Here is a 142,940-nt window from a genome sequence, read left to right as displayed (position 1 = left end):
CTTTGGGCTGGGAGAGTGACATGGTCAGATCGGTGAGTTAGGGAGACAGCTTCGTCTGCAGGGAGTTGCCTGGATCGGAGATGGGGACTCAGATGGGAAGCTGGGCCGGTGATTCAGGTGATTCAAGTGGTTCAGAGACAGCGAAGCCTGACGAGGGACACAGCTGTCGACGTGGAGAGATGTGCTGACCCAAGGTACTTAGGAGGCAGGACTCACAGCCTGGGAGTCGGAAGGTGGGTGGAGGGCGGGAAAGGAGCCTGGGGTGGCCCCTAGGATCACCCCGGCGTGTGGTGTCATCATTCACATAAGAAAACACAGGGCGAGGGGAAGAAATGGCTTCCCGAGCCATTTAACGGTCTCTCCTTCTAGAGTCTGCTTAGCTGGAAGCTTCATTCAGAAGAGACTCTACTTTTAAGAATAATCAATCTCTCCCAGCGCTTAACTCCTGGCAACTACTGATCCGTTCGTTCTCTATAGTTTTGCTTTGTCCAGAACGTCAGGTAAATGGAATCATACAGCTTGTCGTCTTTCGAGTGTGGCTTCTTGTCCTCGGCTTACTGCGTTTGATCCATCCATGTTGTTACGTGTACCAATAGTCCATCTCGTTATTGCTGAGTCACAGCATCCCCTGCTGTGGATTCGCCAGTCTATTCATTCTGCAGTTGATAGAATTTCGGTTTCTCTTTTTGCAGGATGACAAAAAAAGCTCCTAAGAACCTTCACGTGCAGGTTTTTGTGTACCGTTGGATTTTATGTCACTTGGATAAATGCTGGGAGTGAGGTTACTGTCTTGTATGGGTTGTATAGTAACTATTATGTTTAACTTTGTAAGAAAATATCAAACCGTCTTCCAAAATGGTTGTTCCTTTTTACATCTCTACCAGCAACGTATGAGGGTTCCAATTGCGCCACGTGTTTACCAGTATTTGATATTGTTAGTTTTTTTCTTTTTTAATTTTAATCATTCTAATAAGTGTAGTGGTATCTCAGTGTGCTCATAATTTGCATTCCCTAATGACTCATGGTGATGAACAGACTTTCATGTGTTTATTTTCCACACGCATATTTTCTTCGGTGAACTATCTGTTCAAATTTTTTGCCCATTTAAAAAATTCCTTTTTTTTTCTTTTTGTCACGCTGTAAGAATTTTTATTCTAAATACAAGTCACTTGTTGAATATATGATTTGCAAATATTTTTCCCAGTTTGCGGCCTGTCTTTTCATTCACTGACTGTTAAGTCCGTGTCTTTTGCAGAGCAATAATTTTTCATTTTTGATGAAGTCCAGTTTAACGATTTTTTCTTTTATGGATTGTGCTTTTTGCATCGTATCTACTTCCACTTCGCCTGACCTGAAGTCACAAAGATGTTCTTCTATGTTTTCTTCTAGAAGTTGTAGCCTTGCCTTTTGATCCGTTTTGAGCTCATTTTTGTATACAGCATACGAAGTCTAGTTCGGGGTTCATTTTCTTGCATGTGTTTGTGCATCTGGTCCAGCACTGTTTGTCAAGAGGCTATTCTTTCTCCACTGAATTGCTTTTGTACCTTTGACAAAGTCTGTTGGCCATTTGTGGGTCTCGCAGAATGTGGGATATTGTGTTCCACTGAGGTTTGTGTAAATCCTTTACCGATGCCACACGTGCTTGATCACTTGACAGTGATCACCTGACAGTGATTTTTAAATCAGGTAGTGAATCCTCAAGTTTTTTCTTTTTCAAAATTGTTTTGGCTATTCTAGTCCCTTTGCCTTCCAAGTGGATCTTAGAATCAGCTTGTTGATTTCTATTAATAAGTCCTGCTGGGGTATGGGTTGCAGTTCTGTTGAATTTACAGATTACTCCGGTGAGAATTGATATCTTAACAACGTTGACTCTTCCAGGCCATGAAAATGATAAACCTCTCCATTTATTTAGATTGCCTTTGATTTCTTTCATTAGGGTTTTGTGGTTTTTCAGCATACAGATTCTACATGTATTTTGCTAGATTTGTAGCTAATTATATCATTGTAATTGTTATTATCATTAGTATTTAGTTTTTTATTTCTAATCGTTTATAGCCAGGAAATATAAATACAGCGGATTTCGTATATTAACCTTGTATCCTGTAACCGTGATAAGCTTACTTATTAGTTCTCAGAGCTATTTAAATTTTTTTTGTCTTTTTTGGCAGATTCCATGGATTTTCTACATAGATGATTGCGTTGCCTTCCAGTAGAGTTTTATATCTCCTTGTCCAACCTGTATGCCTTTTTCTGCCCTGCCTTACTGCACTTGTTAAGACTTCTATTACGACGTCAAGTCGGAAAAGTGAAAATGGATATGCTCACCATTTTATCCATCTTCATCCTTTACCACGCCGTGTGGTGTACATGTGAGGCGTTAGCTGCAGGTTTGGTTTGGTTTGGTTTGGTTTTTGCAGATGCCCCTTTTCTAGTTGAAGTTCCTTTCTATTCCTAGTTAAGTTGGTTTTTATTCTCTAGTCATATATGACATTTTATCTAAAACATCTTTACTGGCTTTTTTTGAATGCGTTCCATATTGGGATCCTTAAGGGTTTTATTTGTTTCGTTTTTAAAAGAGCATCTTTGGGTTGTAAGATGAACTCTAGAAATGATTTTTTGGGTTGATTATAGAGTCGATTTTATTTCATTTTCTGGTTAATTTTATCTTCGTGGGCCAGGTACGATCATCGTTGTGTGGCGGGTACAGTATCAAGAAACAAGGGATGGTGACTTGCTCATGACCCTCCGCCTCATAGCACTGAAGCCACAGCCATCACAGAAGTCATTGTATGCACAACCCTCAGAGAAAGGCCTGAAAAGCAGTAAAGGAAGCCCAGCTTTGGGCTCAGGCAGTCTTCTTAATTTTAACTAAATAAAAAAATGTATCGCAGTGAAAATCACATAACATAAAATTAACCTTTTAAAAGTGAACAATTTCGTGTCAGCTAGTGGATTCACAGTGTTGTGCAAGCACCACCTCTCTCTCATTCCGAAAACGTTTTGCTACGCCGTACGAAACCAATACCCTTTCAGCAGGTGCTGCCCGCTGGCGTGTCCCCAGCCCCCGGCAGTCACTAACACGTCCCTGTTAAAGATCCTTTATGTAAGTGGAGGCATAGAACACGTGGCCTTTGGCGTCTGGCTTCTTGCACTTAGCTTAATGTTTTGGAGTGTGTGTCAGTCCTTTATTCCTTTTATGGATGAATGATATTCCATTGCATTCGCATACCACGATTTGTTTATCCATTCATGCATTCCTGAATGCTTGGATTGCTTCCGTAACAATGTGTTTTGGGGGTATGTTCCTGGGAGTGGGATTGCTGGGTTGACAGGTCATATGTTAATTCTCTCTTCAACCCTCCGAGGAACCGTCGAACTGTTTTTCCACAGTGACTGAACCATTTTCTGTTCCCATCGGCAATATATGAGGGTTCCAATTTCTCCACATCTTCGCCAACACTTGCTGTTTTCTGTTTTTTTGTTTTTTACATTATAGCCATCCTAGTCGAAGTAAAGTGTTATCTCATTGTAGTTTTGATTTTCATTTCCCTGGTGACCGATAACGTTGGCATCTTTTCGTGTACCTATTGGCTGTTTGCGTATCTTCGGAGAAATATCTGTTCAAGTCCTTAACACATTTTTTGATTGGGTTGTGTGTCTTTTCATTGCTGAGTTGTGAGAGTTCTTTATGTATTCTGGATACTAGACCCTTATCAGATGTTTAATGTGCAAATCTTTTCTCCCATTACGTAAACTTTTTCGCTCTTCATAATGTACTCTCGTGTACAAAAGTTTTTAATTTTGATGAAGTTCGATTTATCTATTTTTTTTTCTTTTGTTGCTTCTGTTTTCTGTGTCACATCCAAAAGTCCATCGCCAAATCTAAGATCACGGAGATTATCCCTATATGTTCTTCTAAGTGTTTTCTGGTTTTCGCTGTTGTATTTAGGAGGTCGATCCATTTGAGTTACTTTTTTGAGTAGATGGTATGAGATAGTAATCAACTTTATCCTTTCTCGTGTGGCTATCCAATTGTCCTGAATATCTATTTGCTGAAGAATTAATTCTTTCCCCAGCTTCCATCCTCTAAGTTCAGAAACAATAGAATCTGTCATGATGGAGATTAAAATATCAGTTTCATTATTAGTAAAAGCTGGCTCGGAGGATGTGGCTTAGATACACTGCCTCCTATTATTTCCGACACCTGCCCCACCCACACTGCAGAACCCGGCGACCGCAGCCCCCACGGAGGGCAGAGCGTGCCCAGGGAGGCCGCTGCCGGCAGGTAGACAGACCCAGCTCCTGCACAGGGCTGGGTCTGAAGGAGAAAGGGCGGGCAGAGCCCCAAGGACCAGGCCCTTCTCCAAGCTCAGGGGTTCCGTATGCCAGTCGCTCCCCCACAAGGAAGGAACGAGTGAGGGCGGGAGGAGGCCAGGGCTGCTGCTCTGGCTGAAGCCCCCCAACCTGGGAGCATGACACCAGGGAACCAGATGCCACCTGACGAACACGCTCCCTCCTCCCATAGAGAGGCCAGCACAGCAGGGGAGGGGAGATAAAATGATATGGCAGCTGCTTTACAGAGCAGGGGTCTCTGGGCTAAGGCCGGAAGGATGAGAGGGGCCCTTGCCTGCTGGACAAGCTGCAGAAGGACTAGGATGTGCCAAGACCCAGAGCCTGGTGGGAAAACGGTGAGCGCAGGACGAGGGTAGACGTGCAGGAAGTGACGAAGGCGGACTTTGTCCCGCTGGCCCTGGGGACCAGCTTCCTCTGCCTCCGTCTCTTTTGCAGTCAAGGAATAAAGAATTGAGCACAGGACCCTGGAGGCAGACACTCCACGGGACACAGGCTGGCTTGCTCACGCGCCTACACGTGGGCTCAGAGAATACGTGTTCTTGGAACTCACATCATGTCCCTCTGGCCACTGCCTGCCCCGCCCAGGGCCATTTCCCCTTCACGTCTGCTTCTTTTAAGTGTGGAAACCCTGGTCCAAGTCACCTTCTCAACCCCGCTCCCCGCAGGCCCCATTAGGAATATTCCAGAAGCGATGTTTGCACAGTCTGATGCTCTCAGAGGCAGGACTGTCTGTAAATACAGTTTTATTATTAGAAGACAATGAATTTTTAAAATGTCAATTTTGGCCTTTCCATCGTGACTGAGTGTAACTCGAGTCTGCATACACTTTGCTCTCATCAGAAACCTCGCAGGCCTCAGCTGAAGACAGGACTTTCGGCCGCGGTCAAGGCCACAGATGCCTGGGGAAGCCAGGGAGGTCCAGTGAGTGATGGGGCACAGCCGCCCACCTCCTGGGGAGGTTCAGGGACATAGTTCCAGTGTGGCTTGTCAAGAGAAGACAGAAATCTGCATTTCATGTGAAATCTCCTGAGTTTTAAATATTGGCCTCAAATTCAAAAATTTAAAAAAAAACCAACACCGAGAGGGACTGACGTGACAGGTCTGTTGTTGGCATTTGCTCTCCTCACGCCTCCCCCGCCAGCGGGCGTCCGAGCTGCGGCAGCTTCGCCCCAGTGTGTCCGGTTCCACTAGTTGAACCCTGTCGCTGGCAGGAGAGCTGAGGTCTCCAGGAAGCGAGCCTCGGTCACCAGGGGAGGGCCACGTCTCTGCTGGCCATGACGTTTGAAACTGGATCTTGGACGGTTCCAGCTTGACACTAATTTTTCCTTTAACGTTCCCAGTCCGAGGGCTTCCCCTAACGAAGGTGTGTGCTCCCCAGCAACTGATTCTGGGCCAAGGAGAAGTGAGGCACACAGAGCAGGGGCTCTGCTGTCACGCTCTGGCAGACTGGAACCCTCAAAAGAGGATCCCCCCAGCCCCTCAATGTCTCCCACCACCAATGTATTACTTAGGGGGTGTGGAAAACCATGTGGGCAACTGCTGGGGACAGAAGAAGACCGGCATCGGCCAGGACTGGGGACACGTCCTTCATTCCTAGCGGGCGGCCGGTCTGACTGGGAAACAATTGGGAACACACCTAATTGGCCTCCTGTGCGGACGGGATCAGACCAGCTTGCGGGACGGAGTTTGGGGCACGCAGCCTTCTCTCCCCTCGGCGTTTACCCTCAGGCCCTGCGTGGGTGTAGGGTGATCCTCTCTCTCGGTGGACATTGTTCCCTTCCCCATCGTGGGCTGGCACGGGAGAGCGTGGCGTGCCTCTCTCCCCAGCGTTTATCGTTCTGTCTCGTTCCTCAGTCGTGTGTGGACTGGTCTCTTCCCTCTGCCATCGGGATGTAGGGCAATGAGAGGTGGGTTGGACGGTAGCCGGGGGTCTGGGTTGCATGCGTCCCTCATCCTCCATCCTCGTACCAGGCGGCCGCCAAGCATCGCTCACACCAGACGAAAGCTCTGCTTGCTAAGGACTGGCGGAGAGGCATTAACACCCCGGCTCCTCGGTGCTCGGCCGACCCCGGGCTCGCTCCTGTCCAGCGACGGTTTTCACACCCTTTTCCACTTGGCAGCTCCCAGTGATGTCAGTTACCGACTTCATCATGAGGCTGCGGGCCGTGTCCCCCACTGCACTGGAGATTCTCCGGGCGTCCCTACAGCTGTGGGCGTGAGACTCTGGAAAGAGCGCACGGTGAGGAATAGGCACTGACTCTTTTCTGACGGAAGCAACATTCGCGTAACGTAACATGAACTGCTTTAAAGTGTGCAGTTCAGTGGCGTTTAGTACGTCTCGTTGCTGTGCAATCAATCACCACTTGTATCTAGTTCCAAAACGTTTTCATCCAAAAGAAAGTTCTGCGCCCACTAAGCTATGCTTGCCTCCCCCAGCCCCTGACAGCCACGAATCCGCATTTCGTCTCTGCGGGTTGACATAGTCTATTTCACATGAACTTCCGGAATCATCTAAGATGTGGCCTTTTGTGTCTGGGTTCTTCGTGTAGCGTAATGTTTTCAGAGCTCAGCCATGTTGCAGTGTGTATCAGCTGAGTGGGGTCCTGTTGTGTAGACCACGTCTGGCTTACCCACGCATCCGTCAGAGGCCACTTGGGCTGTTGCCACCTTCTGGCTGTGATGAACGATGCTGCTGTGAACACTCGTGGGGAACCGTGTCTGTTTCTCCGTTGTAGTCTCAGCTCAGTAGGCCTGCGAGAAAAACGTGTTAAATGGCTGGGTGGATGGTCCAAAAATATGCCAATGTAATAAATTTTAAGCTCTAGCCTTAAAAAGCGCAGTTACCTCATCTCTAACGCCAAGGAAGACGGCTCACACCACTTGGTGCTGGACGGATGTTCTGGGTGCTAACGGCGATGACAACGTGGACCATGGCAGAGGCAACCGAGGGTGCTGTTGATTCTCGAGCTGGTTCTGGGGGCGGCGCTGTGCTTCACAGAATCCCGGTGAATTCGCGATGGCCAGATCGGATATTTTAGAGCCAAGTGGCCCGCGTTTTTGGTGTTCCTCAGCGCCTGCAAGAGTCCAGACAACGAAAACAGAAGGTCTGCGACTAGAAAAGAACTTTGTTTTTTGCCCGGGGCCTGCCCCGAGGAGCAGCGGGACTGCCACCCAGAGGGTGGAGCTGCGCGAGGCAGGCCTGCTCTTTTGGGGGGCGACAGCAGGCTGGCCTGGCACTGAACAGAGTAGCGACCGGCCTTGGGCCAAGGGCGCCATGGCTGCATTTCAAACGGCGGTCACATTGCGAAGACAAATCGGCCGTACACTGACCTTTCCAGTGACACCTGAACGAATCGTCAGTAACTGTTTGCCCGGTGTTCGTGTGAGTGTAAAGTATGTTGGGCTCTGACAGATTTTGAAGTGTAGAATGGCACAGGTCCGTTGCTGGAGTCACTTTTTAGTTGTAGGGTATGGAGAGCTTGAGACAACCAACGATCTCTCATTCATTCATCCATTCATTCAACCTCTGTGGGGTAAAGACCACGTGCAAGGCTCTGTGTGGCAGAGCAGGGTGACCGAGAGCAGCCCGCGGTCAGTGGGGAGAGGGACTTGGTCTTGTGGGTTGAACAGGGATTTCCCAGGATGGGCTTGGGCTGGGGAGTGGAAGATGTGGGACCGAAAATCAAACTTTGAATCAGGTGGAAAGTTCTGACACAGGGACCAGGTTTTTTAAAGTTCAGATAATGCAATTATTAAAAATATTTGGGATAATCTATAATCGAGCAATATTTGAAGGAAGGGATTTTTGGAGTAAAATGGTTTTCTTACTCATAATTAAGCAGTGGTTATCTGCCAATGTTTAAAAAGGAGTGGACATGATTTTCAATGAAAACTCCTCATTCTCGCTGTAAGAGAGAGCCCTGTTATCTGACATTGGAGCCGAGGCTGGTGACGCTCTCCCTGTGGGCCACCTCTCCTGAGGGCTTCCTCAGGTGGCCTCAGCCTGTTCATGGCAGGCCAGGATGCTGGGAGGTGGTACTCTGCAGCAGTCGACCAATGACAGAAGGACGCTGGAGGGTCAATACCCCAGCCTCCTCAGGCGGGACAACTCCGGATGCATTCGGCCCCAGAAGGATCAGACCCCAGCCTCCCGTGACAGTCCCTTGTGCATTAATGCACACTCCATACTGACTTCCTGCCTCTCTTTCCCAAAAACTTCTCCAGCTTACCAGGGATCACCTCAAAAGTAAACGATGTGCATTCAGATCTTTGTGTTGGGGTCTGTTTCATGAGGAACCTGACTATGAAAGGTTGAACTGCATCTCCCCAAAAGCTATTTGGAAATGGGACCTTTACGAATAAAATCGAGTTAGGGTGAGGTCATCCTGGGTTCACGTGGGCTCCGATCCAATGTGACTGGTGTCCTGATAAGAAGAGAAGAGTCTCTAACTGCAGGGGTCCACGTTGTTCCCACTCTGGGGTCAAACTGTGATGACGATGATGAGACAAGTCGGGTCAGGCAGAGGGAATAGGCGAAGGGGACAAATGGACTCTCCCGACGTCCTCCTGCGTGGTGACGGCCAATGAAAACAACAGTGGCCAGATCTTACAAACAGAGAGGACTGAAAATGCCCGACGCTTCTGTAACATTTACACATCTTTTCTACGCAAATCCATAAAACCCTACGCGCCCACGTGACTGGGTTTGTACAGCTTTTAAACGCTGAGGGATGTTGTTTGCCATCTTTAGATGGATCGCGTCACTGATTAAATACCGGCACAGGACTTTGCACCACTTTAAAACTCGCTTATGTTAAATTATACATTCCAAGTCTCTGGGCTGTTTACATTTCTATCCCATTCCAAGAAAGAAAGGGGCGGGGGATGGGGAGGGAGGCAAAGGAGGAAGACAGGGAGAGCGAGAGACACATGTGATGTCTGAGTTCTCGCGAAAATTATCTTAGTCCTTTATCGAAACCCAGTTCCCATGTTCAGACCTGGAAATGGTTTTATCCTCTTTTATCCACCTTTGCTGAGCCAGTTACCTCTTCCCTAACTAACTTCTCTTCTTATCAGGACATCAGTACTTTTCTGTGAGAAATAAATCTGCTTTTCAGCGTTTGACCTTGAGCCTAGAAGTTGGAGGGAGGACAGAGGAAAATAAGCAAAGCCCGACGGAGACATTCCCGGGGCGGGGGACGTGCCTCAGAATTCTCCGGTGCCTTTGGCTTTTTCTCCTGGACTTTCGTCCCCTAGACCAGAGTCATCGGACAGGTGCCAACGGCAAAACCCAGCGTGAGCCTGTGGCTCGAAGTGGCCACACCACTTTGCAAGTCTCTTTTCCGAGGATTGATCCTGCCAGGTCTGCAGACTGGGGTTGCCATGGTAACTTTCTCGGGGGCATGTTCAACTAGACAGAGGCATTCTAGCACTGGGAGAGAGTTGGTTAACAAAACCTATTTTGACAAAGAGTTGGCGTTTTAATTTGAGGGAGAGTCAGAAACTTTGCCAGCAGCTGTGAGTGACCCAAGGAATTCATAATGTCTGTCATCAGGGGGAGCCGGGCCTGGCGGCCGTTTGGGGAGGTCACCGTCAGAAAGACGCCTAGCCGGCTAGCGCCCCCGTAGGAGGTGCTGTTAAGGTCAGAAGTCAATGGCGTGGATTCTTCCCGAAAAGGGAGACCAGCCGCCATATTGGAGTTCGGATCCATTCGAAGGAGGAGTTCTGTCCCCGACGTGTGACCTTCTTCCTTCCCCTCTCCGGGCCGCATCTCCTCATCCGCTAAAGGGACACAGCAGGGTGGGGGATAAACGGGAACACAAAGCGGCGTCGTGAATGGGGCGAGAGGAGCACAGAGGTCTCCGGGGACACGTGGCGTCCATGCCCTCGCTTCTCCTTCGAAGTCTGTCCGTGAGGAAGTGGATTAGAGAGAACCGTGTCACCCCTCTGTTGTGTGGCCGTTTGGCTGGAGGAGAGGAGTTTGACGGTGGTGGCTGTTCAGAGGCAGGAGGGACTCCCGGGGGAGAGCGGGGATGGCAGCGAGATGACAAAATCTTGCCATGACCCGTCCTGGTGTGTCTAGCCGGCTGGGGGGTGGGGACAAGGAGCAAGTGCGTGAGCGCCGCGCTGCGTGTGCTCGAGGCCACCGCACGGCACACGAAGCAACGCTGCCCGCGGTAAATCTCACGTTGCGTGTATTTTGTCACAATTTCTTTAAAACAAGAGGATTTGATTCCAGAGGAAAACATAGCAGAGCCATTAGCCCATCAAACTCAGGAATAAAGCCACTTAGGGCTTTCGTTGATAGCGGGGAGGCCATCTTCACCCCGCCAACCCTCGAAGAGAAAAGGTGCCGTACAGTTTGAAAAGCCAGTGAGAGAGCTCGTTGCTCGTTGCTTCCCGAAGATCACAAACCTCTTCTCAAGCCCCCTTGAGCTAGGACCTTAGGCACACACGCAGGCGCTGGCGAGTGGCCAGGACACCTTCAAAACTCAGTACTTAAAGTCCCCATATTTTAGCCCTGAAGGTAAATTTACCTGCGTGGAATCGCATAGTCACTAAATGACTGTCTCTGACAGAGTTGGTTTTGTCGGGGCTGATGAACGTTGCGGGGGCTTCCGGCTTCTCCTGCCAGCCAGGCCTGTCCCACGAATCACACACACCCCACCCTCGAGGAAGGCCGCCCCCCACCCCCAGTGAGCAGCTAGGGAAGGCTCCGTTGTAAAGGTGGCTCAGGGTATGAAATTACCACTTAAAATGGCAAGTGCAGTAAATTATTTAATGAATCCCCCACTGTGGAGTTTGGGCTTTTGTTTTCTTCAAATTAAAAATGCGGGAAAAAGTGCAGTTTCAGTGAGACTCACCCCCGCCACCCCCTGATGTTGTTCAAGCCTGAAAGGTTTCATTCCCAGCTCTACCCCCAGAAAAAAAGCACGTGAGCCGTGGAACTTGGGAGCCGAGGGAGAGAACCTTCCAGAGGAGCTGTGGTCAAAGGCTGGGGGACAGGCGCTGGCAGTCACAAAGGGGCCTCTGCTGTCCTGGGAACGAAGGGGAACAGAGGCGTGAGGCCACTCGTTGGGCGGAAGGGGGCAGTGAGCACTGACCGAGGGGCAGGGATGAGCTGGTCCTTACATGCGACGGTGGCTCTGTGTGCCGCGCCTCTCCGCGTCCTCACGTCCACCCTGCGCCGTGACACAGCTCTGCCCACCTCGCGCGAGTGAGCAGATGGTGAAGGGGAGGCCGGGGGCCTCCAGAGCCCTCCCCACCTCCGTCAAACCGCACGCCCTGCCCGGCAGCCTGAGAGGGGACACAGCAGCACCGGGAGGAGGCGGTCAGCTGCGGTGGCAAGCCGCGATGACATGCTGCAGAAGATGAGCCCGACCTCAGTGGAGGCCACGTCCGGGGCCTTCGACTGCTGGCGTGATGCCGATGCCTGTGCTGGGTCATGAGCCGGGGCCACTGAGGATGTGAGGGAGGGGTGCTGGGCCACGTCTTTCGGACGTTTTCCCTGGCATAATCTGGAGGACAGACTAGGTGGGCAGACCGCAGGACGGTCTCAGGTTTGGCGGTGACACCGGCTTCCCGGTTTGGACTCGCTCCGTTTCTGAGCCGTTCTGCTTCCTCCTCTTCTGCACCCCACACCCCGCCCCCCACCCTGGGAGGAGGCAGCACGGACCGGTCAAGACCTCCACCAAGCTCTGCCTCTCCGTAGCTGTGTGATTTGGGGCAAATGACCTTCCCTCTCTCTGAGCTTAGTTTCCTCTTCTATAAAATGGACATGATAACATGCACCTCCCAGGGGCATTGTGAAAGATACACAAGAAACGTTATTTAACACTTGTGTATTCATACAGATATGCGGCCGAGTGTTACATGTCTGTAAATAGCAGCCATTTATTATCACGATGAGGAGCAGATAAGTAGCACTTTGCTTTTTCGATACGGGCAGGCCTGACCAGAATCAAAACTGCGAAATGAGTGAAATTCATCTTTGATTTCCTCCATGCCAGGCTCCAAAAACTCATTTGGTGGCAAAATCTGACGGGAATTCGAGGAGCTTAGTGACAGACTTTTCCTTAATAAGAAGACACACATTTTCTACTAACGTGGTCAGCATCGTTGGGGGCTGGGCTGGGGGCCGGGCTGGGGGCCGGTGGCTGACCAAGCACTAGTCCAGAAGATGCCGCGAAGGGATTCTGAAGATGCGAGTGACTGACGCCTGCCACCAGCTGGCTTTACAAAGAAGAGATTGCACTGGATGGTGTGGGTGGGCTCCGTGTTAGTCTCCTGCGGCCACCATAATAAAACGCCACGCTCGGGGCGGGGGCTTAAACGGCAGACATTGACCCCTCACGACTCCGGAGCCGGGGGACCAGAAGCAAGGCGCCAGCGGATTTGGGTTCTCCCGCTGCCTCTCTCCTTGCCTTGTGGGTGGACACCATCTCTCTGTGTCCTCGCGTGGCCTCTTCTCCAAAGACATGGATCACGTCGGAGTAGGGCCCCACCCGTGACTTCATTCACCCTTAGAGACCCTGCTCCAAGTCCAGTCATACTGGGGCTTGGGACTTCAGCATATGCATCTTGAGAGGACGTGGTTCAGTCCGTCATGGCCTCTTCCAATCGGCCGAAGGCCTTAAGTGCAAAACGGGTCTCCTGGAGAAGAGATTTCGGCTGAAGACTGGAAGGGGAACCCTGCCGGAACCCCCCGCCTTTTGGCCGGCCCCTCAGGTCTGAACTCGTCGGCCCCACGGTCACGTAAGCCAATGCAGTAATCTCTTGAGGAATATATGTGTTTTTATATTTATAGATTCATATATCTATTTCTTACAGCCATTATTATTGCTATTAGGAATAAATAGTAGCACTTTGCTTTTTCAGTACGAGCAGATCTGACCAGAATCAAAACTTAAGTGAAATTAATATATTTCTCAAGAGATAAATGTATGTGTATATAAACATAATATATAATAGAATACATATGTAATACGTGACATAATAGAATATATATAATATGTGATATAGAATACATATATAATAAGTAGCATAGAATACACATATACCATGTGACACATAATAGGGGCGATGCTGTGCACACCTGTCCCCTGGGCTTGAGGGCCCTGCTCCCGGCAGCTGAAGGCCCAGGACCTAAGGGCTCGGGGCGCACTCCAGGAGCGCGGGGGGTCGCTTCTCCAGGTAACTCGTTGAGTTACGTCTGTTCCGCACGGCCTGACCCTTGGAATGTGACTACGGACGAGGTGGAAACACTGTCACATTCTCTCCCAAGATAGCACGTTTTCTCAGCCCTGTTCTTGGAAGGGATCTGCCACTTCTGATCAGCCACGTGCCTTTCACCGGCAGGGCTTGTCCTCTGGGAGGCTTGTCCACTAAGTGATGGCTGGCGATGCTGCTGCAGAGTGAGGCTCCTTCCCCATCCGGTTCAGACCGCCGAGGGAAGAGGCCAGATGCAGCCGTCGGGAGCCTGTGTTTCTGGGGTAGAATCACTGTTTCTAAGAGACGAACCACCGTGTACCATCAAGGAAGCTGAGTGGACACTGTCCGCAGATGCAGCGGGCAGTGAGAATCACAGCCATGCGTCTGATGGACGGCCAGGAGCGCCGAGGGGAGACGGAGCTGGGGCAGAGTGCCGTGGAAGGGCGCTCTGGTCGGGTGCTGGCCTGTCGCAGGCAGGCAGACCACGGGGAGGGGGCGGCTCACGGATGAAAGGGCCGCTCGCCAGCCAGGTAGCCGAGCCGCGGCAGAGCAGCCAGCGGGCAGCCAGTGCGCACTCCTCTGCTCTCTCGATTATTCGGACCCTCTCTCCAGGGCTTCATTCAGAGTCAGCGTCGCTTTAAACATCGAGCGTGACTCGGACAGAGCGAGCCAGCTCCCACCCGTGTGAATCACAGTGGCGCTAAGGAGAACAGGTACCCGCTTGGATGGTCTCCCTCCTCCCTCTGGCTTTCTTGTAGACACCCACGCTCAGCAGATGAGGACGCCCAGACAGGCCCAGACAGGCCAGAGCGGCAGCCCATGGGATGCTGTCCCCAAGGACCCCACCCATCTAGCAAAACCCCACGTGAGCTATTTCACATGGCCTCCGCCTCGGGCTGTGGTCCAGGTCCTTCTCCAGAGAGTGGCCAGAGGAGGGCGCTCTGGCTGTTTGTGAGAACTCCGGGACACGCTCCCTTCACGCCTTGAACGGAAAAGTGGACGGAGGAGCATCCGGCGTTACAGCCGGGACAGGTGGGCGGTCACTGCCGCCCTGCTCCCACCCCGAAGGGCAGGAGGGTAGAGCAGGGCTCCTGACAGATGCCTGGCTGGCAGATCGCCGCAGAACCTTCGGCGAGGAAGTCATTCGGGCTCCAGACGGTGTGGGCGACGATGTGGGGGCGGCTGGAGTGTGGCCTGATTTCAGGGATGGGCTGTCGCTGTGGGACAAGGGCAGGAGTGGGAGGAGAAACAGACATTCCCGTTTTCTCGACTGTCACTGAGCAAGTACGGCCAGAACGATGACACGCCGGTTCCTGTGTCCCTTTCATCCTGGCGGCCCTCTTCCCAGGAACGGAGGGAGATGCAGCATCGTGGGCGCTGGGCGAGCCCTTCATCCTCCCACGTGCTCAGGGGACCGTCCCCGGATGCGGTCAGGACACCCGTCAGGGGATACAGAATGCAGAAAATTAGGGTAGGAACCTTCTGGCCTCTGAAGGAGTCCACGAGAAAGGATCGGCTGAGAGGACGTGAAATGCGTCCCCTTCGTCCTCAGAAAACTTAGTGCTTCGTTGTGTCGTGGATAGGAGACTGCAATATTGCAGCTGTGTGTGTGCGTGTGTGTGTGTGTGTGTGTGTCCGTCCGTCTGCTTGTGTGCACATGTGTTTGTCTACAAACTGGACTGAGCAAGCTTCTGAGAAAGACAGGAAAGGAACAGAAACACAGTCCGTTAAGCAAATGTTGACATAATCACCAGCCAAGAATCACCTTACAGGCGTCAGGTTTTCCCTTACGGGGCCTGTCCCGATAGCAGGGCCCTTGGCCGTTAGCCAGTCTCTTGCAACTAACCTACTTTATAGAGAGGACGCAAGGTACATCTTAAGGAGCCCCTAAAAGGAACGTCGGGGTTTGAGAAGTTCAATATGCCACAGAAGCTTCGTGACAGAAAGGCAGTGTTTCACAGCGAGGATTCACTTCTGGATAATCACGGAAATTAAACTGCTATAGGTTTTTCCTCTCCTACTCGGAAACGTGCCCAGAGGGTAATAAGCCATGCACACATCCAGTAACTCTAATAATTGAATAATAAATAAGGACAGATCATGGGAGGGAGCAGTGCCAACAGGCTGGAGCGGCACCTCCCCAAGCGACGCAAAGGCAGGTTGAGACAGATCAGAGAGGAGACATCGGGACGACCCTCCAGAGATTTCCTGACTTTGGCATTTGTCTAGGACATGAGGCCGAAACAAACAAACTCCTAAACACGCACCTAGCACACAGCACGACCAGCTTGCAGCCCGCAGTGAGTCTGCTGAGAGCGTGGCCGTTTCAGTGCGGGCTTCGGCCACTGGCAGCTGCAGGACAGTCACCTGGAGTGCTTACGCCATCACAAAATTGGATGGATTCTGACTTTAGCATTAATCGGCTTCCTCCCCAGGGGGGCAGAAAAAAGTGGGTGGTGGGGGCAGGAATCAGGTTATTGAGTTGGAAGAATTAGCATCATGGAAGGGAGCGAGGAGCTACGCAATTCGTCGTATGAATCCGTTGGCACGTATAACTCGCTCCCGGGGGCATGGCTTTCCTTTACGGTGCCTGGCGGGTTTGGCCCGATGATCTGGGGCATGTCTGAGACTCCATTTCAGTCTGAACGCAGGGAAAGTGGAGCTCTGAGGAGGACAGACCTGTGGTCATGAGCAGGGAGGGAACTGGGGACATGCATAGCTCACGCCCCTTGGGGGAGCTCCCCGAGGGGGTGCAGCCTAATTAGAGGGCACCTTTCAGCAGGGACGCCATTGCCTCCTTGAATAGAAACGCCCAGAGCTCGCTTCTGGCCGTGCCCCTGGGAGCCGGGGAGAGGAAGAGGGGCACGGGGCTAGCCGGTGGCTGTGCCTTCTGTCATCGTTAGCATGTCCTTCAGAGGCGTGACAGAATACTAGGATATCATCAGAGATGGAAGATATAATCTCCGTTTCAGTCCGCAGTGTAAAACTAAGCCAGGGGAAAAGCAGCTCTATGACTCTGCCTCTCACGCTCTTAACAGCCCCCGTAATCGCTGTACGCACTTAGCACAGGGCATTCGGAAGAGGAGGAGATGTTGGTGATGGTGTCGCCTTGGACTGATCTGGCGCAACCTTTTCTGTAAAAGGATGGATTAAATGATCTATACTGTTCCTTGTAATCTATAAAAAACCACTTTACTTTCCCACTCAGTCTGAAAATTCTATAAATACGAGTATCGTACTACTTAGTGTTGGGTGCGTAATAGTTGAATAATAAATACCTATCGACCGAATTTCCAAACGCATTTGATAGATTGGAAGTGGAGAGACTGAGCCCGTCCCACCATCGGACAGCGTGTGAACAGCAGAGGGCAAAGAAAAATGGGCTCGGCAAAGTCCCGAGGAGAGCGGCTCCTTGAATAATGAGCCCGTTGGGTCTCCTGGCTAAGTTCACCTTTTCTGCTGGCAGGAGAAGAGTCAGCAAGCATCGAAGTGGCGATGTCAGGGGTGTCGGAGCCAACTCCTTTCTTGAGAAGGGAAAAGCCACACACATCCTTCCAACCATTAGGAGCTTGAAAAATTAGCTTTTGTTTTTCTTAAAGAGCTGCAACTTCTCGTTCTCTCCATCAGTGGAAGTGAGTGAAATTTGAGTGTCTGCTGTTTATTCATCCATTCGGTGATTTTTTTATTTATTTTTTTTTTTTACTCACATCTGCTAGGAACTGTCAAAGCCAAGCCAATTCAGAACTGTCAGTGCCCTCGGGGAGCTTGCAGTCAGGATACAGCAAATACCCAAGGAGAGGTGAGGGCCAGCGGGGGCTCCCAGGAGGCAGAGCTGAGGCAAGAGAAGACCCTTCTCTCTCACTGTCGCCCGAGCACGGGGAGAGGGGAGAGGCCCATCGGGACGCCCACCGCCCAGCCTCCAAAAGCTGGCCCCACATTGCAGAGACGTGGGCAGGATGCTGGCCCTCCCACTCGTCAACCCTTTCTCCGCCGATCTAAACTCACTGTTCGCCGCTGCTTTAAGAAACAGGGTGACCTTTGGCCTTCTGCTTTGTGTTTCGGGATCTAGGAGCCTGAGACTACTTCAAGTGATCTTAACGTTTATGTAGCCAGGAGACTAAATCCCTGATTACAGGTCAACGGTCCAAGAGGAGAACAGGGTACGTGATCAGACGCTGACATTTCTGCAATGTCCAATCTGAAAAGTGCCAGGTTATCTACACTATGAGGTCTCAGGGTGAAACATCCCGGCGTCATCAAGAAATAGCATCGTTTCGAGCCCTGCTGTTGCAGTCACTAAAATAACAGATCTCAGGGTCTGCCAAGAGGAAGGAAAATACCAGCCCTCCTCCTGGACGCACATGAGCTCACGACCGTCAGGTTTCCCAGTGCCACCTTTGTGTACATCCTTGACTTCTGGTTTTTGCCATTAGCCTCAGAGCCTTCCCGATGAGTTTAGATGGACGACCCTCCAAAAGATACCGTCCTTGGGATACTGTGGGGGCCAGGGCCTCTTACGGAATTAAGCGGCTGTGTTACCTTGCTCTGGTTCAGGTGTCTGGTTTAGGGAGAGTGATCTTGTGTGGCTGCGTGCTAGGGTTTTCTTTTTCACAGGAGAGAGAAAATCAATCTGAGAAGTTGCCAGCAACATTGTGTTAGAGAGAAAATAACAGAGATGATGCTGATAACAATTCTCCTCCCCAGACGCCCCGATGGGCCCCAGGAATACACAGCACCCACCCTTCTAATCCAGGGTGGGCAGATCGTAGGACAGTCAATAATATCCGAGAAGACATTTGCTCCTTATTTTTTAAAATTATACAAGTAATCATATGCTCAATGTAGAAAAATAGAAAATACAAATGAATAAAAAGAGATGAAACAATCAATCAAAATTCTCCTACCCAGAGAAAATCACTGTAAATACGTTGGCATATACCCATTGCTATAGATTGAATGTTTGTGTCCTCCGAAATTCACATGTCAAAGTCCTAACCTTTAATGCGAGGTCTTTGGGAGGTGGTTAGGTTCTGCCTTCATGAATGGGGTTAGTGCTATCAGAGGTTCCCACAAGCTCCCCCCTTCCTTCTGCTATGTGGGGACCCAGTAAAAAGACTGCCATCTATGAACCGGGAGGCGGGTCCTCAGCAGACAGGTGAGAATGCGCCCACATCTTGACCTTGGACTTCCCAGCCTCTGGAACTCGGAGAAACAAATTTCTGTTGTCTATAAGCCACTCGTCTACAGTATTCTATTACAGAGGCCCAAAGGGATGAGGGCATCCATCAAAAATTTTTCATATATATGTATGAGTTTATTTTTAATGGAATTAATGATATATTTAATATTTTTGACCCAATTTTCCTCTTAATATATCATGAATATCTTTATATATTTATATAGACATGCATGCACATCATCACTTTATTATTGTAATGGTTAAATACTATTTTATTCTCAAAATGGGCCATAATTCATTATTCAACCCTGTCTGTCTTTTAGACATTTAGATTACCTGCAGCTTTTCACCATGAAAAGTAGACCCTAATGAATATCTTTATACCAACATTGTGCGTCCTCGTCTATTATTTTCTTAGGATGAACTCTTTACAGTGGAATCGCTAGGCACATAGCACGTCTTTGTGGCATTTGCTCCATATTTCCAAACGGTGTCTGAGAGAACCTCTTCCGTCAGACACACTGGAGACACCTGGGAAAATCCTGAGCATCATCTTTGCCCTTGAACTCCCATCCAGGACACGCTCCCTCCCCGCCAGCAGCGGGCAGAAAGGGCTCTGTGCCCCGCGTGTGCACCAGACAAAGACAGGTGGGCAGGGAGCCACGACTTGGAGAAATCACTGAGCGGGGCTGTCAGGGCATAGGGGACTTTTGCTCAGGGGAAAGAAAGGGAGGAAGGAGCAGGGAGTCAGCCTCAGAGCCCGCAGCCTGGTTCGCTCTGTCCTCCCTTTCTGTTTGAAAAGCAGCCGCGCTTCCTGTTTATACGGCATCGCACTTCTGAGCAAGGGAGGTACCCCGACCGTACCCCGACACGGTCTCGGCTGTTCCAGATCCGGGTGTAGCCGAGTCCTGTGTGCTCTCCCGCAGACCAGCCAGGTGCATCCTCCACGCCGACTCGTTTGGCACAGTTAGGATTGTCTGCTTCTTTGCAGATTAGGACCCTCACCTAAATGGCAAGGTAGCATGTTCGACCTCTGGTCCCCGGCCTAGCGCACCCTTTAGATAATTTCCTCTTTCACTTAATGTTGAAGACATTGGAATAAAGAGTTACTAGCCCCAGGATCGGTGGTGGAAATTGCTGCTTTGACATAATCCCTGGTTTCGGCTTAGGCCGTGCTGTGTCTGACTTTCTCCTAAAGAAATGTGCGGCACAAATAAAGCAAAACTGAAATCTGGTCCCAGCTGCTCCCCAAAGGCCGAGCCAGTTCCTGTCTTGATGGAGCCTGTTTGTCGTGCGAGGGACCCTGTGGGGTCACGTGCGGGAGGACCAGTGTTTGAGCAGCACCTAAGCGGCCCTGTGATGGTTACTCATGTCTTTCTGCTTGGCTAGGCCATGGCACTCAAACATTCGGTCAAACAGTATTCTAGATATTTCTATGAAACTATTTTTTCTGATGAGCTTAGCATTTAAATCATCAGACTTTGAGTAATGCGAATTGCCCTCCACATGGTGGGTGGGCCTCATCCAATCAGTTGAAGGCTTTAATGGAAAAAGACAGCCCCCCAGACTGCCAGTGGACTTGAACTGCTGCATCCTCTCTTCCCAGGGCCCCCGGCCTGCTGGCTCGCCCTGCAGACTGCAGATTTTGAACTTTCCAGCCTCCATAACTGTGTGAGCCAATTCCTTGAAATAAATCTAAACTCTCTCTCTCTCTCTCTCTTTGCCACCTCATTCCCCCTGTAATACACACACACGCATTTCTACCTTACCTACTGTCACTTTCAAATCCAAGAGAGCAAGCATAGGTGAACTCCATTTTTTCCCACTTTTCAAAGACATGTTCAGATAATAGACATGTTCTCGGTTCTGTGCCAAACTCACCACCCAGCACTAGCGGGGTGGCCTTAGCGCCCCCCAGGACAGAAGAGGAAGCTAAGGCCTGGGCTCCAGCCTTGCTGATGTGACTCCAGCTGAACAGTGAACAAAGCTCTGAGCAAGACCGGGGGTTCGGATGCAGGTTCCCCTGACTTGCCCAGCTCCCGAGTTCATGCCTTGACCCCTGTGCCATCCAGCCTTGCTGTATGTTGAGTGGCTCGGCCTTTGAGAAAATGTTCAGTTACATTTGGGAAAAGGCAGGACTCTAAGTTCTCTCTGCTTCCAAGGAGGTGAAAACTACTCAAAGACCACGCCAGCTTCTAAACACGTAGCAAGAGGCTCGGTGGGGAAAGGGAGCGAGGGCTCGCACTTTCTCCGGGGTTGAGAACGATTTAGATGCCGACCGTCTCCCACGGGCTGTCTCCGGGTCTCTGTCTTCATTTCCCGCTCCCATCCCTTTCTAAGACTCGTGACCCCTCAGAGCTGGGCTCCAGCCCGGCTTAAACAGCGCCTGATGAGGCTCTGCCTGACCCCTGTGGTTCCTTAGACAAAAACACCCCAGCACACTCCTCGGACCTGCTGTTCCCTCTCCCTCCTCCCTGCCACATTCCCCTTCTTCATCACCTTCCCTCCAGATCAAAAGATCTGGAGGCAGGAGCCAAGGCGAGGAGGAAGACGCAGACCAATTTCATCCCCTTCCTCTCGTCTTCCCTGTCAAGTCCAGACACAGTGGAGACATAATAAGCATCTTTCGACCATGTGAAGAGATGCTGCAGTAACTGTCACGAGAAAGCGTCAGTGTGTTTCAACACTCAAGGGATCACAGCTGTAAGAAAGCCCTAGCCAGCGCCGTTCGGAGCCACGGAAGGGAAAATGACAATCTGACAAGAGGCACGGGGTCCCCGTTTGATTCCGGGTAGATTATAATATGAAAAATACCATTTGCCTTTCATCGATGACCCTTCAAGAAGTATGTTCACCCAGAAAACATATCTGATATTTTACAATATTCTTTCCTACTCTCCCAGGAATGATTTACAGAATCATTCTGCCTCTTTATTTCTAGTTTCCCCCTCCCCCATCCTCTGCGATGCTAGAAGCAGCTGCTGTTGCCTTGGCAACGTTACAGAATAAACTTGTTGCTCTCGGACCATCTGTACCCAACCCGGGCCGTGTTGAGGGCGTCAGTTTCCTTTTCCTGTTTGTCATCTCCCAAAAGTCAGACTTCATCTTTCAGTTGCTGGCCATCCCGAAAAGTTCCACGAGGGCCATCGAGACCTCCCTACCCATCTCGGAGCTAGAAGTGCCGAGTCAGCCTGGATTCCGGTCTTTCCCGCAAGACCCTTAGTAAAATACATGCCTGTTACTAGGAAGACAGGACCCACCAACACATTACAGTCCGTTGGAGTCAGTCAGCGTTCTGGCAACAAACAGAATCTCGACGGACAGGAGCACAGGGCTACCACGTGAGCAAACAGTTTTAAAATAATATGCTTTTTTCCCCTGACTGTAGACATATTTTTACTAACTTATCTATTCGTCCTTATTCCAAAGGGATATAACGCAGCGATTATAAAAATAATCTTCACATCTTAAAATAGATTTGGAAAATACAAAACAATATTTAAAAATTATGAATAATCCTGCTACATTTTTTCTTTTGTGCTGTATGCTTCTTTAAAAAAATAAGATGGATTTGTTTTATAAATACAATTTCGTATTCTGATTTTCCCAATTTAATAGACACCGGGCATTTCTGCATGTCATAAACATTATTTGAAATGTGATTTCTTCCTGTCCTCTCCCCCATGGCTCACTCTCTCTTTGCAATGTATTTATTTGTTAAAGTAACCTTTTTTTTTTTTTGTAGAAGTTTTTTTCTGTAGAGTTTCTTCTAACCTGGATTCTATCGATTGGATGCCCACGTTGTCATTTATCATGTTCCTCTGTCCCCTATGCTTCCCAAATGTTGGCAACTAACTCTAGATGTCCCATTAGACTTCACGTCTGTCACTTTGGCAAGAAGGCTTCATAAGAGTTTTGTAGACTTCCCAGGAGGTACACAATCCCTGCTTGTCCTCTGTCACATCGGCAGCCATCGATGATCACTGCCCTGATCCCACACTTCATTAGGAATTTTGGAAAGGTGATATTCTCATTTTACCATCGTTTCTTCATTTTGTTAACTGGAGTACTTCCACAAAGAGAAGTTTCTCCTCATTAACTATTCCGTTATACTGAGATACAGCTCAGAGAGGAGAGTCAGGATTTGTGCCTAATTTATTCCCTTTATTTACCAGTTATCAATATAATGAATTAAGTGCCGAGCGTGATCCAAAGGGAACGAATTAGTTATTCTAGTATCATTATAAACGCATGGATTTAAACGAATTTGCTGTGTTTTAATACATAATAGCAGTGGCTGCGATTAATCATGCTCCACTTGCCCCGTCTTCGGCGGGCGGGAGCCTCTTCCCATTGCTTTCTGAATCCTTAAGAAGACCCTAGAATTTCTTTCCAGTGTTCCGTTTTTTATTGCATCCTTACTTTCTGATGTGACGAGATGTTCCAGACTCACTTTGAATATTTTCTGCTCCAGAGTTAGAGCTAGCCATTTCTTCAAGGAGATCTAGTTTCTTCGTTTTGAAATGGAAAAATTTATATAGGAACCACAATCAGATTTTAAGGCACTTATTTTTCAAGGGCTTTTCTGCGAACAGAATGAAGAAACCGCTTTTCCTCTCATCCTCCTCACCCTCCTCTGCCTGCTCCTTGACATAAAACACACTGTTGTAATTATTGCCATTTGCATTCAAGACTACAGTATTTTTCTTTGCCTTCATCCATCTTACTACACCTGTGGCTCCTCTCTCTTATGCCAATGACACCAACATAATTACTTATTTGCTTCATCAACAACACACACACACACACACATCAAATTACCCCAAAAGTTAATGGTTCAAAGCAATGGTAAACACTAATTATATCACTGCTTCCCAGAATCGGCAAATCAGAAGCTGCGTAGCTGCACGGTTCTGGGTCCAAGTCTCTTCATGAGATTACAGACAGTATGTCAGCCTGGGCTGCGGTCATCTTCAGGTGTGCCTGAGGCTGGGCCATCTGCCTCCAAGGGCCCTAATTACATGGCTCCCAGGTTGATGCTGGATGTTGACAGATGACCAACTGCTCTCAGAGGGCTGCTAGGGTCCTCACGGCATCATTTCTGGCTTCCCCCAAAGTGAGTAATTCAGGAGAACAAGGTATAACTGGCAATGTTTTTGATCAAGCCTCAAAAGCCACACACTGTCTGGTCTGTCACACTCTGTTGTTGTAAGTGATTTGCTTCACCTGGCTCGTAGTCAAAGGGGGAGAACGTTCTGTACCCACTGAAAGCGGAATGTCACAGAATCTGCGGGCATGGTTCTTCCCAGTCTCTGGCTGCACCTTATTTACATTGTCCAAAGATTCCTGAAATGTCTCATTCTTTTGCAGCATCAGCTTGAAGTTCAAGATCTTGTCACCTAAATCAGGTCCAGGTGTGGAGGAGACACCTCAGGTGTCCCTGAGTACAACTCGCAATCTAAACACCTATGATCTAAAGAGAAAAGTTGTGTGCACACACACACACACACACACACACACACACACACACACACACACACACACACACCATGCAATGGTGGGACGAGCATGGGACAACTACTATGGAACACCCCACTCCTTCAAAATACAGGAAAACAAGAGACACTCGGGAGCCTCTGACCCACACAGCAAAATCTATCAGGGCAAATGTTGAAGGTTCTCTGACTAGAACACAAAACCCAAGAATGAGTCTTCACAGCTCTCAACTCAGCCTCCGAGCACTTGCTTCTACTCCCCGGGTCATCCTTCCTTTTTGGTGAGAGGTGGTCCTTGTTTTCTGCTGAAGAGTTCTCACAGCTTGCTTCCTGCCTGTAGACGCTTCAGATCCAAGGCCTCTTATCATTTTATATTAACTCTGCCCCTTCCGATCCACGCTTGTGGTATTTCTGCAAGTTTACTTCTCTTAAAAACTTCATGGGTCTCCTATGATTCTTGTCATAACCCACTCAGACAAAACCATGTTCACAAACTCTTTCAAAATAAGCCCTTCTCTTCCTTGGGTGTCTACTAGCAGTGTTTTCAAGGCCCTGTCGGCTGTCGTTAATACTGTCAGCTTCCATCTACTGCTCAATTCCAAAGCCACATCTAAATTTTAGGGTTTATTATGGCTGCTCCCTGTACAGATTCTGCATTAGTTGTCTATTGCTGCCTGGCACATTATCCTAAAACTCTGTTGATTAGGGCAATGCAAACATTTATCATGTCACATTTGCTGTAAGTTAAGGACTCGAAAGCAGCTCAGCCAGGTAGTTCTGGTGGAGAGTTTCTCACAGAGCTGCAGGAAAAAGTTTAGCCAGGGCTGAAGTTGTCCGAAGCCTTGACCAAGGCTGAGGGGTCAGCTTCAAAAGGCGTCTCATTTATGTGGTTGGTAAATCGTGGCTGGCTTTGGCAGCAGACATTAGTTTCTTTTCGTACGGGCCTCTCCAGAGGGCCGATAGGATGTCCTCATGGCCTGGAGGCTGGCCCCAGAGCAAGCGACCCAAGAGAGCAGTGGGGAAGTTTCGGTTCCTTTGATGACCTAGCTTTTGAAGTCATGCATCGTCATCTCCACACATTCCATTGGAAGCAAGTCACGAAGTCTGGCTCGGTTCAAGGCATGGAGAGTACGCTGTGCTTTTGAAGGGGATGATATATTTTTAAAACACTACCACTAACAATAGCATCACTAAAAGTAGTTAAATTTTTTGAACCGTTTGTCCTTAGAGTCCATATATTTTGCTAAGGATTTATAGTCATATTGCTATGTTCCAAAGTCACTTAAAATTGTCCTTTCTGTGTGCATGTTTCAACAACTTGAAAAACAGTTGATTGATTTCATCTTGCTTTTGGCTTTGGGGGGATTTCTTTTTTATTTTTATATTCTAATTTTATAAAATAGTTTCAAGGTTTCAAAGTCAAACTACGGCACGAGGTGTATTCAGGGGAGCCCGGCTTCGTTTCTGCCGCCTCCACCCCCTTCCCTTCTCTCCCCTGTAAGTAACTTTGTTTTTAGTTTTTGACTTGCTCTTCCATTTTTAAAACATAAATAATAAACATATATCCCGCGTTCTAAGATAAATATTTACATGTTATGCACATGATCCTTCACATTTTTTTAATCTACTAGTATAACCTGAATTCATCCCATAGCGGTATTTGGAGATAATTGTGGGGGTTTTTTTATGGCTAATAGTCACCATTATATAGATGTATATAGTTTATTCCCCTACAGAGAAATAATATGGAAATCTCTAGTCTTTTACTATTTCAAATAGCACTGCAATGAATAGCTTTATGCATATGTCTTTCTGATTTTTTCCAGAAACATATTTTTATAGCTATAATGTATTCCATGTTGTAGATAGATGTGCCTTAAATTATTTAAATCTACTTCTGTTGTGGACATGTGGGTTCTTTCTATTTTTTCCTATAGTATAAGTGCTACAGTAATGATCATCTTTGTACTTAAATCTTCATCGACATTTCTGGTTATATTATAAGAACAGATTCCTAGAAATTTAGTAAGTAGGTCAGAGTTTTTGAACCATTTTAGGTAGTTGATGCATATTCTCAAACCGTTTTCAAGGGAAAAGCACAAGTTATGCTCTTGGAGACAGGAAGTCTCAGTGTCTGGCGCTGGAGAAATCTGGGTTCGAGTCCTGCTCTTACCTGTTTACTGGTTGAGTGACCTTGAACAAGTCACCGTTCCTGAACGACAGCTTCCCTGTCTGGCGGCGAGAAAGATAACATTTGTCCCATGGGGTTGCTGTGAAGAGAAAAGGAAAATGGTTAATGATAGAGGTACTCGAGTGCATGGGCCAAGCGTTTAGCACAGCGCCTGGCATACAGCACCCCAAGCCTTAAAGCGTTGTTGTTGTCATCACCAGCGAGTGAGAATCTCAGTCTCAGAGAATATTCATCAACAGTGGATATTATCATTTAAAAATAAAAAGTACCAACTTGACAAGTAAAAGATGATCTCTTACTTTAATTTGCATTTCTCTGATTTCTAGTTCTGTGAACATTTTTTTCATTGATTCGTTAATCTTTTAATTTCTTCTTCTGCGCGTGCTGTTTATACCCATTGTCTATTTGCTCTATACGATTTGAATTCTTTAAAATGCACGTACGAGAGTTCTTTGGTAGAAATACAAATCTTTTGTTGTCACAATTGCTGCGAATATATCCCCCAATATTTTGGATTTTGTCGATTTCAGTTGTTAGACATTACTGTGAAATACCAAGCTGAAGATTTCATGTAACTAAGTATTTCTCTTCGCGATGACTTCAGTGGACTTCTTAAATCTTTATGAAGTGCTTCGCTATTTCACAATGATATGCTCACCCACGTTTTTAGTATTCGCTGCATATATTTTACATGCAGGAAAAAAATGCACTGATCATAAGTTCACAGCATGAAGAATTCCCACGAAATAGACAGATTCATCGTATTAGTTTGCTAGAACTGCCGTAACTAAGTACCACAAATGGGGGGGGAGGGCGGGGACGGGGGGCTTAAACAAGAGAAATCTACTGTCTCACAGTTCTGGAGGCCGGGAGTCAGACCCTGGCGTTGGCGGGGCTGGTCCCTTCTGAAGCCTGGGACGGGGAGTGTGTTCCGTGCCTTCCTTCTCGCTCCTGGCAGTTGGCTGGTCATCTCCGGTGCCCCCGGCTCGCAGACATATCTGCTTTCACGTTCACGTGGCATTCTCTCTGTGTCTCCCCCTCCGTGTTCCAATCCCCCCTTTTTATAAGAACACTCATCATTATTAGATTCAAGCTCACACTAATCACCTCGCTTTTAACTTGATTATATTTCCAAAAGAAGGTCATATTCTGAGGCCCTGGGGATGGAGGCTTCAACATATCTGTTTTTAGGGAAACAGTTAACCCACAACAGGCATGGAACTAGAATACAGGTCAAAAAACAATATCTCTTGCCTTCTAAACCTCCTTCATGTCCCCTTCAGCCATCGCCCCACCAGAGTCACCATGCCTCTCATCTCCCACACCATGAATTACCTTTTCTGCGATCTTGACCTCCATAGAAACGGAATCACACAAGATGTACGCTTTTCTGTCTGGCTTCTCTACCTCAACATTGTATCTCTGAGATCCGTCCGCGTTATTGCATCGTCGCATGTAGCGATAGTTCGTCCTTTTCCATTTTCGAGGTGGTATTTAACAAAAAGAGAAAAAGAATAATTTGTCCATTTTCTCGTTGATGGATACTTAGGCTGTTTCCAGCGTTTAACTGTTGCGAATATAGTTACTGTGAAACTATGTTAGGGCTACATCGCAATGAAAACCTGGGGACAGTCTCTCGGCGAGCACATGCTCACATCTCTGTGGGGTCTGTGGAGTGGACTTTCTGGCCACTGGGGTATGCGCATCCAGCTTTAGTAGATGCACCCAGTTTTCCAAAGTACGTCCCAAAAGTATATGAGGGTTTGGGTTGTCCCACATTCTCACCAGCACTTTGGGTTGAGTTGGATAAAAATAGTTTTGATGAGAGGATGATAGTTGATGATAATAGCTCCTCATTAAAATTATTATGAAAACCAGGCATTGGGGCTGGTCATTTTACCTATATTATCTCATTCAGTCTTTCCACTGCTTTTCAAGGGAGTTCTTAGCTTCGTTTTACAGGCAACAAATCTAAGCATCAGGGAGATTCAGTTGCCCAAAATAACAGTGAGTAGCAATGTAGGGTTTGAATCCAAATTTGTCTGATTACCAATCCCAGAGACTTTCTAGTCAGGATAAAATGTCAATCTGGCTGTTATGGAGATGGAGGGGGAGCCCTAGGCATCCTGGGGGGTAGCCTGAGGGGATAGGTGTGGCTATTGTGTAGGGGTTGACTTAGTGGTAAGAGGTGGACACGGCTCTAAATCTCTACCTGAAGGCTAGTTTGTGTCACTCTACTTTGGGGACATTAAGCATGAGCATCTATTATTAGAGTAAGCTCCAGACGGTTCCCAATGGATGATTATTTTGAGGACTGATTCTGAGAACAGACAGGTGTGCTTAATATTCTAAAACAGAGTGACGTAGACCAGTTTTGGGATACAGAGGTAGAACAAGGGGCCAAGTCTGAGACCAAGGAAAAGAAACCACGATAGCATGTCCGTGGCACTGTTCACACTGCTGATATCAAAATGCAGTTCTTAGCCCCTCAGCCCTCGCTCCCAGGCTGGGTTTCTAGGAAACATCAGGAACTCTGGTCCTTATGAACATAGCAGGAGCCAAGTTTACCCTTGTGCCCTCTGCTTATATGGCACTGATGGCAGCATGAATATCAGTGGAGAAAAATTTCATGGAGCAGAAAGAGAAAATATGCTGCCCGATAATCACCCTTCCACCAAAGATGCCCGCTACCCAAGGTTGAGAGGCTGCTTTGAATTGGGCACTGGGCTGAGTACTTCCAACACATCATCTCAGTCTTCACAGTGACCTCAAGAAAGAAAAAAATCTTCTGTCACCTCCATGTGGCGGGTGTGGGAACCGAGCCTCAGTAAAGTTAAGAAAACTGTCTGAGGTTACACAAAGGGAGAAATAATAATACAATAGCTCTATTCTAACAAAGGATGGAGAAAGGGGGAAGTTTGGACATTTATGGATTAGGAGAAGTGTTTCTAAGAAATCTGTGGGATTACATGCTCATTTTTATTTAAAAAAAAAAACAAAACAAAACACTGACTGTTTTCCTCCTGAATACTGAAAGCTTATCTAGAAAATAAAAACTTCAGAAAAAAAATTCTGGTATTTTTACGAACATTATTTACAAACCATTTGATGACCGCGTGCAGGGACTCACATGCTATGAAAGGTTCGTGTTGATGAGGACCTGATCAGTTCGAATGTTGTCCTCTAGGTTCGTGTCAGCGCGATAGTTTTATAAAGTACGAAGCTTCCATTTTAGTTGGTGTTTGGCTTATTTGCCTCTTACAGCATTGGTTTGGTTTTAAATTCAAATTAAAACTAACGCCTGGGCTTCAGTAAACCCATCCACTTTTTTTTCCTATATTTTAATCTGTCATTGGCTTAATTGCCTGACCAGGTCACAGACGTAGGTGTCGCAGATGAACGTACACTTCCGCACATGACAACCCAAGCACTGTCGCCAGAGCAGAGTGAGGACCTTTCCAGAAGGAGCAGAGCAGTAGGCTCGCAAGTCTGGGTGCAGTTCACCCACAAGGCCACCCTCACTGGGTGCACTGGATCTGGGCCAACTTCTCAACAGAAGCACAACACACTCGACCCTCCTGCTTTGGTCTCAAAGGCTGACTAACCCCAGATCCCAGACCCCAGACTCAGGATCTCTTCGTCCAGAACCTGTGGTTGGGCTTTGCGCTCTGTCGGCCCATTCTGGACAGAGAGGGATGCAGTCTGAGAACCAGAATGCCCCCTGCCCGCCCCAGCACAGAAATGCGGGGCGCAGAGACACATGGTATGTGCGTTTGATCTCTATTTTAATGTCTCCAACAATCTAGTGGTTAATTAGCAATTTGCTGCCCACCAATATGCAAATGAATGACAAGCAAAGGTCCTCCGCATCTGTAATTACTTTGCTGATTTACAAGCCACTTTCTTCTGTGTTGGTTTTTCTCCGTGTGTGTACATTCGGGCATCAGGGATTTCAGTATTTTTAGAAGCGAACTTAGTGCATTTTATGCTTTAATATTTTCAGGCTTCAGTAATTATAGTATTATGGAGATGTGTATATATATTTTTTTCTTGTTTGGGATTCTTTTTTTTTTTTTTGAGTGAGTGGAGAGTAAGATTTATCAAAGGGCTGAAATCCAAATTGCAAAGAGTCAGAGCACAAAATTGAAAGATGCCCGTTTCTGCTCCTGCCAATTCCTTATCTGGAATCAGAGGCGTCGTGTAATACTTGATTTTCTCCCAAGCAGCTCTGGTGAGTCGAGCCACGATCTGCGTTATCCATCTGCCTACTTCGGAGCGGGCTGCTTTACTATTTGGCGGTTTAAACGCTTTTACGTTTTTGCCAGCGCATTAAGAAAGGCTCTCATGGTAAATTAAGTCAATTAATAAATGGAGACACATTAAGCAATCAATTTTGTCAGCCTATCTCCCCAGCATTATGTATGGTTGGCTGTAATCACAAGATAAATGCAATGTGCTGATCTACGGTAATGTTCAATAATACATTCTGGGCCAGGCTCGATTCATCAGGGAGTTTCAGTAGGGGAGGCATTTGTTATTGGCTGTCTCTGCACCTCAAGGATAACATTTCTGTCCTTTTGATTGGCCGCCTCACTGCTGCAAGATTCTACCGGCCTTATTTTGATGATGAATATGAAGGCACGCTAAGCCCGGCTGGAGCGAGTCTCTCCAAGAGACCCAGGACTTACCGCTGCTGCGTCGCCTTCCTGTGCCAAGGACCCCACCCCCCAAAAGTTGTGATGCTTTTCTTCACCCAGTGCTTTGGGGCTGTGTTAGATCTCATCCACCTCCGCTTTCAGCACTACAAGGCCAAACGGGTTTTCTCCGCCGCTGGGCAACTTGTCTGCGTCGTCAACCCCACGCACAACCTCAAGGTGAGCTGCTCCGTCCGGGTTTGGGCCCCACGCGCTGGGGGTCGCGCCTGCCCCCCGCGCGCGCGCGCGCGCGCACGCAGCGCCCGCGAAGACCGGGCCGCCGGTGCGGGGACCGCGCGGGTCCCCGGAGGGGCCGCCTCTGCCGCTGCGCGCGGTCTGGGTGGCTCGGCGCTCGCGGGGACGGCGCGCTGTTTGCCTGGCCCGCAGCAACTGGAGTGACAGCTAGTTTCCTCCTCCCGAGCTGTCAGCCTAAGAGAGGAGTGGGGCGCAGACGCGGCGGCGGCGGAGGGAGTGGGGGGCGGCCCCCCCTCTTTCCCTCATATTTGTGGGCCCGTGTTCCGGAGACGGGATCCGAAGAGTTAGTGGCCCGGATTGCCCCGGCTGCCCGCCCCCTCCCCCCGTGTTTGGAAAGGCAGGCGGCGAGCATACGGGCTCTGGAAGTCCCCTCCGGGCACCCCGAAGTGACGGACGGGGGGGCAGGACCCCTCCCCCCACAGCAGGAACCCCCAGGCAGGGACCTGGGAGTTGAGGGGGCTCCTTCTGCAAAGTGCTTCTCCTCGTGCTCAGACTCGGCGTGCGTATGTTTTGGGGGGCGGGGGGGGCCGGGGGCGCGATGAACAGCAGGACTTCGCGGCCTTTGCGCCCCTGCCCAGTCCGGAGGAGGTGGATTAGCTTCGGCTCCCGGCTGCCGCCTGGGGGCGCGCGCGCTGCGGGGGGCGCTGCCCTTGACCGCAGGGGGCCCCCCGAGCTCTGCCTGGCGCCGCTGCCTCTGCATCTGGGCGCTCCGGTCCATGCCCTTTGAAAGATCGGCCAAAATGCGATATCCGGGAGGACCGCACCCCAACTCAGCCAGGACTGACGGGGAAATGGAGGAAGAGCCGCCGGCGAGGGGCGGCGGGGAAGTGGGGGAGCCAGCGCGGCGCGGAGGACCGGGTGGGCAGGACACGGCCGAACTCTCCCCAAACGCGAGAGACACTCGGAGCCCTCCTGGCTCCGTCCTGCAAACGGCGGACGCACTGGGAGTGGCTTTGCTGGCCCCACGGTGCCCGAGCGAGGGAGGGGGAAGGGCATGTCTGCAGGGAGAGCCCGGAACCGTCTCTGTGAGGCTAGAGCTGTCATTCTGGCCCCTGATTGGGAGCAGGAAGAGCGTTGCTTGTTGCTCATCTCTTTCTAAACTCCCGTGAAGTCAGACTCTCCCCGATGGGGCACTGCAGGCCAGCGCTCATGGGTGCCTCCAGCCCTTACCCCTGGATTCCTGGAGGTCCCCTAGGAGAGGACAGCTGCCTGAAGCCCCTGGGGCCATATGTCAAGGCCAGTGCTGGGTAGAGGGGTGATGGACGGTTCTGGGGTGGCTGTGGTGCACCCACCTAGGGACCGAGGTTCCCAAGCTGTGACTAACAGCATCTCATGTGACGGCTCGCCCCTCTCTGTGCTCTGTCTTGCTGTCTCTCTGCCCCCTCATCTCACTATTTTTCTCTTCATGGCTTAGTTTCTTAAGGAGAATTCACCACCGGTCATCCTTGGCAAAGCAAGTGTGCGGGGTACATATTAACATATGATTCGGAATTCCACTTCGCGGCCACTTTCGAGAATGCGTTCGCACTCCCAGCATTTTGTCACTTTTCATTAGTGAGTTCCCTGTGGCTAGAAATTTTCTTTACTGCCGTTCCGCATTTCAATACATTTAAAAATTGTTTATGAGAGTTCGCATTTCCAAAGTTTGAATTTAAATGGTTCACTGACCACAGCTGGTGACGGAGGAAGAGAAGGTTGCTGAGCTCTCCGTGTGGAGCAGGGCGAAATGCATAAATTTTCAGTGATGTGTGCCTGGTATGGACGAGCAGTCCTGCTGCCTGAGCCCAGGAGTCCAGGGTCAGGGTGTGGGCCCTGGGTCAGCTCTGACCAGCTACGTGACCGCGAAAGACTCAACCTGTCTGAGCCTTTCCTTTCTCATCTGCAAGATGAACGTACGAATACCTATCCTGCCTCCCCCGTGCCTCGATGAGTTGAAACAATCCTAGAGGCGGATGTGCTTTATAACCCTCTCCTCCAAAAAAAAAAAAAAAATTATATTATTGCTCATAATATGTAGGAGTCCATTTGGAACTTCAAAAGTTGTCACTTAGAGCCATCAGCCAACTTAGGAACCATATAAGCAGCAACATAAAAATAGGTGACATATGCTTTAAGAGGCTATTTTCCAGGGCTCACTTTTTCAAATACATTCTCATTTGGCTTTTCATTCTCCATTTAAAAAAGAAAGAAAGAAAAAAAGAAAAACCACATAAGAGATTTTGCTCAGAAGAGCTTCACCGCAGGTAAACAAAGCAAGTTGAGCGCTGCTAATGCCACCAGGGGACGCAGGACTCACAGAGGCTGTGCTGGCAGAGAGGCCTCTGCAGCCCGGGCTGCCTCCCTGGAGGTTTCCATGAGCACTACATGCTCATCCTGGGTCCAGACGCCCATCGGACCACTTTACCCGCTGCTCAAGGCTGAGGGCTAACAGTCACTGGCAGAGCCCTTAACGGAGCGATTCTAGGGGAGCCTTACTGCCCCCATCGCTTAGATTAAAAGGTGCATAAAATCTCAACAGAAAAATGCCCCTTCTAAGCATCAATTTCCATAGACAGACCACAGAAACATGCCTTTGCGTGTGATAAGCTGTGATCCGCTGGGGGGGAAAATGCTGCTTTTAAAGAGCTGTGGCAATGTTGGCCCAGAATAGCTATTGATCCGCGGTGCTTCCCTGCACTTTGTATGACAGGCTGGTACATGAAATGGTGACCAAGGACAGAGGGACGGCAACCTTGCTTTCGATTTTCTGAGCGCGAGCAGCTACAAAGAGGGCTGGGAAGCCTGTGTTTTCCCTTGTGGGAGCTTTTCTGCACTTTGTCCTTCCCCGAGCTTTCCCGTGAATGCTGACGGTATTTTAGGACCTGAGGCAAGTGCCAAGTTATAATCAAAATTCACTCCCTGAGCAGAGAAAATCGTGTAGGTGCCATGCTCCTACAGGTCACCTTCATTCTCAGACTTACTATGGCGATTACTCTGTGACCTGGGATTTCTTTGAAGCTGATGCATTTCCTTCTAGACGGAAGGCAGAAGCCTTTCCAGGAATGCAGACCCCCAGGTTAAAGCCGTTACACCCCTTAATCCCACCCTAACATAAAAGGGGCGTTTGGGGTAACCGGCCTGGGTAAATGAGGGACTCGGCTTAAACAGGTCCCAGGCAGAGCGAGGATCCATACAGAGCCATCTCTGTGGAGTGCAAACGGCACTCGGCATTTCCTTGTGTCTGTCTGTCCATGGGGACAGCTCTGTGCACAGACGATGCCCCTCCCACCCCCCGTCCCCGCTGTTGCCACTTCCCACGCCATGAAAGTGACCGCCAAGGAGCCAGCGTGCCTGGCTGGCCGCCCTCTGCTCCTTCATGCACAGAGGTTGCTGAAATGCGGCCAGTGGGCCTCGGGCTGGCGCCAGCGAGGGCTCTGGCCCCTGGCTGGACGCCCCTCTCCCTTGTGTCGTTTGCCCGTTTCTACACCCAGAAGTCCTTCCGTCCTCTCCCAGTCACACTAGCTGTATCTATAATGCCCCGTCCTGGGCAGCCCTCCCTTCCTCTGCCCTGTCTCCAGAGGTGCCCTTGAGGGGACTGGCCAGTCCCTGCACCCAGGCCTCTCCAGGGGAGGGTCTGCAGTGGCAGCCAGCCCAGTGGGGTCCATCCTCAGTGCTTCCCAGGCTGACAGTGGCTGAGCCGAGGCCGGCTGGGCAACTTCCTCCTCTTAACCACAGCCCTCGATTAACCGGTGTCTGAAAGAAGGCGAGCAAAACCTCTCTGGGAAACTTCCCAGAAGCCCTCGCTAGTGCCAGCATCCTGGCTGAGTCCCACGGTGCCCTCCCCTGCCTCCGAGCCTGAGGGCGTAACCTCCTCATCTTTCCTGGAAGTCTAGCCATGTCCCTGTCCAGCCTCCCCAGGGTCCTTCTCTGCTGTCACCTGTTAGCCTGTGGGTTCACACACACACACACACACACACACAGACACACACACACGGTGGGAGGGACAAGTGGGATAATAATGGCTCTAAGTGCCTGACAGATACTAAATCTAAAGTTAGGGCGTTTTAGTACCATTACTTGAAGCATCCACATGCCTTTATTCTAAGACAAACCCGTGCGGGTGGCGTGTACTGAGCGGCGGTAGCGATGAGTGGGGCACTTGGGGCATCATCAAAGCAGTGAGTGAGGAGCTCGCTGGTTTATGGGATCATCTCTGGCAATCTCGGGCTCCGCTCTCACTAACCCCGCCTGACACAGCACCGCAGGCGGCCGAGGAGGGCTGGAGACCTGCGCCTTGTTCTGAGGGACTTAGAGGTGACCTTTGGAGCATTCAGCCCAAATGCTTATATTAAAACCGTTAAAGGCTCCTACGAGATTGTTTAATACCTAGTGTGTGGGTTGCTCAGTTCTGATGGATGGCCACCTCCCAGGGTCAGAGTCCCAGTTCCCTGGAAATGTCACTATCTTCTTCTTGTCACCTGGCCTCGAGCCTCTTCACAACTCGTTAGCACCTCAGAGGGTCCAGAAAGGGTCAGGGAGGGGCCGGCTGGCTTTACTCTCCAGGCTCCGCCCGACCCCAGCCGCTCCCAGCCCTTCCGTTTCTGTGGATATCGCATGACACCCCGCTCTGTGGGCGCTAAGCAGTCCTGGGGCTTTTCTGGTTCGTGGTGATTGCAGATGAAGCTCTGGAGTCGTGTCACCGGGTGACCTGAGCCCTGAGCAGTTGTCCGGTGAGCTGGTGACAGAGGGTGCTGGGACTGGGTCGCAGGGAGCCGACGACCCCTGCACAGCATTTATCCAGCAGCCCCAAAAGCAAATTTTATGGAACTCTAACCACGGGCCCTCCAGCTCCAGGACTGGCTGGAAGAAATTAGAAAACGGGTCCTGGAAGCTTCCTTTGAAATGCACAGATGTCAGAGTTATTTGGATGGCTTCTGGGGGTAAGGCAGAATACTTTTCTAGCAATTAATGGTAAGGAAAAAAATTAACTGCCTGTGAAGGTATTTTACCCTTAGCAAAGTCATCTTGACTCAAGCAACTCTGTTCCCCACAGGGAAAAGTTGATCCGTTTAGACATTAAATGTCACATGGAAGGGGTCGACCTGGAGAATGGAGGCCTGTCCCCCACGGGGGCGGGGGGACACCGGGGGGTCCACGGCTCAGGGCATGACAGGGAGAATGTCGGAACTGGGAAGTTAAATCTCATTTTACAGTCGAGGAAACTGAGGAAGTGACTCGGATTCAGTTGCCACGGCTGCTGTAGCGAATCACCGCAAACTGAGCGGCTTACAACCAGGGAAGAGTGCTCTCCCGCAGTTCAGGAGCCTGGAGTCCAAGGTCAAGGTGTCAGCAGGGCCACGTTCCCTCCAGGCTCCAGGGAAGAACCCGTCCCCTGCCTCATCCAGCTTCCGGCGGCTCATGTGTGCTTTGGCTTGTGGCCGCGTCCCTCTGCCGGCCTGGCCTCTCTTCAAACTGCCTTCTTCTCTTCGTGCGTCCTCTGCTCTGTGTGTCTGTCTGATAAGAACGCCCGTGACTGCGCTTAGGGCCTACCTGGGCAATCCAGGAGCATCAAGGGAGTACAGTCACACCTCCGGGAGCGTCAAGAGTGGGAGCACGGTCACACCTTCAGTCGCTCACAGCCACCCGTCACCACACGTCTTCTTTCCTCCTTCGCGAATTCTTTTCGAAATAATACGATTGACGTGGATGCATGCACATCGTATTTTTTTTTTGATCGAAGGATAACAAGAGACAAAGTCAGACGCATGGATCTTTATATTTTGCCCTTGGTGCATGGTTTATAAATTCACCACATCCACGGGGACGGCAGCAGAGCACGGAGAAAAAACCCAGGCTTCGGGAGACAGTGTCCTGAGTTCACATCCTGACTCTGCCGCTTGCTGATGTGTGACTTCGAACAAATGACTTAGCCTCTCAGAGGCTCCGTTTCCTCAGGTATAAAAAGGGGAAAATAGCGCCCACTTTCCATAGTGACCGTGAGGGTGGCAGGAGCTCACATAAGGAGACTGGCCGTCCCAGAGGAGAGAGTCAGTAAATAGCAGCAGTTACTATTAACACGGTCATGACGACGAAAACAGCTTCTTGGATGCTGGAGTCAACGCCCTCTTGCAAGCCACCTGGCTGTCCCTTGGTATGCAAATTGCCCTGGGCCTGGAGAGAATTTTGAAGAGAATAATTTCTTGCCTTACATAAAACTCAGATGTGTCCTTAGTGCTTAATTTCAAAGAAAGCACTGGATGGACCCTGCTTGGGTCTGAGCCCAGAAGTCCAGTGGCCTCAGCAGGACAGGGCACCTGTGTGGGGACAGGGCTGACGAGGCGGGGTCTTCACAGAGCCAGGAGCCTTGCAGAGCAGTCCCCTCCCCCCAGCCTGAAACGTGCCCCTCGTGATTTATGCCTGACTTCTGGTCACTAGCAGCTGCTGAGTGAGCACACAGGTAAGTGAGCGTGGATCTGAGGCTGAGCGACACCACGGAGAGATTCAGCCGGGTAGGCGGAGGTGGGTGGGCAAAAACCACCCACGTCCAGAGAGACTGGACGTTTCCCCTCCACCCTCTGGTTCGTTCTGCCTGGAGAAGTAGCTCCCCTCGGAATGGGGGGGCAAGGAACAGGGGTCGATGCTGAACGGAGGCTGCGGCCCAGGAACCCAGGTCAGGCAGGGAGAGAGAGGCACCCCGACCTTCCTGAGCCAAGGAAGAACTCCTGACTCCCTGTCATCAGAGAATTTTTAACAGTCCCAGGCTAGGCCATAGGCCCAAGTCTCTTCACTCCAATTTGTGTGAATTTCTACACACACGCACACGTGCATGTGCACACATTTACATGCACACATGCACACACGCATGCACGCACGCACGCATGCACTCACAAATGCACATGTGCACACGCATGCACATACAGACATGCACACATGCACGTATGCACATGCGCACACACATACACGTGCATACACACATGCATACGCGCACACTCACAGATATACACGTGGACAAACATGTACACATGAACACACATGTGCATACACGTGTACACAGGTGCACACACATGTACACACACACAGTCGATGGCGATTTGACATGCCAACCTCTTTGGACCCTGCGTGGTTTCTGAATAGCACCGCAAGATCAAGGGTGCCCAGCCCCGTGGGTGGGGCACCCGGTCCCCAGCACTGTGGAAGACAGACGAGATGAGCAGGACCCTTCTCCCCGCCCAGCCTGTGACTGATGCTGCAGTCATCGTCAGAGGGGGTCCTTGTTCTCAGGAACTTGCCAGGTGTGAACCAGCTGGGCAATACTGGGCACCAAAAAGGCAAATGTTCCTGTGTCTGCAGTGCTGGCACAAATACATAGCAAGGACACAGACGAAGCTCAAAGTGAAGTCGCCAAAGCCACAAAACCATAACCCCAGACTTTCGAAGAGCGGGTGGAGTCAAGTTCCCACTACAAAGTGTTACGTTTCACCTTGATGGTGGGCCCAGGATGAAGAGCCATCAGAGAATAGATTTGAAACCAGCAAATGTTTTCAGCCGAAGAAAAAGGTCCTCGTGGATAACTTAGAATTGCGATCCAACTGGAAATGTCAGTTTTCCTTGCAAGATGCTGTGTCTCTTAATCATCTCCTGGGCCTTTCACTACTTTTAATCACAAACCCATGGTTAGTAGGGAGCCGTGAACTCCAGCCAGGAGAGAGCGGCCCCAGGACGAAACCAGAGAGCGACCTTCACGGAGGACAAAGGCCACCGCAGACCACGTTTGGAGGAGGAAGACAGGCTTAGCTTGGCTCTAGGAAGGCCCCACAGTGACGGAACCAAATCCAGATCAATAACAGATCTGACCAAAGGCCGGCCAGCAGGTCTCGCCATCTGCCCCGCTTTGTAGCCAGATGCTACGGCCCCTCGGACCTAACCGCTCCGACCTCGCCGAGGGGCTGCTGGAAGTCTGAGCCACAAGCCCCTCGGAACCTCAGGCCCCCTTTCTGTAAATAGGGGTATGTTGTGTTTCCTACTCACATAAGCCGACTACATGTCCTGAAACCTTCAGACGACAGTTTTCTCCTGTCTCGGTTATGCACACAATAATAAGATGGTAAGAACAAGTGCAAAATAACTGCTGTGTGTGGAAGGCACCCCACGTCCAGGGACTGCGTTAAAGGCCGCGCCTCCGACTATCACCAGGGCGGGGTAGATTATTATCATTCCCCATTATACAGACTATGAACGCAGGAAAGGGTGAAGAGCTTGCTCAATGCCACACAGCCCTTGGTAAAATTAAAATCCTGTGCTTTTAAGCGCTTCTTGGTATGTCATTCTTCAATGTTCTCTTTTCACAGTGGATAAGTGAGCCAGCTGCTTGGCCATAGGACTAATACGGAGTGTGATATATTTCATTTAAAATTTTTGAGCTGGGCCCCTGTCTTATTCACTCTCATGTACATATACATCGGACACACGAGACGCCCCAGCTGCTGGTGGGCGACCCTGGGAGGTATGCCCTAGGCTTCAAGATGCCCGTGGAATCAAGCCCTGTGGTCCACAGCCGCGACTTTGTCCATTCCTCCTGCTTCCTGGAGTCACCTCCCAAATAAACTCCTGCATGCAAGGCGTCATCTCAGGCTCTACTTTGGGGGAACTCAAGTGAAGATCACATATTTTTTTCATTAGCTAACATTTATTGAGCACTTACTAAGTGCCAGGTGCTGTGCTAAGTGACTTACCTGAATTAACTGCCTTTTTTTTTTAATCCTCAGAGGAGTGTTACCTGTCTGTTACACAGCAGGAAGCCGAGGCGCAGAGAGATTGTCTCGTGCCAGGACATGCGTCCAATGAGTGGTAGCTCAGCTGGTGCTTTTAACCGCTATGTTAGGCTGTCTCTCCCTCTTGATCTCAGAATTGGTTCTCTGGAAACTTCTACAAAGAGCTCAACCATCCGAATTCAGGCTCAATAAAAATTATGATTTTCATAAAATACCTGAGGGAAAGCTTTGCGACACTTTCCTAAATGCCCCGCTCAGAATTATCCTGCAGAAAGGGAAATTTGTGCTCTATAGCCATTTTTTTTAAAACGGGTTACATGATTTGACAGGCGGATGACATGTCTGAAACAAGCAGCGACCCCCAAATCTGGGACATGCGATTGCCTAGTCAACACCTAGCTTGCTTCTCAGTGACACCGGGAGCTATTCGAGGACATCAGAAATGCAGACACTCTCTAAACATTGGGATAGCATTGAACAGGCTGCTTTTTCTCTAAGAAAAGAAGAGAAGGGGAAAAAAAAAGCATTTTATACCGAAGCAAAAATGTCCTTTAAGAGAACCCGGCTCTTACATGTCACGCCTGCCTTCCGAGGGATCCACGGGCCTTTGAAATGTCCTTTCTCATTAGCAGCCATACCTTATTACTAAATTTATTTAAAAAAATAAATAAATAAGGTGGAACAAAATTTTAATGACCATTTTTTACCCAATTTAACTCAGGCTCTACCCTGATTTCGGTAAATCCTTCCCCTAACGCCCTTCAGACTTTTTCTCTTCCTAAAACTGCTGCAGGGAAAGCTGAGGGAGGGAGGCAGCCAGGCGAGAGGTGAGGTTGGGGAGGAAAACGGGCCCGGCCAGGGTTTGGGAGGTTTGGCCCCCGTGCCCCAGCGGGCACGATTCGGGTCGGGGCTTACACTGACTTCAGAGAGCATCTGAGCCCTCAGCCGGGCGCTGTGGGGGAAAATGAAGCCCTGAGTCACCTCATCCTGCAGCCCAGACATCGGGGAGAGTCACAGAGGGCTGCAGAGGGCTCACGGGGACACCGAAGCGGAAGGAATTAGGAAAAGGCCCAGACAGGAGCGAGGTGCCATCGTCACCACTCCCAGTGCCCCATGACGCCTGCGCGTCAGCGCCCGTTGGGGGTGGCACGGAGGGCAGCAGAGGGGGCGGCTGTCCCCTACACTGTGGGCACCTCTGCCGCGCCCTGCCAGCCGGCCCCACAGCAGGAGGGCTGAGGAGCACATTAAGTAGCTGGCTCATTGAAGCCTAAGTGATACATCTGTTTTTGGTAATTAAATAAATGCCAGTTGGACCTTCTCGGCGTGCTTATCGAAGCGAGTGCCAGATACTCAACACTATCCAAGAATCCGGGAGAATCTGGAGGCAGCAAGGAGCGCTCTGGGCTCTTGACGACCCACACCTTGAAACCTCCGCCGAGAAGCCTCCTCGGGACCCAGAGGCCGAGCTTTCACCCGCAGTCTGGCTCAGACCCATGGGGTCCTGGACAAGTCATTTGACCTTGGCTTCTCCGCCTATCAGGTGAGAAGGTGACACCGGCTCTGTGCCTCCCTCTGAGGTGACCTTGGTGTCTTTACCTCTATGCTGCCTCTTTTCAAAAGGGGTTTGAGGCGATTTATACCACGTGGTGGAGCGACAAGGTAAAACAGAAGTAAGATGGAGAGAGCCGGTCGATGAACTGCACGGCCATTTATCACAGGCGACAGAGATTTAGTAGAAAAGTGAAAGTCCACGGGTGTATTTTCAACACCTCTCATCGTACCGGGAAGATCGCGGCCTTCGGGACTCAGAGGTGGCTTCACATCGGTTCCAGTATTTACAACTGTGTGATCCTTGGCGAGTTACTTAGCTCCTTGGAGCTTCATTTTCCTTGTCTATGATCAGACGTTCGCGGGCGGGTTGGAAGAGTAAGAGTGGCAAACGTGTGCAAAGGCTCGGAGCCCGCCAGGCGCGCGGCAGGGCCCCCGTGAGCACGGCCTCTCTTCCTCCCTCCGTCCTTTCTCCCCTCCGTCCCTTTTCCTTTCCCTTTGCTTTCTGTGTTAAAAAAGTGAGTCTCCGGGAAACACTTCCGACGTTCTTTGATTCGTGGGTTAGAGCGGAATCTCTGGGGATGAGAAAGAGCTTGAAATTATGAAAGAAAGAGAGCCCTAACGTGCAGGGGAGGGACGCATTTTCGACGCGGGGAATGAGTCGATTAACTCATCCGAAGTCACCAGATGAGTCTTTTAAATGCTCTGCATCGTATTTTCGTTATCTGGGTGTAGCATTAATAAGATGGGTTCCTTCACATACCTCAGGTCTCCCAAAGGGACCTGGCAGGAGAGAGGAAAATGCGAAGAGGATATTTTTCCTACGCGAAGCCGGGAAGACGGGGCTGCCAGACGGGGCTGCCAGACGGGGCTGCCAGACGGGGCTGCCGCTATGCGCCCAGGTCACCCCACCAAACATCAAGGTGGCCTGGTGGTCCAGGGGGCGCTGGGCTGCCGGTCCGGGACAGCCGACGTCTGCACATTTGCCTCTAACCACTGGAAAAGAAAGATGACGAATGCAATTCTCTCTTACTCCCTGAGGTCACATGGGCATGTCCGAGCAGGCAGGATGTGGTGTCTGCAAAGTAACCACCAACAAGAATTCTAGGCAACTGGTTGGCCTAAGTGTGTGTTTGTGTGTGGAGGCAGGGGCAGAGAGCAGCCCACGTTGCCTCCTCTGTGTGGGCCTCCCTGATAACCTCTCAAAGCGGTCAGGCCCTCCACATTCTGCCTCACTGAGCCCTGTGGAGATGCACTCACAGCCCACAGGCTCCCTCTCTGTGCAGACATTTGCACATGTGTCTCTACGAGATGTGAGTCCGCCAAGGGCTCTGTGTCCCCAGGCCTAGCATGCATGACCGGCACATAGTAGGTGCTTAGTAAATGTGGATCTGATTAATAAATGGAAGGACTGTGCGAGCAAGGCAAGGAACTGGGAGGACTGAGCGTGTTCTCGAGACAGAGGCTCAAGGACGCGGAAGGATACGGAACTGTCCCCAAAGCCTGCTCGGAGCTAGAGGAGGACACAGCCGGTTCCAAGGCCAGAGCTGGACGAGCAGCGAGACCCGCTCCCCAGCGCCCCCCATCCCTCCCGCCGGGTTTCCGAGCCTGGACTGGGTCTGGGCTCACGGTCAGGGTCAATGACACAAGAAAGCTGGGTGTGATTCTAAGCGCTGGGCCGGGAGCCGCACCACCTGGGCTCCAGCAGCCAGCCCTCCGCGGCCGTCAGCCCTGTGACTTCGGACTTGCGCGTTAGCTCTTCTCGCGCCTCGGTTTTCCCGTCTGCAAAATGGGGTGATAACAGAGCCTGCCTCCGGGGGGCGTCGTGAGGACTCAACGAGTTAATATAGGAACGCGCTTGGCACAGAGCAAATTCTGCGTGGGTCGTAGCTAGTACGATTGCCACTGCCGCTGCTATTGCTGTCACTACCCGAGGTGACCAGGCCACGCCCAGTCCGCAGGTCCGGACAGCGATGCGGTGAGGGGAGAAAGGGGCCCAGCAGGTCCCGGCTGTCATCTGCCGTGTCTTGGCTGCTCTAACTCCGGCCAGCTGGGGGTCCATCATGTGAAGATTGGTCCTCCGCGTGCTGTTGAGACGTGTTTTCGGTTCCACATTCAGAGAGCCTGGGAAAGGATGCTCCCACGATGGGGCCAAAGGTTGACTTTTAAAAAGACGTGGGTTTGGAATCGGTTTGCTGGTGTCGTCGGATGAATCAGGGGCCTTCGTGGGCCAAGCGGTGGGGATCGGGCTTTCTCTTTCTGTCTTTACAGCCTGTCTTGTGGGCTCTCAGACCTGGAGGAGACGAAAGATCATTAAATAACCCCTTTAGGAGTTAATAGAGAGTTCCCGTTCATTTGTTTGTAAACACACATCTATTAAGCACTTATTATGTGTCAAATACACCGTGTTAATGACAAATATTAATTCGCTTAGTGTTCAAAATAACCCCGTGAAACAGAGCGATTATCACCACTATTTTACATGTGTGGAATGAGGCACAGAGAGGGTGAGAATGTGCTCACAGCCACACAGCCGTGAGTGGCAGAGCCAGGATCATGAGGGGACCCTGGAGCCTGGCCCGGAGCTCCTACTTTGTCCCCTCTCATGCCACCTGTCCAGGAGGCCTACGCTTGGGCAAATGCACAGGAAGGTAAGGGGGCCTCTCCAGCCCAGGTGGGCTGAGCCACCTGCCTGTCCCCACCCAGAGCAGCTCCGCGGCTGTCTGTATGGAAGGAAAGGCGACTCCTACAGAGCCCAGCAGATTCCCAGGGCTGACTCAGAGTGGGGTGGGTTGTTCCCACAGACACGGTGCTGAGAACCTTTGGGGACAGCCCCTGTGAGGATGAAGACAAGGACACTGTCTTGGCCATGGGCCCTGAGCTCCCAGGGAGCCCTGCAAACTTAGGGGCGTCTACCTCCTCTTCCCTTTGGTTTTTCATTACTCCTCGGCTAGTCCCCAGGCTCCCAACATGGGGGGCCAGGGGCCCTGGGGTTCCTTCTTTGATCCTAGCAAACGGAAGGAGCCCCAGGGTCTATGTGATTGCCAGGCTGTCACAATTGGACAGCCTTTTCTTTCCCCTGGTAGAGATAAATGTTGATAACTCAATGATGATGGAAACATTGTAAAGCGCCAAGCACAGCATGCTCGGTTACAAAAACCAGGAATAATTGCTGCAGCCTTGCCGCTAAGGAGCCCAGTTGTTGAGTCCAGGATAATTCTAGTAAGAAATTGGCATTCGGGGATTAATTGTTTAGAATATAATGACTGCTACAACCCAAACTAATGAGAACAGGAGGCAGTTTCCCATTTGAATTTCGGGAGAGAAATAGGCTTTACCAAACTGGCTAGTGCAGAGAAAAGAAAATGGGAGGACGTTTTTGTTTGTTTTTTTTTTGTGGTTTTTTTTTTTCACCCTAGTACAGATTGGGTGGAAAAGAAGAAAGCATTTTGCGAGAACAGCTTTGAGAAGACTAGCCAAGAGCCTGTGCAGACGCCTCAGGAAACCTTTCGATCATTAAAGGCCTGGCCGAGCGGTTCTGAGAGGCCCTGAGCAGGTTTGGGGATCGCGTCATCACCACGTGGGGGGATGGAGCGTAGCTGGCAGGCCCGTCCCTGACCTTCAGCAAGTCTCCTATCTGAATCTGTCCCCTCCTGCAAAACCGGCTGGAGAGCCGTACTAACCCTGCCAACCTCGGTGGCTTACTGTGGGGACCGAATGAAAAAATATCCGGCAAAGTGCTCTGCTCCCCTTAAATCGCAATGTGAGGGGGGGTGTTATTTGGATAAAACCCCCTTTCTCATTCTTTTATTTGTTTGCAGATAGCCCTGCCTTGTTTTAAAAAGAACTCAAGACAACCCGCCTACTTTTTTCTAATTTCCTGCAGAGCTATAAGCATCCTGTAGAATAAGTGTCATGGCAGGCAGTGGTTCAGAAGCAGAAAAGACTCCGGGCCAGCTGGACCGGAGCCTGAGAGCTCCGGGCGGAGTAGAACCCTTGCCAGGTGTTCAGAGAGATGAACGCACTGCAGATAACGGGCGAGGGGAGGAGCGATGGAGTAACCGGTGCGTTTGCGTGTCTGTTTATTGAGCTGCTGCTGTGAGCGTATATTTATTTATCGAGTGGCAGTAGGATGGAGAGATTTTTAAAACCCTCCAAAGACACCCGTTTAGTTTGAGACCTCAAGGGAGAGGTCCCAAACCCCTCGCCAGTTCCCACTTTCCTCCCATCCCCGCCCCTGCATTCTCGCTGACCTTGGCAATGGAGGTGGCGAACAGGAATCCCCTGAATTCTTGAAACTAAATTCTTAAATTCTTTAAGCAAGGCACGGCCCTTAAAGTCCCCCCACAGATGAGGACGCCCCAGACTGCCTCCCAGACGTGAGTGGTCGGAGTGGACTCTGAGAATGGAGGTAGACGTGATGCTTTTAAGATAAAGGCAAAGTCACCGGAAAAATCACAAGGGTTGTCGAGGATGTGGAAAAATTGGAAAACTGTGCGCTGTTGGTGAGACTAGAAAATGGTGAACAGCAGTATGGAAGTCCCTCTAAACATTCGACATGGCGTTATGTGACGCTGTGGCCCAGCAATCCCACGCCTGAGTATGTGCCACGCAGAACTGGCAAGGGGCTCACACAGGCATTCGTACACGAATGTTCGCTGCGGCGTTATTCCCAACAGCCAAAAGGCAGAAACCACGCACGGGCCCATCGACAGAGATGGGGATAAGCAGAATGTGGTCCGTACCTACAGTGAAATGTTCTTCCTCCTCGGCAAGGAAGGAAATTCTGATCTATGCTATGACATGGATGAACCTTGGAAATGTGATGCTAAGTGAAATAAGCCAGACACAAAAGGACAAATTTTGCATAATGCCACTTATCTGAAATAAGTAGGCAAGTTCATGGAGGCAAAAAGTAGATCGGAGGGAAGCAGGGGCCGAGGGCAGGGGGGCGAGGGGGCTTCATGGCGGCTTCTGTCTGGAACGGACAGCGGTGGTGGTCACGCGACATTGTGAGTGCGGTTAATGCCACTGCCGTGCACGGTTACATACTAAAAATTGCCAATTTTGTGTTAAATATATTTTATCATATATTATTTTTTAATTCACTCAAAAAAACAAACAACAAAGCGAAGTCCCTGAGCAACGCTGGGCCTGCCAGGCCCTTGCTGGCCAGGTGGCTTTACTCCACACCTCTCCCTTCGTCACTCTGCAGCCTCGTGCCACTCTCCACCCTGTCCCCTCCCGCCACTGGGCCTCGGGAAAGCTTCTTCAGGCCACCCGGGCGGGCCAGCTTCCCGGTTCTAGGCTCTGGAAGACCCATGCTCCTTCTCTTCAAAGCAGCCCCTCCCACGGCGGGACGTCCCAGCGATGTGTGACTCCCCCGTGAGACGGAGCCGCCGTGATAACAGGCGTGTCTGTAGAGTCTCTCCAATCCACTGCCGTCGCCCACAGCAGGCCCTCGGTACATCCCTACGTGCTGCACAAAGTGACTTTGAGAATGAAGGGGACTGTCTTGATTGGGACAGATGATCTCGATTCTGTGGGACCGCCCTGACACGGGACAGGTTCTGCAGGCCCCCCTGGCCCTCCCCGAGTTGAGCCCCACCCCGTGGGGGGAGGAGTCTGCAGCCCCGAATGGACGCTCCTACCTGGAGCTTGTGCCTCCCTTCCCAGGCCTCTCTCTGTGTCCGGCGCCTGTCTTCTACAGGTCTGTCCTCCTAAGCGTGCACTGTGCCACCAGCATGCACACCGTTATGTCTGGCAGGTAGTTGAGCCTCATTTTTGGGGAGTCGAGGCTTCATTCTGGGGGAGACTGTAGACAGAAGTCAGATGTATAGGCTTGAGTGGCCATATAGACATCAGGCTGAGATGGAGCCAGAATTGGGAAGAGAGGGGGTGAGCTGCAGCCTGGAGCCACTGCTGACTCCACGCCCAGGACTCTGAGCTCCCCAAATTCAAGACTGGCCTTCTGACGTGCCACGAAGGTGTTCATTTGTCAAGATGGACAGGGAAAAAAAAGTATTTTATTTAACAGTCTGTGGGCTTCGTTCGTAACTCTGAAACATCTACACCAATAGTCTGTGGGCCTCCATCTGACATTTGCCCTGGGTCTCCCTAATGTTAAGGGGTGGTCTGCACCTCACTCAGACAGGAAGGAAGTCCCCACCACCAGAAGAGGGTGTTCGTGACAGATATGGTTCTTGTGTTCTGAACACGAAAGCCTCTAAAAATTCAAGAAAATTGCTACATTAAATAGGATGTGTGTGTATGAGAGAGAGAGAGAGAGAGAGAAAGAAAGAGAAAGAGAGAGAGAGAGATTAGCAGGCCAGAGGCAGAGAAGCAGCCCTTGGTCTTCTCTGGGGAAAAAATGCAGGAAGAGAAATGAGTAAGATGATTTTGCCTCAAACTGATTGATGAAGATAGATGTCAGAAGAGGGGTCCCCTGGGGAGGGGGTGCAGGGTGACTGGCTGGGAAGGGGCATGCTTGAGAGAAGCTTCCAGGATCTGAGCGCTGGTTACCAGGTCGGGCACACATTAAAATCCCCCAGGCCGCACACGCGAGATTAATGCACTTTACACACAGGCCGTGTTCGGAGTCAGTCAGCTTGGACTTGCCTGCTCTATGCCCTTGAGCAAGTTACTTATCCTCTTAGGCCTCAATTTACGCAACACGTAGGCGGGGAGGTCAACATTTGGACCCTGTAGAGCTGCGGGAAAAGCGGGCGGGCTTCACACTCCATCCGTGGTGGCGCTTTATCGTGTCAGCCACTTTGACCGCTATTAAATTAGCTGCGTAAGCTGTCACCTGCTAGAATGCTTGAAACTGCGAACCTAAAAATGAGAAGGCCTTTGAAAGAGAGTGGCAAACAAGCGTGTCTTTGAGGTCAATAAGAACAACCATTCAGGCGTCATTAATTCAGGCAGAAGCCCAAACAGCGTCCCGATTGGGAGACGAAGACAAAGGGCATCGGTGATAAAGGGATGGGGGACGGTGACATCCTCAGAAGGAAGGCGTTTCCGTTGGTGCAGATAACGTAGTGACATCAGTTCTAAACACGTTTGAAATGTTCAGTCCAGTCGTCATCATAACTGCCGTCTTGTCTTCCTCGCAACTAGTTCTTTGGGGCGCAGTGGCGCTTAAGGCCCCGTCCAAAGGCGATTCTGCCCTGTCTCAACGTTCCTCAGACTTGAGGCGTAAGACACGCAAGCCGGTTCCTCTGGCGTGGTGGCTCCCGCTCCGTTTTAAAGAGGCTCCGATTATACTGCTGTTTACAAACTCTGAAGTGCATGGATTCTCTGAAGGCGCACTGTCCCTAATGCCGCGAAGCAAGCTGACTCTGCCCGACACTGCCCTTCGTTCTCACTGTGCTGTGTATTCCCTGCCGACTTCCTTTAGGCCGCACTCGGTCTAGGGGGCACCTTTTCTGCGTGATCAGCGGGTTCCCCCTTCGCCATCAGGCAGCACAGTGTGACTAGGGTTTAGTCCTGAGGGAACTGGTCTTCTCCTCGCTTCCCGGGAGGAGCCTGGTCCTGCCTGCATCCGATTCTTCTGGTAAATTCTGGCTCTGACCTCATCCCACACGGACGCCCAGCAGCGGAGAGAGCTCTCGCCTGTCCTTCTCTTAGGGGAGCAGGGGTGGCCGTTTTCGAGTCTCATCAAATATAGAACATGCCTTCCTGATTGTACTTCCGTTAAAGTATAATTACGCTGTTCTTGAAATTCAACTTCAAAAGAAGCAGGCGTCCGCTGAGTCCTGGCAGCTTCAAAAGTAGCATTCACACATCCCTGCCCTCACCCGGTGCCCACCAAGGACAAGGGACCCTGCGATAGTAAAGATCTCGGCCCTCAGAGAGCTTACCTGGCCGTTCCCTCGGTGAGGCATCGGGAATGGAAATGTCACCGTGGAGAGGGACATGTGTCCAGCTAACCGCCCCAGGAGCAGGCGGGGCAGATGCGGAGGAGGAGGGCAGGGCAGCGCCTGCACACCGCACTCCCGCAGGCAGGCGCGCAGGCCGCTTCTAGTCCTCCCAGCCACCTGGCAAAGCAGTCATTTTATTTTTATTTGACAGGTGAGGAAGCTGAGGTTCAGAGAAGCTAGGACCTGGCCCGAAGTCACAAAGTTTGTAGATGGAGCCAGAACTGGTTGCGTCATTTGTGGGGTGCAGTGCAAAGTGAACATATAGGGCCTCGTGTTAAAAAATGAGGACTTTCGCTGCAGTGACACCTGTGCGTTGAGTCAAGCCTGGGCCCTTCTAAGCCCTGGACCCTGTGTAGCCACGCAAGTTGGTTGCCCGTGAAGCCAGCCTTGAGTGGGGAGCTACTAAGAATTATGGGAGCATAGAGGAGGAAGTGGAGAACTATTGGTTGGAACAATTGAGAAAATGAAAAGCTTTATTGATACAGGCGGCCATGAACCGGAAGGGAAATGTCACTTTGGTTTCATAGAATCAGACACGAGGCTATTATGCTGATGCTTTTTAACCAGAGCAAGAGAGAGCCAGGAGCTTGGGTGTCTCCTGTAGCCATTGGGATGTATGAGTCTGTTCTGGGAGCAAGCTGCCGGTTCTTAGTTTCATTCTGTGCTGTCTGGAACTTTCCTAATTCCTCTGAGAATTCTGTGGCCTCCTGGACCAGCTCCAGGCCTGGACTGGACATATCTGCATAGATTTCTATCCGTTAGAAATAAGGTCAGTTGGCAACAGCAGAATAAGCAAGCCTCAGTCCAGGAGCAGACGTGTTCTAGCATTACTTCGCGTTCTCAGAATGTCGGTCCTGGCCGCTCCGTGGTTCTCTCATCCTTCCTGCCACGGTGTCACCTCGTACTTGCAACGTGCTTGTGGCAGCTCTCACCACCTTGACTGCATTCGAGGCCAATGGAAGGGGCAAGAGTAACACCGTGGCCAGAAGGAAATAGAAAGAAAAGGCTTCCTCGGAATTCCCACCTCTAAGTGGTGGCCCTTCCGTTGCACGGACCAGAGCTGGGTCACGCAGCCACCTAGACAGAACTGCCAAGAAGGGCGGGGAAGCAAAGGACAGTGATTGGCTCAGGGCAGGAAGTGGCCACTAAGCCACCATGAACAAAACAGAGGTACCATCAGCCGTGGAACAGAAGAGAACTTGTATTGAGTGGGAACTTAAGACCGTTGGTTACTCTGTGGACTAATCCAGTGCTCTGAGTTCGTTCCGGTCCACATGTGTATCCCCCAGAGACGGTCCTAGGGGATCCCGAAGTCAAGGCTGGCTTGGGTGTCAATCTGGGGGTACCTGTCACCCCAGGAGTGAGGGAACTGGCAGCCACTGCAGCCCAAAACCTGCGGCTCTATGTCACTTCAACTCTTCCCGTCAGGGTACATCCCGTCCTCCATATCCATGGGTTCCACACTGGCGAATTCAACCAACCACGGATGGCAAACACGTTGGTTGGATCCACTGGTTCGTAACCTGCAGATATGGAGGGTGCACTCAGGGGCTGGAGCATCCACAGATTCCGGTTTCCATGGGGGGTTCTGGAACCAGTCCCTTTTGGATAGCAAGGGATGTCTGTACTCGCCACTCACACTCTTTGGCACCGTAAACTCCCAGAGGGCAAATCCATGTTGCATTTGAAGAAATGTAGTTAACGATGGCCACTGAGTTAGGAGCCATGACTAAGCTGCAGTCCACTGACGTGGGATTAAAGGCTGCACCACAGCCCCGAGGAGAGGGGTCAGAAGCTCAGCTCGCCTGTCCTAACAGCTTGGAGCATCAAAGAGGGCTTTCCCAGAAAGCTGTCGATTCACCCATCCACCCACCCATCCACCCAGCCAGCCACCCAGCCACCACCCATCCAAGGCCCACTCCACCTGCACCACCCCAACACAGCCAACCAGTGCCACCATCCATCCACACCATCCATCCAAGGTCATACCCATCTACCCACCTACTTGCACTCATCTGTCATCCACTTCAATTAATCACTCCATTCATCACCCAAGCTAAAGCTACCCATCCACCACCCACCCACTGTAATCACAAATTCAGCCACCCACTCATATATATCCATTCACTATATCATCCATTCATCCAATTACCTGTTTTATTCAATTATCCCCATTCACCATTCACTCCATTCACTTCAATGTAGTTGGAAGCCAGCCAGCCAGCCAGCTATTCAAATGTTTATTTAGCACCTATGATATGCCAAGCATGTCTCAGGCTCTGGGGATATGTTAGTGAATGAGATAAACTGGTCTCTCATCTCACGGGTTTCACAACATAGTCTAGAGAGGAAAAAAACTCTAAATAAATATGTCAGGTAATGGCGAGCGCTTTACAGAGAATTAAAACAAGCTTCTGCGGACTGGGCCGCCCAGGAAAGCATTCTCTAAGTAAGTGGCAGCGAGCTCTAAGGCTCAGCGGGAAATGCCTTTGGGACAGAGGCTAAGGGGAAACCAAGAATCGAAGCAGCAGGTCTAGGGTGTCAAGGGACCGACGGAGGAGGGCAGGGGCCTCCGAGTGCTGAGGGCTCTGGGCTTGGTCTATGCGTGCGGGAGCCTCTGGGGAAAAGCAGGTCTTAGAGGATGAGTCCAGGGAGCAGGGAGGGAGCAGGACCCTCGGGGCAGGGAATGGGAGCAGTGTCTCCAGTGTCGGCAGTGAGGACCCCTGGGCTGGGGGTCTGCAGGCAGGCAGGACACCCAGTAGGCATCACGATACCCAGAAAAGAAATGACAAGGGCCCACATGCAGAAGGGGCCGGTGGTAGGACACAGTCGGTCTGGGAGATAAGTAGGAAGCAGAAGCGTGACTGGGCTTTCATCTTTGGATGCTCTGCAGGGCCTACCCGGTACCCTACCTGTGACAGGTGTGCACTAACGCTTGTGGCATGAACGAACAGGTGAGGAGTAAGCTCAGGAGCTCAGGAAAGCAGCAGGAGGGAAGACGGCAGCACCAGAAAGTGCTGCCCCCTGAGTCGCTTCTTGCTCCCCAACATGTTTCATAAAGACACTGAATTTTTATTTTCCCTCCCTTTACCCTGGGCGGGCAGGTGACCTGGGGGAAGCGGGTAGCCTGGAGCACTCGCTCACGAAGATGGGAAAGGCTCAGTTCAGAGAGAGCGCCCTGCGCCGCGGGGCCAGGTGATGCGGGGCACATCCCGCCGCTTGGCCGGGAGCTGGGCTGCCGGGAGCTGGGCTGCCAGCGCTGGAGAAATTCATTGCCCTTCTGCTGGCTCACGGCGAGGAATGAGGCGAGAAGCCCCGGCCAGCGGGCCGCTCTCCCGTCCCTGCCTTTCCTCTCTCATCCGCTTTCTCATTTATTAATGCGATGCTCCCAGAGTCAAGATAATGATTTAAAAGCTCCAATTTGGTTAGGTTCTGAAGGCCGTCTGCCATCAGCCTGATTGTAATGAGATCTGGGAAGGAGCTGGGCTCTTAGCCGGGGTCAATTCTTCTCTGGGAGACAGCGCTGCCTTCAGAACGCCCAGGAATTATTAGCACTTAGAGGACCGCCGAGGGGACCTATTAACGCGAGACGCCGGGGCGTCCTGAGGGTGAGGGGCAGTTATGTGTCTTGTTTATTTCCCCGGCTTCACGTTTAAGGGCGAAGAAGAGATGGGTAGGTAAGAGCTCGTGGAAACCCACAAATATTTATTGAGCGCCTTCGACACCGTCACGGCACCTTTGCGTAAGGCCTGTCGCTCAGGAACATGAACGCAGTGGCGTACGGTGGGTCACGCGCTTCTCGGCCCAGCCCGGGACACAGTAACGATGGCCCGTCGACCTGGTTTTGTGTTTCATAAATGAGGAGCCGGAGGCTCAGACAGAATAAGTCCCTTCCTCTGATGAGTGGTAGAGCTGCCTGAGAGGCGGATTTCCAAGTCCAAGGTGACGTTTGGACAACTCCATCCCGCCGCTTTCTTTACGAGCCCGGGTCTGGGTGACGCAGTCTGGGGGTCCAGAGAAGTTTAACTCATGGCATGTTTGCTACCAGTGGTCCCCAAGTCTGCCTGCCTGATCGACTCATCCAGGAAGCTTTCCAAAAAATTTTTAAAATGCCAAAACCTGGGTCCCGGCCCCAGAGATCGTGTTTTAATCAAATGGGGTCAGGCCCGAACCCTTCAGCTTACAGAGACGGGAGGGAGGAGGAGGAAGATGGTCGGAATGCGATGGCTACTCCGTTATTGTTTGTATGAATAGCAACGTGTTATTGACAGGCGCCCAGCCTGCTGCGGGGCCCGGTCACGTTCAGGCCTGCCACCCACCCTGTGAAGTGGGGAGCATCATCGACACTTCGAGGGAACTTAACATGGAATAGTGAGACACATAAAGGGGTGGGAACTAATAGGAGTTGACTTCAAAACCAAGTCCTGCCTGTTTCTATTTGTGCGAGTCTGAACAAGTCACTTAAACCTCTTTAAGTCAAATCTGCCTGGATTGTAAAATAGGACGTAAAAATATGCCTTAAGCTAAACAGTCTGAAGATCAAATGCAGGAGAGGATATCTTTGAACTTGGTAGGGTTTACTAGATAAGCCCTAAAACATCACTCCGGTGACACCTCGGCAGAGAAAACTGAGGCTCAGACCCAGCAAGCAATCTGCCTTCAGGCCACACAGGTCATTGCCCAGGCCTTTCTTGGGACAGACACTCTCCTTTTGATGGAAATCGGCAGCCCCCCTCCGCATGCCGTGTGGCCACTGAACTACACCCCCAAAGGAACGCTCTCACAGGGCTGCTTGCCCTGGAGGCGCTTGGGTCCCCTGGCCTCTGCCTTAGGGGATGGTAGCATAATGCCCGGGGCGGGGGGAGCTGGGAAAGTGTCCTGGCGTCTAGGTTTGAGACCAAAATGTTTCCGGTGCCTGGAGAGTCACAGAAGGCGGCAAGCCCTCTAGGGCCCAGGAGGTACATTCAGATAATTGGAGCATTTTAACCCTGGAAGGCGCATCGATTGTATGTTTCAGGAAAGAAAAGGAAATTGGAAAAGCTCCAGGGGTAGAATGAGACTTAAGGTTTCTAAAGTAGTAGCTATAAAAAGACTCGCCTGGGAAACTGGGCCAGACTCACCTTGCCCGGAGCGTTTTGAAGATCGGCAGAAATAGTGGACCAGTGCTTTAAAAATGGGAGCAGCGGTTCTCGGCGCTGGCTGCATGTTAGAGGCGCTTGCGGGGGGGCTTTTGCAGGATCCCAGGAGTGGGGGAGGGGCAGGAGCCATGGTGGGGGGCACTGTACACCCATTAAGTCAGCACTTTGGAGGTAAAAGCTCCCCGCACAATTTAAATTACACAGTTAAAGCTGAGAACTGCTATTCTGAAGCACCCGGCAAATATGAGCTGTACTTACATGATTATCCAAGTTGACCCAGGGCTGTTAGGGACCAGGGCGCCCACCTCCCACTGAGGTTCAAACAGGAGCGAACAGCATTGATCTACAGCAGAAGGGGCCAGTTACGCCTAAGGAAGAGCCGTCTGTCCAGAGGCCCTGGCGGTGGCCTCTCTCTGTGGGGACCCAGGCGTAGACATCCATGGAGGACCCTGTGACCTCCCGTCTTCATTCGCTGCTTCATAAAGGAAATAACTAGAACCACCCGGAGCGACAGTTAAGGTTGGGGCTGGAGGCAGCTTTACAACCAGCTCCTCCCGCTTCAGAGCTAGGACGAGCTCCCGTGCCCCGGACCCGCTGCACGTCCAGCCCCCACACATGAATATCTGTCATCTGGACTGAAGATGCTGACTCTTTAAAAAGTAACCTTCTTCTGATTGCATAAAACATATGCATTTATTTTTAAAATTTGGAAATCAAAAATATAAAAAATTTAAACCTCCCGTAATCTCATGGCCCAGAGGCAATCATTATTAATATTATTTTGGCCCTTTTTCCTAGTTTTTCTGTATACATTTGCTAATAAAAACTTCAGCTCATTTTTCCATGGCATCGATTGCTCGAGTAACAATCCAGAGCTGAAACTTAGGTGAGAAAAGATGCAAATTCAAATGGAGTTTATTTAGTCACAAGGTGAGTCTCATTAGCTCGCTGTGTCTTCACCTAATCGAATATGCTGCCAGCTATATTTGGAAGAAATAATAAATGATTACTGGGGAAATATATAGGCCTCTAAGAAACTTATGCTGGCATTGAAGAACAAGTCCCCAAGTCACATTCCAGAAAGACTGCTAATTTTCTGCTCAGTGGTGCCAAATTATGAGGGCAGGGTATTGCACGGGCCTGAGCTGAGACCCCAGGGTCTTCAGAAAGTGCCTTGTCACGGGAGCTGGACAGGTTTCGGGGCTAACGCCGAGGAACTTGGACCTGTAGCTCCAGCAGCCAGTCTTCTCTGAGACGCCCTGGGTCCCACGTGTCACCTGCAGCAGGGGACACATGCCCCGAGAGCAGAGGCATGGAGTCCGAGCTAAGACCACACGGGCGCGATGCATGCCCTGTGACGGCCCTCACAAATCACCGCCAGCTCTCCCCAGGCCCTGGGCCTGCACCCGGGGAAAGAACCTCGAGGTATTTCACAGTATTTGTTCTTCTTCTCCCCTCTCCGACCCAGTCTGCTGAGCAGTGACCCCACCCCCACCCCCAACTGCCTTCCTGCCTCACTTCATTGATTATTAACCTGAGCAGGTGTGCGAGGGGGGCCACAGAGCCACTGAAATAACACGGGCTCATAATTTGCGTCTTTGTTCATTTTAACTAGGACCATGGTTAAAATTTAATCTGGTGATTTTCCACTTTAAAGCCTAACTCTTTCTTAGGGCACCAACAGCTTTCGACTGCCTACTATGTGTCAGGCGCTGTACTAGGTCAGGCCCGAGAGTGTGGGTTTGAGCTCCGGCAGACCTTGGACCACAGCTTCATCTCTAGGATGGCAGAAGCAATACTGCCTGACTCTTGGGTGGTCGGGAGGAGTAAATATATATATATTATATATTATATATATAATATATATATATAAAAATATATATAATATATATATATATCCATATATATATATGATGAATATATTAAAGTGCTTGTAATGATCCAGACACTATTATAAGTGCATTACGTAAATAACCACTTAATCCTCAGGAATAGTGAAAGGCCCACGGTATCTATCACCGTAACCGTTTTGCCTGGAAGGAGGTTAAGACACTAGCTAGTAGGCAGCAGAGACGGGATTCGGTTGCCTCATCGTCACGTAGTGCCGCCTCTTCGCAATGAAATACTGTTACCTGATTTGGTGAAATAATTGCCTGGTCAGTAATAAGTGCTCGGTATACGGTCGTCATTGTCATCATCAGCCATCACTGCTCCCTTTAGGCCTGTATAGTGCATAGCCGATGCTCCTTCCCCACAATCCCTGTTCTCCAAGCGTCCAGAGCAGGTGACAACTAGTCCTGCCCCGCTAAGTGACAACTAGTCCTGCCCCGCTAAGTTCAGACAACCATCACGGTCATCACCATCTGCCACCAACGCTGACTAGCAACTACTCTGTCCCGGGCAAGGTGCTAAGGGACAGGGATCTCTCTTTTAATTCTCGAAATCACCCTATGACAGAAGTTCCGTTATTGTCCTAATTTTACAGACGAAGCTCAGAGAAGTTAAGTAACTTTTCCCAGGTTGCACAGCAAAGACACAGCTGCACGGGAACTCGACGCCAGATCTCCAGACTCATGCTGCTAACGTCTCTTCCATTTTACCTCTCTTGGGTGTAACAGAATAGTTTCTCAACCACATCCCTGCAGGAGCCAGCCAGGAGGATACGGGCATGCAAGCTGTGCGTTCTCTGCTGTTCTGACTCTGTGCCTGATTTCTGGAAATTCTGTCCTAGGCCCTTCGAGGCAACGTTCGTGCAGACCTTCGCTCTAACCAAGGGTCCACGGAGTTGACGACCCAGAGGGCCCCAGGGAACTTTGTTGCTTTGTATCTCTGGAGCCGCCTGGAATTGAATTGGTAGTGATGATGCACAGCCAAATTTTAGCCGTAGAATTTGTTCAAAGTAATCATCCCATAGAGTTGGTAATCATTCTAGACGCCCATCGGTCACCGAGTACAGCAGCGTATTGTTTCTCTAAGGGTTCTCCTCTGACTCCAAGCCTAGACGGGGAAGCCAGTGAACTCCGGGCAAATGCCGGGCTAACATCCCAATGGCACAGTGGTTACCGTAGCAGCATTTTTGCTGTTTCCAGGGGGAGCTTGGTTCTGATTCTAGGACACGTCAATATCCTATGTCTATACCACCAAACACCAGCTGCTGGGTGCAGGGTTTGAAAAACACCTCGTGGATTTAAGTGTCCAGAGTGCCTTGCAGCAGCCCTCCATCATCCCTACGACACAAGCCAGAGTCGAGATGTGTGTGGGCTCCTGGTGCAAACCATTCCTCACGCAGGCGCTGTGTGCAAGCTGACTCCGAGCGAAGCAGAGTTCATCCATCCATTCAGCCAGCTCACGGCTCTGGAGCATCCTGATGCCCGCGGGATAGGGCTGGGCCTGCGGGTCTCACCTCCATGGAAGGGGGAGCGGGGTGGGGCAACCAGAGAACCCTGGCATCTCCTGGGGGAGGATGCAGGGCTCAGATTCCTGGGACGGTCCAGAACGCTGGCTGTGGGCCATCGTGGTCTAGCCTTGCCTCCGCTAGCCTTGCCGAACTGTGCCTGCGGCTGGTTGGCCGAGGACTCTGCACTGGTTTAGGAGCTTCGGGTGCTGTAGGTGAGGCGTAGGACAAATAGGGAGCCCATGGCTGAGTGACAGACAGCCCTGGGCTTGAGCTGCTGCTGATGGGAGAAGTTATAAATGGAACTGTTTTTTGTCCTGTTTTTGTTTTCCTGTCTCTCTCTGTCTGTCTCTCTGTCTCTCTCTCTTTCTTTTCCTCTCTCTTTCTCTCAGACACACACACACATTATTTTTAAAATAACACTTATTTTTTAAATTATAAAACCAATACATTCTCTGTAAGGATGCTTATAAAATACAGAAAACCACTAGGAAAAAATGGTGTACAATCCCACCCAAAGATAACCACAATTAATGTTCTGGTGTTTGTGCTTCCAGTACATTTTTAATGCAATATGTTTGATTATATTTTTATAAAAAGAGCGTTAAATAGCATTATTCTTATACAGTTTTACCGTGCTTTTTGTAAAAAAAATAAAAATTACTATATCGTAAACATTTTACTAGGTCAGTATGAAGCTGGGGTCTCCTTGCGTAAGCATTTGGGGCACTTTGGGGCCCAGTATCCCTGATTCGGGTCTTGGCCGGGCTAGAGGAAGCGAATCAGCTCCTGATACTCTTGCCCGAAACTCTCTCTGCCGTGGTGAGCGGCCGAGTCTGCCCGTGAGCCGAAGGCACACCTGGCCATCTCCCCACGAGCCGCAGCTCTCCATCTCAGTGGGCAGATACAATTTATTGGGGGCATTTGTTCCAATGTCCAGAGATTCTCAGCCTGCAGATGTGCAGACACGAAAACCGCGTCTAGTACTTGTAATGATTTCCAAACCATAGTCTATAAATTTCCAGTGCAGCCTCAGGTATGGAACAAAGCTCATGGAGTCTGTCAAAGGTCTGTTCCAAGGCACCTGTATCCCGTCCCCCGCCCCCACCCTAAAGCCAGGCAGCTCAGCCTCATAGCCGCTGAAAGGTCACAGGTTATGCAGAGAAGCCTCGGGATTTATGTCCGATTCAGAACTTATTGACCCTCGTCGCCTTCTTTTTTGAGTCGGAACCAGAAAGAGACCATCGAAATTGTTACAACCAGAGCGGAAGCCCAGTCCCTCCTCCTGGGAGACGAGCCATCAAGAGCACACACGGAGGGCACTGTGGCTTCAGGGGCTCCTGACTCAGATGGAGAACGGGGACAGATCTTAAACGTGGGGGTGTGTAGGAAGTGCAGCATTCTTTTCTCCATAACTGAATTTAATATATATTTTGGGTTCCTCACTTTCGCTCAGCGATTTTTCAGGGGCCTAGGAGGTGATGTTTAACGCCCTGGAGGAAAATGTACATGTGTACCTATGGGCGTCAGTTGAGTATAAATTTTACTGATGTCAAGAACGTGTGGCTCAATTTGCAAAGAATAATAAAATATACAGTCTTCTTAATTTTAAAATCCAGTGCCACACAGAACGCCTTCGTTGCTTGTGCTGAACCCCTGTACCCATAGCCAACGTATAGCTGCGATTCTACCAGCATTTGACAAAATCGGTGAGAAGTCGCCACATCGTGGACGAATGTGACTTCCAAATGAACGTTGGTTGATATATTCTTTTTATGTTAACAGAACAAAAGCGAAACAGTCGAGGCGAATGTCAAAATATCACTCATCAGTGAGACGAACGACTTCTTGGCCGATTCCGATAATTTTGGAATAGTAAAATCATATTTTCTCAATTTTCAGTGCTATTTAACACAAAGTCACGGCTACATACACAACACGCTGTTAACATTTCTCCCTTCGCATAATGCTTTCAAGGTTCATCCACGTTGTAATACGTATTAATCCTTCATTCTTTGGTTGCCAAATACTATTCCATTGAATGAATACACTACATTTTTCATATGCTTATCAGTTGATGAGCATTTTTTCCCAACCTTTGGCTATTATGAATAGTACCGCCGTGAGAACGTGTGTAAAAGTTTTTGTATGGACATAAGTTTTCGTGACTGATGAGCGGGTCACGTGGGAACTCTGTGCCACCTTCTGGGGGACCGCCCGGCTGTCTCCCACAGCAGCTGCACCATTTCGCATTCCCACGGGCAGTGCACCAGGGTTCCGACTTCTCCACATCCTTGCCAGCATTTCGCATCTACCTTTTTTATTTCAGCCATGCTAGCGAGTGTGAACTGGTATGTCGTTGCGATTTTGAATTGCATTTCCCTAAGAGCAAATGACATTGAGCATCTTTTCACGTGCTCGTTGGCCATTTATGTATCTTCTTTTTTAAAAAATAAATTATTTGTCTTTATTATTTTATTTGCAGTCGACAAACAATATTAGTTACGGGGTACAACAGAGTGGTTAGGCATTTCTATCACTTAGGGACTGGTCACCTCGCTAAGTCTAGTACCCATCTGACACGACACATAGCTATTGCAATATCATCGGCTGTATTCCCGATGCTGGACTTTATAACCCTATGACTGTTTTTATGACTGGCGATTTGTACATCTTAACCCTTTCCACTTTTATTTCCATCCCCCAAACCCCTCCCATCTGGCAACCACCAAAACGTTCTCTGAATCTAGAGCTTGTTTTGTTTTGTTTATTCATATATTTTGTTTTTTAGATTCCATATGTAAGTGAAATTATATGGTATTTGTCTTTCTCTGACTCATTTCACTTAGCATAATACCATCTAGATCTATCTATGCTGTCGTAAATGGCAAGGTTTTACCATTTTCATGGCTTAGGAATATTCTATGGTATATATGTACCACAACAGCCACCCTATGTCTTTTGATTGGAGCATTTAATCTATTTACATTCAAAGTAAGTTTTGATAGGTATGTAGTATTGCCATTTTATTATTCATATTTGTTATCTTTTTTTTTTCTTATGTTATTAAAGAAGTCCCTTTAACATTTCTTGTCATGCTGGCTTGGTGGTGATGAGCTCCTTTAGCTTTTTCTTATCTGGAAGAGTCTTTGTCTGTCCTTTGATTCTAAATGATAGATTTGCTGGGTGGAGTCATCTTGATTGTAGGTCCTTGCTTTTTATCGCTTTCAATACTTCATGCCAATCCCTACTGGCCTGAAGTGTTTGTTAAGAAATCAGCTGATGGTCTTATGGGAGCTCCCGTGTAGGTAACCAACTGCTTTTCTCTTGCTGCTTTTAAGATTCTCTCTTTGTCTTTAATCGTTAGCATTTTAATGATGCTTTGTCTTGGTGTGGCTCTGTTTGGGTTCATCTTGTTCGGGACTCTCTGCCTCCTGGGCTTGTATGTCTACTTTCTTTGCCAGGTTAGGGAATTTTTCCATATCATTTCTTCAGCTAGGTCTTCAATCTCTTTTTCCCTCTTCTCTTTCTGATACCCCTGTGATACAAATGTTGGTTTGCTTGATGTTATCTCAGAGGCCCTTTAAACTACCTTCATTTTGGGGTGGATTTTTCTTTCTTATTGCTGTTCTGATTGGGGATTTTTCACTACCTTGTCTTCCAAATCGCTGATTCGGTCCTTTGCTTTATCTAATCTGCTGTCGACTCCCTCTAGCGTATTCTTCATTTCAGTCATTGTATTCTTCAGTTCTGACTGGTTCTTTTTTATGTTTTCTATTTTTATACTTTCTATCTCTTTGTTAAAGTTCTCGCTGAGTTCATCTACTCTTCCCCTAATCCCACTGAGCATCCTTATAACCAGAGTTTTGAACTCCGCATCTGGTAGATTGCTCGCCTTCATTTCCTTTAGTTCTTTTTCTAGGGATTTGTCCTGTTCTTTCGTTTGGGCTGCGTTTCTTTGTCACCTCATGTTGGCTGCCTCCCTTTGTTTCTTTCTATGTACTGGGTAAATCTGCTTCATGTCTCAGTCTTGGCAGAGTGGCCTTATGTAGTAGGTGTCCTGTGGGGCCCAGTGGCACACCTATGTAGTAGGTGTCCTGTGGGGCTCAAGTCTCCCTGGTAACTTGAGCCGGGTGCTCCAGGCGTGTTGGTTGTGTGTGTCCTCCCGTTGTGACTGAGCTTTGATTGCTGTTATGACATCAGTCGGAGGGACTGACCTTCAAGCTGCCTGGCTGTGAGGACTGCCCATGACTACAAAAGAGAAGCTGTTGTGCAGAGGCTGACCCCACAAAGCAGGATTTGCTTTAGTAGGGGCTCTGCTACCTGCCAAGTCCACCCTTTGGGCAGGTAGTTTGTAGAGGAGGTTGGGTGGTGCTCTGGTATAGTGTGAAACTGGCCACCAGGTGTGTTGGTTCTGGGGCCTCTTGGGAGGGGCTCTGGTGCAGGCCAAGTGCAGCTGCAGCCCATGTCTAGCCTGGAGCCACCTGATAGGAGTTACAAAGTGATCTGCAGATGGCTGCTGCCTGTGCTGGGCTTGGAGGCATCTGGGAGAGGCTAAGCTATGAACTGAGGCCGGATGCCATTAGTGCTGGGCTTGGGGCTGCTTAGCAAGAGGTATAGGGCATGCTGAGGCCAGATGCTGCTTGTTTAGGATTTGTGAACCCTTTGAGAATTTTTAGGAAAGTTCACAGCACAAGCCAACACAGGCCATTTGTGTGGAAAAGCCACAGGAAGCGGATCGGGCAGGCCAGTGAGTTGGTTGTGGGACGGTCACAGGAATCACTAGGGTGGGGCCAAGGGTTAGCCAGGTTGATGGAGATGCAGACTTAGCACCTGCCTGCACCGGCATGCTGGCTGGGGTGAGTGCTCAACAATGGAACAATGGCATCTGCCAGCACTTCTGTCTGGGAGAAAGCTCCCTCTCCAGCCATCATCCTGAAGCCAGAAAATTTATTTCCTCCCTGTAAGTCTCCGGTGCTTTTCCAGCTGCTGCCCTAGTGCTGGAGCTCAGAGTAAATGAGTCCATCAGCAGGTAAGTCTGTGTATGGGTCCTTTAAGAGGAGTGACTGGGACTCCAGCTGCCCTCCATCTTGCTTGGCCACAATCTTCACTGGTTTTCACAGCCAGAAGTTGTGAGGACTTCTCTTCCTGGCACTGGAACCTTGGGCTAGGGAGCCCAGTGTGGGCTGAACACCCCCTTGCTCCTCAGGGCAGACCTCTGTAGCCAAGGTAGCCCTCCTCTTTACTAACCATCACACCGTGAGTGTGGGACTAATGCACATTCAGCATCTCCACCTCTCCTACCAGTCTCTTCTTCTGTATACCCTTCATTATAGGACTTCTATGCAGCTGGACTTCAGATGATTCTCAATGATGGTTGTTCTGTAATTTAATTGTAATTTTGTTATGGTCGTGGGAGGAGACAAGCACTGTGTTTACCTACTCCCTCTTTACGTATCTTCTTTTGAGAAATGTATATTCCAATCCCTTACCCATTTTTAAATTGGGTTATTTGTGTTTTTGTTGTTGAGTTATAAGCGTTCTTTATAAAACCCGGATATAAGTCCCTTATTGGATATATGATTTATAGGTATTTTCTCTCATTTTTTTTTTTACTTTATCGAATGTCTTTTCAACATCAAGGAAGATAATTACACAATTCTTTTTGAGCTGTTTATATAGTGAATAATATTAATTGCTTTCTAAATATTAAATCATCCTTGCATTCCTGATATGATCCCTTCCAAGCCAAGAGATATAATTCTTTCAATATGCTGCCGCTATACTCTATTTGCTACCATTTTATTTATAATTTTATATTGATATTCATAAATGATATTAGTCTATAGCTTTCTTTTTGTGTTATCCTCATTAAATTTTATTAATATTAATAAGACTTCTCTTTGGTCTGCTTAACAATTTAAGTAGGATATGGATCATCTGTTTGGTAAAGATCTGGTAATGATCGTGGTAAATAATTCTTCCGTGAAACCATCTGAGCCTGATGGTCGCATCTCGGGAGGGCTGGGAGAGAGGAGCAACAGTTTTCCCTATTGCTTCCTAGCAACAGATATGTTTAAATTTTCTATCTCTTCTGAGATTACTTTTGCTAATTCGTCTTTTCTCGAGAAAGTAGACACACATTCACATAGGCTGAAGCAAAATCAGGTTATATAATTTCTACAAATTTCCTCTCTCTGAGCTGATTCTCATTCTATATTTTTACACCGTCCTTTAATAATTATTCAAATTGTTCTTCCGGGGAAAGGAGACTGCTTCGTGTGTCCTACTTTTGCACATTAGCCCCAGTGGAACGATCTAAATGTGAAACAAGAATTTAGATCCTGTCTACGGCCACGCCACCCTGAACATGCCCGATCTCTTCTGATCTCAGAAGCTAAGCAGGGTCGGGCCTGGTTAGTACTTGGATGAGAGACCACTTAGGAAGACCAGGTGCTATAGTCGTAAAAAATAAAAAAATAAAAAATAAAGGATTGTAAGCTGACAAGGTCCTTGCAATCCGTGAGATCAACCAAGGGTTGCCTCGCCTAAAAAAAAATTAATAGTAAGGTAGTTCTATTTTTAACTTTTTGAGAAACCTCCAGACTGTTTTCATAGTGTCTGTACCAATTTGCGTTACCACCAACAGTGTATGAAATTTCCCTTTTCTCCACATCCTTGCCAATGCTTGTTGTTTTTTGATTTATTGATGATAACCATTCTGATAGGTGGGAGGTGATATCTCATTGTGGTTTTAATTTGCATTTCTCTGATGATCAGTGACCTTGAGCATTTTTTCATACTTCTATTGGCCATCTGAATGTCCTCTTCAGAGAAATGCCTATTCAGGTCCTTTACCTATTTATTAATTGGACTGTTTGGGTTTTTCGGTGTTGAGTTGTATGAGTTCCCTATTGTGATTGTATTTTTCAAATGTAATATATAAATTATTCTATTTGTAAAAGTTTAACCATAATTTACTTTCTCAGCAACCTGTTTTTAGTGTACGAATATATGTATCTCTACAAAGGAGTTTACATAATTGGATTAAAATATGCATTTCGTAACTGCCACTAAACTTATATCCCTCTTCACACCCCACCCCGCCTACCTGGCAATTTTTTACAAAGAAATTTGTTTATGTCAACCTCTTCTCACCCCCTCTCGAAATCCTTTAGCGGCCCACCGAAGCCTTCATGACAAGACCCAGATTCTTTAGCAGGGATTACATAGCTCAGTGGCCACTTCGGTGTCATTTCTCATCATTCTCACCCACCTTGCCCTTGACTACTTTGACCTACCAGGATCGCCAAACTATTTGTAGCCTTCAACTCTGTTCGCCAGTCTTCCTGAATGCTCTTTTCCTTCCCCCAACAACCTGCTCTTTGACAAGATTATCCTCATTTGTCCTTCAAGGCTCAGGTCAGCTGTCCCCTCCTCTATGAGACTTTCCCTGGCTCGATGTCTCTCCTTGTCCCTCCTCTACTCCCATGGCACCCTGGGCTTATCTTTGTCCGCACTGACCACACTTGTATTGTAGTTCTCCATTTTTCAGTCCGTCCCTCCATTAAGAAAGAGTTTCCAGCTCTCTTTAAGGGACGGACATTAGGTCTTATTTATTATTTTATCACCTGGATCTATCATAGTTCCTGGCACATGGAAGACGATTGATAAAATTTGCTGAATGAAAGAATAAAACTGAATCCATACATTCCAGCTTCAGACATCTCAACAGACTCTACCCGTTCACCTGCTACATACCTACCAGTGATGTGAGCAAGACAGAGCTGTAGAAAGTGCAGCCCTGACTTTCAAACTACTTAGAAGGTTAAATCACTCCTGCCCACGCCCTGCTGAATGGGCATTATGCCCATGGCTGCTTCAATCCAGGAGTCTTGTTCTACCTTCTTTGGATGCCTAATAATGCATATGAATGTGGCAGGGCAACATGCTGAATGCAGAACTGGAGCCAGCTGGGCACTTTCATGAGGCTCCCCAAGGCCTCATGTTTCAAAATATTGCATTATCCTAGAGGATCCCCACTGCCTGTCACACGATGTGAACTGTGGCTCCTGGTGACTGGAAATGGGGCTCCTCCATCTAGCATTTGAATACCTCTGCTGAGAATTAGCCTAATAATCCAGAAGCTTTTTCCACTCTCCTTTCTGCCCAGGACTATACTCCAAGATCCAAAGAGAGGATTCACATGCTAGTTCCTTCCCTGCCTCACCCCGCCTTGCTCTGTAACCTCACCATGGTCAGTCAGGACTCAGTGACTGGAAAAAAATCACTCCTGCTACCCTGCCGCTTGGTTGAATTTTTTACGCTTTAACTAATTTTCTGGTGGATTCTCTCGCATAACATCTCAGTCTCTTCGAAAAGCCTTTTCCCCTCCTGCCACTGCATCTTCCAGAGTCAGCATGGACAGGCAGAATCGCCACCAAAACCCCGCAGTGTCTTCGCCGCCTGGCCTAGGCCAACGCCTGGAATGTGGGGAGTATCAGGCAGCATATGCTAGCGACTGAGTGACCGATGCACCTGACTTTACCTATATTCAAAATGACTTGAGGCACTAGGTACGAAAGCACTTTAAATGCTAGTGATGGTTCCGAGTATTAGTTCTTGACGGCATAAGAGATGGCATGAGAGTGAATAACGTGACGCGTGATTAACTATCTGCTGAGCTCTGTGCGAAAGGCTCTCTACACACGTTTCCATTGTAAAGTTTAGTCACTTTTGTGAGAAAGCTTGTCCTATTTCACGGAGCTTGTGCATCACGGTCATATATCCAGGGTACGGAGCCAATCACAAGCGTCGTGAAAACCCTCCCCACCCTCACCCCCAGGCTCGCTCTCGAAGCCCTTGGTAATCCGCTTTGACTGACACTGCCCAGCCTTCTCTCTCGTTATTCTGCTCGGGCCTCGCCAGTCCGTGAAGAGACTAGCTCCTTGTCATGCTGTTCCCCGTGCTCCAGGAGTGTCCCTCTCATCCCTGCACTGTCCGGCTCCCATCCACCGTTTCCGGCCCATTTCATGGGTCACCACCTGCATAAGCTTTTACCTGCAACTCAAGGCGTTTGGCATTGAGGGGAAGGTGGCCCGCTTCGCTCCATGTACTCTTATGTCGCAGAAACATATGGCTTCACATATGACAGGTGCTAGCGAGCTCCCTAGTGGACAAACTAGCAATGTCAATGGCCACGTCCCCCTCAACAGGTCACACAGTGTCCAGCATATTCTAGTTGCCCTACAGGCATATGCTGATTGATAAAGACCCTGAGGGAAAATGGCCCGGAGCCTACAATCACACACGAACACAGGCAGAATCTACCCTTCTCGTGGGTAGTCATGGAAGCGAGGTCCCACCCCCTTCCCGCTGTGAACATGGTGTCAAGAAAGGTCACCCACAGAGATGATGTTCTAACTCATTACCAATTCAGTCCCCGTGAAAACCCTTGCCAGGCCCCTTAATTTCTTGTGTTAAAACAACAAACGAGGTAACTCCAGTACAATCTCTAATAGGTAGCATGGGTCAACAATCATTCATTTGTACTAGTGCTTTCCACATGACGGGCTGAGATGAAAATTTGTCCTCTTCCTGGCAAGAGCTATAAATTAGTTTTATGCTATTGTTAAACCCAGAGGCAAAAAAGCGGGGGAGGGAGGGAAGGGAAGGACTAAAAGTGGGGAGGGCCGCAAATAAGGCCTGACTGCTCCCAGCGACAAAGCTACTCCTGGACCGCGTGAGCAGGGAGGAGCGGGCAGCAGCGGATAATGAGATTGGGCCACAAAAGAAATTAATGCAGAGACTCTGAGACTAGACAGTGAACTCTTTGAAGATCTGAAATGAATCTTTTAATCCCCGCTATCTGGCAGGTTTACTGAATAAATTAATTAATAAATGATTGGATGCATAGAGCAACTGTGTCTCTCTTGGTCAGATCTGAATGAATCCAGTCATACTACGTCCATATGCATCCTCCATAAGTTCTCCAAGGGCGACGGAGCCAAAAACAAGTGGTAATCTACATTTTGACATGTATTTTTTTGTAAGCTAGTAAGTGTACGTGTGGAGGGGAGCTTATAAGACTTATAATACTTAGGCATTTATGTTCAAAAGGCATTGAAAAAAGTACACGCCAAAATGATAGCAGTGGGACTGTCAAGATAGTGGCATTCTGTGTTTTTTATTCTCATCTTTAAACTGTGCAGAGTTTTCTAAAAATTTCGTGATGAGAATACATTTCCTTCTCATCAGCAAAAAAAAGTTTTTAAAAAAATATCCGCCATCAGCCCATAGTTGTCTGTGCTGGAAATGAGAAGAGCAGTATAGGTCATCTGGAAGATGGGGAGTCACCCAGGCTCGATTTTGGAACACGTGACACACATTCCCCCGCCCCAGATTTATCTTCCTAATTATGCTTTGCTCTTTACTTAATATTAGGATTAGTTCTAAGTCCCTGAGCTCCTTTGCCAACTAATGAGCTGAACTGGATGGCAGGAAAAAGTCAGCTTGGAACGGAATGGAATGAAATGAGCGCCGCAGATAATCCTCGGGCAGATGATTGAACTCTGGCTGTGCACGCAGAGACGGGGCAGACAGCTCTGGGGGGCTCACTGGCTGTGCCCTTCGGTCAGGCTCTTGAGGCTCAAAAGCCTCCTCCTTTCCCTGTGTGCAGACTGCTGGTGAGCACTCCATCGCCCCAGGACGCGGAGCTCAGAGGATTCAATGAGGTGACACTCACACGGTGCTTAGCAGAGGCCCGCAGCAGGTGTCAGCCAGGGCAGTTGTGTTCGGGGCGCACCCTTCCACGATGTGTATTCACATAATACTTTCTTCCAAATGCTTTAAAAGGCATTTCACCTCTTCCTCACGTCCTCTAGGGCTGGGGCGGGCACCTCGTTCTCATTTTACAGCCATGAGAACTAAAGCCGGGACGAGTAAAGAATCTGGCTCTGGGTTCTGTCAGGCGTGGGGGGACTGTGACCACATCTCAGCTCTCCCTGTGCCTCCCTCGTCCCCAGCCCACACAGCTGGGTTTCACAGTCCGCGCCTCGGTTCCGTTTCTTAGCCAACACTCGAAATTCAAGTTTTAACCTGGGCCCGCCCATAAGGACTGGTGAAGATTAGCCAGGGTGTCACTCTGAAGCACTTGGCCAAGGTCGAATGCTATGGAAATGCCAAGTTCTAGTAACGGGGAGAAACTGAAGAGACTTCCGTTCGTTTCGAATCCTCGTCGTGACGTTGGTACATTAGCAGGACCAGGATTGAGGACCTGTCATGTCTGTGTTTTATGGAGGGAGAGCTTTAGGGCCGTTATCGACTTCTCTTCCTTCTAGAATATGCTCTGATGTTAGATCCATAGAAGAATTTTTGTGCAGCTGTGGAATGTAGGAAGGTGTGAGGAGAATAAATCTTTCCAAACTCCCCTTACTGTGCAGGAAGTTTATTCCAAAATTAGACCCCTAAAGCAGACTCTAGCTCATTCCTCACCTCCCATCCAAGGCATCCTCTCCTTCCCCTCCGGTGACATCCAGAAGGAAAAACAGGATCAGGCGGTTTGCACTCAGCCCTCTGCCAGATGCTGGACGAAACACCACCTGCCGGTTCTCTGGACCCCTGAAAGCATTCGCGCCCTCTGCTGAGAACCCGCTCTGCGACCACGGGCACCCCAGTGGCCTCGTTCACCATTCTGTCCCCAGCACGTCCCATGGCACAGAGTGACTGCTCAGTACGCATTTGTTGAATGAACGAGCGAGTGAATGAATGAACAAATCCGCCATGTAACAGACTAGCAGAACCGTACGGAAGTCAGTGGATGCCTGTGAAGAGGGTGATATTCGTTTGCTTATGTATTACTGCTTAAAACCAAGAGGAAGAAGCGGCTTCTAAATTCTGAGCATAAAAACCCAATTAAACTAAGTAGTAGGAATTACCGACAGCCATTTAAAAAAAAAAACGGAGAATTTATTAATCTAAGCTAAGCTCTCTCCTTAAAAAAAAAAATGAATTAAAATACTGTGAAAGCAAAGAAGACAAACCAACTTTCTACTTGGGGCTTAAAGCCCCCTCAGCATGGTTCCTCCCCTCGCCCCACGTGTGAAGCCGGTTAGTGTTCCACGCTCTGCCTGGGCCCGGGACTGCGGCCGACTGACGGGCCGACTGACAAGCTGTATTTAGCAGATGGGCAGCCCTAGTTACCTCTGTTATGAAGTTACTCTGAAACCCTCAGGGACAGGTGCTTGTAAAAGAAGCAGAAAGCTAAGAGGCCGTCCAAGGTCATTAAGAACTGCGCATCGGATCCCACGCAGGAACCCCAGCGGGGTGTAAGCGGGTGGGGAAGGGCCCCTCCTGCGGTCGATGCTTATAGAAACTGAGCATCTTCCAGTGGGAGAAATGTGAATGAAACAGGGCCAATGTTGAAATGTAGCCGTGGTGAATTCTGGAAAGAAATACGCATATGGACACAATTTCAATTGCCTTGAAGTACATCGGGCTAATTATCTTAGCAGACACTAATAAATGTGTTCCTTAGAGACACACGGTGGCTGCAATAACACACAGATGAATATTGGATGAATGAGTTATTAGGGACTGGCCGGACCGTTGACCTCCTAAGCACAGGGAGCAGCGATTCTCTCTTCTGCCTTCCATGTCTTCCCCCCAAGCCTAAGATTTTTATTAAATATATACCCAGTGACTGGGAAAGCTTTAGAGGCAATAAAACACCTGCCCCCACCTCATTTATGGGGATTTACTTCGAGCTGTCAGCAGTTTTTCTTGGTGGTGTTGTAGAGAGGGGAGGAGCCGTTCATTCAGCCAGGCCGATGCCCGGTCAGGGGTGGCCTCCTCGCACCCTGTGGCATGTCATGGTGCCAGGTTCGGTCCTATGCCCCTGATCTAGTCTCAGAGAGGAGCCTTCTGCCTCTAGAGCCCCAGGGCCAGGCTGCCAACACCTGCACTGGCCTTCCTCTGGTTCAAGGCCCTCATCTCCCTGGGAGCATCAGCCACAACCCCCTTCAAGCCCACATGAGTCTGACGCTCCCTGGACACCCAGGACCTGTCCCCGCTGTGCCTCTCATCCCCAAGCTCCGGTCCCCTAGTTATGAGCATCGCAGACAACCAGATCAGCAAACGGGCAAATGAGCACATGGGAAAGAGAAGCCTTTCTGGGGTTCTGCCTTAGGCCCCACACCATGCGCCCATTTAACAGTGACCTGGGAACAGAGGACACCACACCCCCTCCTCCCTCTTTTTTTTACATGTATCACATGTAGCGAAGTGCACAAATCTTTAGTGTATTTTTCAATGGATATGCATATGTATATGTATACACATATCTGTAACATCTCTATCATCATCTTTTATCTATCATCTGTCAGTCATCTACCTACCTATCATCTATGTATCTATATCTATCATTTATCATCTATCTATCTATCTGTATCCCATATAACCACCACCCAGATCAAGAGTTAAAATATCTTTGGCTCCCCCGAGGCTCCCTCCTGTCCCTTCCGAGTCAATATGCCCCTACGCAAAGATCACCACTGTTCAACCCTCTGTCACCACAGTTTTGCATGGTTCTGAACTTCATACAATTAGAATTTATTAAGTATGTACTCTCCTGTGTCTAGCTTTCCTTTATTCAAGATCTCTTTGAAATGTACCCACGTTGCTCCGTGTAGCAATAGTTCATTCTCTTGTTATGGCTGTGTAGCATTTCCTTGTGTGAATATAACACAACGTGTCCATCTAAAGGACATTTAGGCGGTTTTTAGATTTGGGCTGTTATGGAGTAATCCTTCTGTAAAGATTCATGCGTAACTTTTTCGATCACACCACGTTTATTTCTATCAGGTGTTGAATGTAACTATAGAGAGTCTGAGATGTTACTCTGTTTTCAGGCTTGCCGGTGAGCCTGCCCTAGTTTCGTGGATGCCAGTGGAGGACGCAAGACTCCCGGGTCAGAGACAGAAGGCTGTGTGTTACCCACGGCACTAGCAGCAGTCAGAGGATTTACATTTTTGTACTAGTTCCTTGAGACCCAACTCCCATGGGATAATGCAGAGGGGGCTAGGTGATGCCTGAATACACAGTCGCTTGCATCACAAAAGCTCGGGGCACCCAGATCCTTTATAATGGACAGCCTGCCCTCAGCCCTCGAGGACGATGAGATCTCCGTGTCCCACGGCCGTAAGAAAACCTGCCTTTTGCTCCAGAGGGACACACTATCTTCATATTGCAAGGCTGTTTGCTGTACAAATATCCTTGAGAAGACAGTCTGGAACGAAAGACATGCAAAGCCTTGCTTGCAAGATGTACAGAAACGCAAGAGCCCAGTGGAGGCTTATTCCCAGCAGGCGTAGGCTCAGGAGTTGCCGGGTCAATGGGGCCGGCGTATGTTTCGTTTCGGTCAATGCCACCAGCGAAGTTTCCCAAAGCGATCATACCTGTTTACACTCCCATTAGCAACAGGTGAAGTTTCAGTTGCTCCACGCCCTTGCCATGCACGCCTGTACCCCTGTAAGTCTTCAGGTCCAGCACTGGGAGGGTCGGAGACAGACTAAGGTCCAGGTTGGGACAGGCCTGAAAGCCCTAGAGAAGAAGAGGCCTGACCTTGAACATCGGAAGCCAGGCCCGCCCCCAAGCACTGATCCAGTTTTAAAGTCTGATTCCGCTTCATTTCACTCCAAATCTGCAGACGAGCAGTTTGAAGGGACACCGGGATCAGGGACACATGTGAATGGGTGCCGCTGTCCACTGCCTACCTAGTTCCCTCCTGACCCCAGCAGGTCCTTGTTAGCAGCCGTCAGAGGCTGCGAGAAAGCCACCAGGTCAGAGTTGCCCAAAACTCTGATGGGGAGACCAAGGCAGGGGCGGGGGCATGAATGGCATTGTCACATCACCATTCCAGTGACACGGACATTGTACTCAGGTGCCGGAGATGGAAAAGTTTAAGACCCAGGGAAATTTATCCATTCAAAAAAATATTTTTACTGACCTTTTATGTAACAGGTAACGTTCTAGCGATACGGCAGTGAAAAGAACCAAGTTCCTATTCCCAAGAAACTCACCTCGCGGGAGAGGGGACGGGCCGCACACAGATAGATAGATAGACGACCTGCGCCACGTGTACATAACGATCACACACAGCCGTTCCCCCTCACCTGAGATTTCAGTTACCTGTAGGGTCAGCCATAGTCTGAAAATATTAAATGGAAAATTCCAGGTATTTTGAGAGAGAGCGAGGCATCACATTCACATAACTTTTATTACAGTGTGTTGTTATAATTGTTCTATTTTAGTATTAGTTATTGTTGTTAATTCCTTATCGTGCCTAATTTATAAATTAAACTTTATCACAGACATGAATATGTGGAAAAATATAGCATATATAGGGTTCAGTACTGTCCGCGGTTTCGGGCATCCACTGGGGGTCTTGGAACGTCTCCCCCGTGGATAATGGGGAACTGCTGTAGTATTGATAAATGCTATGAAGTGAATAAAGCGGGGTAAAGGGATTTAGACGTTTTGGGTTTTTTTAAAAGGTAAGTGAAAGAAGCTAAGCAGGGTCGGGCCTGGTTAGTACTTGGATGGGAGACCACCTAGGAAGACCAGGTGCTGTAGGTGTAAAAAAATAAAAAATAAGAGGTTGTAACCTGATGAGGTCCTTGCAGTCTGTGAGGTCAACCAAGAGGTGCCTCGCCTAAAAAAATAAAAATAAATTTTTAAAAAAGTGAGTGAAGGACAGCCTCGGGGTGAAGGTAATTGTGGAGCAGAGACGTGAACGAAGTGTGGGAACGAGCCACGCGGGTGCCCAGTCGTGTTCTAAGCGGACTGCAGAGGCCCAGTGGCAGGTGTAGACAGCGAGCCCCAAGACCAGCGGGTGCTCAGTGTGCTGGGAGCCGAGTGAGCCAGGAGGGGTGGACCCGGAGGATTCGCGGGGGCCGGTGCGCGCTGGTTCTCGATGGCCATGATGGCGCGTGTGAGTTTCGTTTAATGGAAAACCACGAAAATATTTAGTGACCTCTCCTCCATCTCTTCTAATGGGTTCAGGGCCGATCTGGATAACCCCACACCATCTCATCTCAAGATCCGTAACTTATTTACATCTGCAAAGACACGTCTTCTCAAGTCACATTCACAGGCTCTAGGGGTGAGGATGCAGACCTAGCTTTTGGGGGCCGCTTTTCAACCCACTGCAACTAGTTAAGAGGCTGGTGTAGTCGTCCGGAAAGGTGACTTGCCCGGGGTAGCACAGTCAGATGGCGAGCAGTGCTTGGACGGTGTTGGGGTCATTTATTCATCCCGTCCACACATTCTTTTTGAGTACCCACCGTGTTCTAAGCACTGTGACACCAGGGACACTGGAGAAGAAACCGACGTAATGCTCGCCCACCGGGAGCTCACATCACAGTCCAGCAGGAAAACTGGCTGCTGACTAGGTGTGCCGCATGTCGTGAAGGACACGTGAAGGACACGTGAAGGACACGTGCGGCACACGGACCCGACCAGTCAGAGCAGGAACGACCAGAGGAAACACATGACTGGGCCGAGCCGACGCGAGCTCTGGCAGTGGGGCGGTGGGGGTTCTGGCAGAGGGAGCCGAACTTGTGCATGTCCAGACAAACAAGGGTGGCAGGTGGCCTTGGCCGCCTGGCTCTCAGAATGTCTCAGACCAAGCAGGACACACCTCTGCCCAGGCTGGTCTGCTAGCACTTCTGCTTCTGAAATTGCATTTGCATATGTCACTGTCTTGAGTGACCCACCCCCTCCTAAGGTTACAGCACTGACTCTGACCTTAGGGACACCTGCGACATGATTGGCCGAGGTCATGCTCCCAGCATGCTAGGCACACCTCCCGCGAGTCACCCCTGTGGTCCTGAAGTCGTCCTACAGAGATGCTCAAAGTTAATAGGGCTTCGATTAATTAAATTTTAACCTTTAAACTGCTCACACATTCCTCAGGTGTCACCAATTGCAGCTGTGAACGTCTGACTACACAAAAAGTTGCTTTTAAGAAAAAGTCTTTCATCTACATGATTCATAAAACTCATTAGCAGGCTGGAAAGCCTGCAGATGAAAGGCAGAGCCAAGAGCGAACGAAGATGGAGCGGCCTCCCTCTGACCGAGGGGCCGTAGCGCAGGCCCACCCCTGGCATTCGCAGGGCTCAAGGCCAAGGTGCACATGGAGGTCTACACACTTTATGTCCAAATACTTCTAAGTAAAGATGAGAGTAAGAGACTGAAGGTGTGTTCTTCCCGCCTACCTTTGTAATGACCCCTTCGTAATGATCTGGATGGCTGCAGTCCTCAACCAGTGATGTGTCGCCTTCTTCCGAAGGAGGCATAATCCTACGCTGTGACGAATCTCATGCAAAGACGAACGGACTCTGCAGGCCACACGTCCAAGCCCTGCTCACATCCCCGCACTGGCCACACCTCACATTTAACAGTCCACCTTCTGCACGCTGGATCCCAGAAACAGCACGGGCTGCAGGCAACTGACTCAGAGCCATTGTGTGGGGAATTCCAGGATCCCAGATATCTGGGGTGTGGTCTAGAAGGGCTAGTTCCAGGGGTCTGGGTGGACACAACCCATTAGCACCTCACCTCCTGGGGAGGGGTATAGCTGGAAGACCAGTAATTCTTGGTTGGATGGAAGTCACTTCCTGGTGATCTTCAAGAGAAAATGAATCGGGAAGTGTAGGTGCCTCCAGCCCTTTGTGGTCAGTGGTCCTCCAGGTGGGAAGGCAGAGGGGGTCTAGACCAGTCCAGGAGGCGGATCCAGCAGACCGAGCTTCCCAAACGACTTGTAAGAAACAATCTGCTATTGATAAAAGGAATGCCTGAGGCTTAGAGTAATCCCTCTAAAAAGTGAAAGCCAAGAAATTACCTCTCCGGCATGAGAAATTTCTTCTTCAAAGCTTTTACCCGACTTCCTGCGATGACAACCGAGTGCATGTCCAGCGCCCTCCTCCTGGTCGAGGCCCGGTGCATGTTCTATGTCTCATCACCGTCAGGTTCTGGGTGGGGAGCTGCCGGGGGCCTTCCTGATGAGGCCATAGCTTTGGACTCCTGACACACACACACACACACACACACACACACACACACACACACACATTTCTATAGCAGCCAAGCAGGAAAGGTAGATGACAGAGTTTCCAGCTGAAGACACAGCCTGTCAATGGATATGGTCCGAAACAGGCTTCCATTTATAAATTATTCACACATTCATTTATTCTTTCGTTTATGCATTCATTCCAGCAACGAATATTTATCAAGAGTCCACTAGATGCCAGACACTGCAAGGTGCTGGATTTGCCCATCACTGGACTGGGCTCTGGGCACACCAAACACGACCCCTGCCCTCAATGACTTGCAGCCTAGTCGAGGAGAAAAGGTGATTTTCAGTACGAGTTGAAATAAGCAGTGGGTCGTATGGACAGATGTGAACTGCTGACTGACTCATAGGGGCTGGTAGGGGCGGGAGGGGCGGGCGGAGGGGGCGAGGTGGGCAAGCAGCATCCTGTCTCACAGCGCCTGACGGTCTCAGACAGACATCAGCTGGGACCGTGGCTGCCCCACCCGAATAGAACCGGTGCGATCTTCATACATGAAGCTGTCACGAATGCATCGGAGAGGGCCGCAAATACGTACATTATGTAGCACTGAGCCGGCAGTGAGGACACTGAACAATGAGCCCCATCCCAGAGGCGCTCCGCAGCCAGGAAACTACTCACGTGTAAGTCGCCCGCACCTGGCAGCTAAGGCCAAGACCTCGGAACTAAAGGGCTTTGGGGGCATGAGGACTGAGTCATAGCTTTTGCTGCCAGCCCCTCCCCTAGCCGGGGACTGTATGTGTAAGATGGCCAGCTCGGTCAGGTGGCTGTTGGGACCACAGGACTAGCGTCTCTGTCGACATCTGTAATTGACCCTGTTTATAGTTTTTCAGCCGTGGACCATAGTTTTAAAAAGTTTCGTCCACCAAAATTTTCATTTTCCTCTTTTCTAAATAGTTAATATGGCCCAAGACTACAGGCTTCTGTGTGTTTGCTAACCAATGTCTTCTTGCTCAATTTACATAATTTTGACCACCAGTAAAGAAACTGTGTGCAGTGATAATATCAAGACAGGATTCTGAAGCCCCGAGAGATGGCATCGGACCACCGTAAGTCCTTCATGCAATGGCCGGCTACAGAGATACTTAGGGAATACGCTTCCGGGCCCCTCCCTAAAGTCAAGAGTCTCTCTGGAATATTTTAACCAATCTTCATAGCTTGAGAACTATGAATTTCATCAGAGAGAGTCCATTTCTCGCATCTGCTATGCTAATTAGCAAACGACTGATTTCACCGATGAAAACCTCTGTGGAAATGTTAGCAGCATCTGGCATGCATCAGAAATACAGTGCTAATTAAGGCAACTGTCGTCGTTAGCTCTGGAGTGTGGCCTTTCCGATAAAATGTTAGGTGATCACCCCGAAGCCTGAACTCCTGATGAGGGAACTGGCAGCTTTTAGAGTGTAGGTTAAAAGATGTACACTTCTATAGCACGTTCCGTCCACTAAAGTATTTTAAAGAAAATTATAGATGTTCCCGTGCCATCCACGTGAAGACCTCATCCATCCGTGTACCGAGCATCGCCGAGTCTGGGGGGAAGGGAGCATGAGAAACGCTTTCTAATGGAGACGCTCTATCCCATCATCGTGTTCTATCTCTGTTTAACTGATTTCTAAACCGTTTAGAAGCGTTCTGGGGTCCTCCTGGGTTTCGTGAGCACGTGTACAGTCATGCTCGGTTTTGAGGAAGAGAAGTGGGGAGCCAGGGCACCCCCGGAAGACGGAGCGGGCAACGCTCAGCCTTCAACGTCCAGTGTCCCTCCCAGGAACAGCGAGGACGTTTCCACGCCAAGAGTGGACTCTGGGAGCAGATACGATTGTTCTCTCGTTAGCCAACCTGATTTCAGGCCTTGACTTTATGCCACGACTCTGATCCCTGCCCGGAAGTGGTACCCCACATACCCGCGCTGCCCCTGCCCACCCCGTGTGCGAAATGCATCGAGCATCACGGCCTTTCCCACGCTGCCCAGCACTGAGAACCCCACGTAATTAGCTCCCACAAATGAGGGGCTGAGCAAACTCGGAGCAAACGCCTTTCGTCTGAAATCGGATGCAGAAACCCCTGTCAGCATCAGCATGGCCTTGTTCCTGAGAATGAGTGGGAGGTCAGAGTCACCCTCTCGCTCAGGGAGGAAGACGGTGGAGAGAGAGGGTCACGTGACTGTCCAGGGTCAGGTGTCACCTGTGGACGCCAGGATTCAGAAGGATCGCCATTACCAGCCACGGGAGTGCGGCTGATCAAATTAAGGAAGCATTTTTTTTTTTTAATCGAATTCCGTCCTCAATGGAAACGGTCTTGCTAATGCTTGAGGAAAGAATTACACCCAGTCCATAAAGCCCAACATTTTTAAACCCAATTTTGCATAATATCGCAAAGGTTAATTCAAGATCTCTCTTCCAAGTAGGAAGTTAACCGCAGCCAATGGAAGGAAGGCGTCTGTGGACCAACTGGGGTTTACCAGTCTGGAAGAGTTCATCAGTTTTAATTAGTGTAATCGCGAACGTTGCACTAACAGTTTAGTGAAGGAAAGTAATTACTCACACATCCACCGTGTTAGATGGAGAGATTAGAATTCATTTTCCAAAACGATCAGCGTTTTGCCAATTAAAAGAATTCCTTCTCCCTGCCAGCAGCCCTGTGACCTCACACGCCCAAGATCATTTAAATTAAACATATTTTGCATGGGAAGATGGAGCAGAAAGAAATGAAGAATTAGGGCCGTGCCTGTTCTCGGGGCTGAGCAAACGCATGGCTCCCCACGAGTCTGTGAGTTCTCGCTCCACGTGCACAGTCATTCGCTTGCGTCGCTCTGAATTATGCTGTCGGCTGCAGCGATTAAAAGATGAAAAAGCTAGTGGAAGTTGAGGCCAAAAGGAAGCGAGGAGTCGTCCAGGCATGATGGCAATTGCCAGGGCCCGATAGTTGGACCAGGACGGGGACGTGGCGGCTGGCGCCATCCCAAACCCCAGGAGCTCCCTAAAGCATGAAGCTGCGTCTCTCGGCCCCGCTACTGACTTCCATTGTAGTCTGGGTACCACCATGGTGCCTCAGCTCAGCTGCTCAGCTTACGAGCCTTGGGCAACACAGTCCAACTGCTCTCTAGCACCCTGGCCCACCAGGTCTGCTACCAGAGGTCCTCCGTCTCCCGGCCACTTGGAAACTGTCATTTCTAACCAGCCCGTGTTCCTTATACTTGGCTCCTTGCACCTGCTGCTCACTCTGTTGGCAGACTCTTGCCTGTTTTGTTACAGCATTCACCCTTCACACTTCGCCCGGTATAAAGGCCACTTCACACTGACCGGAACAGCTGTCTCCCCCATTTGTAGTGTCAGACCCCCCCTGCATCTTACACAAACTCGTAGTGAGCTACTGTGGCAGGAACGAGGATCTTACTCTGCTCAGGATGCTCAGCCCCTTGCGTGTGGGGGGCAGTGTACACATTTCTGTCGAATGGCTTCACGAATTACAGGCATATCCCTTCACCAGCCTCATGGCATCTCAGCCCAGGAGGCCCAGCCTGGCCAGACTCCTGAACATCACAGAGGCGGGAACGGAGGCCTTTGCATACACTACATACTAGTTCCCTTCCCTGCATTTAAGGCTAAAGGGTAAGTCAGATGCATCACGAGCAGGATTCACGGGCCCGGTGGGTATGCAGGATGGTGACAGCAGCCTGCCCAGGGGCTGCCGTCCAGGAACAGGGCAGGAGCTTCTGGAAGGGCCCCAGTAGCTCAACTCCGGGTCTGCACACTCCCAGGGGGGACGCAGAAACCGGCAGCTCAGGCCAGTGACTCAAAAGCAGAGCTTGTAGGCCATCTTCACCACCAGGGTGACCACCCCAGCCCACTGTGTGCCCTAAAGAAAGGGGAGCTGGCCAGGCCCTGCTGCTGGCCACACTCTGAGCCCGAGGAGACAAACTCTGGCAGCCGCGGGGGTGAGTGTGAAAGTGTGAAAGGCAGACTGAGGCCCTCGTCCTCTGTGTGCCAGGTGAGCGGTCAGGTGCCCACAGGCTCCTGAAGACCAGAGGGGCTTGAAAAGCCAGGGCGGAGGGACATGCTCCACCTGAGGGTGTCCCGGAGACCACTGCCCTGTGACAGCTTTGTGCCTGGGGCTCCGGCAGAGCTGCACCTCCACTGCACAGCCCAGAGAAAAGGACTCAGGGATGGAGGAGGGAGCTGGAGACGGGATGCCTGGGGTTAGTGCTGATGGGGGCACTGCTGCTGTGCTCAGAGTCGGAGGCGTGAAAATGGAGCCCAGTCTTTCCCTTTGCGACCTCAGGCCCATGACCACAGGAAGCCTGTTTCTTCCTCTGCAAAACATGAATCACGGTCCTCGTGTCACAGGGAGGACCCTTGTGAAAACCACAGTTGACGATAAGCAGACCAGTGTCCGCGCCACCGACGCCGAGAAGCGTGGTGTCTACTTGGCTCGTGGCTGTGCTTCCACCGCCCGCGGGGTCTGCCCGTAGCAGGTGCTCAGTGACCACGTACTGAGACCGGCTTAGAAGGTGCCCTCGCAGCTCCTGGTGTTTGGGGGGCATTGGTGGGGCACACTGCCACGAGGAACAAAAAATCGGGAGAGACCCAGGGTGGAGGCTGCCTGGTGCCAGGCCCCTGAGAAGCTGCTGGCGGGGCCAAGTCTCAGGTGAGGCTCCCTCCCTGGGGGCCGCGGCCCCAGGGCACACGAGCAGCTCTGCGTCCCACCACTGCGTTAGGAGAAGGGTACCCAGAGCAGCACAAGCCCTGACGGGAGGGACAGGGGGGCACTTGCTGAAATTGTGTTTTAAAAATAATAGCCATGATAAACCAAGGGGGAATAATCCAGTGACACCCAGTGCCTGCACGTAAATAGCAACAGCATCAAAAAAAATATATATATATATATATATATATATATATTTTTTGGTTCTTTACAACTAATGACCATCCTAATGCATGTTATTCAAGGAGGAAATTGCCTCTTTGTTTGAGTATCTTATTGAAGGATCAGAAAGGCATGAATATTGCATTTTCTTGGACTGAGTTTCCGGAGCCTCAGCCACCCAAGATATCCATCATGTCTCTCATTTTTATTTTTGATTAAAAAAAAAAAAAATGTTCCATTAGGTTTGGAAAATCCCTTCTTGCAGGAGGAATGTTTTGAAGGAACTTCTGTTTTTCCTCGGGTCAGTCTAGGTTTATACCGAAATGAAATGACACAGAGATCACTTACAGTTAGTTTTTCAACATCTAAATTTGGGGAAACATCCAAAACGATTTTGTCTCAAAATGATTTGTCAAAACAGATAATGGTAAGTGTTGACAAGGACGCGGAGAAACTGTCACCCTCTCACGTGACTGACGGGGACGGAAAATGGTGCTGCCACTTGGGAAACGGTCCGTGAGGACGTTTTAGGGAATGGAGTTTGGCCTCCCTGTCCTGGCCGGTCGCCTAACGCTGCGAACAGCCGGGGACCGCGGCCAGGCGGAGGGACGGCCCGTGGCCGCTAACGCCCCTCTCTCTCTCCGCAGTATGTGTCCGGCCGCCGGGCCGTCACCCAGAACGCAACGGAGCAAGGCGGCTGCCCGCATCGCCACGCCACGCACCACCCGCGGCAGCACCGCCCGCACCCGCACCCGCGGCACCACCCGCACCCCCACCGCCTGCGCCCCCAGGGGGCGCCCCCCTGCACCTGCCCCTTGTTCTCCTGCCCCTGGGAAGGCCGCCTGGAGGTGGTGCTGCCGCACCTGCGGCAGGCGCACAGGGTGGGCGTCCTGCAGGGGGCCGAGATCGTCTTCCTGGCCATGGACATGCACCTGCCCGCCCCGGCGGACTGGATCATCGTGCACTCCTGCCTCGGCCACCACTTCCTGCTGGTGCTCAGGAAGCAGGAGAGGCACGAGGGCCACCCGCAGTTCTTTGCCACCATGATGCTGATTGGGACCCCCACCCAGGCCGACTGCTTCACCTACCGCCTGGAGCTCAACAGAAACCATCGGCGTCTCAAGTGGGAGGCCACGCCGCGGTCTGTCCTCGAGTGCGCGGACTCGGTGATCAGCGACGGGGACTGCCTCGTCCTCAGCACGGCGCTGGCCCAGCTCTTCTGCGACGACGGCGGCCTTGCCATCGCGATCGCCATCACGGCCACCGAGGCCTGCTCCTCGGAAGCCGGGGTGTGAAGCGAGAGGCCGCCCCAGGCTCTCGCAGGGCCGCCCCTCCCCGAGGACCCGCCTGTGCCCCTCCCACCTCCCGGCGCCGGGACCGGGACCGGGGCTCCTCTTCCTTCTCCTGCTCCCTCCCCCCTCCCCCTGGCCCCCTCCTTTCCCGTCTCAGGTACTTAGAGGAATTTAGTGTTTGTCTGCCATGGCCACTGCATTATGCAAGCATCCTGTGATCCAAGACCTTGGTGTGATGTTTGTCCTGATTAGTTGGTATCGTTTTATAGAACATTTTAAATAAGATCCGATCCGAATGGTTACTTCTCGCCACCCCCAAGTCCCTACCCCATGGCTTCCAAAATGAGCAGAAGCCACCAAGCCCACCAGGCAGGCTGCTGGGGTGGAAAGGAGCTTTGGTAGCCGCTCCACGTCTTCCCCGCTTTTCAGTCTGTTTCGGGGTGAGCTCCCTCCGCGGCATGCGGGAAGGGGACCTGGCCGGCTCAGAGGTATTTCGGACCAAACGGGCACAATCCCGGCCCCTTCCGAGGAGCCCCAGGGTCAGAGCCAAGCTTCCGAGTGTGAGGAGACGGCGTCTCCTCCCAAGGCCAGGGCACCGTCACGCGAAGGGTCCCCTGGGGGGATCGTGGGGCTCAGGGGAGCGGGCAGATCTGAACCCCCTTTCGGTGGCTGCCGAGGACTTGCTCTCGGCCTGTGCCGTCTTCTCCTGCTCTAGAATCAAAGGTTTTGGTGCTTTCTTGAAAACCTCTTCGCCCTCCCTGGAGCAAGCAGTGAACAAGGAAAGAGAAGCAGCTGAAAAGATGAAGGATGAAGTGACTCTGCGGCCTCCGGGGGCAGGAGGGGCCTCTCGCCTCAGAGTGTTATCATCGCGTTATAAATCCCTTGGACACTTTCGTGTCACGCAGAGTCCACTGTGCTCTTGATACTTCACACGCCAGAACCACGACTCACCATCAGACACGAGGAGCCCGGAGGCTGCGCCCAGGTGCCCTGAGCCCCGTACACCTGGGACGGCCCTGTCCTTGCTCTCCGAAATGCACCCAGGGTGCTGCCCGGCACACAGACGCTGTCACCGGCCGCGTGTGCGCTCAGCACCCTGTGCCGTGTGGCTGGGAATCGTGTTGCCTCTGTGCAGACGGCTCACTCTCTTATTTGGCTGTCGGAACGATTCGGTAACATCTTGGGCAAGTCCCTCGTGTATTTGAAGAAAACAAGCACGTTTAGTCAACGTCATCTCTTCAGTTCAAGGTTGAATACCTATAAGCCTTCTCAGGAGGCCCTCCCTCCTCTCCCTCCTTTCTGTCACTTTGGCCGTGCCCTTGGCCACTCTCCAGCCACTGCAGAAGCATGGAGCCCAAACCCCACGCCACGCTCATTAGAACCGAGTGGGCCTTTCGCCAACCGAGTGTCGCTCTCTGCCGCATTCCCTCGCCCCAGCCGCCTCTGCGGGATCCCGGCGGGCCTCCAAGTGAGCACTTAGTTTCAGGCAGCTTGCCCTGCTGGCCCTCGGCCATCTTTCTCCTCCAGAAGTGATCAGCCCTGAAACACGGCACCCGCCCCTTAACGCCCAGTAGCCCTCCCGCCACCTGCGCTGCCAACTCACCCCGCCAGCACCAGAAGGACAGCGCCGGTCGATAGAAGCCTTAATAACAAGCCTCCTCTAGTCACACAGTAATTGCTGGGACCCTAGAGCTGAGGTTTCCCTGTTGAGGCCAATAAATATCGTGTCACTGACTGAAGCTAACGTCAGGTCAGCGGTCCCAAGGAAGAGGTTATAAACTCCTTCCTCTTAGCACAGTCAGAATATCCTGCCAGGCGCCCGCCATGTCCCTCAGTCCACACGAATGGGCAGGAACAAGCTGAGGCCGGCTGGCCAGCACTGGCCCACTGGGCTTGTCACTTTATCCCCAGGCCCTTCCCTGGAAGCTAAGTCCTCCTTGGCTTCAAGGCTGTCACCTGTGGAAGCCACAGTTTCTCCCCTGGTTTCTATGATGACATTCGTGTGGCATCACAGGTGCCCCAGGTCAAGAAACCAAACCTCAACAAGGACGTAATTAGTGTTCACGGGGCTTCAGAGCTCCTGCAGACGTTACCTCTGCCTTCCTGTGCCAAGTCACCTGAGCCAAATGGGAATCACGGAAGGCGACTGTTACTTCACTTCGTAGTGTGGGTAAGTGACCCCAGATAGGAACCGCTATTTTTGGTTCCCAGAAACCAGATTTAGAGTAAAGGGTAGAAATGTGGTGTTTTGTCTATCTATGGTGCTGCCAAGGCCTCTCTCTCCGTTTCTCATGAGAAGACTTGAAATAAAAGGAGCCAACTGAAAACAATGAACAGGGACAGAATGGCACCCGCGGAGCGCATGGTGCCACTCACATGGTCACCTGGGCTTCGTGGTCACAAAGGGCTCCCCCGTTCGAGTGTCAGGTTAATCTTCATCGACATTCTCGATACACTAGATAAATAAAGGATCAGAGACGGGGAACGACCTTCCCAAAGTCACACGCCGAGCGGTCGGGACCACAACTAGAACCCGGTAACTCGGCTGCAAACTTGGCGTTCCTGCAACAGGAAGACTGACCTGAAAGAGTCAACAATGTTCCCGTCTCATCGGTGACTGGACCGCGGGCCCCAGGGTCCCTTGGGCCTTAGGCCTGGGACGCTCAGGGGAGCAGGGAGAGAGATGTGCTCTTAGAGGGATCTCAGCTCGAAGAACTGGTCCACTTCGAAGCGGGGGCAGAGCAGGGAGAGGGGGCTTGTGGGAACTGGCTTGTGGAGTCCTCAGTACCCTCAGGCCTCTTTCTGTGCCCCATCACTCACTCCAGGCTCCTCATTCTTTGGCTCCCAGGTGTCCATCCTATGCATAGCTCTGGGATCTAGTTGGCTCATTCTCACCCAGGTGCTGACTTAACGACTCACCCTCGAAAGAATCTATGCATTTTAAAAATACGCCTAGGGAGACAGCAGCGCTTGATAGCAAGACATAAGTTACCAGTATCTGAACTTCTGGCATCTTTAAGGATGATCTTTTCAGGAGGTGTGGAGAGAAGGACTTTTCTGCCCCTGAGGCTGACCCTGCATAAGTGGTTGATGCAGAAATGAAGGTCAGACCATAACAAAGAAGATTGTCTTTGACAATCAGTCTCTGCATAACCTTGCGTCTGCGACAGGTCCCATCCCTACCTGCAGCTACTGTGGACATTTAAGGGATAGATCGGGTCCATGAGAATAGTAGTGCTCATGGCTACCGCTCATTGACAGTCTATTATGTGACCCAGCGGGCTAACCACCTGGAGTATATTATCTCATTTAATTCCCATAACGACCTTATAAAGCAAGGGCATCATTGTGCCCCCGAGAAACCTAAGCTAAGAGGGGTCAGATGCTTGTTTAGGGTCACGCAGCCAGCAAACGGTAGAGCTTGTCCTGACACCCAGCACGTCCAGCTCCGAAGTCCAGGCTTCTGACCAATGTCAGCCATGTGATTTGAGTGAGTTCCTGGGCCCCAGGCTCAGAACCAATCTGACTCATAAAGTCAGACCGGCGCAGAGGCCCTTTAGTACGAAACGTGCCCTTTGCCGTCTGCTATTTCTCTCTTTTCCCGGAGTAAAGACAGCGGTGTGCCAGGGGTGGCTCGCACACCAGTTGTTAATTTTTTTTAGGAATCTTGCGAGCCGATTATTAAGCACAGCCATGATTAAAAATGAAATTACACCCAACTATAATTGAAAAATTTAAAAAATTATTTTAAAAAATTAAATAACATAAATTTACATATTAAATTTACATATTTAAAAAAGCCAAGGTCATAAATACTCGAAACTCATCACTTCCCAATCACGTCACTACTTTTTTATTTCCTGTGTTCCATCTCATGCTGTCCTATGATACATGTCCCCGCTCCACGATTCATGTCATTGCTTGAACCCGATGGTGATATTTACGCCACGGAAACTGGAGCTCTTTCCGTCAGAGAGCTGGTCGCTGAACGGTACCAGCACAGGGCTACTAGACACCTCTGACTCACACAGCAGGGTGCCCTGTTAGAAGGAAAACGAGCCTGGCAGCCACACTGAACAGACACAGGTGGCAGCCAACCCAGTGAGACAGCAGATTATCGGGATCATACGAACTGTTCTGGAGAAGAGACCCCGAGGCTTCGAGAGCATTTCCTGCCCTCCTCCAGACCCTGCTCTGTTGGTGGTGGCTTGGGAAGTTCTACCTGACAACTGTCACAGAGAATCATGGCCTCCCAAAGCCAGCCCTACTGGCCATCCTGGTCCAAAAGTAAGACCACACTCTACGAAACTGCAACCTCCTGTTACTCGTCCTATAGGTCCCCTTTCTTATCGCTACGTAGACCAAAACCCAGTCGAAAGAAATATTTTACTTTGACGTTAGAGATTGGAAACACCCAACGTCCGTTTCAAATGTCACGTGAAATATGTGAGCAGCTCTTCCGTAGCACAGAGCAGGGGGACGGGACAGGGCACACGTCAGCAGGTGACTCACATAAAGAACCGAGCCCAGCGCCTGGCCTTCCTAAACTGGCCGTTTCACTTCGCTGCAAACCAGCAAGGACCATCTCCACAGTCCCAGGCCTGCCCAGAGCAACACTCTTTCTAAACGAAAGGCGTGGTTCTTGCTCGGGTAGACGCCACAGGACGCTGTGGGCTGAGAGCCTCGCGGCAGGCAGATTCTCCCAGTGCAATAGTGAATCGGTTACTCTGATGCCAGCGGTTTCGGTGTAAGGGATGGAAGAGGCGAGGCTCGCCGACGTTTCCACGTGGGGCCCGTGTCCGGTGGACAGCGAAGGGACTGGGGACTGGACTCCCAGAATCATGTTCTGATTCGAGTTCAGCTGCAAGAGGCATCCGGAGTAAAAGCAGAGTCTCCCAGCGGATGGCTAGCCCTTCGCGTCATCTGCTCGGAAAATGTCCACCAAGAACTGGTGGGTCACGTTGACCTGGAGAAGGGCCAGCCGAGGAAACCTTCGCTGAAGAGAGAACCTGGAGAACTGTTACCAGAAAGCGTCGATTTCCCCCCAAGTCAGGCGATCACGCGCGTTACCTAGACAGGTTAGTTTTCGTCTTTTCCGGTCTTGTCTGAAAATATCTTACCTTGAGTGCTAGACTGTAAACGCTCCCCTCCCTTACGTAACTTTTTTTTTTTTTAAGTATGGAGATGAGGAAAAGTAATCCGGAGTCTGACTTAACGTAAATCGGCGTCTGAACAGTTTTCCAGGCTGTTGGATGATGCTGAAGACCAGAAAATGCTACTTCCTCTCTTCCCTGCCACCCGTGAAAAATGTCATTAAACTGCATTTGATATTGTTTCCTTGAACCGTTGGAGTTGCTGTTGTTCGTTGTTGGGTGTGTCTGGGTTTTTTTCTCCCCACAGGCAACACGAGGAAACAGAAACGGAACCCTACGGGAGAAAGGACAATCATCAGCAAGTCACCGGCCGCCACGTCTGACTCCACGTCTGACTCCACGTCTGACCCCACGTCTGACTCCACGTCTGGCTTCCGTTTCGTTGTCTTCCTCCTCTTCTCGTTTTGCCTGCGTGTCAAAGTTGGAGGTGGATGTCAGGAAGAACGTGCTACTGACAACTGATTCACGCCCCCCGTGCGATTTCAGCATGCGGTGCTGTGGCCAGGGGCAGAGGGCCCGAGCCTCTCTGGCGGAGTCGCAAAGGCCATCGCCCCCGGCCCCGAGAAGGCCTCACACGGATGCGAGTGGCCACAGCCGACAGCGTGGCCGCCATGAATGTTCACGAGCCAGGCTCGATTTCAGGCCGCGTCTCCTCTCTTGGGACGATCCTGCGCCCCATGGTGTCCCAGCTTTTTGCCCTTCCTTTCCAAGTGCCCTCGAGGGCATACGGTCAGGTTGCTCAGTGCTGGAGGCTCCACTCTTAGGAAGTGACCGCCTGGAGTTCAGCAGCGGAGGGAGGCCCAGGCCAGGCTCCACTCGGGGACCCAGAGTTCTAGTTCCCAAACTTTGGCGTCTTTAAGAATTGCGCGGAGAACTTGACTTCTAGGCCCTGGAACCAGAGATTCTGATTCAGGAGGCCCAGAGTGGATCCGGGATTCTGATTTTTAACACTCTGCCCACGGAATTCTGCCAGGGGCGTTTGGCTGACCTTTAGAATCTCAGAGCCAGGGCTGAACACAGCAGTGAGAAAAGGGCCACCGAAAACAAAGGGGCAGATAATGTCACCTGGAGAGAGAGCCCGTCCGAGAGGGAGGCAGGCAGGAAGGAGGCGAGGGGAGTGGCGGCTGTTACCTTCTGATGAAGAAGCGGGAAGCAGAGCCCAGGTGAGCGGAGGGGAGGGGAGCCGGAGTCCCTGTAACCAGGAGAAGTCAGCGGGTGCAGGGCGGAGGGGACAGATGCGCGGGAGAAGTGGCTGTGCAGGCAGGATGCTGGAGGGGCTCGTCAGCCGTGATGCGTGGCCGGGGCTGGCTGGCGGAGGCCAGTGTGGACTGGTCCCCGGCGCTGAGCGACACAGTGACAACCCCTGCAGGCTGGTGTGGATGAAGGGACCATATAAGTCTTCCCCATGAGCACAGCAGGGACTCACCCCGTCAGCCCCCGCCAGCTCGGGGTGACGACTCACATCTGAGTCTCTGCCTGGGCCCTGGCAGGGAGCTCCTCACTGAGACTCCAGGAACCCTCCCTGGCATGCCCGAGCTGGGGGTCACCACGTCAAGCCACTTTCCCCAGCTGCCCAGAGCTAAGCCCCACATAAGCCTTGCCTCCGGGTGGGAGAGAAGGAAGTCGCCGACCTAGTTTATCATGAGCCTAGAGGTGGACGAGGCAGACTCTGCACACCCTTCGCAAGGGGGTCAGGGGGAAACGCGTCGGCTGAGGACCACGGCTGGACGTGGAGCCACCCAGCGAGGAGGAAACCGAATTCTCCACCCTCTGCCACTTCGTGGGTCCCCATTCCGCTTTCGTTAATACACAAGAGGTAGAGAGTTCTTGACTTTTAGATCTGACCTCGCAGACAATTCTGGGAATTACAGATTTGAAAAATAAAGCACAATTAAGCACCCTGAGACATCGGAATGCTTCCGGATCATTCAAAAGGGGAGCCCACCACCCCTCTCAGGCCTTGCTTCAGGCCAGCAGTGACAGAAGGCTGACGCCAAAGCTCAGAGCTGACAGTCCGCGTCCATTCCCTGAACATCCAGCTCTGCACGCGCCCGCCCAGGAGAGGCGCTCTGCAGAAAAGAAGAATCCAGAACCCACGGCCGCTGGGGCCGGTTGAGGGAAGAGGTCACACCCGAGGGGGAGGCTGGCGGGAGAGTGGGTCCTGGAGGGGCGGGGACAAAGGACAGGCCTGCTCAAGACAGTACAGGGCACCAAGTTCAATTCAATTTGAATTTCAGATAAATAACAGCAACAAAAAATGCTAGCATATCTTGTGCAAAATTCGGGATATAGTTCTACTATAAAAATATTTCTTGTTTATCTGAAATTCAGATTGAACCACGTGTCCTGTATTTTCATTTGCTAAACTCAGCACACGGAAGAGGAAAGAGTCCATAAAATGCATCTATTTTCTTGCGGACACAGCTCACTACCCCCCAGGAAGCACTCGGCTCCCCCCTGCTAACTGCCCCCAATCCGGGGAGCCAAGAGCGTGTCCAGTTCCTCCGGCCACAGGGCTGCCATTTTCCTTAGGCCCTGCCACCACGTCCTCGGGCCCGTTCTCTGGGTGGACACTGGCGGGCTGGGACTTGCCCCTGTTTTTTAACAAGGCCAGGGTGGCTTTAGGTCCCAGCGTCTCTGGGCGCCGGGGCAGCTGGAAGTCATGGCAATCTAGGAATGGTCCCAAGTCGCTGTATGCCACTAAGACGCTTCGGGCTAGGACATACGGGCCCCTGCATCTGGAGCAGCAAAATATTATTGAATGCCTACTGTGCGCTGGGGTTGCTGGAGGACACACAGGGAAGAGGGGACCCCTGCCCTCAAGGGGACTTCTCAGTGGACTGGAGGAGACAAGCAAATGCACTAACACCTGTCTCAAGCAACAGTCTAGTGGCCCAGGTTACAAGCAGAAGCCCAGTAGCAGCGTTTGGCTTTGGCCAGTAAAGGGACAATGAGCCCACAGGTACTGAGACGGCTGGTGATGTACGCAATGAGAACGTTTTGGTGCACTTCCCCAGTTCCTATAGGATGACGCAGAGAAGGCCAGGCATTCCCTGTGCAGAGTGGAGTGCATTACGGGAGAGGAACCTTGAGATTAGGAGACCTCGATCTTATACAGGGGTGCTAGCAAACCTGCCCACCCTGCCCTCCGGGGAGAGAGATTTGTCTGTCTGTTTCTTTGTTTGTTTGTTCGTTTGTTTTTTACCCTGGGATGTAAGGGAATCTCTCTGAGAAGGGACTACCTCTGTCTTTACTCTCCAGAAATATAAATAAATTTGCTCTAGAAGGAGTCGCTGTTTCCATGCTTATATTAACATTCTCGAAAAGACAATTCTGAAGCAAGTTGGCTGTTCATGCCTAAACGTGTAAAAACATGAGAGGTTCGTGGACAATTGTCTACCAAAAGCAACGCACAGCCTTACGTAACACAGAGTTCATAAAATGATTAAGACATGAACTGACATGGCTTGACGAGGCATTTGATGGCAGCTGACATAGTTAAAGAATGCTTCATGGAGAGAACTTGAGACGGTCCATGCAGAATTCATATATAATATCTAAGACTATCAGCACATTTGGTCCACTAGGATAAATGTTGCCAAACTCTTCCTGGAAAGGGCCAGATAAGAAATGTTTTAGGTTTTGCAGACCATACGCCCTCTACTGCAACTATTCAATTCTGCACTGGTGCATGAAAGCAGCCATAGACGATCCCTAAATGAACGAGTGTGGCTGTGTTTCAATAAAGCTTTATTTATAAAAAGAGGCAGCAAGCTGGAGCGGTCCCACAGGCTATAGTTCACCAACTCCTGCTCTAGGATACGCAACAATTAACATTCGCACAGATGCAGTGGGACGATCCAACGTTGGAAATGGCAGAAGGGGAAGAGTTGGATGAAGAAGCAACCAATATCGAAAAGCGTAAACGAGGAAATCTCTGCACTATGTAATTCCCACCACCCTTTATCATTCTGAAATTCTGTAATTGTTTAGGGATTTGGTAGTGTAACTATAAACCATACAGGTGTTTTGAGCTTTCTCCCAAACACAAGAATGAAGTTAGAGCCCCGTTAAAATCGTAACCGACGTGTTCACCACCACGATTCTAGAAAAACTAGAAATTCTAGAAGTGAATAGCTCCTATGTTCTCTGAACTAAATGATGAAGGGGACGGTGAGTCCGACGGTCGGTGACCTGCTGGCCATGATGCCAGGACTTAGGCTTCATTACACCAATGGTGGGGGGCGGGGAGGTTACACTGATGATTAATTCTGCGAGTAATTTCCCTGAGGTGGACGACAGTCAAAACGCAAAGGTCCGTCTTGGGGGATCCAGTTCCTCAGAAGAGAAGACGACTTTGGAATGCGATCTGCTCGGATATCCCCTGTCCCAGTGTTCCAGGACATACGGGGATTTCATTCAACCGGGTAAGCTAAGCCGACAGGCAGAGGCAACTGCTTTTGAAGGACGTTTATTGCTTACCATTTCCAAGAAGGGGGAGGGGACGCCATGCCACACAGGGCCACCCAAAGAATCAGGGCCGATGGGGAGGCAAGAGGAGCTCAGGGAAGGCATCAAGGACAAATGCTTTCGTCCTGGTATTTTCACTAGGAGGAAGGGGCAAGGCGGAGTGAGCAGCTGAGCAGTTCAGCACTGGCTGTCTGAACCTGTTTCAGCGGGCTCCGGGCTCCGGGCTCCGGGCTCTGGGCTCTGGGCTCCGGGCTCTGGGAGGGTCTCCGATTGGTCCTGCACTTGGCCCTGACGTGATCCAGGGCCGGGCCGGTGGTCTGGACCTCAGGAGCCTGGGAAGAGGAGGGTTGGCCTATGGTTCACCACTAGTTGGCTTGCCTATCAAAGGCTCGCTCACTGCACGTTGTTTGCTTTCTCTGGGAATTAGCCACCTAGCCTTGGAGCGCCAGCTCCTCCTGGCCCCACGAGGCCCCAAGATGTCAAAGCATCATAAAATATAGAAAATAGAACACATGGATAAAACACCTAGCCCCCCAAAACTTTTTTCTAAGGGTCTAGACAGAAGAAGCTATAGCCTAGACGCATTTTAACATCTTGAAAAAGGTCATGTGGGCTGAATGAGTCGTAATCTTTTTGGAAAGTTCTCTTTTCGTGCTCAGGTGGCTGCTGCATAACCTGTTGGAGTGAGGCCCAAACTGGGAAAGGGGAAGCAGCAGAGCTCAGAGACGGAAAACAGCCTTTCGAGGCAACGGCAATACGTAAGGGAAAGTTGTTCGGCCGTGTGCAGGGCGCCCCCTGGGGTTGTGCGGGGCACACTCCGCACAGCTGCACACTCGAGCCCCGAGCGGGAGCCACGCAGCAGGCACGGGGAAGGGGAGGGCAGCCGTCAGTCGTGGACAATAAAATCTATGTTAGCTGGTGTCAGCAGAAAATAAATTAGGAAGTTCACAGGGGGGCCAGCGTCATTCAGCCGGGGACAGAGCAGCCGGAGAGAAGGCCCGGCCACAGCACCGGGTGCTTCTAGCAAACAGCCCACCGCTGTTGCCTTCTGAGGCTCAGCACCTTGACGCTAGGGACGGACACCAGGGCCAGAAACACCGCCCCAGAACGGGGAGGGGGAGCAGGGCATGGCACCCCGAAACATGACTGCGGAAGTTCAGCACATGCCGCCCCAAATATGCCACTTTGGTAAGTTGATTATGCTGAGCCGCAGGAGCTTAAGAAACAGCAGGTGCTGGGAGAGGCCCTCTCTGAACCCCATTTGGTCTGGTCGCAGGCAGACCCTCCCTGAGCCACCCCCTGGCAATTCATCAACCAGGGACCACAGGCTCATCGTGGGAGAGGAAGCTGAAGTCGACACCGCGCTCAGATAAAGTTTGTCACAAACTGTCCTACCTCCCATCTGTCTTCTAAAGGCTCCTTCATCTTTCCTTAAAATCATTTACTCTCCCCTAAGAGGCCTGTGTCCCCCTCCCCTTCCCTATTAACATGGTACCGAATCCTGAATTCTAAGCCACTTTGGAGAGTGACTCATTTTTCCTGGGCAACTCCATGGATGCATTAGGTACACAGGTTAATAAGCTTCTGTTTGTTTTTCTCTTCTTTCTCAGTCTTTCGTCCCAGGGGTCTCAGCTGGGAACTAGAAAGGGGAGAAGCAGCCGTATTTTTCCTCCTTGTCGCAAGGCTTGGCAGAAGGTCAAATCCCTAAACCATTCGAGCAGTCCTAACTTCCAGGGACATTGATGTACAGGTCTTCGCTTTCAGGCTCTGCTCAGGCAGGCGAGCCGGAAGAGATGGGCCTCTGCACTAAGCAGGCCAAGTGACGCCACCTGTCACAGTAAAGGAGAGGTTTAGGGTCTCAGGACCAAAACCGGGGACTAGAAACCAGTGCCACTGGGATTGTCATCTGAGTTCCGGATCGTATGCATGCCGGTGTGGGCTGAGGAACAAGGGATGAATAATCAGAAGAAGCTCCAAAGCCCTTTAAGTAGACTGCATCTTGCCAATAGATCACGCACTAAGCGCCACGTGTCATAGTTACGACTCGAAGCCTCACATTGTGAATCGTCCTACAAAAGTGAGCCATTGTCCTTCTGTATTTCTCTCGCAAGAAGCTGGATTTAATATACCGAGCTTCCTTAAATCAAGGCTTCCCATCCCCCCGGAGCCTTTAAAAGGACGGGAAATCGCAAATCTCATGAAGGGAGGCCATAAGAAGTCACAGTTTTGACACACCAGGCACGACATAACTGCAAGTGACAACTGGCAACGGGCAATGGCACCGTGAAGCTCGCTGCCTTCCGAACCCAGAGCTGGGACTCCCCAGCTTGGACACGGAGGGGAAGCCCCGTGGGACCGTGACCCCGGACAGGTCCGCTTAGTAATTAAGGTCCTCGGAGGAGGACCTTGAAGGAGGTCGACCTTGAAGGAGGTCACACTCCTGCTGTAGGTCCGCACCACGGTGCTGGCTGGGAGGCCTAGGCACTTAGTGCCGTCATGAAAAGCAGCATGCAGACGGTGATTAACACCTCGCACTGTCCCCAACGTGCAGAGCAGACTTACTGGAGTGGCAGTGACTCTGATTTCTAATTTCCTTTTTTTTTAATTTTTGCCCCAAGAGCTGGAGGTCAAAAGCTGCACATCGTGACAGCTTTCTCCGCCGGCCTCCTCAACTCTGAGCCCATAATGGAGATTAGTTCTCGTTAATAGGGTCACACACTCCTTCCCCAGTGCCTTGTCATATAATAGCACAGTCAAAGCACTAAGAAAGGAGCCCACATTCACATACATCTCAGGAGTCCAACCTGTGGGGAGGGGGCTTGTTTATTATCCTGTCTGGAGCAGAATCAAATTATTTATGGACCATTTAGATGCAAATGTTCACTCGTTTGGCATTCATGCTGCATATGCCGACAATTTAGCTAAACAATGGATCTAAAAGGACACCCGGCTCATCTTCCACTATCAACTGTGCCTTTTCAAAGGGCGTTTGGATTGTCTCTGAACTGATCAAACTTGACAAGTAATTTCTACCTAATGTTCAAGCTAGCCTCTCCTTCTTTCCCCATCTGTAGGTGAGAAATCCCATTTTCTGCTGGTGATGAGGTGACGCAAAAGGCTACAGACACAGGCTAAGGAAGAGAAGCAGATCGTGTGCCCAGGACGACGCCACCGCCGCAGAAGATAAAACCATTCTGTGGGATCTATTTTGTTGGGTTGCTTTGAAATTACAAAATGTTTCCATTCGACACACGCCCCATCCCCCTACCCATTTACGCCTCCCGAGCTGCTGCAGGAGATGAAGCTGGGAAGAAATCTAAGCCATCTTTGTACGAAGAGAGGGTGTTCTCGCTCCCTGCCCGGAAATCGTAAAAGAGCTGTCGCAACAACTCTTGGAATCAATGAAAACCAGATTAGGGAGAAGACACCAAATTTGAAAGCCCGCCTCATCTTGGAGTTTATTATCAAAATGTCAGCTTGATTCAGTCGTGCGAACCAATTGGGTGAACGGGAGAAAGGCAAGGGAATAAGCCCAGCGGGTCAGAGATGTAAAAGGGAATTAAACGACTCTTTCTCCAGCCGGCTGGGCGGAAAGGGCCCTCGCCCACGCTGCCGTTGGGTGAGCTCCGAAGATCACCCTCTAAGGGGTTTAATCTCACGACTCAACCCTCCATGGGTTTTTGTCCTGGTGCCATGTGAGTGACCTTTTAAAAAAAAAAAAATCACATTCTTCTTTTTCCAAGTCCAAATGGAGAGATGATATCTGCAATCAGCCTGTTAGGTTGCTAGTCAGACATGAGCGACAGGGGAACAAAGAACACCCACAGCAGAAGGATTCTGGGTGCGCACACGCACGCTAGGCAAAGTTATCGCCTACTGTCAATCTGGCCTTAGTCAAAATGACCTCACTTGCCAATCGCCTAGGAACGGCTTTGGAACCGTCACGGCCCAAATATAACGCGGACATTGCCACTTCTGGGCCTTTTTGTGTGGCCTTTTTTTTTTTTTTTTTTTGGCCTTTGTGGCCTTCTATGGTTGTGGTTACGAGACAGGAGAGGAGGCATCTGAAAAAAGGCAAAGGGAAGGGCCTGCAGAAATGCCCGACTCAGCCGGTTACATCTGCTCTCTCCCCGCATCCCGCCCTATGCTCTCCAGCGAACTCCCCCACCTCGAGGATGCTCCAGCTCCTTCCTTACCTCTGTAGCTGTGTAGGGATAACGAGACTGTGTAAAACTGTTTGTTATGTTACAATTAGAGCTCAGCCTTTGGATAGGAACCCGCTGAGCAGGTGCCGGCATCAATAAGCACCGCTCCCTGCTTATAGCTTAGGAGTCCCGTCTCTCTGGTCAAGAATCCGATAATGGTGCTGATAACACCAAGGTCTCAGACTACAAGACAAATGACCTGTAAGACCAGGGGTCTGAAATTCCTCCCCTGCAGCTCCTCACCAGAAGCTCCCCGTCTCACTCTGAGTAAGGAGGGACATGTAAAACCTCAGACAAAGGAATCACACGTCCCTTACATGGACGCTGTGAGGGTACATAAGCTGTAAGAATCTAACCAAGGGGAGATCGTGCTTTGGGCCTGTTGAATGCCCCACGCTCTTCGCGGGCATTAAATTCTCCTTCCTCCGACAATGTTGTCTGCGCGTCTAATTTCGTATGTCGCTTCCTGCAACAGTTACAGCGCTCTGTGTTGACTGGGACCCTGTGCCTCCTTGGGGCACACGTTGTCTTTCTAAAATACACTATTAATAAATCTTTTCTAAATCTCACTGACCTGTGATTCTTCACTGCGTCAGTGAGGAAGAACCGAGGACTGATCCGCCCCCGCGGTGACAAGCCCCCTGCCTCCTCAACGAGGCATCCACACCTTCCCTCCTCAGCCTCCTGAACCAAAAACCCCAAAGGCCTTAGCCCAACAGCGGCCTCCGTTGCGCCTGCAGATCCTTCGGCGTCGTCCCCAGAAGACAGTAGTTAAATTGCCAGCGCGTGCTTTAACCACGTGACCTTTGTTTTACTGAAAGGCCAACCCATGCTTAGAATCAACCGACGACAATAAAGTGGCCATGACGTGTACCAGGAATGCTGGGCTAGGTGCCTTTTAAATTCCTTAAGGAAAAACATCTTGGTCTCGTTTTCATTATTCGACAAACTTTGTAACGTGTTGGCTAGGGTGTCACTCTCTAAGTTCTAAGTAGAACACACGCCAAATGCATCGCCGCTCACTCTCCTTACCTGTTTCTCCCTCTGCCTCTACACACGCGCGTGCACGCACACACACACACACACACACTCTGTACCCACACTCATTTCCCACTGTCTGCCCCTCGCCGAGATGCAGACTCGTGAAACCCGCTGCTTCTGCTTCGCCGGCATCTTCCTCCCCCGTGCTCCACGTCCTCCCCCGCGCGCCACGTCCGCCCCGTGCTCCACGTCCTGTCCCGCGCTCCACGTCCTCCCCCGCGCTCCACGTCCTGTCCCGCGCTCCACGTCCTCTCTCACGCTTCACTGCCGAGGCTTTCTCAAGTCCCACGGTGCCAAATGCAGCGGCCTCGTCTCAGTCTCTCTGTTACTCACACTCTCTGCTCGATGCTGTGGATGCTGTGGATGCTCGCGGCTTTCGAGGACATTCCTGAGCGCCACACGGAGGGGTCCACTAGGCGCCACGCACTCAGGTTACCCAGAGCCGACACCGGCCTGCGTCCTCTACCTGCACGAGGCATCCTACCAAACCTTCCCGCCTCCGCCTCCTGGACCAGAAACCCCAAAGGCGTCTTAACTTCTTCCCTTTTCCTCCCGAGCTTCCTCGTGGCACCTTGGCACCTTCGTGATGGCTCCCCGCTCTCACTGGTTCTCCATGTTTGTCCCAGATTTCAGGAAATCACGTCACAACTGGCAGTGTCACTCCGGGTATTCACATCGCCATGCGAAATGCTCCCCATCGTATCCTGTTGTACTGCCGTAGCCATGACCTTCACCATGACCTTAGCGTGGGTCAAAATACCCGACTACTTCATATTGAAATGAAGGTTATTCGATTATAAATGACTTTTTTTTTTTTTTTTGGTAAATGACTTTCTTGATGTTTCCCCTTTATATTACGCTTAGTGAATTATAGCTTCTGAAATTACGAGAGTAAGTTAATTATATTATTTAGGAACTTCATTTCGGATGGGGCCAATTAATACTGCTCTCTCTTAGAGCTTGTATTTTACTTTCCTTCCCAGGCCCACTGCTTCTTTTCAAATTCTTGCCTAGATACTAAAATTATCATCCACCCCCCACCCCGGCCCCCGCATCTCCATCTTCTTGCCTCTCCAATTCTCCCTCGCCCTGCCAGAGAGATGATGATCACAGAGCACAGCTCAGACCGTGTCGGTCTCCTCCTTCCAAGACCTTGACGGCTCCTCGTTGTCCTGAGAGGCACTTCTCGCTCGTGGGTGTGACAGCAACGCCACCGCAGCGAGGCCCCTGCTCCCTTACTGGGCTGTGTTTCCTCCTCCAGACCCTGCTCTGCCGCTGCCTCCACTCGGATCCCCTTTCCCTCCTATCAGGCCTCCGAGCTTCAGTACGGGGGTTGCCCCTCAGCAGAGCCTTCTCTGTCCGCAGATCCCCCACTCTTCCAGAAGCTCCATCAGAGCCCCCAGTCCACCCCCACCCTGCCATATGCCATAGTTTACATACCTCTCCCCCAATGTGTGTGTCCCCTGGGCCAGGACTGCCACCCGGACCTTGTAGCCCCTCCATGCCCAGCACGGTGACATAGTATGTCCTCAAGAAAGGCTTACCGATGGCGTCAGATGCATACCACGCTTACTGGGCTGCTCGCTTCTAAATGTCTAATCACTGTGTTATACACCCGAAAATAATATAATGCTGCTTGTCAGCTGTAATTTTTTTAAAAAATGCCTGTTTCGTTGAGTTGAAATAGCAAATCCCACTAGAACTCAAAAGATTTCTGGAGAAAGACCAGCTGGGTAAGACTGGGGAGTCTGGAGAGCCCTATTCATGAAACTTAATTAAGGGCTGAGGGTTCCCCCAGGAAAGGCCTCAGACATTTCGTCCTGTTACTTGGAGATTAAAGGCACACATCAGCCAGGGACAAACGCCCCATTTTCTTAGAAGCCCGAACCATATCGCCGAGCTGACTTCCGGGGCTCTGCTCAGAGCAACCCGGCCACCATCCCCACGTCCGCCCCGGAGGTCCCTCCCGATGGAACTGTTGGAGCCGTGGTGACTCCTCCACAGCCGGTCCCCTTCGGGCTAAGAGTGGGACCCACACTACTCACACCACACTACTCATTCAGGCCCGGGGCGCCCATGGGGGAAACACTTCCACAGCCGGATCTCTGCAACGATGTGCACCAGCCTCTCGGTGGCCCCTCCGTGGGCCTCCGGGGTCTCCCAGAGCAAGTGCCCGCCCACTGCCCCCATAGGCTCCGCCGCCTGGCCCACTCAATCCGACTTTCTCCGTTGTGCTCACTTCACCCACCTCCCCCTTCCCCTCTGTGCTCCTGCAGCCTTCAGGCCCTGGGCTTGGGGGCTCCCTCCCTCTTCGGGGTCTACACACTGTTGCCCCTGCTGGAACGCGCCGCCTCCTGCCCGCCCCCCTCCATTGATCCGGATGACCCCCTTCCCTGACACCTCCGATTTAACATCCTTTAGACCTCTCTGCTGCGGGGTGCTCAGCACCGCTCATCACACTTGTAATACTTCCTGTCGTGTCTGCTTCCTGACGCTGTGTCTGTTCTCCATAGTGTCCCCAGGGTCCAACCCAGGGTCTGGCACAGGGCAGAAAACTAACAACTATCTGCTGAACTGAAACAAGTTGTCCCACCGAGTGGGCCTGCGTACTGCACGTGACCGTCGGCCGCACGCCAGACATCATCCCTGGCGTGAGGGAACAGGCCCCAACGAGGCCGGCGGAATCTGTTGTCCAGGGTCTTATATTACAATGGAAGGGCGTGAATTTTCAAAAGACATAAACAGATGAAAAAGGAGTATTATTACTTGCGATGGTGATGGTTTTGAAACAGTGAAAAGTCTTTTTCTTCATTATGTCGTTTAGGTTGTCAAAGTTACTTAAACTCCAATTCCCTTGAAGTTCACGATCACCCAACACCTGAACAAGTTCGGGTGATGCTTGCCAGGAAGAAGCAACACCAGCGGCCTTCAGGTCGACTGCCAGGGTGTCCGCCACCTTCCCCGCGCTGGACTCATCTCTGCTGTCATTTCTGCATCTACACCACAGAAACAGGTCCCCCTGAGGTCCTCTTTGATTCCAGTCACTCGCAAATCTCTCTCCATCTCTGTTTGTGAAAAGAAAGGCAAGGACCGTCACTTCTTCAGCCCCACGCACAGCCCGGCACATAGCAGGAGCCCAGTTAGCACCTGCTACTTTGGACCAACCTGAATTCGAAGGCGTGTGTGCAAAAGGTTCAGTACAGAACAAAGAGCAACTTGACTTCTGCAGACTCTGGAAAGGTGATTCCGCGCGAGTCACCTCTGAGCCTGCTGGCAGAGCTGAGGATTGGCTGCTGTGATACTGGTGCCATTCGGCTGTCACTCAGCTCTCTTGGCTCTGTGGTTCAGCTTTGCTCCCTCTCTATGCCTAACCCCAGACCCATCACCTGCGTTGACAATGATCTCCCCTGGGGCCCACCAGGGACATGTTCCCTACTCATGCAGGTTTGGGAACACCATAGTCACTGCGGAAGTTGGTGACCATGGTGCCACACAAGCTGTCACCATTCTTATGTAAGTAAGAGCCGAGCCTGGCTAGGTGGGGACATCTTGAACGCGAGGCAAGGCGGGAGCATCTTGAGAGCCTAGATTACAGGGTGAGCAACTTTCTAAGCATGTGCCATCGAATCGTCCTTTTCCTCTGCCCCACAGGGGGAGGGGGCAGCAGAGAGAACAGGGAAGGAGACAGTGCCAGCTGTGAGCACTCAAAGAGGGTAGGGGTGTGACAGCAGGTGGGAGAGGTGGCGAACGGGCGAGGGAGGCAGAGCTCAGAACTGGACTAGATCAGTGCTTCTCAGGCTTTAGGGCACCCGAGACTCACCTGGGAATCTTATGAAAACGCAGGTTCTGGTTCCACGGGGCTGTGTGGAGTCTCTGCTTCTATGTTTCTGACAGGTCCCTGGGTGAGAACCGTGCTGCTGGGCCTCAGACCACACACTGTGTCATAAAGAGCGAGATGATTTCTGAGGCCTCTTCCACACTGTAATTAAGCCTATGATTCTCAGAACGGTTGGCATTAGGGTGACCACGCTGGCTTGTGGACGCTGGGAAGAGGAGTCACTCTTCAGTACAGCCACACGCCCAGGAAAAAAATGGGAGATTTTAGAACCGCATCAGAAAGAGGGAACAGATTTTGGAGGATCACTCCTGCCTCTGACACACTGACCTTGAACCATCACCTACTGTGTGCAAAATACTTCATTTGCAAAGCACCGCCTGTAACATGAGCACTTTTATTCTTCCCATTTTACAGCTGAGACAACCGAGGCTCACTTAGGGAGGAGCAAGTAATTTGCCCTGAGTCTCCCATCTTGAAAATGGCCAAATTACATTTTGAACGCAGTAAGGCTCAACCCAGAGCCATGGTTTGTCATCACTTTTAACAAGGACTCCATCTCCTCCTGGCTGTGTTCTCCTGAGCATACAGCAAGTGCTTGATAATGGTGTCTATTATTCTCATCATAATTATTGCCAATTAATTATAGAGACCATGAGGCAGGATACTCATGCAAGATTTAAAGGGACACCAAAAAAAAAAACACAAAAACCCAAAAAAACAGTAATCAAAGTAAATGATATTTTAGGGCATTCTTTTTAAAAAATCAAAACCGATACCCAAAAAAAATCCATGAGGATAAAAATGTCAGAATCGTAAATAAAGACCAGCTCTGACCCTGCCCGGCACGCACGCTCACAGCGAGGTCCTCACTGGTCCAGCCTTGATGGGCTGCGCATGGACGAGAGACCCAGGGACACAAAGGGAGGGGTGTCCCTGCCCTTCAGAACGCACAGACTTGCCTGGTGACACCAGGCAGCAGTCAGAACAATCCGATTTCCTGCTGGACCAAAAGGAGTCAGAGCGATGTTCGTGCCGGATAAGTTGTCAGTATCCGTCCAAACCTTTCGAAACGGGCGTGGACACCAACTCGGCAAACCCACTTTTAGGAATTGATCTAAAGGGAACAATAACATCTATTGACAAACACATTCACAGTTGATACGAGAGAAATCTTAAAAACCACTTAAATGGCCCAAATTAAGGAACTGGTTTTAAAACGATAACAAGATACCCCATGTAATAAATTACTATTCTGCCATTTAAAATGATGCTGTAGAAAAACTTGTTAACGGCCTGAGTAAAAGCTCGTGGCACTGTGATGTGAATCGCTGCACATGTATATGTAGAAACCATTGCCCAAGAGCTAAACACAACTGCTTTAGGGGCAGTGAGATTATATGATAGTTTATATTTTATTCTATATCGTCGACGTTTTCTAAAATGACGTGCTCTTATGAGTCATGCTATTTTTCTATTTTGTTGTTGTTGTTTTGTTTTGTTTTGAAAGACAGGGCCTGTTTACAGACTGCCAGAGCTTTGAGAGCACGTAGAATTCTGTCCTCAGAGGTAGAAGACACGGCCACGTGTGATGGCCAAAGAGAGAGGTTAGGAGGTGCCCTGACGATCCTAGAGCCTGTGCACAGAGGACCCAGTGGCCTGATCCACCTGACACGGAAGATGCACGGGCATCGTTCAGAAGCCCTGACGAACGTTCTAGCAGCCTGTCTGATTAAAAGTGCAAATCCACACCTCTCCATCGAATCCCCTGGTGAAAAGGGAAGATGAGCCCTCGTCACAGCCCTGATAACTCCTTCTATCCCTTTAAGCTGCATGTGAAAATTCCCTGGAGACCCCAAGCTGGGCTATCGCCACGGCCTTCCCACTAATTGGAAAACTATAATAAGAAAGTAAACACTGCCAATTCCGACTCCGTAATAACCTGAATAATGGAGCAGGCTGCCCCGTGCTCCCTCATTACTCTGTCTGTTTACTAAACATCCTTGCAGGGCTTGAAAGGATGAATGATGGGGACTATTGTAAGCCCTTGATGTCACTGCATTTTTTCATTGTGTTAAAAGAATAACATCTGTACTGGGGGAGATCATTTGGTCCAGAAAATCTTCGGACTCCCGCGGGCTCGGATGGAGGCTTTGCAAATTTGAATGACTCCCTTTGGGGCCATAAAGACGTGCAGCTTTGCGACTGAATCGGTAAAGCACAGCGGGAGGGGGAGGCGGCGTGAACGAGGTGCCTCAGTGAGGCCGTTGCTCCTGTTTCCTGTTTTGTTCCAAACCATGTCACATCTGGCGCCTGCGGTGTCTCAGGAGGCTAAGGCTGTGTGAGGCAGAGGAGGCACAGCGGGGTCGTGGGACAAGGGTCAGAGCTCTTCCAGGCAGAAGTGGACGTCGCCGCCCTGGCTCCCGGCCTGGTCACAAAGTCCGAGGAGCTGTGCGGTGGCCGGAGCCTGCCTGCTGCTTCTGGGGAAGACGCAGCTGCCACCACCGTGCAGAGAGAGAAACTGCGTTCCCAGACCCGGGTGGCCCTCGCCGGTCAGATGACAGCACAGGGGCCCCAGGACCCCTCATGCATGCGGCTTTCCTGATGTTGTCCCAGAATTGTCTCCCAGGCTCTCCTGCCTTTATGGCTGAGTCCTCTGGCGTTAGCGAAGCGTGGGACAGGAGCAGGTTACAGAAGCCTGTGTCGGGGTGTGTACTCTGGTTCAGTCCCTCTGCATTGCTTTTCCTTGCAATAATGAATTAAAATACAAAATACAAAAGTATGAAATACAAAGGTATTAAAACAATCCAGGGCTATTAGAATAGTGGACAATATTAATGGAAATGGAATAGAGCAATATGCTTTTAAAAGTATCCGATTTAACACCCTCGGGAACAGCATTAATGAAATTTTAATGAGAAGTCGGCTTGTAGTAATTTTACGAGTAATGATGAACTTCCTTCCAAAACCATCTGAATGACTGCCTCCCCAGCGACACTCATGGCTGGAGGGGTGTATATTACTGAAAGAACCAATCCACAGATAGGCCACGATGGCTATTTCTGCATGCGAGTTGCAGAGGTGTCAACGGTGGAGCTGTCTGAGGCAAAGGAATCCATCATTTTTTATGGGTTCCTAGCTTGAGATAGAATCACAGGTGTGCTTACAGGTGTAATGGCGGAAGATGTCGCTTACAGGTGTAATGGCAGAGGATGTCGCTTACAGGTGTAATGGCAGAGGATGTCGCTGACAAGCACAAAGTGCTTTCTGTGGTGGGGTCCTGCGGACGGCCCCATTTCCCCTCTACCTGGAATAAGCACCAGACAGCGAAACGCACATGAACCTGGAGAGTGACCAGGCCCCTAACAGCCCGGGAGCCACCTGGCAAGGTGTGGTCAGCCTGCCAGCCGGAGGACGGGCAGTGCCGAAGGGCGGGGGGCGGGGTGGGTAGCGGGAGGGGAAGGAGGAGAGGATGCGCTGGACACGTGTACGGCAGCCCTTGGCGCTGCCCGGCTGTGGCCTCCTCCGCAGGCCAGCCCACACTGTAAAACCCTATAGGTCGGGGGTGCATGAAGCTTTTAGGGAGCTGTTTCCCCAAATATGTGCCACACTACACCACAATAACTAAGAGCCGTCTTTCTCAGGTTTTAATAACTGTAGGAATCACCTGTGGATCTTGCTAAAGATTGGATCAGTCTGGGTCTGGACCAGAAATTCCTGCATTGCTAACAAGTTCGTGGGTGATGTGGAGGCTTCTGGTCCCATCGACCGTACTTGGAGGTTACAGAGTTACCACGAGCCAGGCACTGTTACGGTGCACGGTGCAGAGTGTTTACTCATCACTGGCGAACCCCAGGGAAGTAGGATTATTTCTCTCCCGTTGGGTAGACGGAGAAATGTAGGCTCAGAAAGGTTATGTAACTTGCCCAAGGTCACGCAGCCAATAAGAAATAGAGCCAGGATTCAACCCCAGCAGTCGAGTGCCGAAGTCTGATCTCTTTAATAGCTGACATTAAAAAATCAAGCTTCCCTCCCAGAGCTATAATGCCTGTGCACCCCTAAGCCTCTGTGAAGCCAAACACACAGGCTCAGGTTTCTGCTTGCAGGCATTTCTTCAATACAGTCATCTGACAATGTTTATTGAGCAACTATTTTGAGTCAGGCCCCGAGCTGAGCTCTAAGTCTGTAGAGAGCCGGCCCTGCCTGAGGGAGTTTGGGGAGGCAGGCAGGACATGGGGACAAGTGACCCGACAGCTCTGATGCAGAGTGACCCACCCCGGGATCGTAATTTTCATCAACTATACTCACATTTCCAGCACGGACATAGCTAAGTTATTGTTTTCCTCTTCCTAGGGGGAGGAGAGAAGGAAAGAAAAAGAGAAACCAAGATGTTTTGCAAACGCCTCATACGTGGTAAGCCTGGTTCACAGATGAGCCCGTTAACCCCGCACAGCAGCCTGAAATCCAGGCGAGACTTCCCACACTTCAGAGCTGTGTCGGACCCTGTCCAAGGTCACAGAGCTGGCCAAGTAAGAGCTGGCCTTTGAACTGACCCATCATCACTGACTCCAAAGCTGATATTTTCCCCGCACGCCACCGGTCCAATTACACGTTCCTGCCAAACTACTCCAAAACCCAGTGGCATAAAACACCACCGATTTGGGCTCAAGGACTCTGTGTTTCAGGACACTTGGAAAGGACGCAGCTGCTCCCTTTGCCTGGAGGGTCTGCTCCCAACGGGACTTCTTCACCCGCAGTCCTGGTGAGGGGGTTAGAAAGGCTGAAGGATGCGTTTGAGGAGCCGGGACTGTCATCTGAAGTGCCTCCCTGTGGCCTCTGCAGCGTGGTGGTCTCAGGACAGTCAGACGCCTCACACGGTGGCCCGGGGCTCCAAGAAGAAGTGTCCCCACACACAAGGTGGAAGTTGCACAGCATCTAATAACCTAACCTAACCTTGGAAGTCTCCAGTGCCACAGAACATACTGAAACCTTCAGACCTTTTGAGGTGAAGAATTAACTTCTGACTTCCGGTTGGGCTCAGCGCTCCGTTTTGTTGAATGCCCATGAGTTTGAGGTGTAGGGACATTCAAGGGACAACCAAGTGGTACGTCGACATTTTTCAGGTAACACTCCATCCCACTTGACTTTCTGCATATCTGTCACCAGAACACCTAACACACCTTGGAGGAACCGAACACCACCAGCGTCAACAACTTCAGCTCCCCTGTGAGCCCTCCGGCTGCTCTCCAAGGTGCTAGCGACCCATCGCACGGCCCCCAGGGCGGGGAGGGCTGGCAGCCCCATCCGTGCCAGGCAGTTTGGGCAGATAGTCATCCCCACATCCTCAGCCCCACTCAACACCACCCCCGGTTCTGGTCTCTCGCCCAAATGTGAGTCTGCTCTGTGGGTTCCAGTGACAAAGGAAGAAAGTGGATACCTTTCCTTCATGCCCAAAAAGCTTAGGACAGCTCTGTTTACTCGTTTAAAGTCAGATCGATTGAGGTAAAACTCATATCCGGTAACATTTTCCCTGTCTAGGTGTACACAGCTCTGTTGTTTTTAATCCAAAGATTCAGAAACTTCTTCTCCCAGAGTCCCCCTGGGGATGCTGGGGAATCCGCTTCAGTAGCTCAGATACACAAACACGGCTCAGGCTCTGACTTCTGGACTTGCCTTCTCTCCCTCTGATCCCCTGGAGAAATGATAAAAACCACTTTTGAACACTTACAAGTAAAGGGCACATAAGCTCCAGCTTTCTATTAGGCCTTGAGAGACAGAAATGGCACCTTTCAACTCGGCAGAGTCACTTACCAACGTATTAATAATGCCTTTTTATTTTCTAGATTTCTGATTCTTTGACATCTGGGGCTTGCCGACGTTGGGGAGACTGCTCCTCCCAGAGCTAGCCAATTCCCAGAGACAGAAAATCACCTGCCTGCAAGTATGCCTTTAGTATGCAAACTGTTGACCTTAAACAAATAGCCAGATATTTCTCCAGCAGAATGGAACGACAAAGAATTGCATTTCGAGACATGCAGTCGAATGGTGAGCCACTGGCCAGTCCAAGAAACCGAGGAGAAGAATGCGCTTTGATGGACTTGGCAGAAGCTGCTGTAAAGGATGAGTCTGCTGCAGGAAACCGAATGACCAAAGGGTGGTGACTTTTCCCTGGCTGAGTTACGGCAGCCACCCATTGGCGGAGCTGTTACTGGTCGAGGAGGGACCCTTTCTTCCTCCTGCTGGGACCGTAACGTAGTATCACTTCCTGCCCAAGATACGAGGTACGTTCCTTCCCGTTGGGGCCAGCGGTGTGCGTCAAGTGACGCATAAATGAGAGTCCTCCTGCCCTCCAGACTCCATTTTAAATGAGGTCTCTGTTTATTAATTTTCACAGAAGTAACCAGTCCAAAGACCACATCCCTCCGCTTCCTGTATCCACTCTCACGCTGAGCCCCGATCCCCAGGGCCAGGTATCAGACAGCTAGGGACAGCCCCCGTACCCCAGGACCTCTGAAACGATCGAATCCAGCCCGTCCTGAACCTGTTTACCCTGCCTCGTCTCGCATTTCCTGCAGAAGCCACGGCACAGGTTCTCGCCCACATTTTTCCGTCGCTGCTTTTGCCCCTGACCGACGCCGGTGCTGTCCCGTCCGGCCCCGCGTGACGCGGCTTGCCCGTTTCTCTTAGGAACCGTTAACGACAAGCTGTCCTTTCCACGGTAATCGTCCCCTGACCCCTTGCTTCACCGCACCTGAGCGATAAGAAAATCTGCATTTTGAAACAGGCGTCCACGTGCCTGACAAAGTGCAGATCCGACCGGTTACTGCGGGAGATCGCGCCAGGAAGCACGTCTGCCTCGAGGCCTTCAAGGACAGCTGCACGGCCGACGCGTGGGCCAGTGCTTCCTCTCGGCCACAGTGCCATTAAAAACATAAGTAGCTTAGGAAATGGTTGTGTGAAAATTAACATAAAATTGATTCATTCAGGTACTTACTGAGTATCTATTATGGGCCAGGGAGTACCAGAGGCGAAAGAGCTTGTAGTGCGAGAAAATTAGTGCCGGTACCTTGCCTCTCGTTCTGCAGAGTGTCCCGGACAGTCGTCACGCCCATGGCCTCCGAGTTCTGGTGCCACGCGTAGAGGGGAGCTTGGGGGACACCCGCAACGGGCCGGCCAGAAAGGAAGCTAAAGACGCTGGCAAATGCGAGGGCCGGATAAAGCCCTCCCGCTCCGTGGACACCTCCGCATGCTTCCTGAACCTCCAGCCGTGGGCCTCCTTAGTTGCCTCCATTTGTTAGTATTTACCTTACACTTCCAGGTCTTTTTTTTTTTTTCTTTCAAAAAGAAAGCGACCCTAGCGTCTTTGGGGTCGGCGCCTGCCAGATTTAGCCTATCTGCTCTCCTTGGCCAAGCAAGGAATGGAGCGAAGTCAAAACAGACTGCTGGCCCAGAGGGCTTCCTGTAGGAGGAGGCACTGTGGGGGGAAGGGAGGTCCCAGGGAAGGGCAGTGCTGGCCGAGGAGGCATGCTGGCCACAGCTGCCGTTTATTAAGTGCCCGCCTCTCCGTGTGAAGCCACGAGAAAGGACCGGCCTCGCTGCTTCCCGGTGGTGGCATGGAGTCTCGTGGCAAGCTGTACCCAAGTTGTAAGCAGAAGAGATACGTGTCACTTCCAGACAGAGCATAGAATTGTTGAAGGGAGACTCCAGGGCCACTGGCCACATACGGTCCTAACTGAGATGCGCTGTAAGTAAAAAATACTCACAACGGAAAAGAGGAGTTAGTGTCCATAAAAAGGCCATGTAAGGGTGCATGACTGTATTCCACGGCCATGGTATGTAGCGACTGTAACACTGGGTTACATAATGCCTTATTAAAAATAATTTCATCTTAATCACCTGCATTTTGCCTTTTTAATGCGGCTACTAGAAAATCTGAACTTACATAGGTAACTCATACTGTGTATTTCTATCGGACAGTGCTGGCCTAGACCTTTTTAACCCTCTGCTAGATAAGGTCACTTCTGATGGCCAGGGCCCTGGGGTGGGAATGGCAATAATGTAGAGAGCCATTTGGCTGTCCCCAAAGGACAGCGGCGTAAGCAAGAAATAAGGCTTTTATTTTGTCTAAGCAGCCAAGAGTGGGTTTATTCATCACCACAGTAGGACCTAATCTATTCTAGCGGATACGGGAAGGATGAAGACCCCAGAGCCCGCCTGGTCGGAGGTGGGCAAGACACAGAGAGGGAAGGAACACAGAGGAGCAGATGTTCCTTACGTCATGATCACTCCTGCGTACACAGACACAGACACAGACACACTCACACACACACTCACACACCTCTGGGTATTTCCTGGGAAGGAGAAGCCAGGACATGAAGTGCTCTGTTTGCCCAGTGACACTGGAGACCACAAGGGTCAAATGAGACTGAACAGGTCTCACAAAGAACATGGCTGGCGGGGGCAGCTGACGCCGGGGGTTCAGCTTGGCTGCATAGCATCCACACATGCCGACACGTTTTTTACCTCGTTCTTCCCACAGGATGCGGTTTACGGCAGCTGCTCTCGGCATATCCAGAATATTCTGACAATTACCATAACGCCTCGTTCCACCTGCATCCTCGATTCATCCGGGACACGTGGCAGTGCAGAAAACACGACCCTGGGCTGAAGGCTGAAGAGAAGTCTATGAAAGGGTGCAGCACGAGGACGGACTGAGCCGCTTGGTCTCCACGGGTCATTGAAGACGGGGACCATAAAGTCCCGTCACGAGGGAGGCGGAGATGCTGTCTCTGAAGGCTCGCGGGCCACGACCGAGAAATCCAGACCCCTCCACCACGCACCCATCCGCTCCCTCCCTCACCGCCTGCCCCCACCACGGGAGTTCAGGCTACACCGAAATACCTAATTAACAGTGGTTTAAAATCAGGATTTAATGAGGAGTTCAGGGTTAGTCAGTACAGGATTGGTGTAGCAATTTCACAATGTCACTAACGACCCGGAATCCACCCATCTTTGCTTCTGCCATCCTAGGCAAGTTGGCGTGTTGCCTCGTGCTTATAAAAGGGCTGCTTTAGAGAGAAGGAACTAGATTCGGTCCCTTCGCTGCGGTACAGCAGGTGGACAGACACCCTGGCCTCACGCTTGGGGAAGGGGCGTACTTTCGAGAGAGAGTGTGGGGGAGAAGCACCTGGCTTCTCTCGAATCCATGGGCCTTGACACGGGGCTTCGTTGGCTGGGAAGAAAGGGCACGTTTTAAATTTTTTTCTGTTTAGAGGGGTTTTCTTTTTGCAATATGCACAAAAGCACTGTTTATATTGGCAGCCTTGGGCCTAGGAGTCTTGGTTGAAGGACCTGTGCTTTGCACCCTCCAGGGCTGGCCCCAGCCAGCCATTACGTCACTTTTATAGGAAAGTGACCAACAGTTTGGAAAACTGTGCCTTAGGGATTCGAGTGTATAGCCCGCTGTGGGTCTTCCCCGGACCCTCCCCGGCCCTGGGCGAACCCCAATCCTCACCTCTCTCCCACACCATCACCACCACTGCCAACTGGCAATTCATTTCCACCAAAACGTTAGCAGATGATGACCAAGCATCGTGCCCTCAGGAGCACCTGATAGTAACAGCCTTCTATGGAAGCATCGAAAGCTTTTCCTAGAGATTGAGGGCTACGGGCGGTCTTGGGGCGCTATGAGAGGCAGTCTGGCTTGCTTCCTGTGATCCCGCTGCCGGTTCCGGAGGCAGGGTGGGATTTTCCACCACTGCCGACTCCGGGATGGAAGCCGAGCCCGTTCACAAAGACGGCGCTCGCGAAGGGCATTTCTGGCTGGGTTAATTGCCCTGCAGCAAAAAGAGCTGGTGCTAATTTAGTGTTCACTTCTCATCAGCTGAAATGTTTTTTATTTTTGGAGGGAATTGGCAAGCCATAATTATTATTGATCTCCGCGACAGCAATCAGAGAAAGCTTTTCCTGCGCCCTCAAAAGAGCAGGACCAGAAATAGATGCAGTGTCTTTCTTGGCCAATCAGAGCTTCCTCTTGCTCTAAAATGATTTTATAGCTGACTTGCCATTTAAAGAAAAAATAAAATAAAATTCTCCATAGTGAATTTGGATGTCCTAATCCCACCCGTCAGCGTTTACGTGGCATTCACTGGGGCCCGAGCCATGTAGTCTTGGAGAATATCTTACCTGACTTTCAACAGATGGATGTTAATGGGATATTTATTTACCGAGTAAAATTAAATTGAAGCTGCATCTTAATGCACGATTTACATAATCAGCTTTGTTCTGAACTGATGAGCTATTTTCAATAGCACTTGGGACCTTTCAGTCACAGCTGCCTCAAAGCTGCAGCCACTGAGAATGGAAATTAAATTTCCTAAAGCTGGAAGCTTTGATGAGGATCTATCATCCCATCCTGGAGACCTCATAATTTCTCTAGACACTGGCAAAGGATCAAAGATCCAGGTTAGCTTGTCGCCGTAGTTCAGGATCAAAAGAAAGATGTTCTGTTTGCATTTGGAAACCATTCGAGTCATGGGTGATCTCCACGCTCACCCTCACATCCACAAAGTTTATGGCATTTTTGAGTGCGTAATGCCCCACGCTCCACACAACACACATAACTACCGACGTGCCACGGGAGCCTGGAGGGAATCTTACTAATGATAGACTTCATTGCAATACCTGTGCATATAAAGCTGGTCTCCGAGGAGAACAGATCGTAGGTGAGGCAGGTTCAGAGCCTGAAGTCGTGCAGGGAGGAGACGCCCAAGGGGAGAGCCAGGTTGGCAAAACCAGACCCCTAAGAAAGAGCTGTCACCTCCTGACCGGCCCCTGCCCAGAGCGCAGGGCTTCAGTCTCACAGAGCAAACTGCATGGACATTCTGTTTGTAGACACGAGGTTCCTATTTCTCAATAGAAATAAGAAGCAGCTTAAAACGAGACTTCCGGTCCTCTGGGCTATATTTGCTAACGCCGGTCCTTACACTAGGCGAACACACAAAATCTTTAAAGGGAAGGTTGATTTAAATTGTTTATTCATACGTTCATTCATTTATTCTTTACAATGTGGCTTGTAAGCTATAAATAAGATAGAATAGGGAGGTCAAAGGCATTCCCTCTGAGGAGCAAGCACTATGCAACAGTGGAATCCCTATGAATGTTGGATTTTGTGATGGCAACTGGTTGTCTGGACAAACTTCGATTCTAACGGAAAGGTTTGTATACAGGAAACATAGTCCTAACATCCGCTGGAATCATTAGAGACAGCGAAGTGTGGTAGGGGAAATAGTCCCCGGGGGGTGAGGTGTCCGCGGACTGGTCCACTCAGCAGGCACGTGCCCCTCAGCTCGTGGGCCGACGTTTCATGATGGGTTCGATGGCTGTCTACGCCTTGCTCATGCGCAGAAGCCCAACTCGGTTCCGCTGCAGACGCCGCACGTGCTACGCGGCGACCCAGGAGTACGCGGATGAGAGCAAGGCGGTCAGTGTCCCTGTGGATTCCAGGAAGGCGGCCCAGCACACGTGTGTGCAAAAGTAGGACCGTCACACACTACGTTTGACTCTGTAACTTACTCACTCTTTCCTCGGTTCAGTCTGCTGGGGGCCCAAGGTCCTCGACTAAACAGAACCGAGTCCTTACCGCAGGGTGCCCCTCGGGCCGCATCATTCCTGTCTCTCACTGCTCCCCTAAAAGCGCCCTCATCTGTCCCCTTCCCTCAAGATCCTGCTCTCTACCCGGTACTAACAGGCACTAAATATTCAGGTGACCTTTCTCGGGGACACTGTCAATAGGAGCCCTCTAGGCGTATAGTGTTTAAATTTCAGTTGTGTTTCTAAATAGTGGCAATTTCAGGCCAAGACAGCAAGTTGAGAGAAAGATGACCACATAGTGGGTTGAATGACGCCCCCCGCCCCCGAAAAAGATGTCCATGTTCTTTCTAAGCCCCAGAATCTTCAAAGATGACCTCATTCGAAAAAAAAGGGGTCTTTATAAATGTAATTAATATAGGATCTCAGGAGGAGATCATCCTGGATTACCTAGATGGGCCCTAAAACCAATGACAAGTTCTTACGAGAAACAGAAGAGGAGACACAGACACAGAGCACACCTGACCGCAGTGCGGCGGCCACAAGCCAAGGAAAGCCTGGGGCCACCAGGAGCTGCAAAAGGCAAGAAGGGGGTCTCCGCGCGAGCCTTCAGAGTTCGGTTGCACTCCTGGAGAGCCCCCCATCTCCCAGGCTGCAGGGCGCACCTCCCCAACAGCCTCACCTGCCCACCTTGGGAAGAAGGTGGGAAGCAAATGCCAACGCTCTTGAGATCGCAGGTCAGGAGGGCGGATCAGGAGGAAAACTCAAAGGAATAAAATCTACGGCGCCGTGACACGCTCAAGCGAGAATGTCAGGATGTCTGTCCTAAAACACTGGAGAAAGGCTTGACAGAGCGAAGGACAGTGACAGCGTGAGGGAATCGTGGAACTAAAATGAGAAAAGAAATAGATGAATATGCAACTGCGAGAACTAAAATTAATCTGCAAAAGGATTTCTGTAGGTAAGCGACGGAAGACTTGTCACTCAGAACCCTTCAAGCTAAATCCGTCTGCGGGATTCAAATAGGAGCTGGGACACCCCACCCCCACCCTGGGGCCATTATTCAAAACATTCAGAAAGAAAAAGGAAAATACTCTTTCGGAGTTAAATGACTGTCGCCTCTGAAAAATCCACCTTGGATCTTTGCGTAGATCAAATTTACCCAGCAATAGGTTGTCTACTTCTTTGTAGAAACCCAGACTGTTAAACGCATTCCATTTTCCCAGGATTACCTGGGCAAGGATAGGAAAACATCCTCTGCCAGTGGGACAGTCAAATGGCCATGAAGTCGGTGTGGACAGACTCTGGGGCCTGACTTCTGGAGACCGCGGGTCTCTCTGTGGGTGCTCCGACAGGTCACGTGCAGCTGCAGCCTGGGGCGGGCCGCGGGGCTCCTGCGCTTCCTCCTGAGCCCAAGCTTCGTCCCGCCCGCACAACAGGGCAGACTATTCCGAGGGCCGCCATGTGGTCACCTGATCGAGCCCATTCCCGTGGAGCCACCCACCCAACTTCCTGCGCCCACGGCACTCGCCTGTGGGGGAGGGGGCGGGATGGGGCACTCGCTGTCCTGCCCAGACTCAGTCCCCAGCACCCTCGCAGGTGACGACTAGCGCGGGAACACGTGTTGCCCGCCTCGCGAGTCATATTTTACCCAGGCTTCGCACGAGCTCCTTCGCGGAATGAGGGATCCCCAGGCTTCGCACGAGCTCCTTGGCGGAATGAGGGATCCCCGTCGGCAGTAAGGGTCCTCTCCCTGTCTGCTTGTTTGGGTCGCACGCTGCCGTGCTAAGGAGACATGAAAAGGAAGTGACGTGGGGAGTCTCTGCCGTGCGTTTGCTACCTCTGTGGCACGGTGCAGAAGTGACCAGGAGCATGCCGTTTAATCTGATTTGTTTATGTCTCCAGGATAAATGTTTCCGTTTAAAATCTGGGCCCCGCCATGGCCTCGCAGGTCCTCCATGCTCTAGCCTTGCCCCGCATCTCGATCCCACGTCCACTGGCCTTCGGTCTCACGGCTCAGCTCAGCCCAGCCCTGCCGGCCTCGATGCCGGGCGGGTCCCGCCTCGGGGCCTTCGGATGCGCCATTGCCTGATTCCTCACATGGCAGACCCCTCTCTTCACCCAGGTCTCGGCTCAGGTGTCTCAGAGGCCCTTTGACTTCCAGTTTCCAGTTTGGGATGTTGGACCTAGGACACTTCATCCCCATCTATTCTCACGAGAAAAAAATAATCTTTACAAACTGAATATCGACAACTCTCCTTAGATCCATCAGAGAACCGAGGTTACAGGGACGACCGCTGCCCCCAAAACCGGAGAAACAGAAAGGCGAATACAGAGAATAAATACCTCCTAGAGCGGGAACGTCCATGAGAACTGGGCTGGGGCAGGAAGGTCTGAACTGTAATTGACGAACTGCCAAAGGCTCGGTGCAGCCTCAACTCTGAGCGACCCAGTCGTGGGGACCCTCACTCTTCAGGGGCTCCCCCGACTCTCACGGCAGAGATCAAACGCCCTTCATGCGTCTAGCAGGGGGAGCGGGGAAGCGGCCACTTGAGAAGACACCAGAGCATCTGTCATCCTTAATAAGACCTTCCCTGGGGATAAACTGTTTACCAGAGCCTAATCGCCTGCGGTTTTATCAGAGACAAACCTACCTCGGGGACGGGAACACTCAGCTCTAGCCACCCTGTCACGCTCACGAGGGGAAGACTGAGGAGCACCGGTGAAGGTCACAGCTCAGACCCTCCAGAAGGCCCACGCTACAGGACTACAGCGCGACCCCCTCACCCACACCTTCCCATCACGTCGACGGGGGTTCGGTATGCAATCGGGGTACAAATGAAAAAGCGACGTGCCAGACCTTGCCAGACCTTGCTTACGACGTCACCAGACGCCTTTCCTGACAATCCCGTCTAAAGCCACCACGCCTGCCGTCCAGTCTAGCCGCTCGTTCCCACTTCCTTCTTCACTGCATTCAGCCCTGGCTCACATCGTCTTGCTTAAGTGATTACTTGTCGATGGCTTGTCTCCCCTACTAGAATGTGGCTCCATGTCCACCCCGCTCCTCAACGAACTCCCGGTACCTATAACAGAGCGAGGCGTTTAGAAAATATTTGGTAATTAGTTAATGGCTGAATAAGTGCGAACCCATTAGTATATGCCTTGTTTTCGCGTGCAGAACGTGATCGGTAAAAGTAAGATGGACCAGTTCCAAGCCTAGATTTCAAGAGGCCTTGCTCACTGCTCTCTCTCTCTGGGTCTTTCCTCTGCCACGAGACCACATTTGGGGTAACTGGCTGGAGAATGATACCGCATGGAGAAGAAACGAAGGGCTCTAACTGATAAGTCGGCCGACCACCGGAAGCAGAGCCACTCAGCCGCCCACCAGCTGACCACAGGGGCACGAGCAAGCCCACCCGAGACCGGAACGGCCGGAATGAGCCTAGCCTGCAGAAATCAACGGTTGAGTTTCAAGCCAGCTTTGGAATGAACTCATGAAGCAACAACAGCTGTTAGAAGCAGGTACCACTGTTTTCCCTAGAAGAAGCCATGACATAGAAAGGCTAAGTGGCTTTCCCAAAGTCACGCAGCGAGTGGAGAGCTGAGACACGTACCCAGAAGCTGGCTCTGAAGTCCTCACCACTGGTGCACGGCTGTTCAGAGCAGGCGATCGTCACTAAAGGCAAAGCGAGGTGGGAGGTTACTGGGCTTCGACACTCGGCAACCCACTCGTGACCAGGAAAGATTCATGACAACCACCTGTCACGGTAGGCGTCCCCACCCTCCCTCACTGGCTGCCCTTGCCAGGAGGCGGACTCTCTCCGCTCTGGATGTCACCTCCAAGAGACAAGGCAGACGTTGAGTTAAATTATATTGAATTCCGAAGGAGCCCTTCGGGGCCCCTGAGCAGCCGTGGTGGCTTAACTAAGTTCCGAAGGTCAGAAGAACATGCAGTAACATCCACACTTCAGCCAGGGATCCATAACAACATTTTATTCTATCCTAAAGACCATGGAAAGCTAGTGATAAATTTTTTGAAAAGGAAATAACATGAGGACATTCACACATTCAAGAAAAATCAGTCTGGCTGCAACATGGAGAATGGGCTGGAAGTGACCTTGGAGATGAGATCAGTTCGGAGTTGGAGCGCCCACCTGGAAGATGGCAGTGGTCAGGATGGGGATTATACCCATGGGAATCGGACGACTAGAAGAGTTCAATTTAAGAGATGGAATCAACAGGACCTGGTGATTGATCGAAGCGGAGCAGTGAGGACAGCCAGCTCACAGGTCCACGAAAAGGAACCGACAGGCAAGAAGCTCTATTCCATCACACGCAGCGTTCCCGAGTGACCACCGACCAGTTTCTGAAAAGGTGTGAAGTCCGTGTTTTTACAGATTGATTTCTGACGGAGATCTCTGAATCTCCCTGGCTGCAAAGAACCAAGGTAGGCTTAGAGACAGAAAATGTCATAATTAAGCAGCCGCTTGTCTTGACAGCCTTAAAACTAATCTCTCACCAGTGCCTAACTTTGTTCTCGGTTACAAAGGCTATTGTCTGAGTGAACAAAGAGGATAAGGAATCTGGGGAAAAAAAAATGTTTATCCAGGAAAACTAATAAGAGCCCAGGCTTGGGAGAGACTTGCGTGTGAACGAGGAAAGGGGCGGGCAACCCTGAGCACGTTCCGTCGGCCCCAAATAACGCGGAGGCTCAGAATTATTCACGGGCAGGATGCGGTTTACGGCAGCTGCTCTCAGCATATCCAGAATATTCTGAGAATGACCTAGCTTCTCCATAAAAGATATTTCCCATCTAATGAATCAGAAATTCAACTGCGAGGACAATAGTGGTTATTGAGGACCGCGGGGTCTCTGACTTCTTCCATCGACACCTTGTCCCAATGCACCTTGCTCCCAGCTGCCTCCCGTGCTGCCCGGTGTAACAGCGGGTCCCAGCAAGCATCTCCTCATGCAGACTGAGGTCACTCTGCTTTATGAAAAGTCCTTAGAAAAGCGAAAACTCAGCAACAGAATCTGGCATACAAAAGCCTACGGATTTTCTTCAGGATTGTTCCATTCCTGGTTCCTCTCATCGGCACCCCGCTACACTCAGGCTGACCGTCGTCCACGGATGATTTTCCTGTGGGAATCCCCCGCCTGCTCAGAAAGCTTTGGTTTCCGTTAACTAGCTCGCTGTTTTAGGATGTGAGTGGTCTTCTCTATTTGACCTGACCCCCAACTATGGGCACTAGATAGGCCTATGGATAGGGTCCGGGCGATACGGCCGGAGGGTCGTGGTTGACCCCAGCAGCCAAGAGTGCCAGCCAGCCGTGCCAGCCAGCCAAGCACAGGGCCAAAGCGGGAGGCTAGGAAAGGCGGGATGCTTAGCTCTCTAAAGGCGAATTTTAAAGGCTGGGAGACAGAGCCCGCCCCACAAAGAGAAAACAGCCTTGGTCCTCAGGAGTCAAGGTTGGCCAGGAAGAGCTAAAAAAGGAGCAGATATGCTCAAAGGGAGCCCCGCTTAAAGAATGAAATTTCACCCATTTCATCCAGTGGGTTCGCCCCCACTGAATGTTACCTGATCTACGGCAGATGCCACTCACGATGAAATTGAAGTAAATCTCTCCTTCTCCATAAAAATGACACCTTATGGCTCACCTTGCTAATTTTTCACCCAATTAGAGTCTGCCTGACAGAGAAAGTTGACATCGTTCAATGACACGAAGGCCTCTGAGCTCCCTCGGCTTGCGAGGAAGGCTGCTGATGGCTGCTCTGTGGATTCGTCCACGCTACATGTCTGTAACACAAACGTGGGAGAGTGTGTGCTTTGTCTTCCAGTTGTCTAGACTCACAGAAACCAGTTCAGTGTCAGCAAAAAACAAAAACGAAAAACCGCTACGCCCCGGGGTTGTTATTACATCGACTTAAAGTGTGGAGTTAAGTGATGCCTTGCTGATGGACTTACCAAATTCACGAGGGAAAGGAACCTGCAAAGGGCCAAAGATCTACCAGCGACAACTTCCTGTCTATCAGCGCTGAGTGGCGACAGAGGGATAAATCACTCATCCTCTGCAGGCACGTCAGTTCCCTTCCACCCTGTGTCATCACTGACATTCCTACCATCCTCCTCCCTCGTCTGGAATTTCTGATGCCATTTTGGATCAGACTCAACTTCTTCCCGAATCTGGAAAATAGGACCAAAACTATTTTTAAACTCAGTTTTTGGAGACCAGGTTCCCTTGACAATGGGACCTCACAGAAAGAATTCGATATCTGCGGTCGTTAAGTCTGCACCGAGGTCCCAGTCTGGCTTGTACTGGCTGGCTAGCTTCTGGCAAATCCTTGGCATTGCAGTTTTCAGAGCTGTAGAAAAGAAAGGTCGTGAAGGTAGTGCGCACCTCACAGGTATGGGGGATCCCGGGGTCACATCGAGTGAAAAGCAATGGGCGAAGAGCTCCCCAGGTGTGGGCCAATGCCTCGGCTCGCCTCCTGGAGCTCGCTCAAGGCTCGGAAACCCAGCCAGCATGAACGATGGATTACGAGTGAGGATATTCCTGCCTCAAACTCACGTCCGCCACAACGATCAGTGTTCCCATCGGCAAAATGGGCGAACTCTTTTCCCTCACGTGTGTCTACTCACTTAGACCCAATACTAGTGAATGGAACGATATATTGAGAATCAGGTGGCTTAGCATCCCCGCCACAGTGATTCCTCAACGTGTTGCATGTCGCAATCACCTGGGGACCCTCCCGATGTCCAGTTGCACCCGATACCAATCAAAGCACCATGGTGGGAGCGGAGTCCAGGCATCAGCATTTTGCAAAGACCCTGAGGTGATCCCACCCTCCAGCAAAGTTTAGGGACGGACCTCTGTCCAACTCCCTCCACAGGCACCTGAGGGCACCTTTCCACTTCTTGGTTCTAGAGTATGTCCAACTTTGAAATGGGAATCGAAACCCACGATGCCGAATCTTGAGCCTCTTTACCTCCACCCAGTGATACTGGCAACCACCCAGCCCACGTGTTACATCTGGCTGGGAAGCGTGAACCGTGAGTAAGCGGAGGGCACCAGGGGGAGGGAGGGGAGCCTAGGATCGGGGGGAGCACAGAGCACCGCTCTGCAAACTGGGTGATCATCAGCGGGACATATAGAGAGGTTTCAAGACCCAGTCATATTGGCTGTTCTGGGTTCACCAAAGCTAAGCAGGTGTCTTCATTGCAGGACTTCTCAGACGCCTGAAGTTGGAGAATGATTATGATTCTGCCAGAGCGGGCTGGAGCAGCATTCGCCCCGACGGAAGCCTTCATTTCCTCAGAGCATTTCAAGGACTCGTGTTCCGGGGAACGCACTGTCAGAAACCAGAGCGATGTCGGGGGGAGGGGCAGGGGTTTGTCCACTGGGGGAGCATTTGGGAATGTCTGGAGATGTACTCGGTCGTCACAGCTGGGTAGCTGTTACCACCATGGAGTGGGCGAAGAAAAGAGACGCTGATTAGCATCGTACAGCGCGCGGGAGGCCCGGCCGAAACCATATTAGAATGTCAACAGCAGCGCCGTTAAAAAGCCCTGGTCTCGCGTGACCTCTGCTCCCTGGCCACTTCCTGCGTCACAGCCTTGAAAATGGAAGATGGAGAGAAAGCACGAAAGATGGGAGAAAAAAGAGAAGAGATGGAGAAAAGGGAGGAAAAAAAGAAGCAAATGAGGGAGATAAACAATCTGACGAAGAAACAGACTGGGGAAAAGAGAGAGAGAGAAAAGCCACTGGATTCATCACTGCCGGAACCGGGAAGCAACGGAGATGTCGGCAGGTGAGTGGATAAATGCACTGCGGTCTGTCTGGGCCGTAGAATAGCAGTCAGCACTAAAGAGGAGTGAGCTCTCTCGCCATGGAGAGCCACGAGGAACCCTAACTGCGCATGGCGGAGTGAAAGAAGCCGATCCGAAAAGGCTGCGTACACCGTGTGCGATTCTGACTCTGTGACATCTGGAGAAGGCAGCGTCCTGGAGGAGTCAAAAGATCAGTGGTTGCCAGGGGCTTGGAGGGAGGGAGGGAGGGCTGACTAGGTGCAGCACAGAGGGTGTTCAGCGCAGTGACAGTAGTCTTTACGATACTATAAGTGGACACGTGTCATCATCACACATTTGTCCAAACCCACAGAACGTACAGGACCAGGAGCTGAAGCCTAAGGTGGACTGCGGAGTCTGGGCGATGACGGCGAGCCACGTAGGTCCATCGTCTGTGACAAACGCACCCTCCGGTGGGCGCAGGAGGTGCGTGGGGGAATCTCTGTACCTTCTGCGCGATTTCGCAGTGAACCTAAAACGGCTCTCGAAACTCGGAGAGAAAGAAAAAGGCGAACAGCACGCTGCCGTCACTGGCCCCAGGCTCCCCGCGCCTTTATTACCCCTCCGAGGGTGGGAAGGCCCCCAGGTCCGCTGCTGGTCGGACCGCGCCGGTGGGTGAAGGGCGGCGGCCAAAGCGGGTGATCTCCTCCGGCAGAGTGTTCGGTGCCCCGAGCCGGGGGCCTCGGGCGCGCTGGGGGCCTCAGACCCTGCTGGGCTTCTTGAGGTCCTTGTTCTTGGCGGGCATGAAGGCGTAGAGCTCCTCGATGAGCATCTCCATGCGGGCGGTGACCTCGGTCACCGTGTCGATGACCAGCTTCTGCTGCAGCCGGAGCTTGTTGTTCTCCCAGAGCGCCTTGTCCTCCTGGCACAGCCGGTGCTCCTGGCGCAGCGCGTGCAGGGCGCGGTTCTCCTCCTGCAGCAGCCGGTTCTCGTCCCGCAGCGCCTGCAGCGCCTGGTTCATCTCCCGCAGCAGCTCCAGCGCCTGGCTGCCGTCGGGCAGGCCCGCGCCCGCCTTGCCCTCCTCGTCGCCGGGGGCCCCCGCCAGGTTGCTGACCATCTCGCGCAGGGCGCGCAGCGCCTTGCGGTCCTCCTGCGGGCTCGGGGGCCCCTTGAGCTCCTCGAAGGGGGACGCCAGGCCCGCGGCGGGGTCCGCCAGCAGCCCGGCGCCGTGGGGCTCCTCGTGCGGCGAGGGCGCGGCCGCGCCGTCGTCCGCGGGCGCCGCGGGCTCCTCGGGCGGCGCCCAGTAGGCCTTCCTCTGCTCCAGCAGCTGCTGCAGCGCGCGGTTCTCGGCGCGGAGCAGCTGCAGGGCGCTGCTCTCCTTGCCGCGCGGCGCCTGCAGCGCCGCGTCCTTCTGCGCCGCGTCCGGGGCCGCGGCCCCCTTGTGCAGCGGCGGCGCGGCGGTCGCCCGGCTGTCGTCGCGGCCCAGCGTGGCCTTGCGCTCCTCCCACAGCACCTGCAGGATCTTGTTCTCCTTGCGCAGCGCGCGGTTCTCGTCGCGCAGCGCGCGGTTCTCGTCGCGCAGGGACTTGTTCTCCTCCTGCAGCAGGTGCTCCTTGGCCAGCCTCTTGTGGTGCAGCTTGTGGTGGAAGGACGACGAGGGCGAGAAGTGTGGCGACTGCAGGCGACAGTTCTCGTTCACCCAGCGCCCGTCCTGGAACACGAACATCTCGTCGCTGAGCTGCACGCGCGGAGGGTTGTAGTCCAGCTCGAGGTCCGCCTGGGACGTGGGGCGCTCCATGGGGTCCAGGGGCACCGACGAGAAGCGGTTCAGCGGGTAGGAGTGCTGGCTGGCCACGCGGCGGCTCGGCCGGGGCAGGGCGGCCTGCCTGGCGCAGCGCGGGCTGGGGTACAAGTTGTGGAGCCTCAGGAAGGGCTCGGCCGTGCCCCTCTGCGGAGAGAACAGGGGAGCCCAGAGTTAGTGAGCGGCTGGCCCCGCCGAGGCCGGCCGAGCGGGCGGCAGAGGCCGGGTCGCCCGCAGTCGACCCGGTGCGATGGCCTGGGCTGGCCTGGCCACGCCGGGCACCTCTGCGCTTGGCCTGTTGGCGCCCTCACGGGACAACACGGTCGCTCCCCACCGTCCCCTGCACGTCTGTCCTACGAAACTGCGGGCAACGGAATGGCGGACACAGCACCAGCGCTGCGGGGGGAACACGAGGTCCGGCTCCGCCGGCCTCCGGTGCGTGTCCGGTCCACACATAGCCTTTTGGGGTGCGTTTCTGCGGAAAGACACCCGATGAGTGTGTATCGTTGATTCATTGACATCAAACATTCCACCAGCAGCGCTATAACCCACGCCTGACAGAGCGCGCCTAACACACCTGTTCTCCCTGGAAGGCACACCCCAGCCTCCTAGTGCTTGGGACTATACAGCACTTCAGGGCCATTTAGGACACTGACATCACCAACAAAACGCACGGAAACGTGAAAAACGTGGTACTAACTAAACCGTGACAAGGACAATATTTCACAGCGTGAGGGCTGAAACAGCAGGGCTCCTCCAGGGAAACGCATGGACCAGCCGACGCAAACACTGAGGGCTCCGTGCACGTCTGGGGATGGCCTCCGATGCGCCACGGCTTTCGGTTCGGGTGTTACAAACCGGTTTTAGTGAAAAAACGTTAGGCACATTCCCAAATGTGGACTCCATCAACAATGACGATAAACTATCGTAGCGGTTAAAGGCACTGACTTTGGCCCCACGGTTACCAGTTACAAGAAGACAGGTAAATTATGTGCGCTTTAGTTTTCACATTTTCACATTGGGAATATGCCATCTACTGCCTTGTGTCATCGAGATATTTTTAGGACTAAAAGAGGAAATGGACAAAAGCACCAAGCGTGGGCGCTGGCACACTTCTGTCACCAGGGATGAGGCACAGACGCTGCTGTGTGGCTGCCACGGCTGCAGATGTGAACCCACAGTCGGCGGGCAGAGGGGCGGCATGAATCACCCTGTGGCCACCCGAATTGCTGTGTCCAAATCGGCAGTGCTGTTGGTCAGCCTCGCCTTCTCCCTTGCCTCATTCTGGCTCGCTCTCCGCTCTTAGTCACCTGAGTCTGTCCTGCCATCAGCCCCTGACCCATCTACCAAAAGAGTGCTCGGCTCGAAGCAGAGTCCCGCTGACAGCTTTGGGAAGGAAGTGCACCGTTACAGACATACCACTGAACAACGGGAGTTCAATGCGTGGTAACGAAGACAGCAAAGGATACTGAGAAATTCATAAACGGGAATTCACGATGGGTGCCACGCGCCGCAACACCACCACCTACAAGGGGGATGGATCCTCAAAGCTTCAACCCAGAAAGCCAGTAGCTCTCACACTTCGCAGCACAGAGGAATCATCAGAGTGAGTTCTAAGTGCAGGTTTCGGAGCCTCCTCCTTGCAAGACTCTCCGGGCCTCGGTCCAGCAATCTGCATTTCTAACCAGCTCCCCCAGGTGATTCTGGCTGCAGGTAGTCGCGACAGCTCTAAGCCAGGTAGACTATGCAGTTCTCCCAAGTGGGGGTTACGCCAGGGTGAAAGGCTGAGACGTCAGGTCTGGGGTCACAAAGATTCTCATCCTGGTTCTGTCACCCTCTCTGAGACCCAGATTTGTTCACTGGTAACAAAGAGGGAGTCGAACTATGATCTTAAAGGCCCCCTCCAACACCGAGTGTCATTGAAATGGGCCTGTCGAATGAATAACGTGCACCTGGCTTAGTTCACAGCACTGTCGCGAAAATCGACTGAGATAATAAATGCGAAAGTTTTTTTAAACTGCCAAGTGCTACAGAGGTGTAAGGTATTGTCATCGAGAAGAGCAGGCTTCGCTAATGGGAGAATTCTGAGATGTATTCAAAAAGCAGTGAGCAAGGTGCATCCTGGGGGAAAGGCAGGAACTGTAGCAGTAAATTTAAATAAAAATAAGATCATGGTAGCTCCCTCTAAGTGTGCCGAAAGCATTTCATCCACGTACATCACAATACTTTCCAAATAGCGGTTCCTTATTTGTTAGGTTATTTTCATAATTTTACACGAAAGATAGAAAACAAGTCAGGTTAGCTACCATATGTAGTTTACGTATGCATATATGTATATGCATACATGTATATAGTTATATATCTCTACGTGTCTACAAAAATAGGTGTATGTAGAGATATATAATTTGCACAGGGAATAAAGTTGGTTACAATTCCTTGAGCCCTGAGGAACTAGATACATAGAAGACACAGTTCTATGCCATTAACTTTGCAATAAACACATGTCATTGACTCTGTAAGGATGAGCTTAATCTTCTGGGTAGCGAGGGTGTAAGGGCATTCTGTAATCAGAACCTTATTTGCTTGAAATAAGTCCAGCCTCCATGCCTTCCGTCCTCCTCCCCTGAGAAAGCACACCAGCCTTTGTGGCCAAACCTGTGATCAACACGCCCACACCACATCCTTGTAAATTTAAGGTCCCCTGATTCAGATTTCCGGGCAGGTCAGCCAAGGTTAACAAGGACTGACGCTAGAGAGGTCCTCTCCGTCCTCAGACGAGAAGTGACACAGGGCTCCACCTCGGCAGCGTCCTGCTCTAGATGACATTACCACGGAAAACGCGCTTTGAGTCAACAGTGCGCATCCCACTCTTGAGAAGGAACGGGAAGAAGGAGACACATATCGAGCCTTAATTTTGTGCTGGGCCCTGAGCTGAGCATTCTACCCGCCCGATTCATTTAATCCTCACAGTGCGGACTTCCTAAGCTGCCGTTATTATTCCCATTTTGCAGATGGAGAAACTGAAGCTCAGAGAGGTTAAATAACTAGCATCGGTTCGCTCACTAAGTCCCAGTTCGGGCCACGGATTTATCAAAGGACTTGCAGTACTTGGGGGCCGAGACGACTTTTCGTTAACTTTTTATTATGGAAAATTTTCAAACATGTATAAAAAATAGTCTAATAATTATTAGCTGGGTACGTTGTCTCATGTACCCATCACCTAGCTCTAGCCATGGTCAAATCGAGGCCACGCTTGCCTCACATACACCATCACTCGATTCCACAAACACTCCCCTTGCCACTGGGTTATTTTATTTTATTTTTATTTTGCCACCGGGTTATTTGAAAGCGAAGTGTAGACATGGAGTCATTTTATCCATAAATATGTCCATTTGTATCTTTTAAACAAAACCACAAAATGTCTTCCTTTTAACATTTAACAATGATCTCGTAATATCAGCCAATACTGAGTCACTGTTCACAGTCCCCCCAACTATCTCGTTCCTTTCTCAGGATTGCTTGATTCCAACCTAAGCCGTCCACTCCTTTGAACATCCAAAGAGGACTCGCTAATGCTTGAGACCTGCTCAGAGTATCCGTGACGGCCTTTAAATCGCCCTGCTCGGCTGTCATGAATCTCTATTCACATTCTGAACTGGGTACCAGCGAATTTTCAACTGTCCCCTCAACAGAAATACACTAAATAAAAACTTAGCACGTAGCGGTGGACCCCAGTTATGGACAACCTGGGGATCCGAGGCCCGTCGTTATGCGCGCCATCGGGTGACCGTGGTCACACCGTCTCCCCTTCTCTCCTTGGTCTCCATTCCCATGTCATCAGGGGCTGGTGGCATGATCTCTGAATGCTCTCGTAGTCTACCTTTCTCTGGCCCAGCGAATCCGTGCTTATACATGGGCGCCGCTACCTCCAGCAGCCCTCGTTCACCAGCCTGGTTGACATCTCGTCCCCTCTGCTAAATGGTCAACACTTTCCAAGCGGACCGTGTTGCCTTCTCCGTTCCATGGCCAAACGCCTGATCCGGAAAATGCTGATGGACTCCCAGGCCCCTCTCCTTCCTAACCCAGGAAACCGCATCCTCCTCTCACGGCTGAGCCCTGATATCTCTCCTCCTACCCGTCAGCAGGACCAAGACGGAGGCCGAGTGCAGAGTCACCTCGTGGCCTGGTTTCTTGCATACGACACAGAACATCCTGACGCTATCAGGATGAGGCTACAGTAAAGCGGCATCTTTTCTAGTGGAGAAAGCGAGAAGATTTAAGGAAAAAAAAACACTAAATATGGAGGGATTTCAGACGTGCCAGGGAACCTGACTGAACTGTGGGAAAACATGAACCGAGACAAAGTCTTCCTTTCCCGTGGCGCTTCCCCAATCCCAGGCGCACCGGCCCGACTTAGTTCTCAAAGGAAAGCTCCGTCGTGGCCTTGTGGAAACACCTCGCTCTCATCTATCCCCCTCTGCATGTCCCTGCACCGATTCGTCCTCCACGTTTATGTTAGTGAATTGACTAATGTTAACTTAGCGCCTGGCCTCAGACCCCGGCCTCGGGGAACTTCCAGACGACCGAAATATCAGCGCACGGTGCCCGTTATTTCTCGGTGCGAATGAGCCGCTCAGAGCGCAGGCGATCAGGTGTCGGGGTCCAGGGACCGGACACCGCAGACCTGAAGACGGTCCTGGCTCGGCACCGTACGGGTGTGGACCCTTTCAAATCGCTTCATTTCCAAATACAGAACACGCGGACGCTAATGTGATTCAGAGACAGCCCACATGTTTGTGCAGGTTGTACAGTGACAAACTTCAGAGGGTACCGTTCACATCTGTTGCTGCGCAGCCTGTACCAACATCTATCTGCCCTACCGCGGGGTTTGTCGTAGAGTTCGGACACCAAAAAAGAAATTTTCTTTACTTACAGAGAGCTACATCCACGTGAGGATGTACGTTGGGCCCGGAAGAGAAGTCACTTAGCGCTTCCTTACAGGAAGATTTATAGAGCAAGAGAAAGGAATTAACGCCAACCGAATGACTGTTATGGGTTAACATGCCGATAGATATGCATATTTATATGTAGCATCTTACCAAAAAGAGCTACTAGAGTCCTAGGTCAGATCACATAACCCGCAAGGAGGCAGAGCCGGAGGTTAAAACCAGGATGTCTGACTCCGAACTCCGTGCTCATTCCAGCCTGTCGCGTGCCCTGATACTTTTACTTTGCATCTGCTGATGTCATTACTTTGCAGCGGTTCTCGTATGTTCTGTCCCATCTTCTCTCCCCGATGAATAAATTGCAATTCCCTGACGGCCGTGAACCTGTCCCTTATCTTTTGACATCCCTAGGCCTGACAATTAGAACAGTGCACGTCATCTGCAGTGGAAGCGTAACAAGTCCTGACCAATGAACCAACCAAGATGCACTAATAAAAGGCAGGGAGGAGAAATCAGGTCGCAACATGTGAAATTGTTACCTTGTACCATTTCTGGCCTACAAAAGTGGCGATTTTGTTTGTCTTAATGTACCTAGTCTATCTGATAAAGCTGTGCCCTTTTGTCGATTCGTATTTTAAACTGCAGAGCTGTGACCGTGTGTGACAAATGCAGTGACGGGGTTTCCCCGTGTGGATCCCACTAGGCTGTAGCTTCCCCTACGTAGCCCCGTAAAGGAAGCCACCCCTGCATGAAAATGCCCGTGCGTGCTGGCTGCCCACGTCACCATCTTGAACCTATGACCTAATGACGGTAGAGGCCCCGAATTCTCAGTAGCTTTGGTCTCCAAAGTCCCATCTTTGAGCGCTCTCGAGAAAGTCATTTAGCTTCTCTGAAGGTCACCTCTAAAATGAACCCAAATGTAGCTGCTCTGCCAACTTCCTGAGGTTGTCTGAGGCCGACGAAGTGGTCGGCAAGCTGTCATGAAGGCCAAACACATGGCCGGGTCCACTGGCGAGGCTTAAACGTCCCTGGCCCAAAGCACTACAGCAAATGCTGACTATATCTCTTTATAAAAGGGCTTTCCAAAAAGCAAGCATCTGAGCTAAGCAAACCCATGACGTATGAAATCCTAGGCCTCCTTAGCCAATGTATGATGCCAGCTCCTTCTCAGTAGGTCACCTCAACCAGTGGTATCACTGGGCTGGTTTCATGGGCCACACTAACCTGCCCTCGATGTCCTTGAGCCCTGACAAGAGATACGGGCCAACAAAGAGCCCTTGGGACACCCCGAATGTTCTCCTAGGCCTGGGGGGTAGAGCCCGTGGCAGCAAGTCCTCAGAGCAACATGACCCGAGTTGCCGTTGAAGGAAGGACTGTCTCCTCCCTGATTCATGGGACCCAGACCCAGTAGGTGGGAAGGAAAAGTGTTGGATTCTTCATGGAAGAATAGAGAATGGGGGTGGGTGCCGGAGGGAAATACAGCTGGCTCGTGATGCCTCCTCCTCGGGCCTCACTGGGAAAGAGACCGGGGGATTCTGCCCTCAGGAGACTGCACTCACAGTTGTGACCTAAGACATGTGAATGCCGGGGACCCAGGAAGGGCCCTGGGTGTGAGCATCTCCCTCGCAGATCTCCTCTTTAAATGCGAGTGGTACTGGAGGGGAAATGCTTGGAATCACCAACAACTGTGTGCCTTTGTCGGGTCACTGGTCTCCTGGTGAGCGGAGAGCATGGAGGGAGAGTGGCCAGTGGGATGAAGGGGGAGGCAAAGGGCAAAGGGCAAAGGGGAGGTGATAAGATCAAAGTCTCTTACTGATGCTATGGGGTTTCTAAAGAACAGGACTCTCTGAGCGGGACCATCTGAGGTAACATGTCTGGAGTTAGTGGCCTCCCATCTAATGGGTTTGGGGACAGGACTGGACAGCAACTGGTCAGGCTCAGCTGACACTCTGAAGCTCTCTCCACTCCTGGAGAAGTGGCTAGCACAGACTTGAAGAGATGTCCGAAGGCCACGAGACACCAAGCCTGTTGGCCAAGCTTTTTAAACACCTACTTTGCCAATGGCACTGAGGGTCGCGGTCAAGAACACTCAGCCATGTGACATACTTTCAGGCACGGGAAGCTGAGGGGCCCAGAATGCCAACAGGAAGAGCCAGATGCACTACGAGTGTCCAGATGAGGTGACAAGGCTTCAGCCCATTACCATATTGTTCAGTTAACTCAGCTCCCTGGTCCCAGGATAAAGTCGATGTAGGTTTTAATAAATGTGAATAGATAAGAGGATAATTCGCAGGCCGGTGTGATTAATTTTGATAGCATTATAACATTCACAGCGAAGCGGATAAAGATGCCGCTGTGTATGGTAGTTCCAGCCCATCGTTTACTATAGAAACTCACGAAATCTTCCTCCTAACAGTTCATTCAAGTGGGTACCGATACAGGTATTGTCGGCAGGTTCCACAGCTTCCGAAGAAGCAGCCCAAACAAAGGGGATTGAGAAAGGCAACTGGGGAGGGGGGTGTGGATAAGGAGGCGGGGGTACCTTCGGAGCGCATTCTGATCTGGCGTGGACCCTTCGTTAACGATTAGCAGTAAACAACATTTCCATGAAACTCACAGAGAGCGCCCCCAGGCCAGGCGAATGCCTGCGAGAGCTGAACCACGCACAGAGGTGACCCAAGGTCAGCTCGCTTGGGCAGGAGGCAACGTCGATGGCTAGCGAGTCAATGAGCTGGAGGGAAATAGATCAGAAAACACAAATATTTAATGTGAGGAAGAAAAACTGGAAATCGATAAGATCTGGGAAGATGTGAGCGTGAATCGCAGGCATTTGCTATGTGACTGAGAGGCCCAAAGGCCCGGACGCACTTTCTGGAGGCAGAGCTGCTGATGCGAGTCCCTTCTAAAACGGACGGACTCCGTCCCAGCAGAGAGCAGCACGTGGCAGATACGTGCAGGGAGCTCGGGGACAAGCACTTAAGGTGGGGGAGAGACGGCACTATCTCCTTAAACCGAGAGAAAAAGCACTGGGCCGAGACGCGAGCGGGCCCAGCCAGGCGGCATACGCCCAGCCTGGGGCGCAGTGCGGAGAGCGGGCGTTGACCTGGGTTCAAGCCCCTAACTCCAGCTCTGCCCTCACTGGTGGAGCTGCTGGGGACCCCCGTCCCCGCATCCGTACCGTCTCTGCCTCGCACCTGCGTGGCCCAGTGCCCACACATGATCAAATCCACGGCCATCAGCAATGGTCCGTCCCCTGCTCACCGCATCAGCCCTTCCCCGCGGGCACACGCCGCCTGGCTGGAGGAGGTCCAGCGAGCTCGCGGGTCCCTCTCACACTGCCCGGGAGGTGCCGCGGTTCACACAATCGAAACCTGCCGATGCCACGCCCCTCCCCCCACGCGCCAGCCCTGAGCATCCTGGTAGGTGTCGGTAAACCTGTCGTGTGACCTGTGTCCCCGTGGCAGGTGTACCCACGAGGCCACATCTGCCCACGTGGGGCGCTCACGCCGGGGCAGCAGGTACCCTCCCGCCATGTCCTCCGGACCCCTGCAGCAGCACCAGGCCCCGCGGCCCAGGGAGTGGACGACCCCAGGACAAGCTGCAGCCTTGTGAGAGCACTCCCCGGTTCCGTTCCCCCCTCTGCTCCCCCGTGCTGGGCTGCTTCTGGGAGGGGGGCAGGGAGAGTTATGCTACATGTAGACAGAAGGCTTTCCATCCCTCTACAACGTGACCACTGCTACGAACCTTAACGCAGCCCTATCCCCAACCCCACCCTCAGGCTGGCCCATCCCATAGCAAAGCAGAGATTGATTTATCTGGGCCGTGAACCCACCAAAGTGTCAACACTCACCACCAGGACAGTGGTAACCAACAGAACGACCCTCGTATTTCATGTGGGAAGAATCGGACCTAAAACAAGGTTGCTATAGCTGTCGAGCCCTGCGGGCGGGCCATCCTGTCTATGAGCAGTTAGCGTGTGTTCCTAACTTCGTGAGCGGAAAGAGAGATGTGGCTGTTTATCACACAGTTATAAGGACGGTGTGAAAACACGTAGCCAGAACGTTTTCTTCCTATATTTTTTTTCTTGAACGTACTTGCCTAGATCGTCACAACTACCTCCACCGATAGAAGGAATGCTGAAGGTTTTTCTAATCTTGTTTTTCTGAAAATTCTTAAGCAAGAGAGCTCTTTGGGGAAAACACACACACGCGCACACGCACACGCACACTGGCGATCGCACCCTGTCCCTACACAGCGCCGGGCGGAGCTTCCGCGTCGTTACCTCTGCGTTGGACTCCTCCACCCTACACTTCAGCCTCTCTGGCTGTACCGCCATGGTCTTCCAGCTGGGCCTGAGGTGACTCTGGAGAAGCCAGGCTGCCCCCCTTTGTGACATAGCAGCTGTAGAAACAATCCGATCAGAAGAACCCACCCAGGAAACGGCCCCTTAGCAGGAGGAGCCTTGAGAATCCGCAGCCCATCAAGACTCCATCCAGCCACCGGCCTCCGTTCTGAGCCCCTCGCAACCGCCCCTCACACTGCGTATGTCTGGGATACCGCAGGCCTTAACTCTCTCAACACCTCCAGAGGGCCCTGTACCCCTTTGTCTGTGTACTGGGTTCTTTCCTCATGGGTTCCGTCTCATGCATTTGATTCCAAGCCCCAGTTCTAATTCTCCAGAAATCCGGGGTGGCTGCACGACAAGTACCAGCAGATCTAATTTTGAGAAGATTGGCTTACTTCAGACTGTCACAGAAACTTCATGTGTTAGGACTAGAAGGTCTTAACCAAGTCACCTAACCCGCCCTCCTCACTTGAGGGGACAAGGGACCCAAGGCCACGAGTGGCTAAGAGACCTCCCACAGCCGGTTGGCAGCTGACCCACAGCTAGAATCGAGGTCCCGACTATTCTGCTTGTCCTGCACCATCTCGCCGGAGTTTCGAAAGAGGGTCGTTCTGGCTAAGAGTGGTCGGCGACATCCTCCTGCGGTTCCCCCTACCTGAGGCAGCACCACATTGATTGGAATGTCAAGGCTTTCAGATCTGGTATCTTTTTTTCTCGTAAAATGTGGCCTCGAGTGCTGTGGAAAAGAGAAAATAAGATGTCTGCTTCCCAGCCCGACCTCTGGAGCTCAGCTCATCTTCCTCCTCACACACCCCCTCTTGTCCGTTAGGTACATTATGGAAAATCTGAGTCTCGAGGAATGGGAAGACGGTATCTGATAAAGGGCTTTATCAATGTCTGCACAGAAATTAAGATAGCTATTGTAGTCGAAGCCCAAGCCTTTGGAGCAGAGACAGCTACGCCCACTATCTCTTCCGAGGTTATTATTTCTATCTCAAGTAAAAAGCCATACCAATGTTAGATGCCAGGTATAGGTCCTATGCAGAAGTTGGTCACCAAAACACTCAGAACATTCCAGAGGTGACATCACAGAACAATATGGTGTTTTTCAGGGTTCATGGTCTCTCTTTCTGAGCATCTCAGGCGGGAATGAGGCATCTGTCAGTCAGGAAAATCTCACCTTGGCATGTCCGCATGGCTGGTCAGGGTCACTGTGACACACAATAGCCCCAATGCTGACTCCCCGTTTGACCATCTGGCTGCCGTCCACATGCCCCCTGCCAGGCCGGGCTGAGACTCCCACCCTCTCTCCCCAGGTGGCATCTTTTGCTTGGAGTTGGACCACTCAAGAAGAAAGAAGCATGAACTGAACTCTTTCAGACCAAGAGAAGAAATGCGGGATGAGATTTTTCTCACATCGACCATTTCTCTAATTCTCTGACACCAGTTAGACATCCTGCAATTCAGTCCAACCTAACGCACCGACCTAGAGTTAGTTGGTGGCAGATCCCAGAGTTAAAGGGCTCAGTCCCACGAGACTGCCCCACCCCGTTAGATGCTGGTCTCCAGTCCTGGGCCATCACTACCTCTGACCTGCTCCGTCGGCGGTTCCCACAACCCTCTTCTCGGGTTTGCCATTTGAAAGAATAGCTCACAGTTTTTTTTATAAAAGATACAGCTCGGGAACGGCCAAATGGAAGAGCTGCTTAGGGCGGGATGTGGGGGGAGAGGGAGAGGGGTGCAGAGCTTCCGTGTCCCACCCACACATCTCCCTCCCAGCAAGTCCATGTGTTCACCCCGAAACTCTCCAAACCCTCCCATTCAAGAGCTTTGGATGGTGGTTTCGCTACATGGTCACGATTGATTAAATCATTGGCCTTTGGTGATTGGACATTTCCGCCGCCCCTTCCCAGAGGCAGAGGGGTGGGAGCTGGGAGTTCCGGCCCTCTGACCACCTGATTGGTTCATCTGGTAACCAGCCCCCATCTGGAAGCTATCTGGGGGCCCCGCCCAGTGACCTCATTAGCATGAACAGGGTGTGCTCCAAGGGGACTCCTTATGAATAATAAAAGATGCATATATCGTTCAGGACATTTTGAGGATTTCAGGAACTCTGTGCCGGGAACTAGGGACCGAAACTAAATATATATTTTTATTTTACCATATTAAACAGTACATCAAGACCTCCCCTCCTGAGGCCACATCTGACGTCTGGGCTTCATGAAAGGCACAGCTCAACTCTTCACAGTGGTTATTTCACCTAATCAGAGTCACTGACATGTGGCGGGTCCTACCATCCATGGGGTGCAGCCCAGCCATGGGGTCCCTAAGCCCATGGGGTCTGGCCCATCTTGGCAGGTCGGATTGAGCCCACCCTCCCGCTGAACGTGCCTCCAGGGCCAAGGAACACAAACTCCACCCTGCGAGGCTCCCCGTGGACGAAGGAATCTGCTAGTAAGCCCGACAGATCTTATGACTACTGTATAGATCACATATCACTCAGATTTGTTATTATTTACATTGTTATTTTGCCTGCTCTTAGTCCCCTGCCTTCTCCACACAAGGCCATCTGGCACCTCCATCTTTACTCCAGTCCCGTCCTGAGGCCATATCTGAAGAAATAAACATCCTCCCTCATTTACGTTCCTTCGTGGTTTTCTAGTGTCACCCCGAAGTTAGAGCCATGGTACCGCGGGGAGCTTATGGCACAGCTCATTCGTTCCTGGAAAGGAAGTCTTAGTATTGGATGATCGCGAAAACTCCCAGCGTCCGGGTGACAGCGCAAATCATTGCTTTCCCCACTGCGGCACCAACGGGTCCAGCATCGTCCTCTAATGGGCGTCCAGCGTCCATCCCTTTGTGGGCTCCCTCCTTCCTTGCCTCTGCCACAATCTTTGGCCTTTTTCTTCTCAGAGGCCTGGCTTCAGGGGGAGGGGCAGCCACCACATCTGTGGCTGACAGTGATGACTCTCATAGGGTAACGGTGACTCATTATCCGCCGTTACATGATCAAAGTCCCTCCCTCACCCCCTGTCCTGCAAGGGGAGTGTGCTGGGGAAGGAAAGAAAGTGATGGACAAATGGAGCGACCTGACACATTAGCATGAAAAGAACTTCTCCTGAACCCAAAGGGAGGGCACTGATAAGAATGAATGAGGTTACAGAGAGCAAGGTCATGGTCACTGGCGGCAGCAGACCTGTGTGCAAATCTGGAGGCCAAGAAATAGTTACTATGTGTCGTCATCAGCTCAGGCCGCCATAACGAAGTACTACAGACTAAGTGACTTAAACAACAGATATTTATTGCTCACAGTTCTAGAGGCTGGAAGTCCAAGATCAAGGAGCCGGAAGATTTGGTTCCTAACGAGACCCACTTCCTGGCTTGCAGAAGGCCACCCTCTTGCTGTGTCCTTACATGGCAGAAAGAGAGTTCTGGTCCCTTTTCCTCTTTTATAAGGACACTAATCTCATCTGTAAGACTCCATCTAAACCTGATCGCCTCCGAATGGCCAAACCTCCAGATACCATCTCACTGGAGACTAGGTCGCCAACATACGAATTTTGTAGGGGCGCAAACATTCAGTCAATAGCACTGCGTGACTTGGGCAAGTCACCCCATCTCTCAGAGGCTCAGTTTCCTTATCTCCAAAATGAGAAAACTGTGTCTAATTTGAGATAACTTAGGGGGGAAAGCCAACACTCAGCAAGCTCTCAATAAATAACCATTGTTTGGATGCCCTTACATAAAATTGCCTTGTTCTCTTTGACTTAATATCCCAAGCAGCTGCCACACAACTGGTGCTCTATTAAGAAAAACGATGCTCCTTGTGTGAGGGCTTGTTTGTGTGCTTGTCCGATTAATTTCTGCTTTTAAGGGAGGAGCTTTTTAAGCTGGGCCATCCTGGTACCAGCACCTGCCTGTTGGCTGGGTTCCTTCCTCCTCCACAGCTCACGTGCATCCATCACTCGGCACCGAGAAGCTTCTTGAGATTTCACCCAAATGCCTATTATTACTCAGATTAACATCATCATCAGTCATCCACGTTCCCTGAGCATCCACGATCCGTGGGCGCTATGCGGAGCCCGGAGGCAGACATGCCTCGTGGGTTTCTAATCTAAACAGACAGGTAGAGCAGAGACAAAGGAGAGCAAGCATGCATCTGAGACGCTCCAGGTTTCCCTCGCCTGCGGCTGTCTGATGATGCATCACAGGGAAAACTCAACAAGCAGGAGGGTCCATTAGAGGGTACAGGGCCTCCTGCTTACCCCAGAGAGTCACAGAAACTGTAGCTCCTGGTCCAGGCGTCAGAGGGGGTGTCGGGTGGGGCGTACGTTCTGACCTTTCTCTTCTTCTCATTCGTTAAGGGAAAGGGAAGTTGTGTGGATGTCGTAGAGCATCATGAGGCCTGTCATCTCCCACTTCTGTGAAGTGTTTGGGAACCTTCATTATCTTTGCCACTTAGGGATGGGGGTGGCTCCACTCCGAAGCCAGAGGAACAGCCCAAGAACAAGGCTTTGGGCCAAGCTGCCCGGGGCACAGGTGGGGAGTGCTCACCTTCTGAGGGGCAGCAGCCAGGAAGGGCAGGAGAGGCTCTGGTGAGTCCACCGGGCAACGACTAAATGTCAACTGTTGGGAAAGTCTGGGCGGGAAGACAGTAAAAAAACAAAATGGCAGCCGTTGAGGTGAATGGTTGCTATCGACAGAAGAATCACTCACATTTGTGGGAACATCGAAGGAACCAACAGAGGGGGACGGTGCTGGAAAGTGGGCAGTTGGCACTTTCAAGTTTCAGAGACGTCCAGGGGGGGTGAATCCTTCTTGGTGATGCCAGATGCAGGGCGGGTCCTCAGAAGCAACACTGAAACTCGGGGTGGGCGGGATGTCTCTGGAGATGAGTACCACCCTTACAACTTCCCTTCTCAATTCGGGAACCACTGGAAATCCCCCAAAGCTCTGACGGTTTCCTGATATTAGTTCATGTGTTGACTCGATCCAAGAGTGAAGTTTATCAAAAGATTATGATTTCACTGATAAGTGGGATATAAAACAAAAAAAAAACGTAACAAATGAACAAAACAAGCAAAAACAAACATAGATTTAGACAACAGAATGGTGGGGGAGGCGCGAATTGGGTAAAGGGGATCAAATATATGGTGACAGATGGTAATTAGACTTCAAGTGGTGAGCACACAATAGAGTTCAGATATTGAATTATAATATTGTACACCTGAAATTTATATGTGATTAACCGATGTTACTTCAATAAAGTTTAAAAAAACAAAACAAAACAAAACAATACACGTCCAATGGAAGACTTTCGGTCTCTAAGAAATTCTCTTTATTTTGGAAAAAGTCAAAAGAGGCGACCGTGTGGCCCCTGGCCCCACTCTGAGATGACAGCTGGCCTGCTGTCATAGGCAGAAGCCAGGAGAGCAGACCCTTCCACGTGAAGACGGCGGAGGGCTCCACGCCACAGTCTCGGCCAACGGGGGCAAAACTAAAGGCTTGTTTATTAGCACAACTCTAATCGTGATGCACGTGATGCTGTGCATTTCAATCTAAGCAGAACTGAAAAGTCATCAGATTAGTTAAGTGTGTAATCCTTGCCATTAATTACCCATTAGTTGCCCCTTAATGATCATGAAATGCTTACCGAACAGCACGTGATCTCTGGATAGTGCCGAATGCACGAATTAAAACGCGTCTTCGAGGACAAACGAGGGTTCTCTTCGCTGCTTCCTCCATGAGAGTTAATGAGTTCGGGCCTCTGAAAAGTGAGTCCGAGACTGGACTTGCTTCGCTCTGAGGAAGGACAACCTCTTGAGATGATCGTCAGGGACGGTCACGCTGCCCAGGGTACTGAACGGCACGAACTCTAAGTCAGAGCACCCACGTGGGGACCATTCTGTCCCCAGCCAGCTGTGTGGCCTCTGCCGCTTCCTTTGGTTAAGCCTCAGTTTCTCTGTTGATAGAATGGATATGACAGTTCTTACAAGTCGGGGTAGTGGCGAAGATTAGATTAGACAACGCAGGAGATGGAAAACTTCCAATGGTGGTGGGCGGGCTTGGCCCATGATGGTGATCGATAAATAAGTATTCGTTGAAAAGGTCAGATGAACTGATATCACTATTAATAAACACCTGAGCATCGTCTCTGAGCATGGTCTGCTGTGAACATGAACTAGGGCGGGGTGGGGCAAGGGGAGGGCTTCACGGAGTGTAATAAAAGTTCAGATGCATCTGTTCTGCATTGCCACTACTGTCTATAAACCAGAGTTTCTATCAACTAAAAATGCCCCGAGTCCCCCAGATAAAACTTGGATACTAAATATGCTTCAGACCCTCTCATAAAGTCGACCCAGACAATCTGTGGCACCGTATCGGAGATTTACACGGGAACATCAGTAAGCCACAGGCTCTCAGCTACCAAATCTTCTCACATTAAGTCCCACCAATGTGATATTTTGATCGCAAACCCTTATAAGTATATTTCTTAACTTATAAATTTGATGTTTGTTCTAATGTATTATTATAGTATATGTATTATGAAACATATCCAATATTGACATTTTTACAGTATAAACAAAGATCAAATAATTGTTTTATGATGTTATTTTATCTGTTCATTAATAATACAAAAAACTTTGCTTCTACAAAAAAGTCGATCGATAGTAATATTTTCAGGGAATGCAGGGTAATTAAATGCGGTTCCCTCTTTCTTAAAATCTGAGTTTAACACAGGGAGCCAAAAGTCAAGTTCTAAGTTCAATTCGCTTAGATTTTTAGATTGAATGACTGTCCTTGCTGAAGAGGTACCAAACAAAGATCCGTAGATCCAAATGGAAAAATGCTTTATTGATTGCAATTTTCAAATAGCAATACTCAACATTCGGTCCTATCCCCAAATAACACCAAGGTTTTTACTAAAATTTGCATCCGTTTTCAAAATTTTTTCTTCTTTTAAGTTTTTCAAAAAAACTCTCAATTCTCACTTAAAGTTAAAACACCATCTTTTTCATGAAGGCAAAAAAATAACTGTTGCTTTTTTTTTTTTTCATGGCTCCTAAATAGCCCTGTTAACAGCCACTTGTCACCCCAAGAAAAGGTCAGCAAATTTGGAACACTCGTCCTTTTGTAAGAAAGATTGCTGCAAAACTCTCTGTGGCATGAGAGACTTTTACGGTCTTCCTCCATCCTGGGACGGAGAACTGCAAAGGTCCTGGAGTTTTGCCCAGCTCTCCCACTCATTAAAATCGGATTAACCGCATCCATGATCTCCTCTGGCTTCACTTGCTTGTAGCGATGGTATGACGACGAATTGCTACACAGTGAGTAAATTTCGTGAGTGACACTCCCCGTAAGCTCACCCCAGCATCCGCCTTACGCTCCACTCAAAGCGGCCATTCCATCAAATGTTATTTTAAACAATTGTTCCATAAGAACTTTTTTGCTAGCAGTTCTTTATGATCGAGATCACATATTTGCTGGCATGTTTTCCTATAATTAGTTCACGAAAGAATATCACTTTGTGCGTTTTATTATTATAGAAGAGGAAGCTCCCTCCGTATTTCACTCAGCTAGATAGCAAACACTAGTCGATTTGTTTCAATACTCCTTTCTTTGAAGTGTTCTCTACATCTATCCGCATATTTGCTGGCTAAGGGCTGAATATTCATTTCACTCAATCATTCAGAAAGGATTCCTTGAGCACTTGGTATGAGCCAGTCACCGTTCTATGTGCAGAGGAAGTAATGAATGAAATTAAGTTCTCACGATAGAACAAGCCGTTTCGGGTGATAAGGAAGACTAACCTGAGGAGGTGGCATTTGAGCAAAGGCCTGAAGGTGTGAGGACATCAGCCATTAGGATCGGGAAGAAGAGCATGTCAGCCAGCAGCTGGTGGCAGGAGCTCACCGGGAGCGCCGAGCCGCAAGGTCGCCAATGTGAGGGTGGGGATGTGGCAGCACCAGCGTCACAGAATTTTTTTCCGACCAAGACAGGAAGCCACCGGGGGTGTGCCACAGAGTGTGGCGTGATCTGAAAAGATTTCTCTGGCCACACCATGGAGAATAGACTGAGATGTGGCAAGACAGGATACAGGACAAATTTCAATCGTCCAGACAAGAGATGGACTAACATGGTCGTGGTCAGGGGGTGAGAAATCATAAAATTCTAGATATATTTTGAGATAGAACCAATGAGATGTGCCGATGGAGCTGGATGTAAAGTAGGGAAAGAGATAAGGTACCCCGGGTTTTTATCTTAAGCACTTGGAAAATGTCGTTGTCACGCACAGGGTGGAGAAGGCTGAGCACAGGACAACGAATGCAGGTCAAGGATTCGGGCTGGACACAGGAAGCTGGAGAAAACTATAAATATCCAAGCGAAGGTGTCAAGCAACCAGCCGCTTCTAAGAGTCTGGAGTTACAAGGGAGGCATTTGAAATAGAAATATAAATTCGGGACTTGTCAGTGTATAAATGGTATTAAAAGCCTTGTCGCTATATTTTTTCTTAAGTATTATTTTAGCTGTATTTATTGCAGTAGAAAGAGCAAGTATTTCTCCCCGTGGGATGGAGCTTTTTTTTTCACAACTAAGTAAGAAACCTCAAAAGAAGCTTTTAAGCACTTTCCATTGCACTAATTAAAATTTTGAAGGATATTACACTGCATAGTACATTATTTTAAATCAATGAAAAAGACGGCAGACATTTATATTGTCTGTTTTCCCATCATCGTGGCTTTGTACTTTTATTAGGTCATATTCCAAACATTACACAGTTAGGCGAGGCTCATCTTTCGTGATGGTGAGTAGAAATTTGTATTTGCACAACTACTTAGTGATGTTACTAAAAATGAGATCATCGAAGCAACCAAGATGTCCTTTAGTAGGTGAATGGATGAATCAATTACAGTAAATCCAGACCCTTTACATATAACTATATTTTCATATATTATATATTAGTTAGTGTTGAATGTATGTTATTCAGCACTAAAAAGAAACGAGCTATCAAATCATGAAAAGAGCTGGAGGAACCTTAAATGCGCATGATTAAATTTAAAAATCCAATTCGAAAGGGCTGCATATCATATGACTCCAATGATACAACATTCTGGAAAAGGCAAAACTATGGAGACAGTAAAAAGATCAGTGTTTACCAAGGGGTGCGACCGGTCGGGCAGAGATGAATAGGCAGAGCCCCAAGGATTTCCAGGGTGGCGAAACGATTCTGCATGACACGATAATGGTGGACACGTATAATTATACATTTGCCCAAACCCATAGAATGCCAACACCAAGAGTGAACCCTGATGCTATCTATAGATTGGGGTGACTGTGTCGTGTCTGTGCAGGTTGAACAGTTCTGACACACGCACCATCGGGGGGTGGGGGGGGTGCTGGTGGGAGGCTGTGCCTGAGGCTATGCAATGGGCACGGGGGAAATCTTAGTACCTTCCCCTCAGGTCTGCTGTGCATCTTAACCTGCTCTTTAAAAAATAGTCTTAACGAAAAGATAAATATTAAAATGCAAAAGACAGTTCTGGAAGCGGGGCTGTCCCCGCTGCTTTTTCTTCTTGGCCATTTATTCTCGACCCCGCCCTGTCTTTGCTGAGATCTTCCTAAGCCACGCGCCCATTTTGTGATGAGTAGTTTACTTAGGACTGGATAACGTCACCGCAAATCCACCTTACCTGCCACACGCAAGCTGCCACCCGTCGCTGGACTGCACGTGAAAGGAAAGGTGTCACTGTGACCGCTTGAGGAATTCTAGTTTTCCCTCAGGTCCCTTATCAAATAAGAAATGTGACACCGTTCGAGCCACGGGATGGTGTCAGTGACGGTCTGTGCATGTGTCTTAGTCGAGCTCAGTTTCACTCTAGTTTGGGGGGGGGCGCGGATTAAATATAAATAGAAATTGAAATATTTTCTTTTCACACCCCAATGCATCTTGTGCATTTTTCACAGCACTCACACTCGGCCTTGGTCTCGTTTGTGTCATTGTCGCAGAAGGTGACCGGTGACACTGCTACAGAGTCAGAATGAGGACTGGCCCCAGCTTCGGAGTAAACAGAATTCCCTTTAACACCTGGATCACCATGCGCCCCAGTGATGCAGGACGATGAAAGATCACATGGTCCCAAGCTTTAAAAAAAAACATTAAAAAGCCAAAATAACTGTTGCTACATTTTAAAGGCTTGCCTATGGCCTATGAAAACAGTAAAACTGTGCTTACTTTCTTGTCTGAAGTAATTAGTATTGTTATTTTTGTAGGCTGCCCCCAAAAATTTATTTTTGCACGTCTTCATGGCCTCCTGAGTATAACTGGCTATTCGAAGGTAGTTAAGAGCCTGAACTTCTTTCCTGATGAAAGTTTTATACGTCATATATACTCAGACATTAAGCGAACTTTATGCCGCACTCTATCTGAAGCTGAAGACTCTGAGCTTCACTCAGCAACAAAACAAGCAGCGTTCCCTCCTCGGAGGAAAGGAAGAAGTCGCCGTTAGACGAAACGGCTTTATTTCTACAGTAAAACCAGGATTCGAGGTGGTGGGAGGAACGTGATGACGCCCCTCCACCACCTGGCTCCAAATTACCCAATGCCTAGTGAACCCGGCCGGGTCCCTAAACCCAGGGTCATGACCCCTACCGGAGAACCAGCCGAGCGACCTGCGACCCGCGGGGCCTCCGCCTCCGCCTGCACCTGCGCATCGTCTGTCGTGCACGGCCCAGCACGCACTCCGGACGCGGTGATGCGGGCGACCTGTCCCCGTGAAGCTGGAGTCGCTGATCGGGCCCCCGGGGGAAGTGCGGCCCGAAAGAAGGCTCTGGTGCCCGGGGCCTCCACGGCGTTATGGGGTAACCTGCAGCAAACCCGGGTGCAGAGCTCACAAAAACCAGCGGGAAGAGGGGACGAGAAATGTCCAGATGTTTTCCCAGGAAGCAAAGCCACAGTTCATGTGGATGTTTGTCCACAAGTAAAGGGCCCGACCCGAGCCCCCCAAAGAGAAGTGGCGGGCTTTACACCCCCTCCACCCCAGGGCGGCACCACCCTCCCACAGGTCATCAGTTCTTCCCGCTGTCCTGCTGTTTCTCAGGCCTGAAACTGGGGGACTCCCTCGCCCCTGGTGGGCTCCGCAAGGCTAGTTACAGGCTGGGGGTTCGGGGAGAGTGGGTGGGAGACCCGTTCGATCTGGTTCGGCAGCTAATGGCTGCGGGTTTGAAGAGGAATTGGGTGGCTTTTGAGGGATCTGCTCTGGGCCGCCCTGGGCCCCAGGGGACAGGCCTGTGCCCGTGGGGTGTCTGACAGGCTCCCTGCCCTCCGCCTCCCGGATGTGCTCAACCAGTGCCGATGG

The 142,940-nt window shown here is 50.8% G+C and overlaps 2 protein-coding genes, 1 long non-coding RNA gene and 1 pseudogene across 3 annotated transcripts; 3 read left to right on the top strand and 1 right to left on the bottom strand.

The window, feature by feature from the left end:
* Nucleotides 1–31,155: 31,155 nt before the first annotated feature.
* On the top strand, nt 31,156–82,472 carry SIAH3 (siah E3 ubiquitin protein ligase family member 3). The gene is made up of 2 exons (XM_039877252.1): nt 31,156–31,302; nt 81,768–82,472. Exons 1-2 carry the CDS (start codon nt 31,168–31,170, stop codon nt 82,413–82,415), a joined length of 783 nt encoding a protein of 260 aa, XP_039733186.1. The 5' UTR covers nt 31,156–31,167; the 3' UTR covers nt 82,416–82,472.
* On the top strand, nt 64,476–64,594 carry LOC120614469 (uncharacterized; annotated as a pseudogene).
* An 85-nt stretch (nt 82,473–82,557) lies between the features above and the next one.
* Nucleotides 82,558–87,755, top strand: LOC120614401 (uncharacterized). The gene is made up of 2 exons (XR_005655969.1): nt 82,558–87,490; nt 87,590–87,755. It is a non-coding gene; the product is annotated as an uncharacterized LOC120614401 (long non-coding RNA).
* Nucleotides 87,756–120,977: 33,222 nt separating this feature from the next.
* CBY2 (chibby family member 2) lies at nt 120,978–132,670 on the bottom strand. Its single transcript, XM_039877354.1, has 3 exons — nt 132,596–132,670; nt 132,239–132,319; nt 120,978–122,439 (listed from the first exon to the last, which is right to left on the bottom strand). The coding sequence occupies exons 1-3, from the start codon at nt 132,668–132,670 to the stop codon at nt 121,252–121,254; spliced, it is 1,344 nt and encodes a 447-aa protein (XP_039733288.1). The 3' UTR covers nt 120,978–121,251.
* Nucleotides 132,671–142,940: the final 10,270 nt, after the last annotated feature.

Source organism: Pteropus medius, unplaced genomic scaffold (genome assembly GCF_902729225.1).
Source record: "Pteropus medius unplaced genomic scaffold, Ma_sr-lr_union100, whole genome shotgun sequence".
Classification (NCBI taxonomy): domain Eukaryota; kingdom Metazoa; phylum Chordata; class Mammalia; order Chiroptera; family Pteropodidae; genus Pteropus; species Pteropus medius.
This window is presented reverse-complemented; position numbering and strand designations above follow the sequence as displayed.

Coding starts and splice junctions, on each gene's coding strand:
- SIAH3 (XM_039877252.1), top strand. CDS start 31,168: ATGCTTTTCTTCACCCAGTGCTTTGGGGCTGTGTTAGATCTCATCCAC. Junction 31,303..81,767: donor ACCCCACGCACAACCTCAAG/GTGAGCTGCTCC, acceptor CTCTCTCCGCAG/TATGTGTCCGGCCGCCGGGC.
- CBY2 (XM_039877354.1), bottom strand. CDS start 132,670: ATGTCACCTCTGGAATGTTCTGAGTGTTTTGGTGACCAACTTCTGCAT. Junction 132,320..132,595: donor ATACCTGGCATCTAACATTG/GTATGGCTTTTT, acceptor TCTTTTCCACAG/CACTCGAGGCCACATTTTAC. Junction 122,440..132,238: donor TCAATGTGGTGCTGCCTCAG/GTAGGGGGAACC, acceptor TTCTCTCCGCAG/AGGGGCACGGCCGAGCCCTT.